Source organism: Sceloporus occidentalis, unplaced genomic scaffold, assembly GCF_023333645.1.
Source record: "Sceloporus occidentalis isolate IW3139 unplaced genomic scaffold, rSceOcc1.0.p SCAF_87, whole genome shotgun sequence".
In the NCBI taxonomy this organism is placed as follows: Eukaryota; Metazoa; Chordata; class Lepidosauria; order Squamata; family Phrynosomatidae; genus Sceloporus; species Sceloporus occidentalis.
The window spans coordinates 335,834-451,231 of NW_028317067.1; the positions used below are offsets into that span (position 1 = coordinate 335,834).

The 115,398-nt window shown below is 42.5% G+C and overlaps 1 protein-coding gene across 1 annotated transcript; it reads left to right on the plus strand.

Annotated features, from left to right (window-relative positions):
* The first annotated feature begins 3,022 nt into the window (after positions 1 to 3,022).
* On the plus strand, positions 3,023 to 105,373 carry LOC149284840 (uncharacterized). Its single transcript, XM_089496015.1, has 61 exons — positions 3,023 to 3,038; positions 7,318 to 8,669; positions 15,389 to 15,442; positions 17,337 to 17,390; positions 21,919 to 21,972; positions 22,358 to 22,411; positions 25,244 to 25,288; positions 26,524 to 26,577; positions 28,848 to 28,892; positions 31,721 to 31,774; positions 33,333 to 33,377; positions 40,311 to 40,364; positions 41,399 to 41,443; positions 47,165 to 47,218; positions 47,562 to 47,606; positions 50,826 to 50,879; positions 51,550 to 51,603; positions 52,042 to 52,095; positions 54,515 to 54,568; positions 54,891 to 54,944; positions 55,723 to 55,767; positions 56,305 to 56,358; positions 57,263 to 57,307; positions 58,486 to 58,539; positions 59,025 to 59,068; positions 60,712 to 60,765; positions 61,290 to 61,343; positions 74,987 to 75,040; positions 76,607 to 76,665; positions 78,220 to 78,264; positions 78,759 to 78,835; positions 78,934 to 78,987; positions 79,711 to 79,764; positions 80,654 to 80,707; positions 83,184 to 83,237; positions 83,655 to 83,708; positions 83,865 to 83,972; positions 89,058 to 89,111; positions 89,241 to 89,348; positions 89,788 to 89,841; positions 90,308 to 90,361; positions 93,469 to 93,525; positions 93,722 to 93,775; positions 94,780 to 94,833; positions 94,970 to 95,023; positions 95,628 to 95,681; positions 96,442 to 96,549; positions 96,638 to 96,745; positions 98,850 to 98,957; positions 99,051 to 99,104; positions 99,241 to 99,303; positions 99,713 to 99,766; positions 100,594 to 100,629; positions 101,189 to 101,206; positions 101,337 to 101,372; positions 102,211 to 102,237; positions 102,673 to 102,726; positions 103,340 to 103,508; positions 104,135 to 104,244; positions 104,741 to 104,959; positions 105,227 to 105,373. Exons 1-61 carry the CDS (start codon positions 3,023 to 3,025, stop codon positions 105,371 to 105,373), a joined length of 5,112 nt encoding a protein of 1,703 aa, XP_089352141.1.
* The last annotated feature ends 10,025 nt before the right edge of the window (positions 105,374 to 115,398 follow it).

The following is a 115,398-nucleotide window of genomic DNA, read 5'->3' on the forward strand; positions in this document are numbered from 1 at the left end:
TCTGCGTCCCCCTTAATGTTGTAAAATGTTACAGCTGGCCGATTTCCAGCAGTTATGGGAACTGGAACCGGGATTTGACAAATCGCATTAAAATCGCACCAAATGTGTGGCGCATGAACCTGTGTGGCTCTCCGTTCCGTGGGGAATGGAGACTTTTGGAATGAGCCGAGATGGTGGAGGAGGGACAACAGCCCAATTCTTCTCATGCCTGTCTGTCATTCCAGTAAGGCCAGCTCTACTCGGACACATCCCCCAGTCACAGGGCCAGCTTATCCCAATATCATGTTACTGATACACGTTTTGGGATTTATCCACTAAAGGGAGAGTTTGTCGGAGAGTTGGGTTGAAGCTCGTTGACTTCACTGATCGTTATGAAGTACCAGACCCCAGTGAGCTTCTACTGCAGAGCTTGGCCGACCCTGTATAATGTATAGTTAAATCAGAACAGGGGAGGTGGATGGTCTGTATAATTGCATCGGGCCATGTGAGCACCTTGCTTTCAGGTTCCCTTCGCTGGGCGGCGGAATCGGTCTATCTGTCTCGCCTTTGGGGGTTACAATAGTCCCTTTGGGCATTGATCGCTCCACTCGTTCTGTACTTTTTGAAGGGTGCATTTTTTTTTTTTTAGCATAAGGACATTCCTCTCACCCCCCCCACCAATGTTTCCAGCAGGATCTTCTTACATGAGAACAGGTGGATCAGTCTGTGCCTGAGACTTCCATACAGATCCACCTGTGTGATTGCCGATCGCTATGCAATGGTGTGCCAGGGAGGTGACGGCTCATAGACCCCCCACCGGAGATCCTATCCCTTCCTTTAACCCCTTAATGACAAAGCCCGGGCTCAAAATGCATTATTTTCAATGGGTTTTGGGACCGCCCATTGTCCTTAAGGGGTTAAGTTGTATTTTTATGTAGCATTATTGTACAGCGCCGTGGAATATGACGGCGCTGCGTGAAACAATAATTAACGATAATAGTAACGACCTACCCTCCTTTAGGAATAATTAAGTGAAATATCCCGGCCAGGTCGGGCCAAGCGCCCATCGTCAGGCACACCTTAAATAACTTGGAATGCTGAATGCAAGGAAGTCAGACACGCAACGCATGCCCCTATAGCCTGCATGTACAGGTCGCGCATGGCTCCCGGCGCTCCGGAACTTCCAGACTTCTCCACCAACGTACATATAATATACATATATAATCTGCTACAGTGTCATTTTTGTATTATCATTAGCGGCTTTACCGTGGGGGTATATCGGATCATTAACCCCTTACGGTGCCACCAGCAGGTCATGGTGCCTTTTTATTTTTCTGGCCGTTAAAAGGTTAAAGAGACTGCGAGCCTTTGGGAGCAGGACATTCCTCTCTCTCTTTTTGTCACCTTGTCTCTAAGCTTGTATTGTCTCCAGCTCGTGTGTTATGTTGTCTTTTTACAGCTGCGTGGAATATGTGGCACCTTTTAAATAAATATCACTTATTTCTAAGGAAATGACACGTTCTTCGGCTGTGTTGATAAGACGGAGGAAGACGTGAAATGCAGATACGAGGCTCGTTTCTAGACCTTTCCGCGCAGCATGCATTCCTACTGTATTCCCCTTTGTGTTAATCCGCCCCTCTTATTTTGGGGGGGGCTTTCGTATGGATGGAAGTTGGGGGTTCAGAATGGGCATCGTATGAATTAAGAGTACGCTGAGATCTATAGTATAAAGGTGTCAAATCCGATCAATTTCCCATCCTAAGAAAGTCTGCCTGAATCAACAACAGTCAGCAATTTAGGGGCAGCAATAACTTGATGGGGAGGAATAATCATGCAGATCCTAAGGCAAGGTAGCCAAGTCGTACGTTTGTGTAGAATACACATATGGTGGGTTTATAATGCATATTTATTGAGTTTTTTTTGTTTGTTTTTTTAAAGTTCAGTATAAGGTTACAGATCCCTTTAGGGCTATTTCTATAAAGACGTAGGGCTGTATCTACTAAACCCTGACATAGCTCTGGATGCTTCTTTTGCGTTTTAGGCTCCCAAAAGCAAAATGCTTTAGTCTACCGGTTCTGGTTACAGAAACATGCGCTTATGATTCACGTTTGTGAAAAGTTTTATAAACCATTGGAATCTTCACTCTGATTGGACCATTACTTTGGTTGCTATGGTGATAAGATCCCTAATATTTGTTCTAGGCTCCCCAATATCTATTTGACGGCCTTCGGAGCGTATAATAGCTGGACGGGGCTCATCAGAATCTCTGCTGTGCATTTGCTCGCTTTTTATGTGCCCCCCCAACCTACTTGTTCTGGGTAGGGTCTAAAAAGACCCCCCATGCGCATTCATGCAATGAGACCGTTTTCTAGCCAAAGTTTAAGATCGTTTTGCCATTTCTGAGCGTCCTATTATAATGGTGTAGATGTGCGTGCGCGGGTGTATATGGGGCTTGAGGCGCTGATTGAGAGATTAGCTAAGCCTTTCCTGTATATTTCTGGAAAATACACAGTTTACGGGTTGCTAAGCAACAGCACATATACAAAAATATAATGGAACCAGCTTACGCGTTGGAAAGGAAATTATCAGGATGGGGAGATCTGTGTTTTTCAAGCAAATCCTTCCAGCCAATTGCACGATTATCTTATAATATATCATATAAAACAAGGTTAAGGTCTCAGTCTAGATGGGCCAAATGGGGCCAGATTCTACGTTTCTGTGGTTACGTGAAATGTAATTATTTTGGGCTAATTCCCAATGGACCACAACTCCCATTAGTCCTGCCTGGGTGAGGATAATGAGGCTGTGGTCCGACGGCTGCATGGCGGCAGCTTGCCCAATATTTATTGTATACACATTAGAAACCATTTATATTTTGGTGCTGGGCGACTGGTACACAAGGAGACGGAGCGACACAGAGCTGACACCAGCCTTCGAACTCCCCGCTTCAAAGACCCCGCGTGTTTGCCATTCGGGGACTCCTCCTTTCACCATCACCGTGTAAAATGTAACACCATTCCCAGGGCGCACCGAGATTCTTGGGATGAATGAGCACGGAGGTGGGTCGGGACACTACATCACATTACACGTATTTATATAGCGCTGGCAGATTCCGTAGCGCTGTTACAATAGGAAACAATGACAACATTAACAGAAGGAGAAGAGGACCCGGCTCTCGTGAGCTTACAATCTATTATTACACTACAATAGTCCATTTAATATATCTGTTTCCCCAAATATTACATATTAAATATTAACAATTTAATTAATGTTGACAATATGCAATTTATCAGTAAGATTATTATTATTATTATGTTTTATTTATAGCACTTCTTACAGTCCCTACATTCAAAGGGTCTGACAAACCCAATACTGATGGACTAAGGCGAACCGATACGCTAGGTACGGAGGGTTCCGGCTCCCAGGATCAGGACATACTGGTAGAGAAGGAGAAGAGGGCCCTGCGTTCTTATGATCTATTAGAAGGTTGCAACATATTGACATATTAGAAACACAGAAAGTGACAGCGGATAAGAACCCATTCCGCGCTAATTCATATTTTCCATAATTAATGTAATGCTAATAGCTTACCTTCTGACCCAGGGGGCAGGTAAAGCCAAGTGGCCCCATTTGCCTCGTGCCCCTCTCCCGTAACTTACATATGCATCTGCACACATATTTACACACACTTACACAAACTCACATACTCACGCTAACACGCATACTATAACACACACATGTATACGCTCATGTTAACTCACACACACTTACACATTCATGCTCACACACTAACATAAACACATTCATGCTCTCCCACAGACTTAAACACACATTCTTGCTAACACATACACTCTCAATGACTAACATAGTCATATAAACATACAAACTCACTCCGTCCCTCACCCACTCACTCCCCGCGCCTCACCTGCAGCTTTTTTCTGTCTGCTCGCACAGTGTAGCAGGAGAAGGCAAGAGGGAACCGGGGTCACGTAACACAACGTTGCGTGACTCCGCTGTGTTCCTGCCTCCCTGGGCCGGTCCAAAATTGTTCAAAGGGCCAGTCGGACCAGTTTTCCCTGTGTTGAAGGCTAGCCCTGGGACCATATCACCATACCAGCTGTCATCAGCCTGCTTCCTCAGCTATAAATCCACTTTTTGGCCCCACGGTTCCATTGCTCCTGTGCCTCCTCACTTTTAGGTCACGGAAAAATACAGAAAAGTTTCTTGAAAAAGTCTTTTGTTTGTTCCGCCCGGCAGACTCTTCGGGCACATAATGTGGCTGTTGTAGCCCTGGATAATGTATTCTTATAGCGGGAGCTTAAGATCCTACATCGCCAGACAGGTGGCAGCCCTTGTCAGCGGAACCTTCGCAACCTTTCATCGTGTCAGAATTCTCCTAGTTTAATCAACATAAAGACAAATAAGTTCATGTCACCAGAACCTCCCTGGGTTTCATGTAAAATGGGGACTAATATGGACCAGTGGTAGACAGGAAAGTTGGATTCCCCAATTTTCTTCTCCAACACAAGTCATTGAGCTCGATTCATGAGTCTCGACAAGCATCTCCAAAGCTCCAGGCTATACCTCAATGAAGTCACGTCAGGTTCTACAAAAAGAATAAAACAATGTCCAGATAAAAAGTACTAAAAAAGGAACTGTTTATGTTTTGTCTTAACGTGAAAGCAACACTTGGATCGAATGTAAATCACAGAGCACTTTGCACGGATTCTTGGCAGGCGGCGCTTGGATGGAATTAACTAATTGAGGTTGAGTTGGAGATGCCTTCTGGCTGTTTACGTGGACGGCCTGAAATTGTACAGAGAAGTAGAGTTAAAGCGAGACCAAAGTCCAGGGGGGGGGAATCCATGCTGCATTAGGCTTATGTGGAGAACTGTTAGCCCATGCATTGGGTTACCAGTAGATCGTCTGTAGAGTAATTCACCCAAGAGCTTGGCATTAAATTGTTCTTGTTGGTCCCTGTGACCTTAAATGGTAGAAATGAGTGTGATTTCCTTCCTACGCGCGCGACAGTCTTCCGTCAATTGTTTGGCTTACCTCTGATTGAATGTGCTTGGTTATAGCAGACACCTCGATTACTAGTATAAAAGCAATATTTAGATAAAAATCTTCTAGTTTGGTTCCTCGCTCGAGTTGTGAGCCCCTTCCATTGGTTCTTCCAAATCCGTGGGGGGCAAGTAAACTTTAATGTTTCTTAGCATCTGATCCTTACCATTGGTCTGTATCCTTGCATCCCGATGGGGCTTGGAGGAATCCACTTACCTGGAGTAATTAATACCCTTCATTACTCACTGGCCGGGCATCTCAGAACGGGATTCATTTTTTCCATTGCCTCGTTATTCTTTGCCAAATGTGTGTTTCAGTGTTTGGGTAATTGCAGCAGAGCCAAGAGGTCTTTCAGCTTGTGTTATGAGAGTTAAGCATTATCAGGCTGGGTTTTTAAGTGTTTGTATATTCCTCACTGTCCGCACCTTGGTGCAATCATCTTCCTATCGAATGTGCCGCCAGATGAAGGCCGTTGCACTCGTGTGGGATTTAAAAGGCTTCGCTCCGTTTTAGCTACAGGGAATTTGACGTTACATCAGCACAAGTGGGACAGAGCCCGTACTTTAAACCCAACGGCCTACACATGTCTTAAGATACTCGCAAAATAAAATGAAGACCACCAAGGGCCAGGGCTTCCCTCAGGTGGGACCTGGGGTTAGAAGGGTTTCTTCCGTCTTAGAACAATCGGGGCTCCACTGTTGAGACAAGAGGAGTGCTGGGACATGATGTCATATCTTAGTGCTCCGCATCGCTTAATGATGCAGAAATCATGAACGTAAGGGAGAAAGCGGGGCAGGAGCTTTTTTACCCCAGACAAAAGGCCCAGGAGATACTGTAACCTATGGGCAACAGCACCGCCATGGGGACTCTCATTGTATACATCCTCTAAACATCTTCTTTAGACCACTGAATAACGTGGATGTCATGTATTGCATCATTAATACAATGACATCATCTCCAAGAAAGGACTGTCACTAAATATTCTCCTGAATTTCTGATAGGATGCTGATTAACAAGCCGTATTACGACATGCTCTGTGCTATTGAAAAGCGAGTATTTGTCTAGTATTTGTTCCTTATTACTCGGGCTGAAAACTGGGTAACCCTAGAGAAAGAGATGTCCATTAAAGAGCCCAACGGCTGATTAAGGTTTGAGTCTTTACTGGAAAAACGGCCAACTAGCTGGGCCGAATGGGTTTGATCTGCCATGAAATGCTACTGATGTACTTCATTTCATTAAAGGCTATGTTTTAACCCCTTCGACAGACAATTATCATTCTCTGATTTGTCTGGTACTCCTAGTCCAGGCCTCCTCCCCGACACAGAAACCGTGTTTTAATTTGTGTTAATAAATACATTATTCTTAATTTGTTGCGTAAATAGCTCTCAATCGGTCGCAAAAACGCATGTAAACCCTAGCCACGCCTCTAACCACACCCCCTAAAACAAAAGTGTCCCTTTTTGACCGGATTTAGTAAATTTATAGATCTACACATAAACGCTCGAGGCGACGCCGTCTTTGAAGTCATTTTGTGTCTTTGCCGCGACTTACGATTTTCTTTCCTTTTTTCTTCCAGGAGATCTTTCTTTGTTTGGGTCATTTTATATATTTCCTGTTGCCTGGATATTTCTCTAGGAGCAGCTGAAGGTAAATGATTTGCTTGTTTAACAGTTAAAGTAAGCAATGTGTAGCCATTTGGGGATTACAGTTTAACTATTCATAACAATCAGCGGTTTGTATGAAATAATAGATCGTAGAATGGGTGACTACACTTCAGAACCCTTAAATCAATCTATTTTATAGAAACAATTTGTGTCTGCGGCCGTCTGGGAAAGAACTTCTAAACCGAGATAGGCCCCAGCTGCTGCAGCTGTGATCAGGAACTCCCATCTGGAGGATGATGGGAATTGTCCCCAACAGCTGGATACCGAGCGTAGCTTGTCTGTCCTCGTAATACAATAAACTCAGCTTCAAAACCCCACTGAGAGGTGTGCGTGGAGGTTAGAAATTCACATGTCCTCTTCCTACGCTTTAACCCGTGGGCAATGTGGACATCTGACCAAGGTCCCAAAGAGTCAGTCGAGCTTCTAGGTGGAACGGATTAGTTACTTTGACGTTTTTTACATTTTTGGGTGATGTTACAGATAAGGCTGGTCCACTTCTAGATTGTTTTGACCACAGCTCAAAAATGTCCTGAAATCTGCCCCAACCATGGCTGCTGGTTTCGAGCCTTTGGCCAGACGTTGTCTAACCCCTTTCTGTCTCTGTTTTTAGATGTGGACATTCTTCAGAAGCTGGGTCTCATGGGAAACAAGACGGATACCCGACCAGTCCCGCATGGGGTCATACCATACAAATCGGGAGTTATTTTGACACAGCGAGCACGCGTCGAAGCGCCGATTCATTCCGTCATCCCCCGGAGCTTAGGAACGGATCTCACCTTGGTGCTGAGTCTCTGCTCCCACCGCATTAACAATGCTTTTCTGTTTGCCGTCAAAAGCAAAAAGAAAAAACTCGAACTCGGGATACAGTTCATCCCGGGTAAAATTATAGTCTACGTGGGTCACAAACAGTCTGTATATTTTGATTACAATATCCACGATGGCCAGTGGCACAATATGGCCGTTGATATTCAAGGCCAAAAGGTGACTCTATATACTTCTTGTGGGAAGCAAAGAGTAAATGCCAGTTTGCATATTAAGAAAGATGACACGTTGGATTCTGATGGGCTTTTCCTGCTGGGGAAAATGAACCAACACTCGATACAATTTGAAGGTGCTATTTGTCAATTTGATATTTATCCTCCCGCCAAGGCAGCTCATAATTACTGTAAATATCTGAAAAAGCAGTGCAGGCAAGCGGACACGTACCGGCCGAATCTGCCCCCTCTGATTCCACTGATCCCCAAAGAAACCAGTTTGCCTCTCGGTGCTGAGATGTTATTAAGATATACGAGTAACCTCACCACCATTGTGCCTCAGACAGAGCTTCCTAAAACGAGCTTAACAACGAGATCAAAGGGAGCAACTCTCGTGAAGTCCCCTTCCGTGAAATCTGCTACCAAAGCACCTGCGTCGCACACCTTAACGTCTCAAGCCCCTCGAAAATCTGACACTCAGCTGTCTTCCAGTGTCTCGACAAGGACAGCCACGGTGGCTCTCAGGATATCTCCTACTCAGTCAGGTTCTTTACAAGGTGGAAAGCTGGCCACAAACAAGCAGGGTCAGTCTCCAAGTCAAAACAACACTAAGAAGAAGCCAGAGAAAGACACCCAAAAATCTGTCCACCCAAAAACCACCGCTAGGCCGCCTAGGACCTCTGCTGCTTCCAAACAAATTATTAAAGGTATCACGGGGAGTACCAAGAATTTCAATGTTACCACGCCAAAGCAAGCAGCGGAGAAAAGAACTGGTGCCCCGAACGTTAAGAATCAAACACTTGTAAACTGGAAGGTCGAGACAACCACCTCTGGTTTTTACACCAAACCCGGATCTGGGACCATTACTTCATCCACCACCCTTTTCTCACCCGATTTTTTGGTTACTCATGACTATCAGTGGCTGGATCCTACCGCGTTTCCGCATTTGATGGGACCCCCTGGACCCAAAGGGGATCTGGGTAGCCCAGTAAGTAAAAAAAAACAGTTTACTTCTCCCATTAATATTTTCCTAAACTTGAGTTTTGTGCATGGTTAAAGTATGTGGATAGAACGTAACTTTGCTGTATTATGACAGGCATTAGGATTAGTGGAACTGCCAGCTGCCATATTATAATTTAATGGAAATGTGAAATTTTAGGGTGAGAAAAGCTTTTGGAGGACTTGTGTCTTTCCCAACTTCTGACATCATACCCAGGACCAGTTTTCCGGGCTTTCATGATGGCTGATTGTTAAATCTCACGATAGTGATTGTTACGTTTATAGGTTTAAGGGATACTTTAACCTTAAACGTAACAATCCACTGAAATAATCAGAATGCCCTGCCCTTGGCTTTTTTGATGTGTGTATTTCCAGTCTTTCCCAATATAAGTGGAGCAACCTTTTTGCTTTTGTAGCAGACTACAGAGCTCGAAGTGCTATGGACCATTGGTTTATACCAGCGATGTCGATATAAAAGACACGCTTGTGCCGTCTGCAATAAAAGCAAACTGGATTCTCCTGCGGCTCATCTTTTTTTTATGGCTGTTGAAAATAGAATCTTTTAAATATCTGTACGTTCTTATCCTAATCCCAGCCCCAAAATATAGCATCTAAACATTAATGACTGATAATGAAGTTTGTTTGGATTTCCTACATATGCCTACACTTTCTCAATCAACAAGCTATTTGTGGAACTCTTTACAAAACCGAACGGGATAAGCGTGATTCTAGGGGTTTGGCCGCGCCGTCAGCCTGTCGGCAGTGCTTACAAACAGAGCTGACGTGCGATGTGCCAGGCAGCGTTGCGCGAGTTATACCAGCTGCTCGTGGGTGACCGCCAGCTGTTCTACGGATCTCTTCTATGTCCTCCTGCGTTCCAACGTGCGGCAAGAGGAGTAGCGTTAGCCTTTCCAAGCTCGGATCAGTTGGAAGCTGAGCGATTTCAACATTTCTCCGTAAATAACCCGTCCAACATCTCTGATGTTCTATAGCTCCTACTTACTAGTGCGAGCGAGACCTTACATGCTTTGGGGTTTATTCACTACTTGAGTACACAAGGTTGGGAGGAACATCTAGTCAAGCCGGGAAGCTCAGATGTATCTCTTTGATGAAAGGGTGTCTATTTTAAACTCCATTGCTAGTTGACCTCTAGAGCCATTGGAGGCTACATCCATACAAAGTCCTGCTTTGTACGATGAGTTATGGGGTCCACGCTACCTGGAAATCCTGAGACTGTCTAGCTCCGATTTAACATTTATATTACATAGCGTAGCTTTGTTTAACATCTCCACTGGGAAAACCGTTTGTCTTCTGCCATGAACATGTAACATTTAGAGTAGAGCGTTCTGCCGCACTCTGGAAGAGTGAATGAGTCAGACACTCATTACTGGCAGTCACTTCTGGTGAGGTCACTGCTAATTTCCTCTTGATCTGGAGCAAGGAATCACTTTTTTTCTTTTTTTTTTTTTTTGTGAATTGTTCAGCTGCGAACATTAATTCCAGGGAAATCCCTAATTCCTGCTACTCTCCCTGGATCCGACCAAAACACCAGGACTGCCTCTTTATTAACGTTTAATTAAACGGCGGCACCGGAATTTCTTTCCTTGATTGGAGAGGCAGTCGTACCAAGTATTCTAGGCTAGCTTCTGTTATATATTACCACGGGCTATACTAGGATTTGTGATATTTTCCAGATGGATCTCGTTTTGGGAAAGAAGATAAATTCCCTTCTTTTCTTTTTTTGCCCTGCCCTCGAGCCGAAATATACTGATAATCAAAATTATCTATAGGTTTTCCTTAATATTTTGAATAGTTTTCAACATGACTTATGCATATTTCTGCTCTTTCTCCTAACAACTAGATATTACGTTAGGGCAGTGGGGTAATTTAAAGGGAAACCGCATACATTCTACAAATATCAAGTATGTGTATGGATTTATTCATACTTTGGAAGTGTACCAAACAATTAAAACCATACTGCTGTTTTTAACCAGCTGGGGGAAGCTATTTCCTGATGCGCATGCCTTTTCTTACTGTGGCTTCTGTACAGAATATACTCAGGAACTCATATGTGCAAAGAAAATTGCTTCCCCCAGCATATGGAAGAGGCACACATGGGATTTCAAAGGTCATAGATGTTACATACATTATATAAATTATTTATATTTATGAATTCTATGAATTCATATATAGGTGTGTGATATCTGCTATAGAGTCGCTCAAATTGTTCCTTACCTCTTTAAAATAAGAAAGTTTTCTATTTCTTTTCTCTATGGAATAAATGTCTGCACCATTTACTATATATTAACATTTTTTATGTTTTTCTTTAGCTTTATTTTACTTCTACTTCCTGCGCCACAAAGGAAAAACCATAGAGATGAACAACAGGGACAACTCTATGGTTTTGTCATACATAAAACAATGCTGTTTAGTGGCATTCATCTCTCTATGGATGCTTGACGCTATGTAGAAATAATAAGGATTTATGTTACGAGGTGATAGCCCCCCAAGAACATGATTTCAGTATCGCAGATATATCAGGTATGAACAAGGCCTTCCCGTAGTTTGAGAAGTTCATTCAGACAGTAGATGTTGTTCCTTCAAAATCCTCCTGTGTTTTGTAGCCTTGGCATTTCATATCAGTCCCATTGATACGATAATAAGATATTTTTATTTTTTTTTTATCCCCAGCTGAACACCATTCATATCGCATAGCTCAGAGTTAGGGTTATTCGCCGATTGCTCTCCGGTAAACCCAACCGGCTGAAGCCAGTGAATCCTATAACCTTCAGTCCAGCTGTTTTGGGGTTACATGTTCCACCATTAACTGGGGATGTTGAGTCCAGCAGCACTTGAGGGCTGTAGACCTTATGAACCCTGACAAGGGTCACCAATGGTCAACGTGTCTTCATCGCTTGGAGTTGTCCTCAGACGCTACTAATACTGATTATTGGGCATGAGGTAGGGTAGGAAAACTGGATTATTTGGATTAAAATTGGATTATGAGACTTGTAGTCTTTACAGCTGGATGGGAAGAGGTTGCCAAAACTTATTGTAGTCCAGGTACATCTGAAGAGGACAGATTGCGTGTTGATTCCTTTTGAGCGTTAGAACGGGCCCAAGATCTATGGAAGGATAGAGGGACATTAGCAAACAATGACACTTGGGAATTATTCAATAATTTTTTTGGGATCCTCTTCTGTAATTGAGTGAGATATTCCTCCTTATGGAGCTCTATAAGGAAGATGGGACCCCAATGTCTGGGTATCTGCTTCTCCCGTATTACCATAACATGATGGTAGCTCTAATATCCTGGCTGCCAGAACGCAATGTAGTTTCCCGTGACGGTTAAAGAATGGTAGCTACATATGTTTTTATTACATGTACCCATGTGCACGTTTATGAAAGCCATATCTTCATCCTGTATATTAAGATATGCAAGCTGTTTAATGGAGCCATCTTTCCAATAATGTTGCGCCCTCCCCGTGCCAGATGTTCCGTGTTGCAGTCCATATGGGGTACCAAATATTCTGGGGGGTTTTTTTGCAGAAAGTTACGCATGCATACGATCTTTTCTAGTCTCCTTTACAGCGTCTCGAAGGGGAAAAGTTTACAGAAAGATATACAAACCCTTTTCCCTCCCAAAATTTGATTTAGAAGCCCTCTAAGGAACAGGAAGTTGGCAAACGCTTCTTGTTAATCAAACAGAGCCAGGATTTATCGAACGCTATCATAGCTACGCAAATTATAGTCTCCATACAGACGACAAAGTTAACCTTTTCAGTGCCTCGCACATTCGGGATTTTTTGGGGCTGGTTTGGGGAAGGTTTTTCCTGGGGTGCGTATTTCTTTGCAGACATAAACAATTGATTTTAAATATGTACTTCTTATGCCAACGAGTGTATAAAATATGCTATTATTATAGGATTTTCATAATTATTCCTTCCCAGTAAGTAGCTCCTCCCCTTTGGTGGTAGCTGATTGGTCCTGGTATTCTTAGAATGAGGTATAGGATGTAATAAATGGCTACTCTGTCATCAAATTATTTTATATGAAACTATTTAAATACCTGGGGGCTTTCTAAATGAGCTGCCCCTGAGAGTCTTGGAATATTAACCCGTTAAAACCCATCATTAACATTCTATGTAGTGACTAATGCATTAACCAATTATTCTGATATCAGTCTTCATGGAAATCTTGACTTGTCATTATTTAAAGATACACTTAATTGAGTCACCTGCATTCAAGCAGGGATATCAACCATAACATACTAAGAGCAAAAGCACCAAGAATTCATGGTATAGTTATGTAGCGTCCATGTTTTTAGCCAAGTAACTCTAAAACGATTACAATGATTGAAGGAAAAAAACCCAGTTAATAGGTTGTTTAGATAAACACCGTTAATAATAATGGTACCTTTTTAATAATGCCGTCTAGCTCTCAGGATCACGGCTTTCCTTTACAGTTTTCCTGGTCCAAGGCAAGGCGGGGAATTATCTGATCTGTCCGTCAAGTTTTTATTTCTTAAAGTTAAGCAACTACCGTTTTGGGAACTTTTCAGGTTGGCTGCAGATATTGTCCAAATACAGTGTTACCATCTCCTCCTTAATAACCCATCAACTTCATCTCTAGAAACAGAGACTTTACACGAGGAGGGTATTGTGCTTTCTTTGCCCCTTCTAGGGCCCAGGTTTCTTTGCGCCCTCAAGGGGGCAGTCATCACAAACCTCACAGGGGTTCTATTATAGGGCACTGGAGTTGGGCTGTGAGGTACATTGATGCATGATGGCTTTTATTGCCCGTTTGCATTAAGAATACAGTCTATCGATGTACTTGGACACAGTTGGACCAGGTCCCCAAAGACTCAACTTTCACTTGGAGGAGGTGGACTTTATCTTTTTGCCATCACTCCTCTTTAAGACCAGGTGGGCCCCTTTTCTTTGGGGTTCCTAGAAAATCTTATCCTCCTTAAGGCTTTGGCCTGGGTGGGAATGGAGGGGCTCCATGGCTCCATGTGGCTCGAGCAGTTTCAGAAGAGGTCCCTACCGTACTTGGTGTTCCTTCACACCATGAAGAGCGAGATTCCTTGGGCTTCTAGAAAAAAAATTCTATTGATATTTTTAAAACATTGTAGATCACAGGGTTAGGAAATTGACCTCCTTGATTTACAGTGATACGTGACGGTACTATTAGACGTTTACCACCATCTCCTGTACATAAAATACTGTAGACGTATTACTCGTCCCAGTAACATCTTAGAAGGGACGGGGTCAGGAGACTACAGAATTTAGAGTAATTAATCACAGGAATCACACGTTTAGAATGTTTCCGTAAAAATATATATATATTTAAAGAGATTCTCATTGATGACTAAGTGGTCATAGTAGAGGACAGGTGTTCATGCAGATCATGAAGTCATGTCATATAGTTACAGGAAGAAGGTGTTTATCATCCTTCGAGAGGAAGGGTCTCTTAAGAAAAGACAATACGCATGAGACAAGCTGGAGTGTACGAGGGGTGAAGGGATTGAGAAAGCCCAGACCCTGCATTGGTGGGAGTATTAAACTAGGAAGATTAGAGATAAGGCGAGGAGTAGAGGAAAGTCGGAAAGAATTTTGTAGAACAAATGAGTATGTCCCTTTAATAACGGTTTCTGTAGTATCTGTACATGATGCATAACCCCGCAATATCCCTGTTTTGGGGAAGATAGTCCCACTTTTCCCAACTAACGTCTTTCTGTTTAGTTTCTGGGTATAACAGTAAAAATGTGCTTATACGTTTAATTACGTTAACAAAATGCCGCCTTCTTCCAAATACAATACTTGGTCACATCACAGCTGCTAACCGGTAACAATGTCTCATAAATAGTTTTGGTAATTTTCCATCCCAGTCGTGCCTTTTAAGAAAACCCAAAGTGTCCCTCTGGCTCTATGAAATGTTGGAAGTTAAGATTATGCTCCATACGAGCGGAAGACCCAAAAAATGGCTTCTTCCCATAACCTTAAACTCTTTCATTTGACCTAAAGCAGCACATTCTATACTCACATTATCTTGGACACTTTTTCCTATTTTTAGAATTTTTTGTAGTTAAATAAGATCTTCTTCAGTTACATAATAAAAGCCTTCACCTTGAAACGTTCTATTCACTGTTAGACAATGTTCTTCACTTTCTGAGATGAAGTTGTATGTCTGGCATCACAAGTTAATGGTTTGGGTCGTGGTGGGATTTATTTTCTAAACCATGAGTTTGTTGGGGTCAAAGATTCAGGAGACAGTTCCTCTAGTGCACTAGCCTTTACAATTTGAAGGACAAATGCTGGAGAGCTTCTCTTTCAAGAAGAACGTCGCTAATCACCTTGGACTAATGAGTTAATCAATTTTCTCAAAAGATCAACCGTCACAATAAACTGCATTTTTAGCGCTACATAATAAAAATGTAATGGCTTAAGCATGCTCGTGTTATGTTACTAAATCATCCACACTAATGAATTATCATGAATGCTTAGACTTGTTATTTTACTTTACTCCTGACGCGTTCCCTGAGGGCTCTTTGGAGAGCCTGACAGTGGAAAGTAGCTTTTCCTGGTTCTTTGTCTTCAAAGAAATTCATGGCAAAAGCATTAAACTCATTGTAAATAAATCATCATAATCTGCGGTGCGTTGAATCACAAAATGATCTGTAATATTTGACTTTTACTATCTTTGCAGGGTCCTCCTGGTCCACCAGGTCTGCCTGGACCACCTGGGAAAAGAGGTCCAAGGGTACGTACCTTCTGATAAGCTTGTCTTTACCCCAATATGTCCATATGAATATATCGGCCTAGAATATGCTAGTATAAAACTCTGTGTTCCATGCATTATATAGAGACCTAATTGTATGATGTCCTCTACTGTCTTTGGAAACCATTATCCCTTTCCAGCTAAAGCTAAACTTTACAACATGCCTGAAGGCTTATAACCACTTTGCATGGGGACTGAAAGTTGGTAACCCCACTGAAGGTTGGTCTCACTCCTAGCTCCATCCTGGTGTCAGATTATGTTATTTTGCCAAATATCTGATGTTTTTAACCCATCACAACTTCCATGTTATGCCAACTTTGGTCTAGATGTATTACTTTGTTTTTTCAGTAATATGGAAGACAACTTGTTGGTAGAGAAAACAGGAGGTTGGGAAGAGGAGGTGGCATGGAGGTTATAGAAGGGAAGGGGTCAGGAGGAGGAAAGAAATGCAGAAAAGAGAAGGGGAAGTTGGTAGATAGAGGAGAAACAAAGGGAAGGAGTGATTTTAGAGATGGCAGATAAAAAGAAACTGCAAATTGGACAGATAAGATCAGGAGGTCGAAAAATGGAGGGGGAATAAAGGGCAAAGTAGTCAAGTGAATGTGAAAAGTAGAATAAAGAGAATAGGAGGAGAAAGGGCAAGAGGATGGAGGATAGGAGGTCAAGTACAAAAGGCAGAATCTCAAGTACAGAGATAATGCCCAGTATTAAAGTGCCCTGTGCAGAATACGGGCAAGTTTCAGCAAGGAGGTAGGCATAATGAACAGGTAAAATGGAGGAGGACATCATTGAGAAGAGGTAAGAAGGGGCAATATGCAGGAAAGAATGAAAAAACAAACTGGAAGGGACAGAGGACAGGAATTAAGGAAAAGGGCAGAACCAAAAAGTAGAATACTAAAAATCTTTGTAGAATGGGGGTATCGCTGTCGCTACCTATATCTAAATATTGTACTATCCTATCGATTTACCGACTCCTTTAATTCAGGATTGTAGATTTTTTCACAGTTTAAATGCGATCTTTTCAAAGAAACTTGGCAAAAGCGTTCTTGGATCAGGACGGAGTTTGGAAGGATTTCTCCGTATTCACGTCCAGTTTTTTTTTTTTTTAATTTACCCCCTATTTTCACCGCAGACATTTTATTAACCCTTTATATATTAGAAAGTTGAGAAGCAAGTGCAATGCATATTTGCTTCAGACCCATCCTAACTCTCAAATAGTTAAAGGGAAGGCCGTCCAGATACCCTAGGGGACTCCGAATGCATTTAATTTAGATGTTAAAGAGGAAAAGATTTACATTACGTGCAGATTAATGTACACAGAGGAAATGCAGTGGTTACTTTTGTTTGTCTTGTCATTTTTTTTCTTTCCTTAATTTGTTTCTACCCTAAGGACATCCTTATGTTTTTACGAGTCACGTTCAGTTTGCAAAGGGGGGAGAACCACACATTAAATAAAAAAAAAATACCCTATGTATGGTTTGGGACCCTAATAGATCAATTAAATAATATATTCATACATATGGAGGCTCATTCAAGATGGAAACCATACAAAATCAGCGTGACACGACATCTTGCCCCAACTGGACGCAGTAAGATACTTTGTCACATGAACGCTCCATTGCTACATTTCTCGATATCAGTTGTCTTGGTGGTTCTATTCTTGACTTCAGGTGGTGCATCCGTGATTTCCAACAATTCCCATGCAGCCAGATCAGGCATGGTTTATGGAGCACAACGTGGTTTCTAGTTCTACCACAACTGGAGTGTTACCTGTTGGCGTCCCCTGGTCCCCTTGGCAATTTTATGTTTTTAATATTTGGTATGCTGATAAAGTGAGATTTTGTTGCACTAGTAAATGTCCTTTCTTGGTTTTTAGGGTCCACCCGGTCCCCATGGTAATCCTGGTCCTCCTGGTCTTCCCGGGCCAAAGGTCAGTAACCTAATCTTCATGTGTTTATGTCTGATTGTCTTGATTTGCTCCCCTCTTTATATGGAATAAGGGTTTGACGCAACTATTGTGAGGCTTCAACCCATGATGCGGCTACATGGCTTTCAGATTGCTGGTGGAAACCATAAGAAATCAACGTATTTCCCCAACATCATGGTTTGTCTCTGCCCAGTTCTTATATGTAGTGTAAAGGATCTTTATGTACAGAATAAATAACATATGGATGTACTGAATGCACCTTTATATCCATATGGAGGAACAAGATTCGCTAATCCAGCCCCATTTGGTGTTGATAAAAAACATTATATCAGCTACAGTCAATGTCAAAATGGCGTCATGATTTGTGAATATAACTTGTCTCCGTTTAAACCATATGTTTTAATTGATTCAATCAGATATGTGAACAGATGTGTATATTACAAAAATATGGTCTTGACAGCATGTCTTGCCAGTGTATAGATCAAATTGACTTTAACAGGCAATCCGCTACAATTAGTAGGAAGTTGTGTATACGTTTAGTATTGAACTTAGCCGTCTCCAAGCTTCCAATGGAACCTAACTAATTACTTCGAGTTCTTGAGAGTTGTGCCTGAGATCACTTTAGTGAATGCTCAAGTTCATAGCAGGTTGATCTTTGGCCTGATGAAGGTCAACCTTGTGACCTCTGGACATGTCGAAGTACAATGACCCTTGTCTATGCTCTTGTGGTTCACATGGAGGTCACTGGTGCTGTCCCTTGGTGTATGGATCAAGACTATGCCTGGCAGCGTCCTCTTTCTATAAATCTCTTAAGTGTTAGATGAGGAGCCACGTGCGTCAGATTTTCCCCTCTCTTAGCGTCCCTCCTTTCTTTCCAATCATCCCAACCTTGATAGCACTCAGTCCCACAGCCAACTGGCAGTTATAAATTAGTGGTGTAGACATAACATGTCTACTTCAGGAATGGATCTGCGTGACAGAGGAGTGCTGGCGGCCAGCTTATCCTAGTATATCAGACAGCCGCAGAATGCAATATTACATAATGCACACCTGTGTTAAAGGTACAGCTGGGTATTCCCTAAAGTGATAGTAAAGCCAGCCCTCCACACCAACAGTCTGAACAACCAGGTTTGGGTATTATTCTGAAAAAGAACATCTGTGTTGATATTATCCCTGAGCATTCTGGGTCCCTCACTGAACCCCTGGAGGGCAGCCATTACTAACTGGTAGATATCCAGATATCATTGCACAAAAACTCTTCATATACAAGCCTGTAGCCAGAACATTCTCACAAGGAATGACTTTTAGAACGCTGAGAACGTCTCAACATGCGATGGTCAGAAGAAGTCGGGCGCTTGGAGTTGGAGCTCCAGGTCATCGCACATCCCGACCTCTTATGGGTCAGACGCGCATGTGTGGTGATATATTTTAGAACTCCAACAAATGGTCCGTCAGCGAGGCCACCATTGACGACCTAATAGATTCATCCTGTCCGCGGTATCACTAATTGCTTTGATCCAGAAAATCCTTTGTGACATCATGGACATTATTGTATATATTCTTGAATATCCTTATTTGCCAGAAAGCAGTCCAGCTTGTTCTTAAAGGTCTCCAACGCCTGTAGTCACCACCTCTATGGTCAGTGCATTCCAGAGCTTTCCAGCCCTTACTGTGAATGTCCTTCTGCGATGGCTTCTGGCTCACAGGGGACCATGAGGGCACTTTAATACTTATTGAGGATGGATTTAATACTTATTCAAGGCTAGACTTGGTGTGTGATGTGGAAAGGAGAGTGGAGCATCTTAATGATGGCCTCCTACCCATGGCCTTCCTTTTTTCCAGCCTGTGCCATGCCTGCCAAGCCTTTTAATCCCTCTGTTATTTTTAAAAAGATGCCGGACTTTGGATTTCCCTAAAAGTATTTCACGAGGACCTGGAGTTCATTATCCCCCCCCCCCGGTAATATCGGGTTTAATGTAACTCACCTCTTCTAGAAGCGAGACATATTGGGCAGGTGCCATCATGTGGTGCTGATATATATCGTGGCTGCCGCTTGCGTAGAGATTACCCATCAGAACTTGGCAGAGCCCATTGGGATTAATTGACAGATACGGAGCATCTGTGTCAAATCATCCCGCTAGATCACAGAACGCCAACGCACGTCCAAAAAAGCTAATTAACAAGCTCCCGGAGTATTTATGGATACTGGAAAGATTATGAGCTCACACTTACCAGAAAAATCACAAAAATACTCTCGGTTATCATCTGGATATTCAACAGACCCATCACTGTGACAAGTCAAGGGGAGACTCCCACTATAGTTTTGTTTTTTTTATACTGATTTTATTACTGGTTCCACTTGAATATTGTGTAATTTTTCTGATTTTCATGTAATATAAAGTTTTTGACAGCTGTATAGTCGCTGCGCTGTAGTTCGGTTATCTATAGCCCCGTCTGCTCCATAAACGTTGTGAGTCCTTATCTTTCTGGTTTGCGGTAGACGACAGAATGTCTTACGCACGCAGAAGGGACCCCCGTCTGCGGAGGGAAAGTTTCTTAGATAAGTGTGACCTCATTAGCTCTGCCATAAACCGTCAGCCTGTTGTGGTATTTGAGTATGGAATGTCACACAGATATTACGTGGCCGTCTGCAATGGCGTCGCGCAGATCTGCAGAAAAAAGGACGGTAAAACAACATGTCGCGAAACACACGCTTATATCATTGTACATATTTTATTTCCCTGTGGGGCTTTGTAAGGCTGGAATCACAAAAAAATGCAGAGAATATTTTTTCGATAATTCTCAGGATGTGTTGTGCCCATGCTATGTTTTACGTCTAGGCCAAAGCAGTCAAAACAAACCAAAGTAAAAAAGAAAATGCGATGTCGTATGACCTCACTCCTGCTTCGTCACAGGTCTTCTTTATAGAAAATATGCAGGGCGTTTGGCATATCCGGCCACTGGCTGCATGAGCATAAAAACGTAGCATGCGCCCGCGCATATCCAGCCGCTTATATGTCATTCGTGCGAAGACACTCCCACTTTATCACCATCGACCAATCACACTGCAGTTTCACGATTTAAACACCGATATCTTAGGAGACCAAAATCAACCTGCTAGTAATAGTGGGGCTTATTATTATTTATTATTTGTTCCCTTGCTGCCAAATACTATGCATTCTTCATTGAAATGGTCATCGGGTCACCCCCCCCCAATAAAAGGAACCATAAGAATGCAGCCAGGCCATTTAAATCCACTCCTAACCCTATGCGTGCCAGAGAGCAGATATATATGTTTAAAGGGACAGTAAAGCTCCGTAAACATCATCCCTTATTTAAATCAAAACCAGATTCGCAATATCTATGCGTTATTTTTCTTTTTAAATTATAATTTATATTTTTTTTCCATCTAAAAGTTGAGTTGCCGTTGAAACTCTGTATAGGAGCATGGCTGTACAAGTTTTTGGAAAGGCAGCAAGGGGTTAAATTTCAGAGAGCTTTGTCTTTTTATTTTTTTGATTTTTTTTGGGGAGAGTGCTCCTACCCCCAGCCAAAAAAAAAAATGTACAGATTTTCCATGCTGTATAGGAAGAAAGCCATATGCTCTTGTTGAGTTTTTTTGTTTTTTTTTTTTGCTTTTTAAAAAAAAAAACATTTAAGCGACAAAGTATTCCCAAATATGTACGTAGGACATAAATTGACCTATACGTTGTGCTAGCAGAACTTCAAGCGCTTATATAAACATTTTTTTTTACTTTTAAATTTGTTCAAGCATTTCCAAATCTAGTATGACCCCGAGACAGCATATGCGCTAGTAATTAATTTGCATAGAGAGCTGCGTAATTTAATATAATCAACAAATAATCCTGTTTTTTTGAACTATACATTTTCTTTGGAAGATTGAATAGAATTTTTGTTGGTATTTTTTTATTTTTTATTTATTTTTTACTACAATATGTACGCATTTTTAGTTCTATAAAGAAAGACGTTGCTACCACTTGGGCTCAGACAGGGTTAAACACCTGTAAATATGAAAATTCCAGTTGCAGAAATGTAAAGTTGCGTAATTTTTGTGTTTCTGCGATATCTGTATTTTATTTTTTTACACTCCCTGCTGCTCTTGCTGTGCATTGGGGTATTTAAAGAGACACTGCAGCTGTCACATACGCTTTAATGTATAAGAGAGCTCAGTGTCCCTTATACATTATTTCCCTTGCAAACATATGGAGGGATTCCGCTAAAACTGGTGCCCAATGCATATTAAAGTCATTAAAAAGTAAATTAATGTGCAGTTTGTGGAACTGGAGTGTAATTTTCTTTTAGGCTGTATACCCCCCCCCCCCCCCCCCGTCTTCCTGTGGGTCTCTCCAATCATTCTTTGTATGTTTTATGTACAGAGGCTGCAAGACCAGCTGACTGTAAGCAAGGGGGAAACCGGATACTTCCCAATTGGGGATATCCCAGCCCTTCACTTTTAGCTGACTGTTCTCTTTTTTTTTTTTTTTTTTTTATTCTTTCTTTTTTTTTTCAGGGTCAAAAAGGTGATCCCGGCCTTTCTCCAGGAAAAGCTCTGAATGGATTAAAGGTATTTCTACAAACCCATCAGAACCCGGAATCCTCCGCATTCTCATAATTCACCATCAGGTGTTTCATTCATTTAAGGGAATTGTACCTAATTTTGCCCCCATACGTATTTTTCTTGGGCTAAATTAATGATGACCTGTAGTCACGTGACACAAGAAAAGGGGATAGGTTGATAGACGTTGGCTCTGGCGCTACCTAATATTTCCATAATACCTGGAAGGTTTTTTTTCTAGAGTTACCATTTAATTGACTCCCTTGCCAAGCCAGGAAAGGACAGAGAAAGTATATTTATTAAGAGACGAACCCAATGGAGACCGGAGCATTAAAACAAACTTAACTGCATCGTTCTCCTCTGAAATTAATCATCGTTCTATCTTTTATTACAGGGTGACCCCGGTTTGGCTGGCCTGACTGGTCTTCCAGGGCCTATAGGCAGGAAGGTAAGTCCATTGTCTCGTCACATTCTATAGATAATATTTCATTTAGGATTATGGAAAACGTTCTACCCCAAGACATGGACGATTGTTCTCTTCTGAACACCAAAGCTGTTTTTAATGATAACTTCCAAGACCCTCTTTTCATCTTAGTTGGTTTTCTCCAAGTGGGCCCGGCACCATGGGTGTTCCAACTCTTTTGTCCAGCGGAAGGGTTAAATAGATCCCAGTCTGTAACTTTCCCGGAGAATACACTGAGCGATTCTTTGTAATAATGCTGAGTGGGGCATTTCCAGAGGAGGCTGTTTAGTGACGCAGACAATGAGGCCAGGGAGTAATTTAGTCATTCATTCCTTCCAGCTGCAAAAGAAACTAAGAGAGAGTTGAAGTTAAAGCAGCCGGCACCTTAGAAATATATGTTCTTCTGCATCCTTTGTGTTCTGGCTGCTGGGAGGTCCCTGCATCATGCTTCTCGTTGCCTTTTATTCTTTTTACAAGGGGGATTGCGGCTGTAGCTAGGAGAGATGTGGACACGCATTGTGCATGTTGCCCTGACCTGACACATAGGGCACACTGCCCTCATTTAGCCTTTGGCCGTTATATATAGTGGCCTTAAGTAAGTCGTTGATGGGACAATGGGAAGAAGGGCCGGGTCAGCATCTTTTTCAATGGTTGTACTTTCGGCAATTAAGGTCATCATCATCATCATCAGTTGTAGGTCACATGCAACTGGAGTGTTACAAGACGTTGGCCAGCAAGAGATGTTCTTGGAGGCACTGGTGAAAACGGGCCATCTTGCCCTCATCCGGTGTGTCAGCGCTAATAAAAAAAACCCATTAACGATACAATATTTATTATCTAGATGTCAAATAACTCATTGTAATTGGCAGTTTGGCTGCTTGGTTTGGACGCAGTATGCTTGGTACTTGCCAACCATGTCGTGGTATCCACTTATGGAAACTCCTGATGCATTATGCTGTTTTTCCATATCTCTGGGTTTACCTGTCTCCTCGGTCAGTGGCCACGATGAAGCTTGCCCTAAAATATCCTTTTTATTTAACAAGACACAAACACATAAACAAAATTCTCTTCCTACGCCTGCCAGGACCAGTCATTCTCTGCTTAATGGGAAGAATAACCCTGTAAATGTGTTATAAGTCAGTAAAATGGAAAGAGGAAAGTTGGGAGTCAAGGATGCCAAGGTGTAACGTATGAAAGAACCGTTTTTGAGCCTGATGGTGCTGGAACTTCCAATAAAATGTCAGAAGCTGCTATGGCTTAAGGATTCTTTCATAACTTTGGATGGACATGGAGCTAAAATGCTTGAAATTTGAATCCTCTGCTTTTTTATTGGAAAAATAGTCATTCCAGATGGTTCTTATCTACTGTCAAATAATGTGTTTTCAGGATAATCTAGAAACTGTTTATGTCAACACATGTGGAAGATACACAAATGGGAAAGAGCATAGGTTTGTCGAAACCCAAAAGTAAGGATAAAGGCATGGCATGGAATTGGTAGAACTGGGTTAGCAAGCCCCAGGATAGGCATAAGCAATATAGGTGGGGGCTAAAAACTATTTAGGCAGAGGGTTCCCTGCCAGTTAATTATATCCACAATCATAGTGTGACACTTCATTCCTTAATGTCGCTTCTCTTTCCATTCACTCGCTGCATCCATGCGTTCGGTTGAAATGATGTAATATGTCATTCATCTAGTGGTCCAGTGGAAACAGTGGATCTTTTTTTTTTTTTTTTTTAGCAGAAGGGCAAAACTACCACAAGACGAATTAATCAAATTTACCTCCATTCTTTTGTTCATTCTTACTAATCGTGTCATTCAGTAAAGATCTAGAGCTATTCGTCCTGTTGGACCCTGATGCTGAACGCAGCCATATGGACAATTTCCATTTCTTTCTTTCCCGTCATCAGTTTAGTAGCACAGGAGCCCTCTGTCTAAATTTCCTTCATTAATATTGGACAATTGGACTCGTGAAAAATTGAATTAATTATTGTTGAATGAAATGTATCAATTCTCAGTAGAGCCCAGAAGAGTCCAGTACATGGTCAGATGCATTAAATAATGATTGGCTAATAATCTGCCCCCAGCTTTACCCTAAAAAAGTAACCATATTACATAACCTATGTGACATCATAATCTAAAATTAACTTTGAAAACTGTATATAAAAGTTTTTGTAAGTGAGATGCAACAGAAAGTGGGGAAGGAACCATTAAGGAACACCCACTCATCTTCAACGAAGTGGTGGAGGTCTAGGTAGACCCCTGATCTGTTGTATGGTGAAGATGGGTATGACGTGTTCTAGCTTCTTGTGGATAGCACGTGTCCAGGTTGTTCAGTCCCTGATAAATTCTCAGTTTGCTGTTCAGATACGTTGACATAATAGACAGGTGGCTATGTCTGTGTCCTACATGCCAGCAGAGTGACATGGTGGGAACTCTCAATACATTGTTTGTGCCCAACAAACACTGGTCTCTCTCATGAGTCCATATATAAAAGTATAGGGATACTCGATTTAATTTAAACTAAAGGCATGTCTTGGTTCTGTGGCTGCTGCTGTCCGTCCACCATTAGACAACCTGTCGTATAGAACCCATGATCTTCTAGAGGTTGTCTAATGCTCATCGCAAACTGGCTGGGGATGTTGTAGCCCAGCAATGGTTACCAAACTATTGTCTATAGTTGAAAAACTGGTCAAATATTCCAACACGTCCTTACCACAAAGTGTTTTTCATTCAGAATATAATGTAACTGAAAAAGGGATCTTAAAAAATTGGTTCAATTGGTTCGGTATTTTAATGTGATGTTATTTGTCTCCTAGGGACAAAAAGGCTACCCTGGACCTCAAGGTCACCCTGGTGAACCGGTAAGGTTTCCTTGCTCCTTCCAAGAAAATAATTAGCAAATTACACATTTCATCCCATCCTTTCTCCAAAAAGTCTTTAGAAATCCCACTTCAATGTGTACTTTTTATTTTAAGGTATTTTTCCAAATAACTAATTTGCAGCCATAAGGAGTCTATGATAAATTTATTATTTGGATGGCATCATTCACAATGTTTTTTTTCGCCACCCTCCAGGACTCAAATAATCTCAACTCACATCTCAATTTATCGTCTGACATGAAATTCATCTTTCTTAATTTAGTTTTTTTTAAGCCGGCTGCATTTTTTAAGAAGTGTTTTCAGTAGATATTTCTTGCAGCTAGAAATTGTCACTACTGGGTTCTGATGTTGAAAGGCTCAGAATGTAATTTATTGCCGAAACTACTGTTGCCTAAACTGTGCCAAAAAGGATTGTGAGTGCTGATTTGTAACCGGTCTGTCCTACTTCAGAAGCAGCAACATTTTTTACAATGCCTCTATATACAGAGAGGCATCAATGTCAGAATTACCCCCCCTCCCAAATTACTTCAGTCTTCCTAAAAAGGCAGCGATATTAGCTGGTACGTTAATAATTCCCAGTATTGTTATAAACTCCGAAGAATTCACACTTTTTTGTGGTCGTTCCTTCTCTTCCCACGACCCTTTCATTTTTTTTTTTTTTTTATTATCGCTATAAATGAAAAACAATCAATAGTTCATTTAAAGAGAGACCATTGACTCTTTAGAGCGTCTTGGCAGAAGACATTGGAGTCAATCCTTTCCATGTGTTCCAGGCTACCATGTGGCCTCGTTACTTTTAAAGGGACAGTAAAGGCTCATGGTTAATCAGATGGAGAAGTGAAAAAAAATCCTCGCCACAACTCAAGATGCCTGTTAAGGCCAAACATGTCTAAATTGCTACATTTTTATACATAATTATTGTATAATTTATACAATTATGATTGAGGCATTTTTATTATATAACATTATGAAAAGTCTGCTTCTGAGGAAGATTTTGAAATTCAGCAGATCTAGGAACAGTGGGATGAACAGTACCTTTTTTCCACTACTGGGAAATTATTTTTATTATTTATTTAAGTATTATGTGTGTTTAGTGCTTCTTTTATTACTCATGTTAATCTACCTGTAAGCGATTTGTTATAATATTTTATTTGCAGCTATAAGGTCTTCCTGATTGCATTATTTTTTTGTAATATGCATTTTCTTTTCTCATGCAGGGGGAACAAGGACCGGATGGGAGCCCAGGGGCCAAAGGTTATCCTGGCAGGCAGGTGCAGTAAATCTTACCATGCTGTGAGCAGGTTACCTGAGGTTTGGGCGCACAGGTAGATAGTCCTGTGAGGCCTGGGTTTGCGTGTAAGGTCTTAGAGAGCCATCAATTTACTGTAGACCACGTTCACTGTATATTATTGCTGGACAGTCATGTAACGTAAGGCTTAAGACTATAACTCCTCCATATCACGGTTATGAGAGGAGATCAGAAGCCATGCATTGATGGTGAGTCCTAGAAAGTGACTTTGAAAGCCATTGTCAGATGTCTTCCTTACTGAAGCGCACAAGATAACCCAACTCATGTTCCACACCAGCGCCAGGTCATTGTGGGTCACATCACATCTCTTGAACTTCATCATGCCGGCTCTAGATATCTAGAATCATAGAGAGTGATGGCAGATAAGAACCACTTCGACCCATGTAGATCAACTCAGTTCACTTTTCTGAAGCACATGTGACTTGCGACTCCTATAGTCCTTCACGCCTAGACAATCTTTTTTTATATACATTTCAAAATTTCAGTTAATTTGGAAAGTTCACATACATAATTAAATTTTATGGACCTGGATACATCTCATTTTTGTTAACATGAAAACGTTTATTCTCATGCACGCTTCTTCTGATCAGTGACCGTGATATGAATTCTATCTAATTTGCTGAAAATACTAAGGAATCTATGCAAATTATTATTTTTTTTTTAATGCATCAGTGATTTTTTTTGTCTTTGTTGTTTTTCTGCTACTCTGATTACCCGCGTTCTCTAAAATGTATGGTTTAATGAAGCGATGGAAGACAGAACGTCTGCATATGCTTATGGAAGTCTCCCATTGTAGAATTTTCTATAAAATACTTCGAGCATTAGTGATCTTTTTAAGAATGTCGCATGACTGGCGTATAAATGAGAAGCATCGCCGACTTTTCCTCTTGTAGTACCGAACTATAACGCAGGAAGTTCGTAGAAAAGTCATTTCCGCTACTGTTTCTGATTTTGTTTCTCCCCGTGGATTTTTTTCATTCATCCTAAGCACACATGTCGATTTTTTTTATTTTTTTTTATACCGTGAATGTAAAATCATGCTGTTGGTTTGTTAAGTCCATCGTAGAACGTATAGACTCTGCACAATCTCCTATTCCCCAAACCAATTGTCCCTTCTGCAATAAACCACAATGGAAAAAGAAATTGCCAATCAGCCTGATTGTAGCGAGAGATAAGGCAAGGGGGGAGCTTTGGCCCATTTTAAACATTTAACGTAACTCAATCAACATGTGTTCCAAATTCTCAGAATCCAATAATTAAAAAAAAAACTAGAACAACAAAACAGATTTTTGTTAAAAACTGGATTACACCATATTAAATGTATCTAATATCCAGTCCCAAAGTCTAGAACGTTATTTCCAATATGGAGAAATATCTTTTTCTTTGTCCCTGTGACCACGTTGACTATATACGATGGAACATTGCTTCTAGGCTAGACTATTTTATCTGCCTGGACACTAAAGTCAGGAAGAAGCCCCATTGACCCGATGTTACCAGAAGCATTTTAATTCAGATTAGTTATTAATATATATATTATCGCTGTGATTATATGGAATTAGTGAGGAGTGTGGGCTCTCCGCCACCTTCTTAAAGGGACATTAATCTTTGACAATAGCTTTGGCTTCTCTTCTACTGAGATACTGATGATATCAGCGCATGTCCCATCAAATAAGCCAATGACCGAGCCATACTCTATCACTGCTTCTATACAATATGGCAGACGATGCCTCTAAAGGATGAGTGAAAAAATGTACGGACTTTGTAAAGTAGACATTGACTTCTACAAAAGAAGTCAATGGTATTTTTGATGTCTAATGACAGCTTAAAGTGTCCCTTCTTCTATGATGGAATGTTCTGAATCTACAAGTTATTGTCCTGTTCATGCGTGTTCTCTAGAGTAATAATATAAGAAACTATAAGAACTAGATCCCTTTCTCTGGAGAGGTAAGGAGATTAGTGATACCTTCACCAACTCTGCATGATTGTCGAAGAACCCGGGTAAATGATACATTTCTAGTTTTGGAGACGTACATGAAACCCCATGACCAAGATCAAAAGCATTAAAAGTGTTAATGTCCCTTTTAATACACTTGAGTATCCATTTCATTGGTTAGCTGTCGAGCACTCAAAGGCTTGTGGGTAAAAAGACCTCATCGATTATGCATAACCCCGTTGTGTTACAATATGACAGCTCTGAATATGTATTCTTCTCCTTTTCTGTCTTGTTTTCAGGGTTTGCCGGGACCGGTAGGAGCCGCCGGCCCAAAGGGAAGCCGGGTGAGTTCCATCCTCCGATTATTAGCGCGGTTTTGGGAAGTTATAGTTTTAATGATCCTTTTAATGATCCTTGTATTGTTTGCTAGCACAGCATGAACGCTGAAGGATTATTACGATTGTATTATTAGATTAATAACACATTTGTATACTAGAGTGATTTGAAGACCGGATGAAAATGTTATTCTTGTGTAGGATTGTTTCCTTTTATGTCTGAAAGACCAAAGTCTTTACATGAAATGTTCTTTTGTGTCCTTAAACCCAAATTCCAGCAGTTTCATGTGTATGTGCATGTTGAGTGATATTAGTATGCAACTGGTAAATAAGAAAAGATGACAAATTACCTCTTCTGGTCCAAATCACTGAGCCCAAGGGTTCCCAAGCTATCCCAAGTGCGATATCCCCAAGTGTGGCTATTGTGAAAGGTCATCTTCTCCTTGGTACCAAAGTCCTTCTTTCCTACTCATGTCCTTCCTTTGTAGGAGCTCCGAAGGGGGAACAAAGGCACATAAAAAGTCCATGTCCATGACCTCAACCCCTTAAAACAAAAGTATTTGGCCAATGTTGGAGTTAATGGGTCAATCTGTGCTTAATGCTATAAGTTGATCTATTTACTCTGCTTTAGAATAGCTCTCTTCATATAGATCTTACTATGTATATTCTTTCTATGTATTTCTGCTCGAGATAGCTTTATGTATTCAACAGATCATCTTTTTTTTTTCTGTGTTGTAACTCTTACTTTGTTTCTCTACTTATCACAATCCATCGATCAAACAATTAGCATTGTTCTCCACTGAGCAATGGTTTATGTGTTCTCCAGAATACCTTTCCGTGTACACAGTGTTCTAGCACAGGAGTTGGAGAGCAGTGATATAGAATCGAACGCCAGTCCATCAGGACAGCAGAGTCTTCTGGATAATACACACACAGTCTCCTGGATAATACTTACCACATTGCTCACGGATACACAATTCCTAATTGCTCGATAATGCATTAATTAGAGGAGTCCTAAAGCTCTGGCAGGATCAAAGCCCTTACGCAGCGAGTTTGACATCCCTGGTATAGATGTCCTCCAGAATCCTCTTGGCGGTCCCAGGAATAAAGCACGCGTTGTTGTTTGTTCTGAGTTGATGGAAGTAGCTCCCTAATTTTCCATAGCGCTGTAGGATGGCATAGGAAGAAAAGCAATTTCTCGGCTTGGCTTAAAAGCAACGCACAATGTATCTGGGATCAGAGTAAACATGGCTCTGTAATCTGCAGGCCGCAGTTCTTACAAGACAGTTTACATTATAACGAACATCAAAACCAACAGCACATCTTGAAGCCATATGCAAATTAGCCATTCATCTCCCCTTGCATCCTGGGATAAATACATTTATTTAGAGGACCGGTCCAAGTGGACCCCCTGCTGCTTTTATGTTGGACGGGAGAGTAGCACAAGTTTGGTGCCTCAATTTTGGCCAATGTTATTCTCTTCATCGGCTACAGAGTCCTGCTCAGTTATGGCAGTGATAAGGTTAAGCGAGGACATCAACTACGGGTCCCTTTTCGGTCACTACAGCAGAGGTAGTCAAACATGGCTTCACAGCCCAACGGTTATGGAAGAACTTCCATCAGCTGCCCTTGTAGTGTGTAGTGGGAACTGTAGTTCGAAAGCCGGATGGTAATATTCCAGTGGAATATTCATGATTGCTCTTTAGACCATCCCATTGGTTGCCATAGTTATAAGACCACTTTCGAAACATCGCACCAGAATCACGATTTATGAAGAACGCCAACTGTGCCGGGGGATTTCTTTCTAATTCTGTGCTCCCTCTAGAAGACAAGCAATTAGTTTTGGGCTCTTTCATGAAGGCGATTTGATTGCTATATAAACATAACGGAAAGGGAAATAAAAATAGCGCCATTTATTATGGTTGTTTAATTACAAGATGAATACCAGGGGATTCGCAGTGTGTGTGGGGGGGGTTCCTCTTGGGATAGACTGTACACTCGCGTCAGGTTTCGGTGTGTATTTTTATATCTGAATGAGTGCCTGGTGATAGATCGACAGCCGGTTTAACCACAAGGGCTCGCCGACCCTTTACGAAGCAACTTGCTGGCCCCCCTTCGCTTACGCCATTCTGGTTAATACTGTCGATCTGGAGCTTATTATGAGTGGATCTCCAGCGATTCAGAACTTGTGTGGCCAGATTTGTAAGAATTTTGCTACAGGATCGTGGTCCAAATCTAGAGACTGTACAGGGGAGACCGTACGGAACCGGTCGGCCTAACGGCTTTGATTTTCAGGACACTTGAAAATGATCTTCACCCATAAGCTGGATTTACCGTGTCGAATGTCCAGTTACGGTGTCTCTGGCACCTCTCTTTCCTTGGAGCTCCTTGGTACATCACCTCTAATTTTGTAAACCTGTTTTGGGGGGTCCTTGCAGTGTCCTCGTAACCCCCTGAGAGGCAGAGAAGTGGGCAAAGCATGGCTTCTTCCATCCCTTTGTCGCTCGGGGGGTTAGGAGAAGATGGAGGGTTGCTTGCTTTGAATGTACATTTTTGTTGCAGCAGGTCGCTGTACTTGTAGGTTTCGCGCCCAGGCTCCCTCCTGCGTGGAATGCCATGGTCCCTGATGTGAGGGTATGTGCCCTTGGACTACATCGTGGAAGCCAGCACCATGCAGTCCATGGGCATATACACTTGCCTCAAGGTTTATTTCATCACGGAGAGCAACAGACCACCGCTGGAGGAGATGAGGCCTTACTACAAGCACCATGTCCAGGCAGGGGTAGGATGTATAACCAGGGCTCACAATGGCGTTTTCTCTTTCTCTCCCATTGCAGGGCTACATCGGCCCCCCAGGGTTATTTGGGCTACTCGGTGCCGATGGAGAACGTGTGAGTACTTAGCCAACTTTACTTTTACTGTTACTCAAGAGTTAGTACGATCCCTTGTAGTGTTTGTATTCTTTAATTAACAAAATAAAAATATATATCTTTACATTGTAGATTGCAGATATTTGGCCAAAATGTAGGACTTTGTGAGAGCTTACAGTAGCCCCACAGCCCTCTTAGAAGTGCCGGCAGGAGTATCTTTTGACCCATACATTTTGCGCTTTAAAAATGTGCATGTTTTAGTGTTTGTAATCTGTTCTTGTACTTAAAAATTTCGCTTTAAAGGACCATCGAAGCGCGATCATATCTTATTGCGAATCCACTGTCTTTAACTATAAAAGCTTTTCCTAGAGAGAAAACCCAGAACATTCCAGCCGTGCTGCCAAACGAAAGCACATCACCTTCCCGAAAAACTAACCACAGTGTACCGTCTCTTAAAATCTCCGTAATATTTGTTCCTCGTGGCTGCCAGGGGTCGCTTATACTTCCAAGTGTTTATATTGCCATGTATTATCTGATTTACACTTTACCCTCAAAGGAACCCTTCCTTTGTTAACGTACGCCATCCCCCAGAAGCATGTGTATAGGCCAGTCGGCTACTGGTTCTTCGCTTCATGTGGACTACCTTTCCCGTAATGCACGGCCGGCCCTGGGTATTGTGGCAGAGGGGTCCGAATTGTATTTAAATTACCGTTGCTTTTAATGTTTCCTTGGTTCCTTCCATATTCCGCACTCATGTTTAAGTCAGATGGGGTATCGAGTCCTGTACGGGGGTTTGTAGCGGACTGTACATGAGGCTTGGCCAAGTTAGGAGGTCTTTTGTATCTCACATGGCCCCATTTGTCCAATTTAAAAAACATACTGCCTGCCGGTGACGTTCGGATCCTAATTACAAACATGCTTTCATTCCGCCCTTTCAAACTTTAACGTCCAACAAGCGGAGCCCTTTGCAGTTGCAGAGATCTGGTAGCGCTCTGTCTTTTGGTAGATCCGTTTTCCCACCGGACGCGGGCTGGAGGATTATTGCGGCCGAACGTGCTAATGAATGGGTAAAAGATCAGTAAGCACGTGCCGGGGCTTTTAATAGATGAGCCCAAGACACTTTGTGTGCCAACTTCAGAAACTTTTAGAAGCAAACAACGGGGGGGAGATTTACAGGGCTTTCTGCAAGCCAAGGGGCTGTTTAAATCTGTAAAAGGGTCCTCATCAGTAAACAAGAACTTAAGTGAACGGAATGTCATGACCCTCTTAAAAAAACCCAACAATTATTCTACCAATAAAACCTATATGTTCTCTAAATACATCAAGGACAGAGACTTTTTTTCTCTCTGATGAGACCGGCTCTCCAAAGTCTTGTTTTAGCCGATGAATAGAATTAAATCATTTAGTATATTAGACCTTTTATTCTGTACCATTGTTACCCCTGATCTTTTTTTTTTTCCTTCTATGTTGGGCATGTCGCTGTTGGTGGATTGGAGGAATAGTAAGGTAGTAGCGCGGTTTATAACGTTCCGTGTAACCTGACCCGTGTCCCCCTCTCTTTTTTTTCTTTTTGTCGCAGGGAATGCCTGGAGTTCCGGGGAAGAGGGGCACCATGGGTAGGCCGGTAAAGTTTTTCCTTGTCTACTTTGCAGATCTTATGTTATGGAACAGGAATGAAAATCTTCCTGTTTCTCAAATGTGTGTTGTTTTTCCTCCCCACAGCAGGTTCTTTACTGACCCTACACTTCTTGTGCATAAGCTTGTTTGTCTCTCTGTTTATATATATATATATATATATATATATATATATATATATATATATATATATATATATACTGTACACGTGTGTACGTATGTGTGTGTGTGTATATATATATATATTATACGCATATTTTCAAGAACAGTGTCCTATTTCATCTTACATTCAGTCTCTCCCATCCTCCCCGTTACATGTTTTTTATTCCATTATATCATATATCGCTCATTACATCCTTCCTATACATCCTTCCTCATCCTAATCACTCATTACAATCACTTTTGCACGGCAGCTCAGTTTGGCTTTAGGGTTATTAGCTTCATATCCGACGAGATATATATATATATATATATATATATATAAAATTAGATGTTTTGGGTCTCCAAGCTTTTGCATTCTAATAAATTTCCTGATTGTTTGGTAAATAATAATCTTTTACTCGCTTAAGTGTTGTTTCTCGGTGCTGCATTGGTTCTGGCAGTTTAAAACTGCTGCTTATTTATTGTATGTTTTTTTCCCTTGTTTTGTAATTATCTGTTTGTTCGTGCGTTCGGCTGCAAGGCGTGAGCTCTGTGTTTCTATCTAGGTGGCACGGCGTGGCTTTGAAGCAGCAGGACAGTAGCTCCTAAATGCTATTTGTGTAATCTTATCACACAGACACAAAGCTAAAAGCAAACGTGGATATTTGTGGCCGCACATGGCTACCTCCCCCCCCGCAGTGTCCCAAATCCCGCTGTCACTCCTTCCTTCTCCGATGGCTCCGAATGTCCCCACCACTTTCATCACTATTAATAGGTCCCAGAGGGGAAACACACATTTTGGTGAAGCCCGCATTTCGTGCACACCAAAGGAATGTGTGTTATTTACACAATTTAATTTATAAACATGTTTTAGGACTGCAGAACAACGCGATACCAACACACATTCTGAGCTGCTACAAACGAGGGGCATCGGAGAGAAATGAGGGACTCGCCTACCTTAAGAGGGACACTTGGGAGATGTATTGGCATACATATAGATTGCTTCCCTCAAGATTGGGCAGAAATCTCTGGTTTACAGGTTTTACGTTATTTCTATGATCTAGAATTTGGTGCGGCGGTTGCCGAGCGAGGCTTTTCTTCGTGACTATGGCTTTCTAGAGTAGGCTATCCGGTATTTATGAAGGAGCGGCATTGTGTGGAGGTGGGGCTAGCTGCATGAGGGGCAGGGCTAGCCATTTATGGAGGAGGGGCTATCCCCAGATAGCCATAACTTATGTGGGAGTGGTCATGACCAGATACGGTTGGCCGTAGAGAAAGAGGAAAGTGACCTGGAGAATCCGGGAAGCCGCGCTTCACCTGGAGACTCGGGGTCAAACCCAGATAGTTCCCAGGTATGCAAATGACAGATAACCGCCACCTTCTCAGCCATTTGCCAACAGTGTACCTTCTACTCTCTGCTGAGTTTCACAGTACAGACAAAGCCCCGTTCAGCTTAGAATCTAATACATTTATGATTGTTACAGATGTTGCAGCTGGAATCCAATTGTTCCGTAACGCAAGTCTTCCCTAGGCTCTTGTTTTCATTACGTGGGATAATATCCTCCTTTGTGTAGCGAGCAGGGAAGGTTTCGGCAGCCCTCGCCGCAGGGAAGGATTTTCATGGACAACATCTCTCACCCACCTCCGTCTATCAGTATCAGGATTTGTTGTTGGACACAGCAGAGGCTTGTGGGCATTGTAGTCCCTATGACAGAGTACCCCTACTCTGTACCTGTGGCATATTGAAACATTTCTAAGTAGATGAATTAGCATCTCTGTATCCGCACCTAGGTACCTACACCTGGTAACACCGTCCAACTTTGAGAGGAAGCTCCTGTGCCCCCTGCCTCACTGAATTATGTCATGCTGTCCGGGCTGTGAGCCCCACGCTTAGCTCATGCCGGTTTCCCACACTGAAGTCTCAACGTCCATAACACGGTGAACGCCAGCCAGAAAATGTAAAACATTTTAATATTGTTGCATGAGGGACCTAGCTTCATGGCCTGGCCGCCCGCCAGGACTGTTAGTGATCCCTGGACGAGGTAGTCCCTTTAAAGCCTGAACACAGATAGTTCTGAATTGGAGAGTGGGGCTTTTAACACTTTGAGTGCCAGATGGGTTGGTAGCCCTTTGGTTTCCAATCCACTTTCCTTGTCAGTGTTATCATAATTCACCGTTTCCCCCACAGCTCAGCCTTTTCAGTTTCTTGCGATTTATCGGTCTTAACCGAGCTTGATTTCCCAAAAAACACAGACTGGTTACTGGCCCAAGGTGCCATGTTTCAGGGGTACGGCTCGAGCAAGCTTAATGGTGGCTTGACCCGTTTTGACCTTGAACTGGACATACATCTATACTTTTTCATTTCCTGTCCATTTGTACCCTGCTTGGCCCTACAAGGCCCTACAAAGTTGTTTCTATTTCAAAAATTTAAGCCACATGGATCGCCCGACGAGCTGGTATTGAAGAACCTAGCTTTGATCTTGCACAATGTTGCAAAAGTCCTCGTCGCATCTGGCTTTGGATATTTTGTTTCATTACTCCTCGCTTCTGTTCCTCCACCTTCACCACTTCTTGTCTCCGTCACTTTCCTACATATGAAGTCAGTCTGTTCTCTTGCTTCTGTTACCCTCACTGTTCCGCCTTCCCGTACGCAGACAAATAATTTGTTAACAAATGTCAAATTTCCCCTAATGTTGGTTAAATATCGGGTGGGAGTTTGTAGACTTCATCTGTATGTGGACTAGGCTCGGAATTCCATTCTCTCTGGAAGCAGGGTCTTCCAGGGGAGTAGTCTGACCGATGTAATGGACTTTAGTAGTTCTGTCTCTTGGACCGGACGCCGACGGATTTCAAGCCTGGCAGCTCCTTCGTGTTCTGCTATGAACAAGCTGTTATATTTTGGTGGATTCACTCCTTACTGAAGGGAGTCAGACAGATCTGACGCTAATCTAAATCCAGGACCACAAACTGTGACAATTACAACATTATTCGCCAACAATGCTTTATGTCAACTACATAAATATATAGTTTTGGGCCATTTATAGGAACTCTCATTTTATTTATTGCTTCCAAAAGGTGGACTCAGCCCCGATTACTCAAGCAGAGGTCTACAAGAGACAATTATTTAACGGACACCTTGGCCAAAATTAGGTGGAACTGGTCATAGTAATTATTTCACTGCACCTGCTCTACCAAAACTTCCTCGTCCGGAAAACTTTTAAATGACATTAAATCAGAAGTTTACGATATTCCTAAATTTACCGTTGAATAGAATGACTTTGGGGGAACCTGATTTAGTGCAGATTTTATGTTTCATGTTTTTTTAAGTCCTTTTACGCATGTATTGTATCGGAACAGGTATATTTATTGGTGTATTGCAATCTGGCTGCGTTATTGGGTTGTAATGATTGGGTATATAGCGTTAGGGGTCTGGATGGTCGACATGTAGCTATCCATGATACAGGGCTAGCACAGTCTTTCGATGGTTGGACGAGCTAGACGGGAGATGTATATTGGATATTAAGAATTAAGTGTGGTTTTATACTATAAGTTATATGTTTATGTGTTAGGAAAATCACTTGACGTATAAGCTTAGCATTTATGCATGTATGTACATGATTGTGTACCAGTATTCACGGTATTCTTTCATGTAGAATGTTTGTTACGCCGTGGAATTGCCGGCGCAGAGTTGCCAGGAGTCCTAGAAATTTATGATTTAGAGTTTTGCCCTGGTTGGCAGAGGCAACCAATATTTTTTTAAATCATGAAACGACGCGGCATTAGCGAACTGGATCATTTGACCTAATCGTATTCTTTATGAAAACAATGTAAAGAAATGTTTTATTCTTTCACAATAAATGTTCACCTGGGCAAAGCCAGCTGGCTCTCTACTTGCCTTTCACGTACAAGACTGGAAGACCGACTGGGTAATCGCTTTTATACGAGCCAGCAGGAAAACGCAGGCCTATTTCTGGATCCTGATTGTATTGGCAAGGCGCTCCGCAACATCTGCCAGATTAGTCTTTCCTCCAGCCCGGAGAAAGCTCTTAAACAGAATCAGATGTTTCTGCATACACTGCAGCCTTAGCCTCGTATACGCGAGCGAGGGCCAGCAATAGTATTGGGCGTACTTGGTCCAAAGAACGGTGGGCCAATGGTAGCGTTCGGCGGATGTTAACTAACGTGCGGACGTCTATAGGAGCCAGTTGGGTTGCCGTCACAAACAAAAAGGAAAACATTGTATCATTCTAGAAGATGTGTTACTTAAGAACTTGGTGATTGTTCTGTTGGCTTTCTTCTTCATGGACGGAAGTCCTTGAATGCCGGTTATATGTCGAGAAGGAGCTTCTAATTCCCGGGTTATTCTTTTAACCATGTAGGTTCTTAACATGGAATATTTGAAACCGTTCCACTCTAAGCTGTCTCTTTTGTGGGGGCGACGCGGTCTAATGCAGCGTTGGCCAGCCGGCAGTAAAGATGCACGTGTTGTAAAAGAGACATAATTGCCGTCGTTGGGTTTTTCCACTCTGCTTTTTCCGATGGGATGTTTCTGTGCGAATACCGGCAGTGTTCCCCCCCGTCTCCTCTCATCCTGGAGGATTAATACCAAACTGAGGGTCTGCTGGGGTCAACCTTTGTATATAGTGCATGATAGGGTGTGGTCAAGCACAAGGATTGTGACCTGTGATTGGCTGACGTGGGAGCACCTGGTGGTAAAGATTTATACTGAAAACTTTGGAATTCCATTCATTGAAAGTGTAAAGTCTGTGGGCATGATGCCATCTCCAGAGAAATGATGTCATCAGTGATCTGTAGTTGACATCATCATCGTCATCTCCTTAAGCCCATACATTTTGATTTTGACTGCTATGATAGCTCAAAGGATGTGTGTTGCATCTCAATAATTCTAATTCTGCCCCAGAATGGTTAATGTGATGCAATTTACCTCTTCTGCTGGAATTATTCTGCATCTCATTTGGCAGAAATTGAAACGTGCATACGATGATATAAAACCGAAGGATGGGGGGTAGCGTAAAGAGACTTTGATTTTGTGGGGACTCCGACACCTCATTTGTAATGCACCCCTCTTCTGAGACAAAGCCCTTTTTGTCTGTATAACATGCATCCCACGTGCAGATGCGTTACAAGCCAGCTCCGAGCTTTTCCAAGACGCTGGGAGAAAGAGTGTGAGAGGCCAGAAAAAGCAGTTAAGCGTCTCAACCCCTGGCTGCTTCCCATTTTTTTTTCCCATTCTTCTATTTTGAATTCTTTCAGCTTCAGCCAAACTTTTGGGGGTAGAGTCCTGACCTGGTGATTCCCGCACCCTGCTCTCCTCTCTAGCTTTGGTCTGTTGGCCTCCTCGGTTCACGGTGATCTGTGCTTGGTTGCCTACGGTGGCCGGGGGCAATGTTGTAACCTCGGTGGTCTGCGGCACGGCGGCAAATAACCGGCACTGCCAGACATTCTTATGACTATTATTATGTCAGCTAAAAATGGTACTCCAATGACATAAAGAGGGGTGCCAACAATACCAAAGTCTTAATTTACCTAATTAATAGAAATCTTTGCAGTTACTGTACTTACTCGATCCCATTTGAGTCTTTTATGTTACGTTTTGGGCTACTTTATTCCTAATTCAGTAACTTTTGATAGCTGTTTCTTTCTCACTGATGTATCACAGATGCTTGAATACAGGTGACTTTATTCAGAACTAAAGAAACTGTTACATTAAAGCCTAATTTGCATGTTTAATATTACTAAATTGTAACATTCTGAAATATTAAGCGCAGCCTCTTGTGTTTTAGAGCGTTTTACATCATTTTAAATTAATCTTCCTGAATTATTTGTGATAATTTACAGAAATGCATCAGAATGTCTTCTTATTCTCATCCTGAGTAATTAATATGACGGGAATTTTCGTTTCTATTCCTATCTTTGACGTGATGAGCCCTGGGGCTCTGCGTGATGCCCCCCAACCCCGTGGAATGTATAATAAACTATCAGCAGAAGGAAGCATTACATACAATGTGCTGTACAGTAGCACCGTATAGAAGGGATGAAAACTTGGCTCCATTAACCCATTCAAAGCTGGTGGTAGACCTACCCAGTCAATAAACTCAACTAAGAGTTAGTATGGCGCGTTGGATGCCGGGAGCAGCTCTGCGTAGCCGTGTAATGACTTTATAGGCTCTGCGGATGGCGCTGTCTGGGATCTCACCGTTATAAGGACTTCGTCCGATACTTGGGCGTCCTCTGCTCTCTAACCCAGATGCTCTGATTGCTTTAAGGCAAAGCATATGTGGTTCTTCCCAGTACTGAACCTTTCATTAGTCAGATGATATTCCTGGGAGATCACGACAACGTCGAGCTGTTCTGTTTTATTTAACGTGCAAAGAAAACCGATAGAAACCCAGGGCGCCACCTTGCAGCAGCCATATTTTATGAGAATTAAGTAATATTAAGCAATAATTAAGTCCGTTACAAGCAATGAGTCTTAAATATCCCTTTGTCTGTTTCGACGACCAGAAGCCTTTTGATGGTTGACCCAAAATGTAATTTCAGTTCATTATATCACAAAACCATAATTTTTGTCGCATCACGCTTATCCGAGAGTAACGTGTCCTACCAGCTCTATTGGCTCTGTTTAGATAATGCTTGTAATGTTTTATTATCTGTTTATGAGAAACTTGTACCTTTTTGATACTTTTTGCTAAGTGTGTAAGTGTTTGTTTCTTTTTTTTTTTTTTTTTTTTTCTCTCTCTCTCTATTCTTTTCATATTAGGGATTCCCTGGCGATTTTGGAGACAGGGGGCCTCCGGGTTTGGATGGAAACCCTGTGAGTAACTCGGCCTCTTTGCACGAGAATTGGTTATTATAAATGCAAATGTTTAATAGCTAGCAGGAGGACTTTTTATACGTAATCGCATGCTGCAGAAGTGATCTTACGCACACTCTGCTAGAAAAGAAGAAGAAGATGAACAAGAAAAAAAGGAAAAGCCGGCCACCCTGCCAAGAATTCTGCACCATATAGCAGAACAAACAAACAAAATGTAACAGGATTTACCCCATGTCCAATCCCCAAATCCATATTAACCCTTTTGGGTTACAAACGTTCCATTTTCAGAGATGCTTATTTGTCTGTGTATCTCAATCACAGAATATGGTCCGGAACAGATCAGCTCTGGACTACCTGCCGTGCGCATATGAACTGCTTAGTTGATAAACCCCTATGCTTAAGGACACTGTTTATAATCAGTAACACAAAAGTAAAATGAGTGATGTCACTAGTACCGTGATCTTTGGCCCGCATGGGATCATCCGAGTATATTGTATCAGTGGTTTTTTATATCAGCAACATGGCTAATACTGGCTCCCAGTGAACCTCAAAGTAGCCATGTGTGCCCCTAGGCAAGGGTATTATTATCACCACCGCTTAACGAAGTGTCATGTTAATGGAAGCACCCTACGTGCCTCAGCTCTCTCAACCAAAACAGAAAATTAGTAATATATGAGTCCAGCCCTCAAAGTAGAAGGTCCGAGGTCAGTCTCAGATACTTCTAGGCAGGTCCTTCCGTTTACACCAGAGATGTCCACTAGAGGACCTGAAACATATTGTTTTCTGGATAATACAGAACGCAGCCCAAGGTTAATTTTCGATTGCACACTAATTAGAGAAATCCTAATCTTGAAGACCAGCATTTTCCAACATTGTTTTATACGATACCGACGTCCCCCTGCGTATAAATCCCTGCTACCTCCGTCTTTCTCGACCCGCTTTGCTGTAGGATAAAGTCTACTTTAGGTGACCGCAAGCAGATCTTTACTCATGGATACCGTCGGACCTCATGCTGAGTTTTCTCTTCTTTACAGGGAGAACTAGGTCCACCAGGTCCTGCTGGAGTCCCGGGATTCATTGTAAGTACATCCGCAGCAGATAACCTCACGTCTGTTCTGTGCTGGCAGAGGGAAAGGAATGAAAACGACTCCTTCTCCTTTATTCTGCCCCCAAATTTTTTTTTTTACTCACCCAAAACGAGTAAATCTTTACTCCCAGCCGTGAAGGCGTTTATTACAATTTTGTTTCCACCATAAAATACTTGCTGTTTTAATTGGGGAAGCCTGGTGTCAGCCTTTTAATACTCAGGGCTGCGGGTGTAAATAAGTCCTGCCATTCCCAATGCCGTAGCAGAATAATTCTCCTTTTGTGTTTTTTTTTACATGGGTGCGGAATAGCTTTGGCCCTTAATTTTGCCCCAGAGGTGACAACATCTTACATATATACTACAATATGCTGAAAACAGCTAATAATTAAATATTTAAAGTCCCGAATCGGGGTAAATGTAGTGGTGGGAATAATTTTAATGAAATGATTGTGTGCCAGAATTTTAATGAAGAATAGATTTTTGTCACATGTTGCATTCTTATTCCATGATACGTCAGTACTTTTTGATTGAATGTTGTATTTTTCCCATATTTTTTAAAAACCAATTAAAGTACTATCGGCATTGATTTTAACATGTTTCTTATGTAGTATCATTAAAGCTTGGAGTTAAAGAGAAGGTAGAGTACAATTCGCATATATAATACATCTCAGGTGGTGTTATTAAAAAATGCTTATTTATTGGGAGCAGAAAGTGTTGAGAGACACCCATAGTAAAGGGACACCCCAGTGATTATGCAGAATCCCCCCATAAGCATTTGCCTATTTTACTGCCTCCCCCCCAGCTATTTGGCTTGCGATGTAGTCACAGCGAGTTAGCTCCAGCTCAGTGGTCTAATGAGACCTCCTGCGTGCATTCACAGAATGCACTCCAATTTATTTAGGAGAGCTCTTCCCAGGCACTGACTGGCTGCTTCAAGCAGCCAATCAGTGGTGTGAAAAGGAACCAGGGAGGGGGGTGTTGTGCTGCAGCTTTGGAGCTGCAGCTTCTTACAAAGGTAAGTGATTTAATGTATTATTTATTCATTTCGGGTTAAAGAATGCATATTTCATGTGAGTTCTTCGTCGATGAGGCTCCAGGAAACACTGCAGCATCCCTTTAATTACCAAGATAGAAAATCATGAAACAAATAACACAGGACCAATGGTAATAATACGAATCCTTCTCAGTTTGGTACATTAGTTATTAAAATTCAGCTTTTTAATGATGTGTTCTAAATGCTATCAAATACTTTTTTTTTCTCCGCTCCGTTGTCAAAATCCTGTGTGTTATTTTTTTGAACTCGATGTGAAGCGTGTTGCATTTACACCTAGATGATCGCTTCCCCATCTGTAGAAAAGAACTTGCGATGTCAAAGGTGCTTAAATATCCACTTTTCCCGCACATGCGCCCACGCATATTTAGCCGTTAACAGATCTGGTCCTCGTATGTCACCCCAAAAGCCCAGACAGTAAATCCGATCTCTCCGCTGCCGATCATACCGTAAGGAATCCGTCCTCGGCTGCAGAAAATGTGCTTCGTCAGGAAGTTATACCTTTCTTCTTGGTTAGAATTTATTACCTCTCTGGGCTTAACCACATGGAAAATTATTCCTCCCCATAGAAACCTTTTTTATCCATGATAAGCAGGCAGGAAAAAGGGGACTGTATATTTCTTTTGGAGGGCTGTTATTTCTGACTACTTGGACCATAAATCTTGTGAAGAAAGAAAACCCACACCGGAAAATAAATTATTTGCAAAATAACTCGGGATCCTCATTTTTTAACCAGTTGCAGATTAAAAAAAAGGCTAGAGCTGCCCAATACCTCTCACAAGAACTAAAACACATCTAAATATATCATCCCCAGTCAATAAATAAATTAAATGAGTAATTCTGCTGAATTAGAATCTGAGCTGGAAAGGCTGAAGAACATTAATGGCGTTTTAACAACTACAAAAGGAAATACTATAAAATACGTTATTTTATTTTTAACTTTTTTTGACCAAATTCCTGTCCCGTCGCCTCCTGTCGCTAAATACAGAGATTACCAACCCAGCCAGAACTTACAAGAGACGGTTCACATTCAAATGAAAGACTTTGTTGAAAGAAATAATGGAGTCTATGGTCGAAGATGGTACCTGTTGGCCCAACATCTTCTCATGGAAGAAGAGACCTAGTAGGTTCTGAAAGCTAAGATGAAATTGCATACCATATTTTTCTAAGTATCATTGTTCGAATTCGACTAAAGACCCCAGATTCTCTTGGACCATCATGGCTTAATCATTTTTTCTTATTCTTAAGCAAGGAGACAGAGAATGGCCAAGTCTATTAAGATACATCTTCTGTCTTTAGATGGAACCCGTAAAGATAGTACACTCAAGCCAACCCTCTTATGGGGAACCCAATCCTGGACATAATGTAGCCATACTTGGCTGTCGGGGTACGATTTTGGGCTATTGTAGGGCACATGCTAGTGTAGTAAACAGAGGCATCTCTCAACTGTTGGAAGATCCTATTAAGATGGGGAAGCCAATTATTGCTCATTTCCCGGTAGGTAAAACTTGATAAATGGGGATATTTTTTTTATCTTTGACCCTCATATTTCCAATGTACTCGTATCCAAACATCCTCGACATGTTTCGTAAATACGGTGGGGAAGCCCTAGGCGCCATCTAGCATGTAGGATCAAAACCAGTATGAAGCACGGGGAAGCTGAATTGTCTTCTGGAGCCCATGGAGCAGCTCCGGAGCTTCTGTGCTTAGAATTTCATATAGAATCTTATTATTGGGTTCTTTCTGGAGCAGAGGGTAAAAATCATAGCAGTTTTCTTTTCCTGGATACAGAAGGAATCACTGTCTGTGACTGCATGGTCAGTAGGCTCGGTGTATCTGTATAATCCCCACTAACTCCTGCGTGAAAATCAGTGGCCCCTGTGCAGGTCATTAAGATCTGTCATAACTCTTGTAAATTACGGTTTCCTTTTCTTCATGGCTATAGGAATCAAGCATGCCGGGACCTTGATATTATAAATATTATTTCAAGCCTCGCATTCCTTTTAACCTTTTCTGTATCCCATCCGGATTTGGAAAGCGTAGCAGGTTCAGAAGCTGATGGTAGCTGCCCCAGGGGTTTCTTTCCAAACCGTGGTATCCCAAGGACTGACTACTGTTTGTCCCGTGCATTTGTAGCTGTCCGCAGGTGGCTTGTTCCGAAAAATCCTATTAAAATACAGCCTTCGGTGTAACCTGAGCCTTGTGCGGTTGTAAATAGCTGGGGTCTGTCCTGTATAAACAGAGGCCTGAAGAGATCTTTATGCTGCGCTGCACAAAGAGCAGGCTTGTTGTAGCCCAGGCGGCTTTCCTGCTGCTCTGCTGGCTCCATACACAGGGGGCTCAGGCTGTGCCACGCAACCGTCCACATATTTCAGGTGAGGCTGGAAACCTTGAACCGGTCAACGTGGACATACTGCTGGGGTTGTTGAGTTTTAGCTGCCTAATTAGTTTAAGTTAAACTCCTGGACCTTCAGGCTGATCTCAGCTTTGAGAACTTGGGGGGTTCTTAGCAGCTGAAGACCTCATTCTAGATCAGTGGTCTGGAGCTGTGGTCCTAGAGGTCACCAAACCAATACAGGGTTACAATACCTGCTTGCATTTCCACAGGCAGTTCAATGGACCCATTAGTCATTCTGCGTATTCTGAGATACCGTCCGCACTTAGCAAGAACATCGGGAGTAGGTCCATTTGTGCAGAAGAAAGCTGTTTTGTGTTTTGGATACCAGGAGCTCTTACGGGTGGAATTAACTTGATTCAATGATGGAGGGTTTTCTTCTGAAATGGAACAAGTGAGCAACTACAGAAGACATTTGCAAGTGGAGATCCTTCTAAGCATTGTCTGTTCATGGGCATTTGTGAAATCTTGTAAACTTGACCTTTTAGTATCAGACGCACAAAGTAAAATGCGTTAAGAGTCCATCCAACATGCATTCGATATAAATATAAGTATAGATTGTGGACCAGACTGTTCGTTCCTTCCATTCATGGCTCTAAAAATCAAGCATGCCCAGTCCTTTACATTCTCAATACTAACTCTAGTTCTACATTCTAAAAGTCACACATTCATTTTAACCTTTTCTTTATCCCATCAGAATTTGGAAAGTGTAGCAGGTTCAGAAGATGATGGTAGTAGCCCCATGGTTGCTTTCCAAACCCGTTGTATCCCGACGACTTCTGTTTGTCCCGTGCGTTTGTAACTGTCCGCAGGTGGCTTGTTCCAAAAAATCCTTTAAGTCCATAAATGCACTTGTTACTGTAGACTATAATAATGGTAACATTATAGCAGATCACGGTAATCTGTTTGGTGTATAGACTCCTGTGTTCTGCATCTCCTTTTCACTATGAGGATACTTAGTGTGTCAGCAAACAGTTTTCCGAATTATACCAGCCCTGCCTATTACGCTAATGTCGCAGACATGCCGATTTCTACCCCACCACCGCCCCGCTTTGATTCAGCCGCTAGTTCGGCGTGCCAGGTATCCGACAGACCCGAGCTGTGTTCCTCCACAGACGGATCTTTCCGCCGTATCCAGAATGTGAGCTGCCTTTGGCTCTTGGCCCATCGTCAGGCATCTGTGGACAGATGAGAAGATATCATGAACAGATTCAGGGATAACCGTTTGATACCTGACTTCTTGAAAGATAAGATAGTAGTCACAATTTAACCCTGAAACCTTTATTTATAATTGTAAATAATTATACATTTTATAAAATGTTGTTATTTTTACTGAGGCGGATACGTCTTCTTTCGTTGTCTTTTGACCAGAAATGCACTGCTTCGATGTTTAAGACGAGACTAACGTATAAAACATGTGTTTTGAGGTAGATTGACAACTTGAGGAACCAGGTTGATGTTATTAAGGCCAAAAAAAGAGATGTTTGTAGAGATCGAGAACGAAAAAACATTCACGAAGCACGGCTACTCGACCCCTGGTCTAAAAGCACTGATTATGGGGATCCGATTACTTAAACCCATGTTTAGTCGTGGGTTCCTAATCCATCAGGTGTAAATGACCTGAACTTGGCAGAGTTGCCAAGAAGGATTCTTCGTTCAGACAATGAACAAATTAATTTTGACATTTTACGACATGTAGGACAATGGGCTAGACCTGGCAGAAGGCCCTTTATTTACCTTCGTGTTCTGTATTCCGTAACTTGACAAAGATTTTGGAGGACCTCATAACATAACTGATTCCCGGCACAAAACTATGGTCACTATTGCCCCATTTGGAAACCAGAGAATAGGAGTTTGCATTAATTAGCCCTGGTATGCCACAGGGGTGCCAGAATCATGTTCTTTTAATTTAGGTGCTGTGATATATGGACCGTGTGCTATGACCTCACATGGTCCATATGAGGATATTTCTTGTCTTGGAAGCCATTCTGCTTAGGAACGACCTTACTCAACATCTCTTTGAAGTCCAGTCTCGCCAATACGCATCAGTTCAGAGGGTCAACTAAAACCTGCCTCCTGTTTATTCCCTAATTTACACAACCGCGTCATAAGAGTTCTTATAGTTGACCGATTATTAGTTGCAAGCAATAAATTATTGGCTGGGGCTTGAGTCTGACCCCTCGCTGTGTTGCTCCAGCTAGCTCAGTATGTTAGAATTCCCTTGGCCATTGTGTCTAATAGTGTTTTATTATGATTATTTCTGACAGGGTGACATGGGAGCTATCGGGCCTATTGGCTTCATGGGGCCCAAAGGTTTGAAGGTGAGTCTCCAGGACAATTTTGATTTCCTATTTAATAAAATAATGTACCGTACACATTCTTGTAGAAAAACTAAAAGATTTTATTTTACATGTATACCGACGTTTCAAGCCTACTGGTCTTCATCAGGGCAGTATTACAAAAAAAGAAACAATACAAGCACCTCTGTCGTGTAGGGTCTCTTTGGAGGTGTACCTTAATTTCGACTTTGTCTATTTTTTTATGGCATTTTTTTTTTTTTTTATCACAGATTTAAACATGTTCTTTGTCAGCGAGTGGGTGATGCATGTCCGGGTCTAAAAACCAGGTGTTTGATAAAACTTTTTTTTTATTTTATTTTTTTAGGGGGTGTCGGGGAACCCAGGAGAATCTGGACTGAAAGGTGATAAGGTGACAAGAATACTCCCTTTACTGCATTGTGTTTTGCATGCCCCCCCCAACTATGTCTCCCATTCAGTAATATAGACTAGACAAGGCTACATCCTCAGTTTAACCCTTTGAGTGCCAGAAGATGAACAGCATGTAATATGACAATAAGGTGCTTGCCGCTCTAAAACTGTTAATAGGTTATCATACTAGTGGAAAAAAAACTACATAAATTTGGCATGGAAATGTTGAAAGGGTTGCCACACAATAATGGTTCTCAGGGGCAGGTGGTCATGTGATAATTGTGGCACTGAAAAGGTTAATAGGTGCCCATGCAGTAACGAATGAGAGCATGCAAAACTTTGTTCACTGGCAGGGGGACGTGTTCTTCATTGGGGGGACACAGCTAGTAAAATGTTTTATTTGTAAAGCAATATATACACTTTAAAACTAATAAAAAATTAATTCTTGCCCCTCTTCTCTGGAAAGGGGTCTCTCTGTAGACCTTGTCCATATAAGAGTGAAGGACCCTCAACCAGCAGCACAAAGGAAGCTGTCATGGAAACAGAGCTTTCCGTTATGAAGCCCATGAGAAGTGTTATAGAATATTTTACTGTTTTCACGCTTTTTTTCATATTCTCTTCTGTTCTTGTGCTACTTTACTCTGTTCGGCAGAGATCGGAAATCCCGTTTCCAATAAGGGATTATTCTTCAAATGCTGTATGAGCTATTATTAAGGGGGGGGACATGTCATTTGGATAGGTACACTGATCTAGTGTACCTATCCAAATGACATGTCCCCCCCCTTAATAATAGCTCATACAGCATTTGAAGAATAATCCCTTATTGGAAACGGGCCAAATCCATCAAAGAGATTACTTCTTTACGCGCGTGGTAATTACACCTCCCCCTGGTTCACAGGGTTGCGGGCGTAGAAATGTTACCCAGGTATCCGCAAAGTTGTCCGAGAAGCCGTTTGATGAAGATGTTAGTTTTTCCTTTTCTTGTTGAGCAGAAGTTTGCGTTTCTAACCGGTATGGTTGGGAAGGGAGCCAGGGAAACTCATTCCTGGTGTTGCATGGACCTCTTCTCGCTGCGAATGGGAGCGGGTCACCTTGCAGATGACGTACGTGGCGCTCTCATAAAACACACCGGGTTTGGTTGGATGGCATCCAGCACTTGATGTTCTCCTTCAAAAGCACATGAGATTTTTTTGTGGTGTGTTGTGGTTTGTTTTGGGTCCTCATGCCCTCTGATCTTCCCCTTGCAGCGGCTCCGGAGTATAGTATATGTTCTCTTTCTTCATCTGTCAAGCCTCTCTCTTCGGCTGAGCTTGTCCTCTCAACCCCAAATTGGTGTGGTTGATGTAGCCAAAGGGCATGTTGTAGTAAGATAAATACTAGTTTGTGGACCATTTGTGGAAGGTATGCATTATTACATATTTTCCTGTTCAGCACTGTACATTAATATAAGGTGAGCCTTGAGATAAATCAGTAAATGCAAGGCCTGTGGGTCAAATTAAATAATCGCCCAAGGGATGCAAATACAGTGTGGATTTAAATTGTTTGGAGTCACCTTCTGGAGTTTTAACCTATTAGTGTCAAGAAGAACAAGGCCAACACTTAGTTGTTTCTGCTTCATAGCCTACATTATTGCGTCCATTGCCTCCTGTTCTTCGATTTTGTTTCCGGCACTGGGCATATCTGATGTCTAGTCATAAGTGTCAGCGCCTACCTCCACCAACTTATGGCCCTCAAACTCTGCTTCCCTTGGCTCTCATCTTCCAAAAGGACCACCCTGCTTGCAGACGTTCATCCAAAAAAGATGGGAGACACGGCGCGAGGATAGACACCTGCGGGAGGTCTACCATTAGGGCTAGGCACTGTGTCTGTACACGGGCACCCAGAGGGCTTGCGGGCATCCGTATTGGGGCCATTAATGAGAAATCCATCACAAGATACATTGTTGCTTTCTGTTGGCAACAAGATATTCCAAATATAGGACCTCTACTATTTGTTTGTGCCTTTGTGTTTTTGTCAGTCTACGTCCAAGAGGTTTATTTTCCAAAAGTGATTTAATTATAATAAGTATACACGGCTATTAGAAGAAGTGGGACAGGCTCTGTAACTCTTTCCGTGCGATATATCAGGCTGACTATGGTTGGTTTGGGGATAATTATGGGTTCCCTACTTTTCTTAGGCTTTTTGGCACTAGCTGGTGTTTTCCTATATCAGGGGTCTTGGCCTCGTTCTCCTATAACTCTCTTCATTGCCATAGAACCAGACTAGTAGCAGAAATATAGAACGACTCTGTAATTCAAGGTTTTCTACTTTAGCTGCCAAAGGGAGGAAGGGAAAAAAAAAAAGTACTTTTAATCCGTAGCTTTTTTTCCCCCACTTTTAATCATAAATCATTTGTGTCGTTGTTGTTCTCTTTCAATTAAATACAAATGTGAGACAGAATTAAACAAGAGGACTGTGCCGCCGAGAATTAGATTCTATATTAAAAAGATATGTTCAGACATCTGCAACACAGTCGGTCGGACTATCAAAAATATTTGCCCATCTCCAGAAATGGAAAAGACTTTTAAAGCCCCGCAAGGGTTGACTTAGCCCGGGTTGTGAAGATATGGTTGCATATTTACTACGTTAGAAATTTCTAATTAGTACTGTTACTACAATTAATCTTTTACCTTTTTAACCCCTTAGGGACAATGGGCGGTCCCTAAACCCATTGAAAACAATGCATTTTGAGCCCGTACATGTACGGGCTTTGTCATTAAGGGGTTAAAAATAAATATCAGCAGAGCATTTTTATACATATTACCCCAGCAATGCGCCATGTCCCTTTTTTGCTGATTGGCTACTCGTTTTATATCCCGGTAATATATTACAAATAGTGTATTTTTTCAGGAAAAGGGAATTAAGTTCACTTAGTGCCATAAATGGTTCCATGGCAGGTAAAAAAATAAAAAATTAACACGATACAGTAAATGGTAAGAATGTCAGAATTTGCTGATATTGGAATTAGAAATGTATTTTTTCTATCTTTTAGTGATGGATTATGTAGTTTTTCCCCCCAAGGCCCCCAATAAATTCTACTGGCAATGATGTTGGCCGTAAAGAGCTGTCACTTACAAGGAAAGGCTTTTAAAAAAATGTTTGTGTACCAGGACCCCATATACTATGGTTCGCCTGTGATGTTGCCGCGCCTTTTAACTTTTTTCTGGTAATGTGTATTCAGGGCGTTCAGGGATTCCCAGGGGTACCAGGAGATGTCGGATTTCAAGGAGACAAGGTAAGAGATATCTGGTTCCTTTAAGGGTTTCCTACCTCTGGTGGTGGTTTCCCTTTTGAGTGCTTTTCCTAAGGACAGTGAGATCCCTAATCCGATAAGTCTCAGACCTGGCGGGTTTCATTTTATTGCACTGACACTGTAACGGAGGGCAGGCTGGTGTGAAATGCAATTAAATGAAGAAGAAAACGTAACCAAGATTTTAGGTCTTGACCCAGATCCTTAGGGTCACACGAGGCGGTTCATCCGACATCCCTATGATAATATACTTGTTGGGATACGAGTCCAGTGTGTCCCTCGACATTACGTTACATTACATTTATTTATAAATCACAAACAATAACAAACTGGTACAAAAGGAGAAGAGGGCCCTGCTCTTGGGAGCTGACAATCTAGTCGAAATACTCAAAACTATGTTTTGACCTTTCCAAGGTCACTATAATATTACCCTCTCTGCATATCCTGGAAGATGGAAGACATTAGGAAGTTCTATAATTATTGTACACTTTGAATAACATCATTATTTTGAGGGGGCTCACATGCAGTAAATGACCAGAGACCTACAAAAGTCAGACTGATTTACCAAAAATGGCGAACTTGCATCTCATACAATGTAATTTTTTTTCTAACCACAAACTACGTTCGTAATGTCTCTTTATGCCTCTTTATCTAGGGAAGCCAAGGTCTTCCGGGGCCACCTGGAATACGGGGGAAACCGGGACCCATGGTAATTTTTTTTACATTAAATCATCAAAGTTTAAATTGTCCTCATTTTACCTTTTTGGTTCTCTTCCTCGTCCCCCCCCCCCCTCCATTGCAGCTCAAATTATTACATTGTGCAATCTTCCGCTAGATTTCTATTTCTGGAGAAATGTTAAATCTAAACCACTGAATTTCATGTAACTTTTTCCAAATGTCTTGTTAGAATAAACACCACGCGCCGAAGCCGAAAGCTTTATTACATCGATGCTTAGGAGGCCAAATTCTGTTTGCAGCCGATAGAGAGCTGCACGTTACCGGCAACAGGTGGCCAAACGCTGACCGGCTCGTTAGGATGAACGCAGGCTACCGAGACTTAGTCATTGAAACCCAGGCCAGACCTGCGACCGAACCGGACATTACCCTGGTTATTTTAACTGATTTAACTTTTCTTTGCCATTTTTAGGGTAAACCGGGGGATAAAGGCTTTTCTGGCTTTCCAGGCCCACCAGGCCCTGAGGTATGTTCCGAATCCGATCACATCTATCTACACTGGATGGGGCTCGGTGTACAAAGAAATTCTGGCTTTAAAAAAATGGAGCAATTCATAGAAACTTTCCATTGGTTGCTATGGTGATTGCACCTGATTTCAGGATGTTGTGCAAAAGAATTACTCTTTACGGACTTCCCCTATGTCAGGTTTTTGTTTTTTTTATCAATCATCATCCTGTTACATAGTTAATTAGGTTGAAAAAAGACATATAATCCATCAAGCTCAACCAATCCACAAACCCACATTAGTTCCAGAAGAAAGCAAAAAAAAAACCCCAAAACACAGTAAAAAAGGCAAAAAAAATTCCTTCTTGACTCCAAGGCTTCACACTGGATGAACATCTACTTTTATAATACAGCAGCTATAAGTAATGGGTAATTAGTGCTTTTCGCTAGCGGCGGCACCACCAGAAAACATTGTTTTTGTGATTTAATAAAGAAAAGGCAAAACGTGGATCTTGTACGCAGACAGAGCCTGTTTAGTATACCCTGAAGTGTCAAGTTAGCAAGAATTTTTACCCCATTACCCCAAGCCTCCGTAATATCACTCCTAGTACTTCTGCTGCCTAATACAAATCCCACACCCTTCTATGGTACGATCTATACACCCCGCTCCCGATAGATCGTAAGCTTCTGAACCAAGTTGTCTGTACCTAATGGGTCTGATGGTCTTTGTCTGTCAGTTCTAGATTTATCAGACCTTTAAGAAACGCTGCATAAAATGTTGGCGCTATATAAATAGGAGATAATAGTAATAATGTATTCATTGACAGAGACACTGGTGACATCATCAGTAGTTTATTTTATGTACAATACAGTATTTCTCCCCAAAAACAATGTAGACTTGCTTGAGGTTAACCGATCCTACGTTAATTGGATTGCATTTTTTTCTTTCGTTTTTAAGGATACGGTCTCCCTATAATCCATTAATTAGTTCATTTGTCAGTAAAGTCAGACTCACTGGTCCAGAATCCCAAGGTTCAGATCTCGATAGCTTTTTAAATACACTAAAATTCTTTCAAACAATACCAATTATGTCATTATTGAGAATACTTAATTCTAAATGTAAAATAGTATGGAAAATTAAAGTTAGAGTACCTTTTTTGGGGCGTCTCTGTATGAAATCACTGAACTTCGCAGCTGCTACACCAATATGTCATTAGGGGGTCATTTATTTCTGCAGGTTTATCAGTGATGTCTCAGTAACAGACACAACAATTCTAGGATGGGAATTCTCTAAGCTCTTTAGAAATGAATGGTAATAATTCTCTGGTTGACCCCAAAATGATATTGCTGCGTATCATTTACCCTCCCCCCCAATAAAGTCTTTTATTGACCATGGATTTCTCCATTTTAGCAATCATGGAATTTTCCACCAAAGTCACCGTGGAATTACCCGTTCCATTTTTTTGCATTTTCGTGATCTAATTCATGAGCTATTCCCAGCGTTTGGTGAATTAGCCACAAACATAAGGGCAGAAACTTGGTTCTTGACCCTCGCGTCTCTTCCAAAGCACATGAGGGTTGCCTTTGTGATCCTCGTCAGGTGGACAACCGATTTCTGTGCTCGGAGTAGGCAGCGCTGTGGAAAAATGAGTAATGCGTGTTTATCTACATGACTGTGGGTCTTTCTAATGTTTGAATGACATCAGTTCCAAACAGCCTGTGCATTGTGAGTGTGAGTCATTGCTGCCGTAGAATGAGTGGACGGCTCTTTGAATCGCTTACTGTCCGTAAAGGCCAAGAGGGCTCCGCGATGTATCGGCGGCCGCTTAAGCTGCAGAAAGGTTATGGAAAATTGTTGGGTTTTTTTTGTAGGTTGACCGAAGCCTGGAATAGCCAGATCCTAAACTTGGCGGAATGTTCCGTCTTGTGTATATGTTGTAACTGCATGTAATGCTCTGTTTGTCCATATCGCCGTATCTTGTTACCCGTCGACTGCTTCTGTATGGATTGCAGTAAAACTTTGCAAGTAAACCATACAAGGTTTATTCTTGAATAGAAACAAAATGGCATCACAAAGAAAATCCCACCATCCCTTTCTGCTAAATTCCTTTAACGTATGTTTGGTGGCAGAAAAACATACGGCCCTTGGGGGTGCCAGGAAAGTCGATGTACCTGCGGGACGTCGAGAAGCCTTACATTAATAACTTAGCTTGTGTTACTGTTACAAACGTGGAATTGTATCTGGGCTTGTGGTGGGATTCCAGTATCGGAAGGCTGGTGGCTGGTGATTTTCTTGGACTTCTATGGTTCATCCTGGCTTTTCAGTCGTTTCCTTGAAATGTTGTAGTTGGCCGGCAGAGATAGGCGAATAGCTAATCTCAGAGCTTCGCTCTGTCCCATGCGTCCGTATCACAGGTGTTTACTTTTTTTTTTACTTTTAGGGCTTTCCAGGAGACATTGGGCTTCCAGGACAAAATGGCCCGGAAGGCTTAAAGGTGAGATGTGCTTCGATGCCGTACCTTGTCCTTGTCCTCGCAGCCAGTTTTTAAAAAAAAAAAAACTAACTAAAAGAAACCTTAAACCCCAGGCCAGAGTGTGATTCCTGGAGATTGTTCTGGCAAAGCCTGCGCCTCTTCTGTTTGTATTGAGGCTTCTCCAAAACTCTCTCGTCCACGAAATTGATGTTGGACACCATCCCGTGGCAATGTCGCACTGCCGTTCCAAGCCTTCTCTCCCTGTCTGAAGGAGGCCTTAGAGATTTACCTTGTCTTTTATGAGACCCTCATTCTTTTAAACATTTTTTTGCTGATTTTGCAGGGAATGCCAGGAGCCAGAGGGTTTCCAGGGCCCAGAGGACAGCCCGGGCAAGAGGTGAGCAATGTGCTTTCAGAATGATTACTGCTCTGGAGGGCAACATGATAACAACCTCTCAGGGCTTTGTATTGTATGGTAACATAAAATCAATTATTAAAGTAGGGAGTAATAGCGTGGGTCGGAATAAACATTATTAAGACGTATTCTCCATGACTCCCTCTATGCTCATTGAGAAGAAATGTGAAGGACCTGGATTTGGCATCTTCTCTGGGGCTTTCTGGAATCTTGATTCTTGGTTCTACCTCTGATTTCCCTCGAGAATCGTAACATTTTAGGGGCTAGCTCAGGAAAGTATTCTGTTCATATGTTTTAGTTTTACTCACATTTATACAATATTATTAAAATTATATATAAGTACTATTTTTTTTACCCTTTTTATAGTCTAGTATACATTATCAGTGTTAGAAGGCCATGACCCAGGAATGACAGATACATCCCACCGCCTGTCTGGGCACACTGTATGTCTGGGGCACACTCCATAGGGGCTGTTGATCGCTTGTAACACAGGTTCTGCAGCCCAAGTTCTCAGATGCCCTCCTTACCTGTTGGTTAGGTAAACCAATGCAGCACTAGAATAAAGTATTCCCTTAATTTCCATTAATTTAGAAGGTTCCGTAGGTGCCCAAAAATCATTTTTTGAACACCCCATCCCGATGTTCCATTTTCACATCCACCTGTGTCTGTTTTTGTAATTTGCACAATTTGAGGTCGCCATTCCTTGTAAATCAATACTTTCTACGAGATTGTTAATCGTATTTTATTTATTTACTTGCAGGGAGATGAGGGGCCGCTCGGCCCGCCAGGAGCTCCTGGGCCAGAGGTATAAAATAAATATATTTTCATTGAACGCTTTTTTTTATTTTTGCTTTCTTTCTCGCATTGGCAGGAAATGAAGAATCTTCCTGCTAAACATTGATGCGACATCTAAAAGAGATTTCACTAGCCAAAACTAACCTTGCCCATCAATGCGAAAGCTTCATGAATAGAAGCCGCATTATGCCCGTAAACGGCTGCTGTCATTTCACGTTAAAATCATATGATTACGTCGTTGACACTGGATGTTATGGAGGCAGACGTTATGTATTCCTTACTGACAAAGTCCTTATTCTGGCCATTCCTAATATTGGGCTTCACGTATTGTATCCTTTTTGCAGAGTTCTCTTGCTTTAGAACTGGCCCTTTACCCCAGTACCCCAGACGTGTTTTGAGATCCTGCTAACAAACCTTGTATAAATTCCCTAAAAAAAAAATCCCAAATATCAGGCATTTAAATAACTCCTTACCTAGAAGAAATAGTAAGCATTGTCAACGGGTCAATCGTATAACTGACCTTCTCATGGATGTCTTTATCGTTTAGGGGTATCCTGGCAGGAAGGGGTTCCCCGGCCCTCCCGGAGCTGAAGGTGTGAAGGTAAGGCTGGGGTTTATCTCATTATTTTAAAAAAAGCCCAAGTTTTGGCACTCAATATAGGAGCCCGCAGGAGCCCCCATGCTGTCAGGACCTCCGGCAGGCTTTTTTAATCTTTGCTTCTTCAATGGGCAGGAGGGAAAGGCTTTCTAAATATTTATTGTTTGCCGTGAAAAGAGACTAATTCAAGAAAGAGAGATGAGTTAAGGAAAGAAAGTAGAAGGAGATCTGTGATAATCTGCAATTAGCTTTTTGTATCAGTTGTAATAAAATATTTATTTTCTCTGGATGGGATTGTTAGTCTGGAAGTCTATCTTTGACTTCAATATGGATGAACAAAGATGCCACAGACTGGCTCCAATTTTTTGTACGCACCCTATTTCCACCTAAATCCCCCCCAAACTGCTTCCAACCCACTCTCTGATACCCAGAGGACAGAAAGAGGTATGAGGAGCACAGTGGAAGCACGACGATCATAGTCGCAAGGCTGAATTTGTAACATGGAATCTACCAGTTTGCTCAGAATAGGAGGCCTTTGTGCTTGAAGTTTTTTGTTTTTTTTTAATTGTGTACTCTAAACACCACCACATTGAGAAGTATTTTTAAAGTAGAGCCAAAAACATTGGGCATACAAAATAAATATAGTGTAAATAAACTACTACTGTAATATACACATATAACCATGTCCTCTCACACACACATACTTACACTAATACATACTTCTATCAATCACACCCTTACCTTACCTGGAGTTTTTCATTATGGAAGCGTGCGACCAGACATGTTTCTACCGCGGGGTCACATCATGCCTCTAAGACAGGGCCAGTCCAATGCAGACCAGCCCTGTCTGACCGGCCAGCCTGCCCCCCGAGCAAGAGGGATTCAACTCATGTGTTATGTTTTTCAGGGTGAACCAGGCGACACCGGAAAGGCTGGGAAGATTGGAGAACAGGTACTCACAGATTTTCCTTTTAATGTTTCTCCGCTATAAACATGTTCTATAAAATAAGAGCCATCTAAGAGCTACCCGCTAGCTAACCGTAATCTAGGCCGGTAGCATAATATTTAAAATATATACAGTGTATATATAAATATATATATATATATATATATATATATATATATATATATATATATATATTTCATTTTTTTATAGATATTTAAAGAAATACCATTAAACGTTATGAAAAATGTTTGCGCGGCCTATGGACAGCGCTCTTTCTTAATCCCTGTATTCAGTTTTATTTATTATTATTTATTACTATTATTATTTTACTTATTTATTGTTATTTAGGGACAGGTTCGCTTTAAGGCACATCCGTTATGTGGAAACCAGGAAACGCATAAACATTTACTGAGTTGACCGCAGAATTGTACCTTTAATCTTGTGTCAGGAATGTCGTGCTCCGGGCTAGAACATTTCAATACGGAGCCTTTTCTCCTGAACTTATATAATCCTGAACCATTAGTAACCGTTCTAAGTCCTATCCAATATTTACACTTCACTGTAAGGCCGCAGCAAGACAGAACCCATTAGCCGCCCAGCCAACAACAATATCGTATTCTTTCACTTTCAGAATATTAATGCAAATTCGGAATGGAAAAAATACTTTATAAAGATTTTTTTTCTTCTCAAATAACGTTTCCTCTCCTACTTTTTAAAGCCCTTTCGCTTTCTGTAGATAATTAGGACTTTGAGACACTTGTAATTGGACCAACAGGACAATTCAATCTTGTCTTCTTTTTTTATTATTATTTTTTGGGGAAAAAAAGTTAATTTATGTGGTTGGACACGCATAAAATCCTCAATTCGGTTCATGGAAATCCAACGGCGTCTGTAACACTGTTTGGTTCTTCCAGATTCTACCGGATCGGCGCTAGGCTACTGTATGCAATAAAATGTGAACTATATACGTCCATGTTTATTGTTAATTATCTGGATTATGGAAATAGAAAATTATTCAAAATAGGAAATGTCAAAAAAAAAAAAATGTGGCCGTTTTGGTTAAAGGGCTAGGACGCATTCCCTTCAAGTTAATTTCTGTGGTTCTGGAATCGACACACAGACAATCCACTGGCCAAGAGGAAAAGTTATGGCAACAAAATATTTTGCTTTTTTTTCCATTCCAGGGACTTCCAGGGTTTATTGGGCCTGTGGGGGAGACCGGGATCGTGGGCGAGAAGGTGAGTAGGGCGCCAGTGTCAAACCGTATTAAAACCCAAGCAGAGAAAAAACGATGTGTAAACTCCGTAATGTAGAAACATAGAACTAGATGGCAGATCGGCCCCATTCGGCCCGTCTAGTCGCCGTTTCTCCTGCTGTAAAGACCCAAACCTAAGTCAGTCGTTGGTCTCGTCTTAGAATAAGGAGCCATATGCCTGTCCCATGCATGTTTAATACCCTCACTGTGTTGAAGGCGTTTCTGGACATTTATCAGAGTTCTAAGTGGTCAGACTGGCTTTAGTAGAATAAAACATTGACTGCTAAAATATTACTTTTTTTATTATTGCTTTTTTTATTTTTTTTTGCAATAACTGTGATATTTCTTAAGGGGGATCGTGGTGCAACTGGAGGGCCAGGACCGCCAGGACTTAAGGGAACAATGGTAAGGAGTAAGTTTTTTTTAGCTCTTACAGTTTTTCTGCTGGTTATTGTTCATCGCTTGCAGCGATGGCGCAATGACCATTGCCGCAAAATCCTTACTGTCATCAGGTCGGGAATGGCCTATGGTCCCCACAGAACCCGAACACGTCAACCTGTTCATTACTATGCGCCCAGCGGTCCTAATATTGTTTCTGAAGAGACTTTATTCACTAGTCCCAATTCTATAATACTTTTATTTCGGCCTTTTTTGGAGCAACTAAAACTGCGGGAGGTCATTGGTAACCATCAGAATGGGACGATTCGGCAACAGTATTGGTTTAACGCAAATGCCTTTATTTCCTTATATAATAGAACATTAAATGAAATGAAACCAAATGCTGAAGAAATAGGAGAAATATGTATCAGAAAATAAACCCATAGGCAGATTAACTATTGGTGGGGCCCTGGGACAACATAAGGGGACCCCATCATATATATATATATATAGTAGTTAACAGAAATCCCTTGGCCGATGTTCAATCCACAAACAATAGAAGTATATACTACGCACTCCGGAGCACTAGTGTGACCAAGTTTGATTTATACATACTTGGTACCTGCAAACATTTTGGGGCAAAGAACCAATTCCCACCAGAACGGAATTCTCACAATTGCTTCGGAAGTCATGTGTAAGGTGCCTAGCAACCGATTGGGTTATAACATCAACAGGAAATGCTATCCAGCAGACCTGATTACATCATACTACAAACTTCTCCCTAACCCCCAGTTGGCGTCATACTTACACTTGGTTCACAAGCCTTTTAATCTTAATTTGATCTGAAAGTTAAACTTCCGCGGATGGGAGAACTATCATATTTGCTATTTTGCCGGAAACAGAATGATTTCCACGTTTTAAGCGTCGTATAGAAGCCGTCACTGCCCCCCCCCCCGGTCTATTCTTGGTCAGAGAGCCACGCGCTCCATTAAATTAGTCTTCAGAGGCTCCTCTGTGTGCGTGTTTGGATAGGATTTGCCCGTCTGTTTAGGTTTGCCTGTTTTCTTTTGGGGAGTGTATTTTTTCTAGTGCGGTTGGATACCAGTGATCACTGACGTGAACAGGGACTTCTGTTTACCATAATTACCCTGTTTTTTCCCCCCCGCCCAACCTGTTTATGTGAATTTTCACCAGGTATTTCCTGCGAGCACAAAGCCGCCACTGAAAAGACCTCTTTAAATCCCCCAACTCGTTTAAAAGGTCTCGGATGAGCCACAAGGTGTATTTAGGAGCCCCCTTAAAATAAGGTGCGGTCTCGCTAAATAGACGCACTGAATATATTCGTTTTAGCAAACTCATTTACTTTCCATCAGAACGCATAAAGGCCTCATAAATCATTCAGTAGACCTCTGTTTCAGGGAGTGATGGGAAAGGACTATTAACGTCCTTCCTGAAATAGTCGTGTGCTCTGTTAAGGATTAAGGTATGGCCTCGGACCAGATTTTACACTCTCGGCGGCAAGGCCTGTCTCTGCTGTCTAGATTTCGGACGTGCCCGGTGTGTTTTAAAGTTTAAGGGACACTTTCACAAAAAAATGTTGGACGCAGCCATTATCCCTTCTCCATGTTCACCATGTGCCCCCCCCCGCAGTGAACCTTCCAAGATGGAGCGAGAACGTAGAAGAGTTATTACTGAACTAAGTTACAATGTGTCAGAAACGGTTGTTGAGATATAAAAATATCAGTTCATGAGTTAATTTCTGGGGTTTTTTTTTCAGGGTCATGCCGGTAACCCTGGACCAGCAGGTCCACCAGGCCCTCCTGGACCACCGGTAAGTTTCAGCTTATTATTAAACGACTAGTTTAAAAAGAGAAGAGGACTGGGTTTCTTTTCCCCACTAACTTAGCCTCATGTGCCTATGGATAATGCAGATTTGGGGGTTTCATGATGTACTTTGACAAAGGCGTAATTAAGCTTGTTTGTCACCTTAACAGAGTAAGATCTGATCTCCCTACATCTCCTAAGCAGATGAGCTTACAATCTATAGAGACTGCATATGATGATGTGACGCAAAGATGGTGTTTATTTAGTTATTCAGATTATACCACTTGTTCTCAGGGATAGGCAAAGTATCCGTACAGGGTCACCAGTGTCCGTGGCAAGGATTGTGAAGGTCCATAGATGATCATTTGATTGCCCACCACAGACCCCAGTAACTGTCCACCATGAGCAATGTTGGCGCCGACCCCTGCTTGTTCTGATTGTTCTCAGATACTTTTAATGAAGCTGTCCATTCCATAGTATGTTATTGGTGTTTCTTGTATAGATATGTTCACCTATGTATTGCCTTTGTAGGGTTCGCCTGGATCTCGGGGAGTTCCTGGCGTTCGTGGACCAAAAGGCCGAAGGGTAAGATAACTTTTTCTGATAAAACTCCAGTTTCCTTGCACCCCATTGTACCTTTGATTACACCAATTTAAGAAAATACTTTCTCTACGTAGCACCTCTGGTGATCTCTGCTTAGCCAAGAAATATATTGTCAATCTCGGACACTTAAAGGGACCCTGTCATAGTACAGTGATGTCATGTTCTACCAAATTATTTAGATTTTTTCGCTATATTCTTTTTTAATTTTTTTATTAATTTTTTTACTCGCCGGTCATGTGATTTTTTTTAATTTTTTTTTACTGTTTAGTCCTTTTTATAATTTTTTTTAAATGTTCCTATAAAATAATAGCTAAAGGGACTTAAATTCCAGAACAAGGGTTCCTGGAGGCTGGAAAAATAACACTGGGGTGCCGTGTATGGACTACAGTATTAATATATATATATTGTGCCAATATAATTCTAGTTAATGAAAAGTTCTTTGGCTGTATTCCTAGTATTACTTACCCAACATATGATGATGTGCCAGGGGTATGAAGCTGTGGGGGTCCATTATCTTACCCCCATAATTAACCTGTGAAATGTGAAACTCGCTGGGAACTGCGTCTATCCCACCAGCCATCAGCTGGAAAGGACCGACTCCGATAACATCCGTCATTCGTACCTAGACGGGATCAAAGCATACCACAGAAATTGGCTTGGCAGTAGCTTAGAAAACGGTGATCCCTGACAGGTTTATGACAGCGGCCGGTAAAAGTACGGATGGGAAATGTAACTTTTCGTATGTAGGAATCTTTCTACTCCAAATAAGGACACTCTGGTAGCTCATATATGCACATGTACACATATTTACACACTCACATTTACACAAACATGGACACTCATTCTAACACACATACCTATGCTAACACATACTTACACTACTACACACTCTTGCTAACATAGAGTGCCTCACACACTTACACGTGGATATTCATGCTCACACACATACATTGGTGCTAACACACACCCTTAACATACACTCTCACGCTAACATACATACATACATACTCACTTCCTTACCTTACTTGCATATGTCTTTCTGGCATAGTCACGCAAAGTTGTGTTATGGAACCTCGCTGCATTCCTGCTTCTCCGGGCCAGTCCAAAATTGTTCACAAAGAGCCAACAAATGGCTCCCTGCTCCTTTTTATAGGTTTTTGATAAAGGCTGGGAAATATTGGGTTCCAAACACATAAGGCAAATAGTGCATAAACATGGAAAAACTTCTTGTAATATTGTATTAGACTGTATACTCTGGTCTGTGCTATATTGATTGGCATGGCCTGTTTTGGGTTTTTTTTTGTGTAACTTTAAGTAACTTTAAGTCTAATGTCCTGCTTCTTATATGTGCCAATACGGAGAACATCTATATATATATATATATTCTCAGAATTAAATTATCTATGTGGCCAAGTTTGTAATCAGTATCTCTCCTGAACTCTTCAGTAGTAGCAGTTCTCATGCCATGGATTTGTTGGCCAAACGTATAGGTTTTCAAACCCAATTGTGAAGCTATAATTCTTGCCATCTGAACACAACAGTTCAGCCGCCAAAGGTCATCTTCATTTGTTAGCATCAAAGTGTTGGGTAACCAGCATCCCAGTAGCCGTACCCCTTGAGAGTAGTGGATCGTCACCCCCAACTGCAGCCATACGAGCATGTAAGGGCGTCTTAATACATCTCGCAGCTCTACTAGAACACAAAGATAAATATCAAACAGCACATGTAGGTAATTTAATATGAGACAAAATGACATTCAACCCCGTTATGCTTACAAGTGTATCAATTTCATGAAGCCCAGCTCACCGCCGGTAGGGTACGTCTGCATACCATGCCTTGAAAAGACGGCTTCTCTCGGAACAAAGCAACATTGAGTCGGAAGGGCTGAAAAATCTCTGAGGTTTCTCCGACATAATACCCTGCATTAGAGCGCTAATCCAATGATAAAATCGGCTAGAGTTTCTTTACGGGGATATTGAAAGAGGTTTGAATGTCCTAAACCTGGCTAAGGAGGAAGACGTTCGCAACAGAATAGATGCTAGGGTGAGATGTATAGAAAGGTTGGCTCGTTGAGATGAGGAACGGTCTGCTCTAGAACTCTGGCATCCTCGATAAAGCTAAGGAAAGTTTTATGTCTCCAATAACTGATCTGATAGCTGAAGGACGGTTCCGCAGCTCTTTATCTGAATGCGATTAGATTGTGAGCCTCCTAAAGCTGCTCTGGTGGATGGGAAAGGCTCCCAGAGTCAGGACAATCTGAATGATGGCTCCTATGTGGTTTACAGGAGATACTCAGATATGTTATATACATGACAGTGGAAGGGAAGGTTCTGTAGATCTTTGGATAGACTGGCGGTTCTGGATCTGTATTGCTGGACCACAGCGAAGGTCCATGTCTCTTAAAATCTAGCAGATGTTGACGTAATATCATGCGCTGGATCGCTGTAGAATGTTTTTTCTGCCTGGGCATGGAATACAAAAATGGAAATGTTTCACGTCTCGTAAGCGGTTAAACGCGGAGAAAGATATCGAGACCTTGTTTAACTTGCGAAGGAGACGTTTATTCTTTTTATTTGAGCATTTAAGGAGGATAAAAAGGGATCAGACGTTTTATAACCCCATTAATGGAATAGAGAGAGAGATCCAGATATGTTAAAACCTGGTTAATGGAAGATACAAATCTCTGGTGGATGATGTTTTTATGGCTGAGCAGATGTCTTTATCTATGCGTGTCTCTTTAGTGACCGTAGAGGATCAGGGGTAACTACCGGCATAGGAAAGCCTGGGGTGTGGATGGCTGGCAGAGCAACAGCCCCTCTGCCACGAAGCCAGGGGCAGATCACCATATTGGGCAATCAGACTGCCCCGATAGGCAGCTATTACACTGTGAGGGTTTGTACCCAACAAGCAGATGTCTTCTTCTGAGACACAGCACAAGGGTATGACATCATGTACTCGGTAGCGAGGACGATGGCGGTAGAGGTCAATGCTAGGGGTCTTACCCCAAAAATCCCCCCAATCCATGTAGGATCGTATGCGTAGTACACAGCGCGTCGGTTAAAAATAAAATGGTAGTTTCTTTTCCATGACTCGTTTTAAGTCGTCTTCTAAAAATAGAGGCCCAGCTTCTGTTATTATTGCTAAGTCTTTCTTTGGCACGGAACCAGCGGATAGTACTGACTGTATTTTAGTGGGGGGAAAAAATAGTTGCTCTTGTTGAGAATCAGCAGAAATGCTGTAACAAAATCTGATGATTCCAGTTAGAATGGAAAAAAAATGATTCTATCCGTGTCTCCCACACGTTTCCCTGCCTGCTCTTCTAACACGTTACACAATGTTACGGCTCGGGCTACTTCGGATGTGACAGCAGCTCCTTCTTTAATACTTAACAAACCAGTGACAAAGAATTGCATACCTCCCAAGTGTCCCTCTTCCGGAAGGACAGTCCCTGTTTGGGATCCATATCCCTCTGTCCCTCGTTTCTCCCCCAATTTCCCATTTTTTTACGAGCTCAGACAGTTTTCGGGGTATAGGGCTCCTATCATACTATGGAACTTTGACATCAGCTGGACCTCGTACCCGCATCCAAGGGTGGGTTCCATTTTTTTTCGTAGGCCCATATAATTTTTACATATTACTGTTCACTACCTATATGGAGTTTATACATTCTACATACCACAGGGCAGACTTATAGATGATGCTAAGCAAAACATAAAAATTAGATGTGTCCTTGAAGAATGGTGGATACGGCATCCCTAGCTGGGTATGACTGTATCGCAGCCATAAAACTCACGATAATGTGTGCAGAAAAAGCAGAAAATGGGTTTATAAATTTAATTCTGGAAATCTGAGCCTTAACTAGGGCTCATGGTGTCTGGGGCAGAATCAGAGGCTCCACCCCTAACCACACCCCCTTTAAATGTGTCCTTATTTGGCCATTTCAGATATTGTCGCGGGATGGAAATTATTAAATAGATGTTATTTCTTTTTATGAAATATGTGGATAAAAGCAGTTTATCACTAGAACCATCAGATGGAAATATACAGAATAAATTCACTTACAGGAACACCTTAGTATTTACGTATTCCTTTTATCTTTATCACAAAGACCTCTTTAATTGCTCATTTCCCATAAACCACCATCACCCTTTTTCCTTTTTTTGTGGATTTATGGGCGTTTTCATCCAATATCTAAATTTTTTTTATTTTTTTTTTAATTATTATTATCTCCATTCTGTATTGTATTGCCAGATAGCACATTAACAGGGGTGTGTAGACCAAAATCAGACCTTAACGGATTAATTAAAGCTGCTGTTCCACCTTTTAACATTTTTGGAAGCATCAAAAACATGATTTCTAGTGCAGTTGGTAGCCCAAACCCTCAGAAATAATAATTTTAGCGAAACTGAATGTTTCTGAGTATTTATGTGATTAAAACCCTTAAAGAAAGGTTAGATAAACCTGTAGACTCTTGTCTTTGACACCCAGGGAAGATAAGCAGCGCTGGCAGATCAGCGCACGTCTATTAAACTGTCCATGCGCATGATGCATGAGACTGACAAGCCTGGGATTACATTCTTCCCCTTCCCATTCCACGTTCGTCCGGCTTGTATGTCGGATCCACTACTTCCAAAATTCTTACTGGAAAATAAAAGCCACGTGTTGTCTGTAACGGGAAAAGACGTCTGAATGCACGTCTCAAACGCTAGAGGGCTTTATTGCAGGCAAGACGGGTCTGAAATGGCCTACGAGATGCATACAGCAGATACAGAAAGCCTGTGATGGATGATTGATGGCAGCAAGATGTGATGGGGAGCCACCATCACACCTGGCTGCCATCCCTCTAGGTACTCTTTGGCCGCTTGCAGGGTTAAATACCAGCCTCGGGGTAAATGGGCAGATTCTCGAGGTTTTCATTTTCTCCTGTACTGATACCTGGTCGTTACAATAGACTATTTATGATGGGCCATTAAATGGTTAATACTTGAAACGCCTAAGGGCCAGTAGGGTATTTACTGCCAGTTACAGTCTAATAGGGTGAGAGACCAAAATTACATTTGGATACAATATTGGCCGTATGAAAGGACCCCTGGTTTATCTTTGCAGATATCTGGTCGGGCCTCCCCTAGAGTAGTGGGTACAGTTCTGGAGATCCCATCTCCTGAAGGATATTGACATATTGGAGAGAGTTCAGAAGAGGGCGACTAAAATGGGGAACGATTTGCAGGATAAAAATTATCAGGAAATACGGAATGATCTCGGTATGTCCGGCTTGGAGGAGAGGAGAAGGGAGAGAGACATTTAAATACTTAAAGGGATTCCACAAAGGACAGGAGGGAAGTTTATTTCAAAGGAGGAGAAATGTTAGAACAAGAGGTCATAATCTAGAACTAAAGGCTCAGATGTACCATAAGGAGGTTTTACTTTACTAAGAAGGTAGTAGATAAATGGAACAGCCTCCCATCAGTAGTAGAGGCTAATACAGAGGGAATGTAAACATGCATGGGATAGGCATATGGCTCCGGAATCTAAGACGAGACCAACGACTGATGAAGGTCTGAGTCTTTACAGCAGGAGAAACGGGCGACTAGACGGGGGCCGATCTGTTGTCCTTGCTCTCGTCTCGTAGAAGGTACAGGTCACATAGGAGATGGATGAGCTACCAGCGTAGCGCCCTCTGCTGCCGTCTGGGTGGAACTACATCAGACCAGTTAACCCTTTACCTTCGTGCCGGACATTATCCAGTTATTCTACAAACATCCCCTGAGCTTTCGTTAAGCTCACCTATGCAGTAAGCGCATACTTATGTAATAATGAAAAGAAAACGATTATAATGTAAAATCATCAAAAAATATTAAAAAACGTTACCTTTTTTGCAAGATATATAACTTGTAAAAGGGAATCAGTCACTCAGTTATACATTCCACATACTACAGGGCAACACTTTACATTTACTGGTCAACAACATCAGAAAAGTATATGTTCCCCTGGGAGAAGCAGCGATAATAGCCTACATCTCTACCATTGATTTCATGCCCATAAAGCATCGAGAACGGCTAAATTCTCGGCGTCCCGGAGAGCTCTTTTTATTGGACGAGTTCATTTTTGTACTCGGTGATGGATTGATGGCCGCGTCCGTAAAGGTTACCGGACGGTGATATCATAAACGCCATTGCTTGAGTCTAGACTGTAGATTGAAACAATGCTCTGACTTTATGGTCGGTAAAACGAGCAGCGATCCGCTGACCGGCTCCTCGCTGAGTTCCTACGAGTCCCGGAGAACGGAGAGCGCCATGTCCAGGCCACCAGCTGGAGGCCACCGAGCGCATTCCAGTCATGCTTCACGAAACTCAGACATCCAGAAACCCCTTCGGGCTACCGTTAGTGCGAGGCATGAATACGCATTTTTTTTTCTTCCCCTTTACTTTTTTGGCAGCTCCTACCCACTGCTGTTGGAACCAAAGCTGCCGAAAGCCGATATAATGAAATGGAATCGGTGGTAGACCAGATCAGCTGGAAGCGCTACGAAAAAATGTCTGAATAATTTAAACGCCTTAATTTTGTGTATCGGATGAGAGACGATCTAAACCCTATATCCTGGCTTTATGCAAAAAAAGTTTAATGTCCCACCTATTTGTTCTTAAGAAGAATATTCTGCGCCTTCTAGAAACTGAATGCTGAGCTTTACCCCCCAGTGGCTGCGGGTCGTGGGACTACAAGTCAAATCAAAGCAGCCCCAGGGGTAACTCTGCCCTTATGCCCCCTGTCTACCTAATTGTTTTTAAATGGAGCGGTAAATGAAGAAAAGGGAGTTTACTAAGGCAGAGTTTGGAGGAGAGTTGCGGCTTCACCTCCCTGAAAGGCTCGGCTCTAGTGACCACCTGCTCCAAGTATACTTTGGACAGCCCTGTATAAAGCATATTTAAATCAGTGAGATTTCTTGAAAGTCATCTCACTTTTTGGAATTACCCAAGGATGATCCTTTATAGTGAATGCTAAATACAGGGAGTGGAAACCACAACTCTCCTGCCAACTGTTTTTGTTTTTTTTTTGTGACTAAAGCCCAAAGTCCAGGGTCTGGCAACCGCTTGGAGAATTTGACAGTGCGGCACGCGCGGCGTAACCACACCGCTTGAAATGAGACGTTGTATGGGAACATGCAACATTATTACACAAGAAATGATTATGTTAGGGGGGGGAGAAATCAGTTTTTCCAACCCTAATTAATATGCTTATTGCGGAGGGTCAGTGGGCAAAAGTGACACCAGAGAAGGTCCCTCTCTTGACCTGCGACTTCTGTTCCTTGAGAGCAGATCCTGTTCTGAATCTGGATAAGAGCGATCCAAACCGCTCTGCACCGAGCCAGCGGATTACTGCTTTCTCTCCGAGCGACTTCACCTCCCCGTCCATTCACAGAAGACTACCGTCCCAGGCCTGGGGTTAGAAGAGGAATCCATCTTTCTCTCCTGTGCCCAGAGACCTGGTGGGACTTCCTAGATACTGTCGGCCACCTATGGCAGTGAGGAGTTTAAACCCCCTCTGGAGAGATCAAGATTAAAGTGGCCGTGAATTCCAGAACCCCCACGTGAGACTCGTCTGTTAATCCGTTAAAAGGTATCGCAACCTGCGAGGTGATCTTTATTCTAATCCATTTAGACAGCGCCCTCAGGTTCTTCCACGGTGTCCCGAGGTGTTAAGGAATCCAGAGTTTTCATCTGTTCTAAACCCTAAATCTCTGGATTCCTATCTTTCGCGATTGAGCAGAAAAGTCCATAAATCCTCTTAAATTTAACAGAGTTGACCTGAAGTTTTAACTCCATTACTCTTAAATCCCAACCCTCAGATTAAGAAAGAATCCCGTAGATTTAGTTGAGCCAAGGATACCAAGGGGAGGAACAAGGGTGGAGATACAGAGACCAAGTGGTTCTTTAAAGATCGGTAAATGATCTGGATGAACAAACCGAGTTGATGTTTGCGATCCATTTCTTGTACCTAATGTAGGATGCCACCTGCGCAGGTTCTCCGGCTGAAGACTTTCCCAAACACACATTTTTGGGGAGAAAATGCTGTAGGATGAGAACGCGATGTTTCTGTTATGGTGATTCATTGTGGCTTTCTCATGACGTTAAGCCTAAGGCTCGCCGGTAACAGACCCGACGAGGTTTCAGGTTGCCGAGCAACAGCCCAAAGCCAGACGAGAATGAATTATCATCGATAAGGAGCAAAGGGGAGAAATGCAAACCAAAAATGCTGACTCTTGATTCGAAGAGAGTGACTCACATGAGAAAAACCATCCGAGGGCTGATTCATCTTCTTCTTTTTTTTTTTTTTGGTTTACTTGGTTGACCTCGTTGGAAAATGGCCACAAATAGAAGATGTAACCACTCTGCATCCAGAACAGGACGCCTGTGCATTTCCATTCAGTTATAGAAATCCTTTGGTAATCTAAATGATTCCTAGCGCTACGGTTACGGGTCATAAAGCCGTAGGATATTTACTAACCTCCCAAGTGTTCCTCTTTGGAGCCCAAATCCCCCTGTAGTCCCGAACTATTTCTCATCTGGCAGAGTCCTCTCTCATGTTGCATCATATCAGGTCTTGCCAAACCACATCTTATAAAGAACGACGTCGATATACTGCTTCGCTTGCTACAGATACAATCAGATTAACCCTTAAAGCAGATCGGTCACTTTTTACATATACTTCGGTTCACTAAATAAACATAACTAATGGAAATTGGAAAAATAACAGTATGTTAATAAGTATATGATATATATCCGAGATGGTTATTCCTCCCAGTAAGTCATCTCTCCTCTGTTGGTGTGTTTCTGGTTGTTGTTGATTGGTTCAGGCAGCCTTTTGGGGGAGGGATAGAAGAAGGGAGAGAACTTTAGGGATAAGAGACGCTTGTTCGGCCACCATAGTTCTCGGCTTCCGTTAGATAATCGTTCAAACCAAGTATCCCATAAAACATTTACTCTGTACGTGATAATTTAGTTTGCAGAATTGTCATAAATGTGAATATAGCAAAGTACTCTGCCGTTGGAGGCTAATGGGATATTTTTGTATCATAGAGTTATTTTAAGCTACCCCTGAGGCTGACCTCTGTCACCTTTTGGCAAGTCCAAGTTAAAGTAGACAGCGATTTGTCGGGAAACGGGTGTCAATAAGGATCTGTCAGTTAAAAAACCGGTATGAAGATAGAATGTCAGTCCTCGGGCTTTATTCAGCTGTCTAAATCAAGACGTCTCCTGCTGTCAATCATAGCTACCTGCGAAGGCTGCAAGGCTATGGATTATCATATGCATACCTCCCAAGCATCCCATTTTAAGCAGACACCCGCAAAAGGCACCGTTTCAGGCAAAACAATTTGGAGAAATGTAGCTGTAATACCGAGTTTTTATTGCCCATATACTCATTTTTATTACAGTTGAACAGATGTTGGGATCCAAAGTAGACTAAATCTCTGAGTAGACCTTGCGTAATGCTAGTGAGATGACCTTCAGGAACAATCTCCATGTGACCGTTCATTATACGGGGACACAAGATGTCTTTAATGCCACAATGAGGCTTTGGTGTTATACTTTGGCCAAACCACAGGAACTCACCTGCCGTGTCCAGACATCCCATGGGAGGTGAATCCTAACCGAAATACAGCGGAGATGGAACAGGGCCAACTCAACTCGTCTTGTCGGAGAAATGAACCATGGCGTACTTAATGCAGATGGCAGCTGAAATGTTCTCCTCTCCTACAAACCCATGCTTTAGTGAATAAACTTTGCTTTGGCCCCGAGATTATACTGCTCGATTTCCATTAAGGTGCGCATGATGTCATCATTTAAACGGAACATCACCCAAAAACACTCCTTCCAACGGGGACACACACTGTCTCCGGCGAGGAGTTAAATAATAAGCCTTTATCTTTAGCCTGGGGCTGTAGCTTTGCCTATACTTGACCTCTTAAGCAAAGGGTTAAGAATGTTTGTAGACAAAGCTACTATCCATTCTGCTCTTTAACCCTGCGCCCTTCTTCAGTATCTATTTCGTTTTAGCACTTTTACTATCTGTATTAAAGATATAATTTTATATATCTGTAGCGTGGCGGAGACCTAGAACGAGGATGTGCTTTTATTTTGAGCGTGCGCTCGGCCATCGGACCGGCTAAACCGATAAACCTTGTAGTAGAAAACCCTTGCTCGATCACTGCTTTCTTTGTTTAACGCTCACTATAAGCCCGCGTAAGCAAACAGAGATCACGTTGTCAGGCATGACTGCCTATATAATCACAGGAAGAACAAGTTTATAACCAGATGTGGCGAGCCGAATGCCTACTTTTGTACACGTCTGGTTTTCAATGCGCTTCAGTGTCCCAAAGAGCACGCAGTCTAATCTGCAACGCACCGCCTTAGGAACGTTGAAATCTGGCGCATATATATATCTATACGGGACACTTTACGGAATTCCCAGCCACCGCAGGGTAGGAAACCAACCCTCCCAAAATTTGGGAATGTGTGAGCGTTGAGGGATCTTTCTTTTCCATTTTTTTTTCTCTCTCTCTCGGCCTCCTGCCCTCGACAAAGGAGAACTTGTCTGACTTCTCTGCGTTTTTTCTTTGCACTTCCTTGGTCCCGATCGGAGATCTTTCCATCAGGAAAGGTTTCTGCTCCGTGTTTGTTTTTGTCGAGCATTGAAAGATGACTTAGTGTGCGTACAGGGGCTGGTGATGAATGGGTGTGTGAGGCCGCGCAGTGCGCACGGGACTCCGAACACCGGGCTTCTTGTCTCACCTCTTCAGCAGCGTCTTCCTGTAACAGCTTCTCTCTCCTTGCTTTTTTCGCCGGTTGAAGAATTCTCTCTTTGTCGCCGGAGCCCGAGCTGGTACACAGTCCAATCTGTACTGAATATCTTAATTGCACCCTTTAAAAATACAGGTTACTGGACTAATTCCAGCCCCCCCCCAAATAAAAAAATGCCACATCCACGCTTTAAACTCTTAATATATAAACATCTATAAGATGTTCCGCTTTCCATCTTAAGATCTGTTTTATAAGTCAATTTATCGATCAGTAACATTAATGTCAGCAACATATTCCATAGAGCAGCCTGTAACTTAAATTCCCATCATGCAACGCGGATTTCTGTAATAATTTTATTTTTGTCCTCATCAGTTCCTTTATGAGCTGACTCCGAGACTCCTAAAAACATTAACTCTTTAATAGACCACTGTGATAATTCAATGTAGCCACTCTCTGTATGAGCAACCTTCTCTGGTCCTCAGAATTTATCAACGAGGATGATGTGGAAATATATGTCACCGAGTTGCTATCGACAAAAAAAAAAAATCCCGACTTCCTATGGGAAAAAAAGTTTAGCGAGTTGGCTTCCAATCCAAAAATGTTGACTTCCCTTCAAAAAGTTTTTTTCTTCCTGTCCGAGAGTCTTCTTCTGATGAGGAGGTGATGACTTTACGGATTAGCTGGAAGAGTTCACCCTAACCTCTCCGGTTTGGATAAAACCTACTCAACGCTAGAACATTGTTGGCTTGGCAGTGAGGGGTTCGGAGGAGAGGATGAGGTAGTAGCTTTCTTATATTTTCCTACTTAGGAAGTATAGTTTGGTTCCTAACACCTCTGCAACCATCGGCTGAACTGGAACCAACGGCAGAAATCCCAGACCTTCAAATATAACCATGAAATGTAAATTCTTCATCCATGTATGCACCGGAGACTCACATTTTCCATGAAGCACTTACCGCAGGGATAGTCTAACCGGTGCGTGCGTAGACTTGGGGGGGAGACTATTAAACTTGCGGTGGGCTAACACAGGGCATTATATTATGCCTCCGATATCCATGGCACCTCTTGGCGGTGCATCGTAGGGATAGTAGCCCTGCATCCATTAGGTGGTTCTTTGGGTCCATCATAGGGATTATACAGTCTTGTATGAAGCCGGTACGGGATATTATACATCCACCGGATACGGATGAGTATAGCAGATGTTTATTGCATTTGACATAACTTACTTTGAACATTGTTAGCGTCTGGATGTGGCTCTAACGGGGGTAATAAATCCACATGGCTTCTGTTTATGTAAACCAGTAAGCATTTCCAATTGGCTTTTCTTTGTTGTCCTATAACTGGGTCTTTTAGTTAAAAAAAAAAAAAAGACAATCTTAAGCCACAATGGCTATTTTTTTTAGATCACAACCAATACATTGCGACCAAAATTTATAGTCATAAGTAGGAAAAATGTTTGTTTCCAAATTGTTGGTTTTTTTGTCTGTAAATGGAGTAGTAATAGAGCCCATTTATTAATGGGATTCACGACCTCATGAAAGGAGCCTGTGAAGTTAAAAAAAAAAACACTTAAGCTCAATAAAGCTTCATGATCTTCGTGTGAATACCTCGGAATAGAGCAGAGACGACGACGTAGATAACGCAGAAACCTCAGATCACGGCGGCTGTTCCCTGTATAGAGGAAGTTTTTGTTTGTTTCTTTATCTCCGATATTATAAAAGGAGAATATGGGTTGAAGATGGAGTCTGAGTAACAGCGGGGTTACAAAGTAAAACTTGTAGACGCTTGGAGACATCTTTCAAGGGCATTAAAAAGTTGGAAGCGCATGTGCGATGTTCAGAAATAAGTTTGGTTGACTTAATAGGTTCGTAGGAGACCAGTATCCTAATTCTTATTGTCATCATCCATGTCTCTAGAAAATAAATTATACGCTTCCCAGCTCTCATCGTCAGTAACCCTAACGCCGGCAAGAGCAGCCTGGTACTTATTACACTGGGCTCTCTCCGTCTACGGTTCGCGGCATTAATTTTGTTTTTGTGCTCTTCGCCCAAGCCATTAACCCCTTAATGACAAAGCCTGTACATGTACGGGCTCAAAATGCATTGTTTTCACTGGGTTTAGGGACCGCCCATTGTCCTTAAGGGGTTAAAAAACGCAAAACTCTTTGATTTGATCGGACAATTTAGAGAGCTTTCCGTTTCTAAATATCTATCTAGGAATAGGCAGAAGAACGTCAGGCAAGGGTTCGAGTCCGCATGTTGGCTAGGAATAGGTTTTTTTTAATGTTGGACCGAGTGGTTTCATTCATTCTGTTGTGTGCCTCGAACCGCCTGTTTCTGGAGCTGTAGAAAAGTAAAAAATAAAAAAGGGCTCGAGCTTTTATTGATCATCTGTTTTGAGGACCCCCATCGCAGTCGTCCTGTTCTCCAGAAAAGGTGTCCGGCCCTTTTCCTGCATAAATAATAATAATAGAAAAAAACCTCATGGTCCTACTCGCTCCATCTCAATGCAAGGACTTGAGGAGCGAGGAGAAATCCGAGGCTCAGATCTGCGTTAGTGGGAAAAGTGTGATGGGGGGGGGCGGTCTTAGGATGGGAGTAAAAGGACACAGCTGTTTGTTTTCCTGAAAGCTTTTTTTTTTCACCCCTCTCCGAACATGCCAAGTGTAGAAGAGAAGGAGGAGGAGGGTTAATCGACTGGTTTAAAGTGGGAGGATAGCAGGACAAGGGGGCTTTTGACTCGGGCCATCATGAGAACTGCCTTGAGCAGCACAAGGGAGACACCTGCTGTTCGTTTCTCATCTTGTTTATGCGCTCTCCTCTTTTTCAGGGTGCCAGAGGCCCTGATGGACCAGCGGGAGGGCCTGGGCTACCAGGTATCAAGGTAAGTGCCCACTCACGTGCCAGCTTCCATGTTCGCTGTAGCTGTACTTAGTGTCGACTATCTCGGGCATCTGCATGTTTATCTCCTTGAGTTTAAACCCCAGACCCGGGAAATATTGGGTTAATTAGTAACAAGAGGCTGCATTTTTAACCAACCAACCCCCCCCCCTTTGAAGCCATTATGTTGAAGCGTTACAATGTGTCGGGCTGTTGTACGGTCGCAGGCCGGACCGTCGGCCCAAAAGTTTTAAGGCAACTCCTGTAAATGAGATTCCACATCCCGGCACGCTTTTCCCTTTCGAACAAGGACCTGTTCACACGGATCCAAATGCCTGCCAGGAGAAATAAGAGGAAATGTTTATTTCAGCGGCCTTAAAAAAAATAAAAAAATAGTTTCCATTTACGGGACCAAGCAAGCAGCTCAGTAATGTGCTACAATAAATAGTTCCCTGACAGCTACTACGAGTCTGTATATTTGTTTGTTGGAGATGAAATGCGAATCAAAGCGTTGACTTTATCTCGCCAGTACATTACCCTGTCACTGTGTACCGGTTACCGGCCCCCACGGAGAGCTGGAGGGGCAGGAGTTGTACATTTGGAGTGTAGATGACATCCGGCCCAGGGTGATAGTTGGGTAAAAAAGGTCCGTTTACAGCTCAGATTATGGGAGGAATGTTGAAAGCGCACAGGGTTCTGATGATCTCTCCTGGCCACGGAAGTCGTTGGGGGGGGCCAAGGACAACGGAACTCGGCAGGCCGTTTCTACATAATGATGCTATCAGAAATAGCTTGAGTTTGGGTCAGAATTTTAGCTTCCTGACCCGATATCTGAAACACATGATTTAGAACAGTCCAGACCTGGTCACCGTAGAGTCTATTACATTAAGTAGAGTCATTGTGTCTGGTCCAACTAATCACATGACTGCCTTTGAAAACCGAGACCCTGGTGCATAAAACCAACAAGTACACGGGTCAACGTTTGATCGCTGTAATGCTTTATGGCCATTTGGACTGTTACACCGGCCCCTCAGTTAAGCAAACTGGTATGGCTGCTACACATGTATTTAACCCTCTACGTGCCAAATGGATGTATAGATCAAAGGACCCCCCCCCCCCAGTGGCTCAGTAAGTTAACGTCTCCCATTATTTAGCTCACATGTAGGTCCAGCTACTCCTAGTTTGACATGATACGGAAGCACCCAAAACACACAAACACACAGTTATATGTATGGCCAGGCCGTGGCGGCAGCCAGTGACCCCTTAAACGGTTCCTAAATATTAGGACACGTTTTAACTCAAAATGACTCGAAATGTGTTTGTCGTTAGAATGTGAGGCCGCTATCCCCCCTTGATCTGCGGATGAATGAGACATTGTGAAGTAGCAGTGACCTATGACCCTGGTTTGTGTATGACTGCTCCCAGCCTATCAGAACGCAAGAGCCACCTGCTACTAGAAAGTTGTGCCGACTGGAGCCTTCTGATTGGCTACTTTCTAAACCGTGATTTACGACACACACGCTATTCAAAGCTGTGCACATTGAGGCTTATAATTTAGTGAACATTCCAGCCACGGTGGCATGTTACTGATCGGCATTATCCGTGAGCGTGCTTATTCTCCGTTGCATGGTATGGGAGGGGGGCGCGTGTGTCTATACAGGGAGGGCGAACCTCTCCGGGCTTCCTGTTCCCACAGAGGTGTTGTTCTTTGTCATTCACTCGCTAAGCCACCCGCAGACAGTCTGTATGATGCTTTGACTCCGTTAGTCAGACTAGTGAAAGCTAGCGAGACTAATTCCTGTCGTGACATGCATCACATCAGCTGTGACATTATTACCTATAGGCGCTCCCCGAAAACACAAGACCGATTCTTTATGCACGTTCAATCCACATATATCATGTATACCTTCTTCTTTATGACCTTTCCGTTCCTTTCTTCCTCCCCTGATGCCCCTCTTTTCTAAGAGGTCGGAATGTTTGCTGGGTATGAGGGTATCGCAGGGTTCTTCAAACCTAAAATCCCCAATAATATGTATAGAAACTATATATTATATAAATTATAAAGGATATAAACATAAAAATGATGTTATTAAAATACACTATTCTACTTCTAAATGCCTTACGACATATGTAGTTATTAATAGGTCACTAAGATGATTGGTTTTAGTAAAGCCATGCCGCTAACCACGACCACTAAAATTAAGTCTCATTCTCTGTCCATTAGTTGGCCAATGTCTAGGGCACCAAATCCAGTTCCAGTGCGCCAATTCTCAATGGGCCGGTTATAAGGGAGATCTCTGAACTCCGAGCAGCCCATTTACGCTTTGGAGATCTGTGCCTCCTTAACAGGTGGCGCGTTGGGTTATGACATCATATCGCAACCCTCAGCAGTAAGGACTTAAGTTGTGGAGCGTCGGCTGGGGGCACTGCCCTGGATCAGGCCTAGAGCAGTGAATTGCTGGTAAACCGCCATAGAAAGCTAATAAAATAAAAGGAAATGGTTTTGTTCTATAATTGATTAATAGTTAAACTTCTTTAATGGTCAGCTTGTCTAGTGACGTACAATCTGACAGCCCATGTAATATGTCTGTCTGACTACTTTAGGACCTCATAGTTTGTTTGGTCCCGGGGGTTGTCTTATGGCTAGGACTTCCTTATGGCTAACCCATGGCGGCTTAAACTCCCCTGCTGTATCAGCTGTAGGGCTATTCCATTATGCTGCCACCTGACATCTAAGCTTCTAACGCTCTAGAATTCTAACACTATAGAGTTCTTCTATTACCGCTTTGTCTAGCGTTACTCCTCCTAGGAAACTTCCCTTATGAACTCTGTTGAATCCCTTTTGTGTATATTATTGTTCCTGTCATTCCCCTCTCTTATCTTTACTGGCTTTAAATATTTCCTGTTCATTTTTATCCCGTGAACTGTGGGCCGTTTTAGTAGTCTCTGGACTGTCTCCGCAGTATTTGTAAACCAGTGAAAACGAGGTCCCACGCGGCACTTCTGGTGTGGTCTCCCCAGTGATCGGCAAAGAGATACGATCACCTCCGTCAGCCACTAACGCCTCTCGCTATACATCCTAGCTCTTTGTATTGGGCTACACATGGCCAGCAGACTTAGGGGGGGCTATGTAGCATGGCGTTTGATGGCTTACCATTTTTTGTTATGATGTATCCTTTACAGGGTCCTCCTGGGATACAGGGCAAGCAAGGTCTAAGCGGGCAGCAGGTATGAAAATACACTAAAAGCTATACTGTTGTGATATATTTTATCTGTTTTAGATATAAAGCCGAGTGGTTAGCCTCACCCTAAACACACGTGTCAGCTATCTGAGTTTCCAGTCTGGACTTGAATTCAAGTCTTTGGCTGAATCTGTCTTCTACTTTTTAGAGCATAAAAATAAGGAATAATGGTCATTGCGCTTTATTAATTAATCAGTGAGTTGTAGGGTGAGACAAAACATCTTAACTATGCGCACCAAAGGGCCAACCCATTGGACTTTCTCTTGAAAAAAGGGCTGGGATGACCTTACATATTTCAGAATTATTATTATTATTTTTCCAATGCATTATGCAGGGTCTATTCAGTCTTCCTTTAGGAGGAACTCGGCAAGGTCAGCCCTTTAAGATGCATAGTTTAGATGTTCCATTTTTTCCTCAGCTCACCAATTTCTTGCTATCGAGAAAATCATGACCAAAGCATCTTTCTCTGTTTACATTTAGTCCAGACTCTAACTTATTGTTTCTATGTGCAGGGCAAAATGGGAGAACGAGGCCTTGTTGGGCCACAGGGCTTTCCGGTAAGTTTCAAAAAGTTTCCTTCTTTAACTTTTTTTTTTTTTTTTTTAGCTTTTAAAGTAATGGGTGATGATCAGAATACATTTTTAAATTGTTACAGGGCATCCCAGGACCCTCTGGCCCACCCGGGGAGAAAGGAATTCAAGGAAATCCGGCAAGTATCTAGACTCGTGAAGACTATTCTCTTGAAACCCCCAAGAATGACCATGTTAGAACACATGTTGTGACTCGAATCATCATTGTCCTCATTGAGAAATTGTACAGGATGGTAGAGTTCTAGAATAGGGCTTCATAATTCAGGAACACAAGAGTAATTGAGTAGACCTGCATGAGCATTGGTAGAACTCATGAATCACTTAAGCCTTAATGTGACCACATTAAAGCTTGTGTCCCGACCACATGTTCTTGGGGAGAGGACCTGAGCTGGTTCATTTGGAGATAACATTGCTCGTAGAAAATCTTGTTTTTGGGTTGAAGAAGGTGGCCAAACAGTAGGTCACATTTTATTTCTAAGAGCCTTGCTGGTAAAAGGTTCTTTTTAGTGCTTTAATTTATAGTCCCATATCACTTTGCTCCTGGACTCCAGCTCATTCCATAAATCTCGCTACCTGATAATGGATCAACGGCAACTCCGTGCTGCATCTGTCTGAATCACTCCACATAAATGGATCTCTCCAGAGAACACCTGAAACGAGCCACATGAATTTCCCATTCTAGAAACATATGGGACGCTTCACACATGTTACTGCCTCAAACATATTTACATCGCGCATCACCTTGTCTGAACCAGCAGTGTCCCGTCTAACTAATTCCACAGAGAGGGCTATGTCTGGATTATTAATGTTACCTAAAATAAAGTATTTTGTTTCTCTTCCAGGGGCCTTCTGGACCACAGGGACCTGTCGGGGCCTTAGGCGAAATTGGACATAAGGTAGCGTATAAATCTTCCCAAACACACTACTTATCCGAAGCCAAAGTTAGGAGAACAGAGATTAATTAAGGGATAGAATGGACAAGAAATAAAACAGTGTGCCAGGTCTCATTAACATGTTAGGACCGCATTACCCTTTGGGACATTGTGGTGTAAAGGGAGTAAACATGGGGGGGGGCTTTGGTCGTAGGAATTGTGAACTCAGCTCAGGTTTCTAATGTATTTGTTTAGTTTGGTGCTCGTTGAAGTGGGATCCATGCTTGTTTCTGAACCCTTACATTCATTGTAATTTTTACAGTTTATTTAAATCATCGGATCTGATAAAAAATAAATTAAAACCATTAAAATTTATTAGGATATTATGATTATTTGGATAAAAGAGCTAGCCAATAACTCGGGGCTGGGAATTCCATTTTTTGGCTGCGGGTATCAATCTATTATTTATTTACATTCTTTTTTTTTTGCACCAGAATAAAGGGGGTAGGCGAGCAGTCTGGGAATCGATTAGGCGTATCTTAATATGACTTGTAGATGAAAGAAAGGTTTTGAAGCGATGCTAGAAATGTTTCACATATTTAGCAGATTTAGTTATATATATACATAAGGATATTACATATTCTAGTTTTGCCACAAGTGTCGTACAACCTTTTTTTAATATTATAAACATAGAAGAAAAAAGTGCAAACTTCTTACCGAAGAAGCAGCTTTCCGTTAAATCTTTCGGTTCCAGAAGACTGACAGTGGGGTTAGCCATGACCTTTAGTTTTCTGGAGAACATGGAGGAGCGAATATGTGATAGGAGAAGGGATATAGCACTGACTAGGTCTGTTCTAGGTGTCTTGGAGTATACTGTGGATTTCTATGATCTAACAAGTTGTTTTACTTGCAGGGACCTCCAGGGGCAAAGGGAGAACCGGGACCACCAGGTGAAGCAGGACTAAAGGTGAGTGACTTAGAAGACCAGCCATGGTCACTTGTGAAGCCCACTTTGCTGAGGCAGGGGGGGTGAGAAAGGCGGATAGAAAAGTTATACAAAGAAAATCAGGGAATATACTGATCTCGCTATAATTCATCACCAGCTTCTAGACTGACTTCTAGAAGAGTGAGCGTTTTGGCACTCAAAGGGTTTATCCTTTCATTCTGGAAGACGGTGGCTGACCGATGATGATAAATGAACCCATTCCACTAGATCTGAGCAGGCAGGGTGACCAAGACATCTTGATGGTTAGAAGATTTGCCCCCTTTTAAGGCAATTTCAAGGTGTCTTTGATTTCCTGGGATTCTCCCAAAGACATTTTTGCTTTAATGTCATCCTGTTTATTTTGGGTGGATAATTTTAGTGCGGCTCAAAGCCTTGAGTTCAGCGATTTCAAATTCTTTCCATTGTACTTTACGCCTCCTCCTTCGCCACCCCCCCAAACCCCTGCATTGCATTTGGCAACCCCCCCCCCATCTCCGCTTATCACAGGAGCTACTTGTTCCCCCTCTTGTGACAGAGGTGAAATATAAGCCTTCCCCTCCTGCCCTTTATCTGGGAACAAAACCCCATTGATACGCGCGGTCTTGCCCTTTCGGAAATGAGAGGCACACGGTAGCCAACTCCTCTCCGCTCCTGCCAGCGCCAGCGTCTCATCTCAGCTGGACAGAAGAAGTCATGAAGAGGCTACGCCGGGACTGCCTTCACCCCTGTGCCGAAGCTTCGCGAGAGATCCGGGGCCCGGCGTTGGACGCAGCTGTCCGTCCCAAGCTCGTTCTCAGTCATAAACAGCAGTAGTTTGTTTTTTTTGTACAAAGGGTCAGGGCTCTGCAGGAGCCGACCTAAATATTTATAGCCCAGAACCGGGAATTAAGATCCCGTGTCTCTGCAGCAACAAGGTTTGTGTATGTTTTTTGTTTCTAATTAAAAGTTTTGTTAGACTGTGTGTTTTTTACACCTACTGAGGACACATTATCGCTGGGAGTGGGTGTGATAGCGGTTTTAGTGGATATGTCTATCATGGCCATTGTTAGAGTTACCTCTATGTGTTGGTAAAACAACAGAGGGATTTATTAAAGAGGATTAGAGGAGTAAGGTGAGTGATGGAAATGGAAGATTACATTAAATTGGTTTGTAGGCTTCTAAGCAATGGATGCAAGTAAGAAAATGGGGGTATGATAAATCCCCCCCCCCATTTTTTCAGTGCTGGGGTAGTTGTCAATGTCTTAGATTTGTTTGGATAGTCTCAGCAACCAGGGTTATGTCCTTAATACCCCGACTACCGGCAGCTCCAAAAATAAAGCATCCAAGTTCCTTTTGGTTGTGGGGCAAAAGGCACAGAATTGCCCCACCTGCCTTCCAGATAAAATAAGCAGCCAATCAGGAATATTTGTCATCCCTCTCGGCGCTCCGCTTCCCACCTGCTGCTCACACACCAAACTGGCGTATGATGGGGCATTTCTTCTTCTCTATGGCCTTCTTCTCCGTGGCTCTGGTTGAGAGAGAGAGAGAGGTAAAAAAATATTTGTTGGCACATCATTTTAATGACAGGCAGTGTAGGTGCGCTAGAGACTAAAGCGTGTTGGCGTCTTTCAGCTGAGACGCCTTCTATTAAAAAAAAAAGTTATATTCATCTGTCACCGGCTCTCAGTAATAACTTTAATTGAGACGACAGCACAGTTCTGATAAAGAGAAATGAGGATTACTCACGTCTGGCCTTCTCTTTGTGTTCTCTCTGACACACTCCACGCTACTCTCCAACTCGGGGAACATTAAACACTGTCTCATTAGGCCGAATATCCCAGACTCTGTGTGTTTCTTGTTATCTGAGCAGTTTCTAGGAACAGAATAGGTTTCATTACGGTTCCCACTTTAATCCCTTGCTGTCTGCTTCTGGATTCTAACCCATGGGGGGGACATCATGTAGTCCACCAGCAATCAACGGCGCGGTCAGACTGAGGGGTAAAATGTACTCGTCAATTAATCACATTCATTTTCACAAATACTGCTTGGGCAACATGGCTGGACATTGACTTCTGGCAGGCCTCCCCACTCAGGATCTTCTTAGCCCTCCTCCTCGCACCATCCCCACTGTGAAGATAAGTGCCATACATATCCATTTTAAACCTTTTGCCCATGAGAGGGGAAAAGCTTGGTCCTCTGGCCTTAAGGTTGGGCCTGCATTGCAGTCCAAGGAGTGGTTTGGAGCCCAAAGCTTTGGTTCACCTGGGCGCCCATCATGGAGGTGCTCCATAGCTGGATCTAGAGGCAGGGGTGGTTATGGGTAGTGCCAGCCATGATGGATCGATAAATATAATATTATCCCTGAAATGTAATGTCTGGCCTTGTAACGCTACCAAGGTGCTATTGGACCCCAAACATATTGTTTTTTGCAATGGCAGACATAAATAGAGATTGACTCATGAATCCCTTTGTCTTTCAGGGAGACATTGGTCCATTGGGCATCCCAGGAGAACAAGGTCTGATAGGCCAGAGGGTGAGTATTCCTTTATTTAATACATGTATGTACACAGGCTGTTCCTCTATGGTCTTGTGCGTCGGTTAGTAGCCTCCTACTATCTGCCAGACACAACACAAACTCTAGGTATGGCATAGTGAAGCGGTGGTTTGACCTAGGCTTTTTATTTTGCATGTGAAAATCAGGAGGAATGCTGGCTGAAGAGAAAGATCCAGTGTTATTTATTGAAAAGTCAATTTCTTAAACATGCTTGGCGATAGAGCTGGAGAGACATTGGGTTCATTCCTGGGATCAGACCTCTCTCTAATCCTAGTTATGAGGTTGTTGTGTTGGTTTCCTAATAGCTTGTTGTCACGAGTTAAAATATTTGGATACAATGCACAATAGTTTTATTTGTTAAGAATTGTGTGTCCTGTCTGACGATTTTGTTTGCAGGGAGAAATCGGATTGGAGGGCGACAGTGGAATGCAGGGTCCTGACGGGATGAAGGTGAGTGGTCTATGGTCAAGTAGCCACCAGTTCTTTACAAGCACTGGTTCGCTGTGGGCCTTTTTGGGTTCTGTACCACTTTACCCTGAATGTAAATGATTAAACGTAACAGCATAATATTTAATGGGACTTATCTGTGTTGTCATTTCTTTATAGGGGGAAAAGGGGGATCCGGGCTCCGAGGGAGAGAAAGGAGAAAAGGGCATTCCGGGGCTAATTGGAAAAGACGGACCCCCAGGTGTTAACGGGATCCCAGGTGTCAGAGTGAGTTGGATATTGTCCGTCGCTTGTAGTTGTTATCCTGATGCCATCAATATTGGTACAACTTGTCCTCAATCTTTAGCTACCGCAAATCAGGGCATTCATGACTTAAGACAAGGAAGTCTATCCAAGAAACCAGTCATAAAAAAACATTTTTGTTATCCAATAATATAGTATTCACATTATAGACCTGTCTTCCAGATCAGCTGTGTTGTATTATGTTTTATATTCTGGTAGAATTCTTGGATTTTGCTACAAAAATCATCTGACTGATACATTTGCTTAATGTGGCCTTTGGATGTTATCCAACTGGTTTTCGCTATAGTGGGCCGGTGCACAGAAGTCTTACCATGTTACTTTCTTCTTTTGAACACATATCAAGGTGTATTAGTGCACTGGGTTTAAATGGCATAATGTATGTCAAATTCAACCTCTTTGGGCAAAACGTTCATAAATAAGCCCGGAAGGAATGAGGTCGGTTCCTGAAAGATCTCACAATCTAAAAGGGGAAGTCTTGAATCTTTGTAGAAATGAAAAAAAAATAGCCAAGAGACTCTCCACCTTACAAAGAGATTGATGATAGCAGTATGATTGGTTTAGTTATTGTGGGACTCCACCTGGGGGGGACATAAAATATATTTGCAGATGGCTACAGAAGCATGTCCATGGTTGGCCTTGGTAGAACAGTTGCTAATACATTATTATCCTTATTTCTGACTTTGTTTACCGTCAAGAGTTTCAGGTTTTTTTTTTTCTCATTTGATATCCCATGTGCACTAAGATCTTGGTAGACTTTGTAGGAGTACGCAGGACTCTCTAGGGGAAGACTCTTTGAACTGCAAGCATTGTCAAGTTGCAGTCAACCTAGTGAGATCCTACTGAAAGATACCCCCTGGCCAATGGAACCCATCTAATGGCAGAACCCATGCTGGACATCTTTCCAGACCACAACATCCAGGAACATATGAATAATGGAAATAGTTTTAGGACTTCATGTTTTTATGAGATGGATTTTAAGAAATCATGTACTTTTCAATACCCAGCTTGTACCGTCTGGTGGAAACCCAAGAGTTAATAATTATTTTCATATAATATTTGTGATTGGCCGAACTCAGGGTCTTAACTTGGTGGAGTGAACCACTGGAAGTTAATTCCACTCGGCTCCTGTGAGTGCACCTCGAATTGAGTCCCCCATTGAAGCCAATAGGGATGCTGGGAAAAGTGCTACTCAGGAAAAGTAAACATGTCAGGAGAATTTACTTGAATACAATTTGAAATGTCAGCCTTGGAACTTATTAGATTTCTTTGATCCTCGGATTCAGTGATTCTTCTTTCCGTGGTGTTGTCCCCCTATATCTTGCATATATTGCATGTATGTAACACGAATATCTTATTTGTTCGTAATGCGACTGGTGCGCGTACTCAGGAACTATCAAGACCCCATTAAAGTCTTTGAGGACAAATGATGGTCCGTGAGCCCCAGTCATTAGAAACGGCTTGATTTCATCACTCTTTATATTGCTGACAGACGAGCAACATCTGAATTAGACATCAGAGGCTTCTCGCAGCTGTAATGATATTATACAAGATCTTAGAACAGCTGGAGCACCCCTACCCTCCCACTTCTTCCCCCCCACCAGCTGCGTCTCTCTGGCCCTTCACTCCCCCCCTCTCCTCTGTCTGTCCCCAGTGTTGCCTGCAGCCATTACTTGAAAATTTAGATTTAAGGAAAAACTACTGGTTACATTGTCAAGTAGAAGCCGCGCATACTAACGGCACTGCTGTTCAGTGCCCCCCAAAGATGCTCTTACGCTTAGAGGTAAATTGGGGTGCTGTAGTATAAGAGTGACTTTTTCCGAGCTGGGGCTGAATTGCGAAGGGCTAAGGGGCAAGTTACTAAACTAGCGCCCTCTGTCTGTCACAGCTAAATGGTGGTACATGCCCCATGTATTTCTTGCTGTTGCCCCTGGCCGGGCACCTTGGTTATCTCTCTTTACTGAAAATATTTTTTATTTTTCTCGCCGCCCTCTAATATAGGAACTGTAGAGACTTTGAAGTCCACCCAACATAACTGCTCCTGGTCCTTCTGAGACTGGGTCTCAGATTTGGGACCGTAATCATGGCTTCGTAGTCCCGTCCCAGAGATAATAGCGGGAGACATAGCCCTGCGTATGCATGATTCTGTGCTTGTGCAATAAGTCGCGGCTCCCGGGTATCGTTTAGCAGTCTTAAAGCTGTGGGGATCTTTGAAAAAAGGTTGATCATAAAAACCTCTATCAATCACTAGAACAAAAACCCTACCTTTCATGATGGGTTCTGCAGTTTTTACCACCGTTATCGCCAAAGTCTCACTGTCTGCATGGCTCCTCCATCACCTTCATCAAATTTCAGGAAAAAAGTTTCCTCGGTATCATATTTTTGGCCCAGTGGCCTTTAAGGAGTTAAGGGACGTTGGGTTCTAAGCAGAGCCAGCTGGCTCGGACCCCCGCTCTGCGTTCCAGCCTCTCTACAGAGTGATTTCTTGGGTCCGGGACAAGCCAGAGATTGGGTAGCAGTTCCAGGAAAGTCATTCTAGAGTGTGTGAGAAACCCAAAACTTGTTTCAATGGCCTTTATTAATTGCAAGTAATGTTATCACAGATATGAACAGTACACGTGCCTCACACGCGTGTTAGGTGAAGGTGAGACATGTGAGTCATTCTTGGCAGATTAAAACCAGTAGGAAGTATATTGTCATGATCTATCTGTGCTGGGGATGTTTTTTATTATTATATTAGGTGTAAATGTATTTGCGGTGTATTCCCTCATGTTTATACCGCTATTATGTCCTTGTTTAGGAGGTCCATTTGATCCCTGAAACCCGGATATATATTTTTTTCCTCCCCTGGTGTCTCCTCCTTTGTCGGAGGTCAGAATGTTTGCTGGGTATGAGGGTATCATTGAGTTCTGAAGCCCTAAAAGTCACAATAATGTGTATAGCAACTAAAGAAATTGAAAACATGTTAAAACTGTTCTTCTAAATGCCACCACCAAGAGATAAATGTGTACTTGCCCTCTTTAATGCTTTAAATGCCCACTTTAAATGCCCCACATACCACATGATGCCATGGGATGTCCTGTCTCCTTACGTGATCTACAGTGCCCATCTTGGCACAACAGCTGAGACATAAACCACACTCATACTCACTCACACACACACACACACTGGCCCTTGTAATCATTCACCCATTAACACACACACACACACAAAACCATCAACAATGCTTGCTTTAGGCTAAAATACATTATTTTATTTTCTTCCAATAAACTCCCTTTATCTGCAGGATCTTTTTCTTAGTATATTGGGCTAACAGAGTAAGACCTCGTGCAAATATTATATTATACTATACCCAGAATTGTTTTAAAAAAGGAAAGTGCACAGTGGCGTAAAGACCCCACCGAGAGACAGCGTTAGGTGGTCTTCAATGTCCAGATCATCTCTTTGATTTCCCCTTCTTTAGTCCTTGACGCTGCGGTCGCGTTCTTCTGCGCTTACATTTTAGATGAAACTTGACCATTGCATGCATTGCAGACATAATATCACAGATGGTATCAGGTCTGTTGTCGTGCAGCCACAACAAACTCAATTTACTTCTAAAAATAATTCACAAATACATTTTCCATGAGATTTTCCAAGATTGAACTCGACTTTGGACGTAACATTAAAAGCAGTAAGGGTTTTTTGGCCGTGGTTGAGTGGTCCACTCTGCTTGTACCCAAAATTCACCAATGTACATATACTCCAACAGGACTTCAAAATATGGCGCCCATCTAGTCTGCTCACTTTTCCTGCTGTAAAGACTCAAACCTTAATCAGTCGTTGGTCTGGTCTTAGATTCAGGAGCTGTATGCCTGTCCCATGCATGTTTAAATTTCCTTACTGTATTAACCTCCACCACTTCTTACACCTCCCTATTCCATTTTAACACATTGCGGCATTAGAGCGACGCTGCATCGTGTGGTCACCCATTACCGTAGTTAACAGTCCCGGAACGTGGTTTCAGAATAGAATATGTTTCTCATAAATGTTCAGCTGCAGCCTATGTAATCCCAGTAATTTCCTGCACCCATTGCTCTCAGCGCTGTGTATATAGGGCCGGACGCGGTGCCGTCTTCAGATCAGCCGTTTTAATATGCGTCACGGGGTTCATTCCATGTTAAATGAAGTATATGGTCTTCTGATATGATGTCACTTGTCCTTATATGGTAAGTATGGGAGTTAATGAAGCCCGATTTAAATATATCGCTCCCTACTCTCATGGAGATGAGCAGGTCATGTGTTAAGAATGTGACTGTCCCTTCTGTACTTCCACATCATATGGCGTCCAGATTACCCTCTTAAAAGAGGCACTTTTGGAAACGTGTCATGCCGGGCACTATGAAAATCACTGCCGTCCTGTATGCTGTATATGGTTGCCATGCAGACAATGCCGATAGACGCTTCAGTTGAGTTGTCTTTAAAATATAAATTGTGTTCGGTCTTGCTCTTTTAAAAAAAATAATATATATATTTAACCCCTTAAGGCCAACGGGGTTGTCCTTAAACCCATTATTGACAATGCATTGTGAGCCTGTACGCGTATGGGCTCTATCGTGAAGGGGTTAAATGACGGATCTGCTTCTTTGTACGCAGAGGATACTCTGAATATTGATAAAGCAAATGTTAATTTGCAAAAATAGGGAGACAGAAATTCATAATCAGGTATCTGCCCCGCTCTGTGTATTTGTCAGATAAAAGTTAACATAGTTTACGTCGGAACAGATAATGGTTTTTACCCAATTGTACGGTATATTGCTTAACGTTCTGCTACTGTCTTGTTACATTGTTTTGGGGAAAATACTATAGAAAATTTGGGTTGGCAACAGCATTGGGGACTCAACTCCAAAAGTTTTGAAAGTGTTCAAAATGGTGAAGTCATTGAAGATATGTTTTCATACAGCTATAGCTCTTCTGAAGCTCCTGTTCATTTTGTTGTTATAATGGCGGGTTTGGGAGTGTTGTCGTGTCCAAGAATTGCTACAAAATCACCCGTTTTCTTTTACTTTGCAGGGTGTCGAAGGCAAGCCAGGGAAACAAGGAGAGAAAGGCAAACCAGGACAGAAGGTAAAGCAAACCGTTCCCCGGGTTGTCCAAAGCTTCCGCTGGTCTGCAGTCTGTCCCGAGAACTGTCGGGACGTGGCGGCGTTATTTGTGGCTTGCAGATGACCGGCTCATTCTGGGATTCTTTTGCAGGGTGGTAAAGGTTTTCAGGGACACATCGGGGAGACCGGCCCTCCGGGAAAAGCAGGGCCTGCAGGAAATCGTGGCCCCAAGGGAAGCAGAGGAACCCTTGGATCTGTGGTGCGTACACAACGACCCCCAACGCTTTTTCTTGCCCCTTTGGTTCTGTAGTAGGCGTCCCAGCAGAAAACCAGCCTGGTTGGTCAGCAGTATGGCTTTGTGAGTCTAGAGGATTTCTAGACCTTCCTGAAAATAGAATTAAAGAACCTGTAGCCTTCCACCTGATATTGAATTACAGGAACCACAACACCTAGCAATGGCTGAGCATGGTGGAGATGTATTTTCACGTTGGTTCACCGTACTTTCCCAACACCAGAGAGTAAAGTAGTCATCGGAGACATGTCTTGGAATAACCGAAAGTTGGATTTGTAGGGACTGCCTGCAGGAAAAGGACTACACGTGTCAAATGCTTGTTGATATGTAAATATATCCCTAACTTCTGTTTATGTGTTCTTCAATGGGATTTAAGAATCGATCGATCATGTTTTCTCCCCCACAGGGCGCTCCGGGGAGAATGGGCGCTCAGGGAGAGCCAGGAATATCCGGCTATCAGGTAAAGTATTGAGAACGCATGTCACAATATTATATGTAGCAGATAGGTACACGTATTACATGTAATGTGCCATTGAACATGGTAACTGGACATGCATTGGCACCATGTGTAGTTCCTGCGAACCAGCTATCTTGCTTGCAAAGCATCTTGGGAACTGTAGTCCATAGCTGGATTGGCTGTGAATGACCACATGTTATTGTTGGGGCCCTGCTCATTGAAGTGTGTGTAAACCATGACATTACACAACTGTTGGGCGAATAAGTTTCTCATTTAGATCAGCTGATCGCCATTCAGAGACATCCAAAAAAATAATCACTTAAAATTTTCTCGAAAAAAGACAAAAATACAAATATAGTATAGTTTTTTTTGTAAAAGCTCCAAAATCTCGTTTTAAGGTTTTGCTTTCTGAATCCAAGCTTTGTATACTTTTTAAACTTGTTTTTTTTTTAATTGTGTCTCACCATAGGGGCATTCAGGACCACCTGGCCCAATCGGACCACCAGGAATAAAAGGTGAAAAGGTGAGTACGGCACAACTCGTATGTAAGCTGGCATTCTCTTGAATTAAAGGGAAAGTTCTTGAAGGTTTCTTCTACAAAATACAATTAATTTCTATGAGTACATTAAATGACACACAGTAGAGTTGGTTTTTTTTTTGTTTTTGTTTTTTTTTTTTACCAAGTCTGGACAAATCCCACCAAACAACCATGGCTTCTATATGTCTAAAGCCATTCTACAGTAAACACAAACCATACATGAGCAGGTTTAACCCTTTACTCCTCTTCTCTTATAAGACAAAGCAACTTTTTATTAATAACGGTGGGAGACTATTATATGACTTGACCACTGTAGGAGTAATCACTGGTGGTGGCATTCAGAGGCTCCTAGTGGAACATTCTTATCTCCGTGATAGAACCCTGATGAGCAGGGTACATACAAGTGACTCATCCCAGTAGTTCCTGGATGTATGTAAGTCATGACCCTTCGTTCTTCTGATCATATTTCTTGTGATGTTTTAGTCACTGGGGCATTGTTTAGTCTGGTTATAGTCACAGACACATTCCTTACACGTTTTTCAGCAGTGAGTGCCTAGATGAGCTCCCTAACTGTGAACTGCAACCGAGTTGGAGAGAAAGCAGAGTCTTCGCAGAATCTTTATTCCAGGACAATGTCATTGTAGCATAATAATATTTCAAAGCAGTCCACCGCTCTTGATATTTTTATTAACTCTGGTAGTTATGGCGTTCTAGAGTAAATCTAACACCTAAATGTTTCTAAAATGAAGATGTTTGTGAGAATTTTTGGCATGTAGATATTAATGCGTAAAGGATTCCTTGTCAGAATGTGACTCCTGGTTGGAGCACACTTCACATTTCCAGCGGAGCAGTCAGTGACGGGACAAGGGCCCTAATAGCTCCATGAGGCCCGTGTTCCTCAGAGCCTCCTGAGTAGGAACTTCCATGATGGCTTTGTGTCCACCCAAGGCTACGCTGTCATATAACCAGTCCTAAAGCAACCCATTATGCTTTTTGGCAACGACAATGATTGGGAGTGGGTAGAGCTGAAATGAAGCCATGGCTGCTGACCCCCCCCATGTTGCATCAAGATAGTGTTGCTCCAGGCATTGCCGGGTTTATAGGGAATCTGGCCTTTGGGAAACCACAGCCAGTGGCCATAGCGTGGAGATCTGTCTCTCTCCACGCGTTGTCAGTGACCAGGCGCTGGCTGTCTTTTCCAGTTAGGAAAGAATAAAGGGCGACCTCCTCTATCTTTGGCATCTATAGTGTCTGGTATCATGATGGAGGTTGATAGTGATAAGTCCTGTAAGCTTCTACAAGACTTTCAGTTCAGTTCCTTGGTCCAGGTGGCCCTAACAATACTGGTCGTAGAAGTGCTGATGTTCCAGCCTTTTTTTAAATGGGACTGGCAGAGAGGAAGGTATTTAAAATCCATGGGAACTATATAAACTTTATTTCCTATGAGACATCCAAATCGCTTGAAACCCCTCCAATACTATACCGCAATAGCCTTGGCTTGTACCGTGTGGTTTCATGGTGGTGCGGTAGAGCAAAGCCTCTCTACAGTCTGCTGCAGACGGGACAAAATAGAGACTCTCTACAGAGACGTTCCCAGGATTCTCTAGTATCATATGCTATGACGGCCAGAGAGACGCGATTATTATACCTTCACCTGAAGCCGGGGATCGGGAAAGATTCCCCTTTTGCTTCTTTCTCTGTTCTCTGCTGACTCAGCTTTATTACAACCAGTTCAGGCAAGTGTATGTATGAATCATACGTCTGGCCGAGAGTCAGCGCGTCTCCACCAATGCTGTGTTCGGCTAGGATCAGCTGGACTGAGCCATTGTCACCTGAGCCAGTCCCTCGTGCATCCAGCGGGAAGAGGAGAAACTCCTCTAAGAACGCTATGAGCTCCGGACATGGAGAGAGGGGAAAGGAGGATTTTAGTGCATAAGGAATTCATTAGAAGAGACATAAGAGTGTGTCCTAGATGAGCAAGAGGTTAGAGAAGCTTCTCCAGACTTGCAAGTTCCAAGTACTTTCGAGTACATCAACAATCCCGAAAGCCCATTCCGTAACGAGCAGGACATGAAGATAATAATGTCCCATGGAGCCTCAAACAATGCATATTAAAGTGCTTTGTCAAAAGCGGGGGGGAGGGGGGGGAGCATTTGGGAGAAATCTGCAGAATCCCTTCTGACATTTTAAAGAGGGAACCACATGAAAATTTAAAGGGACCTCTCAAAGATCATATGAATTGGCCATGGTAGATGGTGGGTCCTTTTAGGGTGCCAAGTGCAAAACCAACACATGGCGAGCCTTAATATATATATATATATTAGATGGCTATAGGAGGCATCTTTCTTCCTGGGCGCTTGAGTGTAGACGGAAGTGAGTGTGATTGATAAAATGAAGCAAGTGTGGGAGGAACACAGCACTCCGTACCACACTCGTCCTCCCATAGCTGCATATTTGGCAGACTCCAGATGGACTGTTTAAGAATATGAACGTGTATGTGCGCGTATGTGTGTATGTTTGTGTGTGTGTGTGTATCTGTGTATGTGTCTGCGTGTGTGTGTATGTTTGTGTGTGGGCCATCTTCCAACCACCACACGCCCGGCTCTCTCCTATCCCACAACTTACATTTCGAGCTTCGAATGTTTACGCTTGGCCCCTCTTCTGTGCATTTTTACTTGTCACTTCGTTTTAGTTCTTTTTTTTTTGTTTGTTTGTTTTTTAAGGAGTGATTTGTTTTTTTTCTGTTGCTTGAACGCCTACATGCATCACCCCATTGGTTTCAGGTCTTTAACCCTTTGGATTCCCCTTTGACTCCGTTGTTGTCTGCTTTTGCTAGCAGAGAGAGAGAGGCTGCCCGTAACTTATGGGACAAATGGGAAATATAATCTCCAGGAAACCAAACTCGCACTTAACGTCTCTCGTGGGGAGGGTATGCGTTGTTTTTTCCAACCATTGATCAAAGCGGGGCTTTATACCAAGCCTGGAAGTAGAAAGGACAGTACGGAAGCTTCTGTTCAGCGCTTCATATTGTATATTCATGTTCCTAAACAATTTAATACATTTATGTTGAAAAAAAATGTGTCTTTCATCAGGGAGAACAAGGGGAAGATGGGAAGACAGAAGGCGCCCCCGGTCCTCCTGGAGACAGAGTACGCAGCTCCCTATCTTTCTTTTTATTATTACAACTCACATCAACTTCAGCTAGTGAGATGGCTTAGACTGGTGAGAGTTGAAATCCAACTGAACGGTCACAACAAAATCAGCTCTCAGTCTATATGTTAATAAACGGCAAAAGGTAGGGAACCAGGTTAATTATTTGCGTCTTGCCGTTTTGTTTTTCTCTAGGGTCCTGTTGGCGATCGTGGAGACCGAGGGGAACCCGGGGACCCCGGATATCCGGTGAGTAACATGAGCGCCGCGTGCTCCCTAGTAAAACAAAAAGTGAACCGCATTATTTCTCAGGCCCCCGGGGGCTTTGCATCTTTTCAGATGGCCGCGCGTGTAGTTATCATATAGAGGAGATCTCTGTCCCTCTATAAAGATCCCAGTGCTTACTCCATAGATTCTTTAACACAAGATGGGTGACTCGGGGGTCTCTGTCTCTTTAAACCCCTTATCTGCGACAATACTGTAAATTGGTGTTTTCCCCAAATCATGGCTTTTATTGTTACCATGGGCTATAAAGAAAGAATACTTTCTCCTTCTTTCACATACTCTCTCCTCCCTTTATATATTGGAATATTTCTATCATATCCGCTCTCTCTCTCTTATTATTCATCCAAGCTATTCACGGTGAGAACTCTTAAACTTCTTTGGATTCTGCCCAGGATATCTACCTTCCAAAGTGGGATTATGACGATCATTCACATCCCCGCATACCCGAATGTAACCTCCGGTCCCACTTTTCTGCTGCGGTCTGGTTTTATATAATATATTTACATGTTTAAGAACCAGGCGCGTGTTCGCAAAGCTCTGTGGAGTTATGTCCGATAATGGCTGCTTGGCTAGCTTGGAGAATTCGCGGAACGTCCCCGATGACCCGTGTCACTGTTCATTTGCAAAATCATTGTGTGTGAGTCTGGGCAGAGCTAGACCTCCAGACCTAATCCCAGTTGGATGGGGAAAAATGAGAAAGGAAATGGTCAATTACCACGAGACAAAAGGAGGAATAAATTACCCGGATATGGTAACTCATTGAGTTTTTGGACTTTCTGTAGCTTTCAAGAAGGCCGTGACGGCGTTTAATAACGCGGAACAATGCTGATCAGTGTTGTATCTCATAGACCAAGTTGCCTAGCATTGTATTGGTCACATCTCTAGGCATCAAAACGTTAACTGATTTTACCGCAGTGATATTCATCTTCAGCGCTTCTTCGACCGCTAACCCCAATTCTGGATTTCAGGGTCAAGAAGGACCACAGGGACCCAGAGGGAAAGCTGGACAGCAGGGCTTACCGGTAAGATACGTCTTCTGCTCTAGAACATCCTCTAATGGATGGGCTTGGAGGTTCCTGAGAAGGTAGACGTACCTGATCAGCCATCACCCGTGATGATGTTCCAGACTCTCCATGCAGATATATTTTTACCTTGCAGGGAAATCCAGGACCACCAGGTTTCCAAGGCTTACCAGGATCAAAAGGCGGAATGGTAGGTAGAAAAAAACATTAAGATGCACAGATGCTCCGTTCTTCCCTTATTGTGAGAGAGAGTTTGACGTTGCGTGAGGTTCCGGACTTTTTCGTGGTGTGTCGGATTTGATTTACAAAAAAATTCATTCTTAATGGTGCTGTTCCACCAAATCTGCGGAATTTGTAACTAAACGCAATTCTCGGTACTGGTGAACGGCCAGACGCTTCCCGGAAATGATTTAATCGCGTAATTCAGGTAAAGCTTTATTGTCGCGTTCTACAAAAGAAGTGTCTGATATGGGGTTGCCATGGAAACTGAAAATAGTTTCTGAAACATTCTGTTATATGATTAAACCTTAACAGCAGATGGTAAAAGGACTGCTAAGGTTTATTTGCTTAACATGATAGATGCATTATTCATGGCAATGATAAAACACACCACTTCCAAAAAGTTCAGCATGCGTTGCGTGTTCTCCGCGATGGCGTATTACCTACTGATGATAGATCTCTTAGATTATTGTTTGCTTTGTTATGATCTTCTTCTTCTATGTTCATCTGTGTATTTATTGGGGTGGGGGAAACAATAAACTAAAAATAAAAATGTTCTGTTTTCTCAATCCCAGGGTATGAAGGGCAGGCCTGGGAAACCAGGAGAATCCGGAACACGAGGGCAACCTGTAAGTTAACCATTTTCTATGAGGTTTTTTTTTACTTTTTTTTTCTACGTCTTTACTGTTTCTTGAATGTCCCATCTATACCATTCCAGAACACGGTTGTCCACTTTTTTTATGGGTTACAGAATACATCTTACATTCGTGGACAGATAGCCTAGACATGAGTAGACTGACATTTTGTGTTCTGGAACCTTGGCTTGCTCAGTTCTAGATCAAATCTATATGAACATGCAAGGTTCTATTCACAGCCATCATGCTGACCTTTAGTGGAACCAAAAATAAAAAAAAATACTCCGGAACCAGTCTAAAGATTGTGATTTTATGCATTCACTTTAATTTGTTTGAACTCAGTCTAAAAACCGTAAAGCTTAACTCTTTGCTTGACTGTTTCAATAGAGTTCCCCCCAAGCTTAAAAACACGATTTATAAAATTTATCAAAAAACTTAGTTTTTAGTGCTGGGATCCACCAGTACTGCAGTCTTGCGGATTCTCCGTTGATAGGGTTGACCGAGTTATTGTAACGTTCTAGAACTGGTAAGATAGTTAACTATTTCACACCCATCGCAGACTTTTCTATGATGTTATGCAGCCTGTAGAGCAAAACCTGATAAATAAAGGAAAAATTTATTTTCCCCATGAACAAATAGAACTAAGAAACATAGAATTTTTGGTCTAACATTTATGGTCCCCCGGCAGAGTGATTTAAAGTGAGGATGGAATATTTTAAATGTGTGTAACTATAACCCCTGTCATTTACTTTAGGGTGCTGTAGGCTTGGCTGGTCCCCGGGGAGTGGTAGGAAGACAAGGTCAAGAAGGGCCCTCGGGCCCGGATGGCCTGCCAGGGAGGGATGGCAGCCGTGGCATGAAGGTAAGCGTCCCCTGCTGAGGTTGGCGTCGTCCGCTAGTCTTATCGGGGTATCTGAGTTATTGACGTGGCCTGTCATTTCTGTTCTTAGGGCGAACAAGGAGAAGATGGCGAAATCGGCCCCGCTGGAATGTCTGGAAAACGAGGAAATACCGGGGTGCCAGGCTTTCCCGGGGCTCAGGGACCAACAGGATTCAGGGTAAGAACCGACATTCAAAATACCCCATACTCGGTACCCCTAGGGCAGGTTATCGCGCTCGTGGTAAGCAATCTCAGTACTGCTCATGGTAAGTGATCCTGTCCCTATAAATCTACCGCGATGGCCGTTCTGTGCCTGAAGCATTTACCCCGTCCAGAATAAGTCCTATCTTTGTACTAAAGCCTTGACTCCCACCTCCTCATCTCTCCAGATGAGTCCTGTCCCAGCACTCCGAAACCCGGACCTCCTTCCAACTTCCCAGTAACTAATATGATAATCCCTGTGATTCCCAAACAAAATGAGTCACTTTTTCTTACATTATCTAAAGCTCTCTCAAATTCATATTTATCATCCCAGTACATATCCAGGTGGAATAGCCATCTGACTCATATTGAAGCCCAGACCAGCAGTTATTGGGTCCCCCCTTTGGGTGCTGATCTTTGCCCCCCAGTCTCTATAGGTCATGTGACCAGATATTCCTCTGTCTAAATCCTCCGGGATTACAAAATTCCAAAAGAATCTGAATTGGATGTATGGCGCGGCATCGTAACCTCGTCCTCTGCTGCCCTCTAGTGATCACATCATTAATAATACTGCTTGGGGGCACTTATTCTTTGCCCCCTGGATTCTTCATCATGGTTGTTGTGTTGCTTCTAACGTAAACCCTTGCAGCTGGCGCGTACGTTTCTCTGATTATTCTGTACATTGAGCCGTGTTCTGGCCGGAAACACGCGGACAGCTGTTCATTAACCTGTGATCTCCGATGCAATATATAATAAATTGCACACATTGTTTACATTAACCTGAATAATTGAGCATATGCTTGTGCGAGACATTCCAGCCCGGAGTGACGTGTCAGCACCGATGGGAAGAGTGACCTCATCTGGTGCTGGAGTCGTGGGTGGTCGTAGAGCTTGGGGTTGGGTTACCCCGGTAGGGTATAAAATTAAGGCCAAAGAAACATGTTCCTCCATACACACAAAGTATATGATGGCAGAGGAGAACCCCTTTGGCTTATCCAGTCTGCCCAGTTTTGTAGAGACTCATCAGAAGGTCTTATGAGTAGAAAATTAGTAGAAAATGACAATCCTCTGCTCTTTCAATACACATTATTGTGACGCTTAGAGCTCTAGAACAGTCGGGAGCACTGCTCTAGAACAAAGAGTTTGAGTCGCAATGCCCATCTATCTTTTCTTTCTTCCTTTTTAATTCTCTTCCAGTGGCCATTGCCTTCGTCAGATACCTTTTTAATCCACCCCCCCCCCCGTACCCCAATCCATAACCACAAAGCTGCCGCCAGCAGCCCCGTTGTGGTTGGAAACATGCGTAACAGCGAGCGGCCTGGACGCCTTCCATGCAGACAGACCGACAGACGGGGTTTTCATATATAAAACCAAAATACTTCAGCTAGCAAGCTGGGAGGGCCGTGGGGGGGCGGTTAATGAAATTGAGCTGAACTGAAATGTAGCAAAGAAAGAGAGTTTTTAAGCATTTTTATTTTTTCCGAGACACAAACCCACTCACGGCAATTTAAGAACGCGCCAAATAAACAGATGGTTTCTTGACTTATTCTCTGTGCGCTCAGTTAGTGGATTAAGGGCAGGCTCTGTAAATATTATGTCAATGTTTTTTGAGTTGTTAAGTCGTGCTTCTACGGGAAACTTCTATTCGATCCCATCAGCAATGTTCATTAATCATATTAATTCATTATTGATTTTTTTTCTGATCAGCTCTAATATTGCGTATGGTGCGCCCTCTAGTGGAGGCCTTGTGCATTGCGATGTTTCATGCTGGAAATAGCAGAGAAAAATAGGATGGACTTTCTATATGAAATACCTAATATACATATGAAAGTAATCAGCAAAACAATGTGCGTGGGAGTCTTCGGGCAGCTTCGGTTCACTACGTCTCGGCGGCTGTAGTGCTACAGTATGAAAGTTAGGCTTAAACCAACCCCGTGTTAGCAGGAATAACACAAATTCTGTAAAGTTATTGTTACCCAGTGTTATTATTGACCATGTCTTGCTGAAATGAAGAGTTTTCCTCTTGTAACGGATTAAACACTGGGGTTTGCTCAAAAACCATATTCTTCTATTTCTTCCAGGGGGAGAGGGGATTACCCGGACAAATTGGGCTTCCAGGAAAACGTGGTACAGAAGGTGGAATGGGATACCCGGGAGCCAAAGGAGAGCGTGGAACTAAAGGCCAACCAGTCAGTAGCAGATCCGGAACGGATCCAAAATTGTCCCCTATGCGGTTTTTATGATATGACCCCAACCTCTCTTCTATTGTTTCACATTTTTAGGGGGACACTGGCGAGATGGGGTATCCTGGCATAGCCGGACTGTTTGGACCAAAGGTAGCCTTAAATAGTTTGCCGAGTTCTAGGAAATCAGCCCAAAGAGGCCAGGGCTACCTACTTTACCCCTCTGACGTTTATCTGTGTGACATTGTGTCGGGATGTGGCCGCTTTTAACATATTGATCTATTTGTAGGGACCTCCTGGTGACTTAGGATTCAAGGGCATTCAAGGGCCTAAAGGGCCACCAGGTTTAATGGTAAGTCTTTGACCTTTTATCCTTTCACTGCCCTGTATCGCCTGCTCCAGAATAATTCATATTCACCATCACTACATTAGTTAGTCTTTGCTATGAGTATCTGTAGGTGGCCCTCCTGTATACGGCCCTGGCGGCGGGGGGGCACTTTCTGTAGGGTGGTTTACTACTACTATAGTAAGGTTACGTTGCCAGAATTCCAGGTGTGTTTCCAAAGTCCTTTCATGTGAAACAGACACAACCCGGAGCGAGTACACCATAAAAACCTAAACCCATAGAAAGCATGTCTGGACACAAGGCTTACGGGTAGCGACCCCCGTGGTTCTCAGCCAGTGTTCTAAATGTAAAGCTCTACTAAGTGCCGGGTGTTGCTTCTGTATTGTTCTGACTCTTTACTTGTAATGTCTTCCAGGGAAGTGAAGGTGTCGTTGGACCTGTAGGAATCGTGGGTCCAACTGGAATCCCAGTAAGTGCTTGATTTGCCCCCTTGTGCGTTTTACTCTTACTAAATATCCAAATCGCTAATGAGATGGAAGCCCAAAGTCAGCATAAATTGGTTCTTTTGTGTCTTATGGAAATCATCGTTTGCCTCTTTGACCTCTCCATAGACATGACGTAGATCGCGGGATGATCCAACATGTCCGTAGAGATAACATAGAGCGTTTCTTCTTATTTTTAATTGGCTCGTTAGCCTGTCATGTGTGGCCCAATAACGTTAGGGCGCAGAACCTTCACCCAGGAGAATCTGGAATCTGGTGGGGACCTTATGTCTCAATGAGAAAAAAATGTATCAATGTTTGTGTATCAATGTTTTACCCGGTTCTTTGTGTTTACTTTTCTTCTGACGCTTTGTCCGCCTTACTGAATCCAGCCACTCCGATCCAGAACAAACCTGAAACAAAGCCCCGTGAAATAATCATAGCTGATAATCTGGGCTTCTTTCGGATTCCTTCTCACGCTAGAATACACCATGTCCGTCACGCGCTCCCCTTATGGTTTCTCGCTGCCAGCGGAATCCAGGGCCCGGATTGTGAGACCCTCTGACACACAGACCACTTACTATATAGCTAATCCCCATGAGATTATTATCGTTATTATTTATTGAGTTATATAGCGCCATCCTATTCCGCAGCGCTGTACGGCAATCAAACAATCTAGAAGGCATCGATTGCTCTACAGGGTATTGCAGAAAAGTATGTTGCTGACCCTATATGTGATCCCGCCGCACCACCTACATACACGCTGTCACGTAACGGAAATCAGGCCAATCACTCTTCTGTTTATTCTTTTAAGGGCCCGACAGGAGACAAAGGTGTACAAGGAGACATAGTAAGTATTTGTTTTTGTCATAACTCATGAGCGTAAAAAGTTATAACCTATGATTAGGGATTCCTTTGTATTGAGTTGTGAACGTGTCGTAATACTGGTGGACTCCATATAATGTGTCGCCGCTCCAAAAATGTTGAGGTATCGCTCCTCAAGTCCCTGAGCGGTGAAGACATTTAGAAGTGATGTCATTGTAGGGGCCACATTGTGTCTTCAAAGGCTCAAAGCCAAGCAAGGTGCATATCCGTTCCTAGTGGTCCACACGATGCAGATGTCCGCGGGTCTAGTATGACACACCTGTCTGTACCTGCTCCCTCGGGGGTCAGGTGTGACATCAGGGTGACATCATATACCAGCACGCTCCACCATCTTTGCAGGAAAGCCATGCAAGAGGTTGACTAGCACTGGTTGTCCACCAAGACATGTAGATGGGGTATCCAGCAGGACACTCTATTACTTATATGAACCCTTTCTACGCGGGCTGCTGGGGGTCTTTTATTAGGTATGTTGTTGTACGTACAGGGGGTGTATTAATGATCTCTATTGTCTCCTTCTCTTTCAGGGAATACCTGGTCCTCGGGTAAGTCCAATCAGAAGTTTAGTAACTTAATATTTCTAAGTATCCCTATATCAGCTTAGGATCCAGCAGCGATTTGAGTCAAAAGGCTGAGGATATTATTAGCCGATATTTATCGATATGTTTTCTTTAGGGCCCCCCTGGACCCCGTGGAAAGCCTGGACCCCCGGTAAGAATGAGTCTTTTCCAGGTTAACTCTGACATCTGAGATAATAACGGAACACAAAGTAACATCACGGCGTAATATCTTCAGTTAGATCTGCAAAGAGGGCAAGTTAGTGCCCCCTAAAAACCCAAACTCGCTGCCCGTTAAACAACCTGCGATTTAACGTAAATCTCGATTCAAAGAAAAGCCGTCTTCTTAAAAATCATTAGAAATAACCCGGTACTGGCCCAGCCGGTGTCTTTGACTGATGTGGCTTTAATGTGGGATGAAACCTGGTGATTTAGGCAAAAAAAAGCATAACCTTGTGTTTAGTTTGTGACCTTTAATCCCCGTTAGGGCGGCCCTGCGGCACCCGGTAATTATGGCCCTTCTCTGTGGCGTTTAAGGCTTTGGGAAAGATTCAAATATTCTGACGCCAAAGAGCATCTCAATTTTTCTGTATTTCGCCGTATTTCAATCGATTAGAGGGTAAATTGGCGGCAGCCTTGTTATTTCCAAATAGTCGCCGCCTTTACCATTTAAAACCTAAAATATATATACATCTGACACCCTGTAGATTAGTCTGATAAATGCTGCCCAGCACGATGTAAAACTCATACTCATCTCATATATAGAAGGCCGTGTATGAGTTCTACATGTTGCAGGGCTGCAGCAATTGTCAGGCAATCACAACGTAACATCTGATTAGGTCTCCAGTAAATGGCAAAGCGGCAGAACAAACAACTGATAAAGAATCCGATGAATCTATACATTACATTACATACATTAACATACGCTTTCAGACAAGGGACGAGCTGTGGAGTGTATCTGAAATAATCTCCTCTCTTGTACTTCTTTACAGGGTCCGCCCGTGTTTGCAGATTCGTTTGTAAGTTAATCAGCCTTCTTTGATTATTATTATTATTATTATTATTATTATTATCTTTTATTTATATAGCGCCAACAATTTACACAACACTTAATACAAAACAAATATTCAAGGGGTCTGACAAGACGAGAATTGAAAGACAAAGCGATACATTAGGTGGAGAGAACCCGGCTAAACGGGTGGTAATTGGGCTAAACCTGTGACCCGAAACACGTTGGGGGCAGACACATACTTCAGATAGTACTGAGCGCTTTGAAGTGATGGGAGAGACGCGGTTAAAGTTTAAATTCTCACTGCACTCGGCTGTCAGGTTTAAAGCGATTCATTTGACCTCTGACCCTTACATACACTTTGTTGACCCAGTCCCAACACCTTTTGGATACTGCATGGAGAGGTTGTCCTATATTAATCCTTTATATGCACTTTTTCTTCCAGAGGCAACAGGACTTCAGCACAACTTTCCAGGCCCTCATGGACTCCAGTGGACCGGTACGCCACAAATTCAAACATCCAAACGTTTCTGAGGATTATAGTTTGTTATAAAAGGGGTTTGTCCACCATCTAAATGCCGCATTAGAAACAATATTCCCAGTGATGTCGAGTGTCCTCATCATTCCTAGAAAAAGTCTTTTTTAATCAAATTCCTTAAAAATAACCCCATTCATATTTTGTTGCAGGGAACACATAATTGTCACATGACTCAAAAGCAAACACTGATAGGCCGTTGTCATAGAAACTGAAAGTGCTACTTAAAAGGTTCTGTGATGTTATGTGATAGAACAGCATCTATATAACCTCTATAGTGTATATAACGTCTATATAGTGTGTATATAGCACACACAGTGTATATAAAGTCTATATAGTGTGTGTATATATATATATATATATATATATATCATAGAGAGTCACATAGGACACTAAGGAGCAGGAGAAGAAAGAGGTTCCTCTTCCCCCGTGGAGTAGATACAGGAGGCTTGGTGGTTCTGTAGATACATCGCTATATGGAAACCAGAATAGATATGAATTATATTTTCATGCTGCCATGTATGTTCATTCATGTACGTACAATCATTTAATGATTTTTATCCTTACTTTACCGCAGTCCTACCGCAGTACTGAATTTATGATCATGGACCAGGGAGGAGAAATTTTTAAGACCCTACACTACCTCAGTAGCCTCATCCAGAGCATAAAGAACCCCCTGGGCACTAGAGACAATCCGGCCCGCGTCTGCAGAGATCTGATGAACTGCCAGCAGAAGATGGGAGATGGTAGGTCCAATCCAGCCAATGAACCCCCTATATTATATATTCACATACCCGGGCGCTCTCTCGGTGAAATGCTCTTTCTTCGCGTCTCAGGGTCACTTTCCTCTGTCCCGGACAAGGTAGTGTCCACTCCCCACCTGCTTCGCCTTCTACTCCCAGCCCACTTAAGACCTTCTGGGGCTAGCCCTGCCCCTGTTCTCAGCTAGCCCCACCTCCATGCATGGCTAGCCCTGCCCCTCATAAAGCCACACCCCTCATAAAAGAGAGAGCTCTGGATAACCTACCTTGCTAAGTTTCCAGGTATGTTTATTAGAGACGAACGTTGTCTAAGTTGCATGAAGTTAGTTTGCACCTCATGGCCTTCCTTTTGTTTCCCTGTTAGCACTGTCTGTTATTTTGGATAAATTATGAACTTTCCATTCACTTGACGTTCCTTTTTTATCTGGAAAAGATGTATGCATCAGATTTAACTTGTTCATAAAGTTTATAGATTTTATGGTCTGATTCTTATCTTCTGCTAAGCGTGTTCCGGGAGCAGAACGCGGCCAATCTCACTCCTCTCTCGTTCTCTCTCTCTCTTTCTCGTTCTCTCTCTTTCTTGTTCTCTCTCTCTCTCTCTCTATCTGCAGGCACTTACTGGATTGACCCCAACGTTGGCTGTTCATCGGACTCTATAGAAGTCACTTGCAACTTTACCCAAGGCGGCCAGACTTGTCTTAGACCTGTCACCACAACCAAGGTACGGATTGTTATGAGTTTTGGTATATTTCATTTACTGAAATTTTTTCCTAAATGCTTTCATTTAGTTTAAAAAAAAAAAAAAAAGGAATTTCTCCCCCCATCTCTGCCATCATGACGATTAACAATGTTAGCAATTCTTTTCTGTGGCCAAGATGTTGCTCTACTGAAATATGTAATCAATGTAATGGTATCTGGAAGCCTGTATTTTTTTTTAAATGTTTTTAGCAAAATTACTCTGATTATTATAGTTATTAGAGATCTTTTCATATGGAGGCCGTGTTTTATTTTCAGCTGGAGAAGAACCACAACTTATGATATAATATCAATATTACTACTTATCACACTGAAAAAGTGCCGATGAATTTTGTAGCTACGTAAAAATGGCGTCATGGTGGGACTTGGGGCAATTTCATTGGTATTTGTTGTCTGTGAACAGCCGACTTGCCCGCTTTTGGGATGGAATAACACATCCGTGTCCATTTTGAACCTTGCAGCTGGAGTTTGACGTCGGCCGGGTTCAGTTGAACTTCCTTCACCTTCTTAGTTCAGAGGTCGTTCAGCACATAACCATTCACTGCCTGAACATGCCGGTGTGGGGACAGGACTCCTCGGGCCAGCTCTCTCACAACGCCGTGAGGTTCAAGGGCTGGAACGGGCAGATATTTGAGGCAGGAGGGACGTTTCAGCCGGAGGTCACGGTGGATGATTGCAGGGTAAGATTTTGGGTTCACAGAGAAAAATATGGGAGAACGGAATCCTTACTAACACCCAATGCCGGGTCTCGCATATCAACGTCAGCGAGAGGGTCAGCATTAGATGATGTTGATGCCTCCTCAGGCTTTTGGATGAATCTTTGATAATCACTCTATAATATGTTTGGCCAGTCATGCCTTTGCTATCGTTCCTTGACCCGGCTACCCAATGGAAGCAAAAAACTGTCGTCGATCACATCCATTTAAAATTGTATTCATGTCTTTCAGCTGCAGGATGGACGTTGGCATCAGACCGTCTTTACCTTTCGGACCCAGCAACCAACTCAGTTGCCAATCGTTGATGTGTTAAACCTCCCTCCATCCAGACCCGGGAAGACCCTTCATTTAGAAGTAGGAAGCGTCTGCTTTTTGTGAAGCTTGGTGCTGGTTTTACATCCATCAGAACTCTGAACCAGCAATCGTGGATCCTAAATCACTTATTAATCCTGATTGCATGAAGGCGCCCTCGTGGCTTGCTAACCGATGTTCATAGAGCTAAACCAATTTACCTGTACCCAAATCAAGAGAACCCAGAAGACCCTTTAAGTGTGAAGCAGTCTTGGGGTACATGGAATGAAGTAAGACGACAAAGTCATGAGCAAAACCAACATTTGTGCATCAGAAGAAAAAAAATACAAGCAAACGAGTCATATTAACTCGACCAGTCGAATGAAGAATGAGAAAAAATCCACATTCATTCTCCTTCTCTGCCAGGGAGTTGCTCATCGAGAGAAAAGGCAGAACGCATTGAGAAGTGCAATATAAAATACAATATAAAAGGAAAGGAAAAAAAGGATAAATATATATATATGTTATTTAACAAAAATAAGTGTAGTGACTCCCCGTCTTCCTTCCTGTCTGGGGAAGCCAAAGCTTTTTTTTTTTTTTTTTTTTTTTAAATATGAAGAGAGATGTAAATGGTGCAAGAATGAGAGGCCCAGCCGACCGGTGCTACCTCCCCACTGTGAAAATCTCTGGTGCTTTTGAAGCTTTTTTTTAAAAATTTTTCTTTCTTTTCATGAGAAGCTATTTTAAGTTTCTGAAGGTGCTGATGCTTTCCCGCGCACGTACGTGGGATGACACCCAGCTTTATTTAAAAAAAAAAAAAAAGTAAAAAAAATAATAATTTTATAAGGAAGCAATTGTTCTTTCCTGTTGTACAGGCCCCTTCACTCCCGAGACACTTTTTTTTTTTTTTTTTTCTGGAGAGCATTTTATGAACTGTTATATTTCTGAAGCTGCCGTTTTTTCTTTTATTTTTTATTATTTTTTAATAAGAACTGGCACTATAGGAATTTACTTACCATCATAATAATTAATAATTTATAGAACACCGTTTTAGGCACTATTACAACGTACTCCTAAAATGTCTAATTATTTTGGTGCTTGTGGAACCAGACCTGATTATTTAAAATAACGGCTGAATTGTATTAATTAAAAATAATTTGGATGTATACACACCAGGACATCAACACTGATGAATTTCCATATGGAATTAAAGAACAGATGTCCATATGTCCCAAATTAAAATCAGGCATTATCTACGTCTGTATATCAGACAACAAATATGCCTGGAATTTAAAAATAAAAAAAATCTATCATAGCTGGAAGTCCTCGTGTTGTACCTTGATAACCTAAAACCTGGAGTGCTCAAGTAAGATAACTCAGGGATGAAGGGGTATATATATGAAAAAAAAAAATCTAAAACGGTAAATTAAAAAAATAAATGTTATTTTGTTTTTTTTTTATTTAAATTGTGTTTATATATTTTAAGGGAATATTTTTGTAGGCTTGCGTCCGGGTGAATTTGTATCAAAGGAATTTTTATTCATAGGATATCTTTGTAGATTTTTTCCCTGCTTGGTTGTATAAATTGCTTACAGGAGCTGTATCATTTTTCTACCTTAAAAAAAAAAAAAAAGGCAATTTTTTTTTTTAGTGCCGCTCTTACCCGCGCGTTTCGCTACTTGCCTGGTGTCAAAAACAAGGTAGGAGTTCTTTTTTTTATTTTATTTAAACCTTTCCCATACTTTCACCGTCACCCATCCTCATCATTTGTTAAGAGAATAATTTTTGCTTTAAGACCCAACTGGCTTTGGAGTATTTTCTGTAGAAAATGTAGTTTCTATGTGTAAATTTGGAGCTAAAGAAAATGTCATGTTCTATATTATATCTGTCATCTTCTCTATTATATTGTAATCTGTATGGCTGTACTGTAGTGAAAATGCTATGTTTTATGTCTAGAAAGTTCTATTGGATTTTTGTGACGTCTGTCTTTATTTTTTTGTTATTTTTTTTTTTTTTTCTTCCATCAACAAATTCCATGAAAAACAACAATATTTTCCAGATACCTCACCTTATGATTTTTGGGGCTCTTGCTAAAATTTCTTCTTCTCTTTCTTCTGAAAAAAAATATCACTTTCCCGTACAAAAATTCTCCAAAACATCTTTCTTCGCACTCGATTTCACTGCCTCTCTGCCCCTCGTCATTTGCCTGTTTCAGGGTGTTGGAATTTTCATTCACATTAACTTTGTTTAAAAAAAAAATAATGAAATAAACATTTCAGGATGAGGACATGCAGCTGGATGTTGTGTTGTTTTGTTTATCTTTCCCGTTTTAATAGCGGTCTGAAAAAATAGGTGCAACTTAAATTTCATCAATTGTAGTAAAAATATAAAAAAGAAATAAAAATAATAATGAAAAATACATATAAACAAATCCCCCGTGGTCACGCCATGCATCGTTACATGACCCAAGTTAGGGAGATAAGTCTGAGTGTCACGACTTACCTCCTTCTCCCTGAATCATGCCGCTGTCTATCCGCCGATCATACTAACCCTCTGTTGGTCATACTTGGTTTGTCTTCCTGTCTCTGTGGCCTTCGGATTTTCAAGGGTTAACTTTCGGTGCCTCTCTGTCTAGCTGGTTTGTAATGGTTAAAAACCAGGTGTAACGCATCAGCTGCCTCTGTGTAACTAATCTGGACACTTGTGATGCGATCATATAAATTCCTTTGGTTGGGACAAGCGATTCACTCATCCAACCCCAACGTATCGCAAGCGAACAGATGGCGTAATGCTGGGGTTCAGCTGGGGGAATAATGGCGCAACACCTCCCTTCAGCAGCATCATTATTATTATTTATTGTTTTATATAGCGCCATCATATTCCGCATCGCTGTACAATGGGTAAACAGGACACAACAAGTAGTATGTAACATAACAATTTGACTTACAGAGACAACAGGTGAGGAGGACCGTGATCAAAGAGCTTACAATCTAGGGGTACTTTGTTGCTTTCTCATTAACTTTATATCATAGATTCCTCATAAATGTCTTCTCCTTCATTCCCTTTTTTTTGATCTCAGTGCCGATGTCTTTTTTGTTCTTGCTGTGATTAATTTTAATGTTACTGTTATACTTTTATTCACCTTCCCTGTGATGGCGCGATGGAATCTGCTCACACCCTGGAATGCAATCATTAGAAGCTCTATATTTATAAAAGGCTGGGTCACGCTGGGTGGAGCTTAAGGTGAAGATCCAATCATAGTGCAGTTGCTGGATTGTGATTGGATAGTTGCATTAAGTCCTGCTCATGCCGCAATGACATTCTGTTTGAATGATTCGCGTGGTGAGGGAAGCAGGTAGAGGTGTGGTTGGAGGGGCAGCCGCCGGGGGAAGGGGAGATGGATTGTATGGGGGCAGGGAGGCGAAGAGAAGTGCATGTAAGATAATATGCCCCAGTTGTCCGCATAGTGACCAAGCGCATGCATTTAGATGATGATTGCAGGATTGATTGTTAGCATTGTGACCAAGTGCAGGGGGTGAAGAGAAGAGGAGAAAGAACCGGGGGATACCTGGAAAGGTGGCAGCAAGTATTAGGCAGTGTAGTAATAATGTAAAAGTAATAATCCTTACTGCTTACTAGAGGCAGGACCAGTGGCCGGACCCACCTTACCCATAGAGCTACCTTGGGGCACCCAGCTGCGCAAGTAGACCACCTTTAATTTTACAGCTTCTGGGGCCAAACAGGAGAGACCAGTGGATTTCAACCACCCGCAAACAGCACTAGGGTGCTGAAAATTGGGGGTTTCTTGCTGGGAGGAACGTGATTGATACATAGACGGTGACCTTCGTTCTGTTGATTTCTGTGGAACTCTCGCACTTCCTTCTGGTAAAAACACTTTGTGGTTTGTGATGAAGACAAAACATACATAGTTAATCCAAACAAAGTGAATTAATTGGAAATTCTCTGCGTGAATTTGGCATCTGGCCTGGATTTGTTGATATCCTCGTATCTGGGAACTGTTTGGCTTTTAACGGGAGGGACCGCTGGCACTGTGCAGGCCGACGGGGGTGAGAGGTGGGATGAGAAGCCACAAGGCCGTCGACGTGATGTAGGATAATGTCGTTCACGGTTGCCCTTTTAAGCAGGAGAGGAGACCTCTGGGGGAACAAATATCCATATTTAGCCCCCTAGGGCAGAGCCCAACCTAAATACACCTTTGGGGGGTCTTCGCTTACCTTTGTCCAGTTTAAGAGCCACGGTGGACTTCAGATTCTTTTCTTTGCGAGCCGTACTTACCAAATAGATGCCACCCCGTCTTACCCTCCCGGCCAGAAGGGTCAGATCTTCTTGGTCCTTCTCCGCAAGGGAGAGAGCATCAGGATAATTAGATAATGCTGGTCCTGCCACAGGCTGCCATTGATCTCTGCTTCCACAAGGTAAACTTTTTTTTGCCAAACAGCCCCCACGGGCCGTGTACACGTTCACTCTCACACGTATGTTAAGCTGCCACGAAGAGCGGTTCAGAGAGTATCTTCCGGGTAAGCTGCGCTGATTATCTTGTTAAGCCGCCATTTGTATAGAAAATTGGGTAATAAGTGACGGCAGCGATAATAATCTTCCTTAATCTTCAGACCTTAGGTGTTATGAAACTCCTGCTTAAGATATGCAATTAACCCTTCTGGTATTGAATGAAAATTAGGGTGGCAGACCTGAGATAATGAGGCTCAATATCGGCGTTCGGTAGGAAGTCCAAGGGTGTGCTCGTCCTACTGTCTGATTGCCGGGGTATCTTTTCAATGCATTTCTTAGGCGATAGCTCACTCTATGACATCATATATTAATGCCCTGGGCAGGTACTTCAGGCCTAGGGCAGTAACCCCCCCACCCCAATCACATCACTGGTTAAAAAAAAAACGAAGGATCAGAAATAACATATTGAATGCCCCTTCTTTCTAGGAGGTCAGAATGTTTGCTAGGTACGAGGGTATTACATGGTTCTACAGCCTTTAAAGCCCCGATAATGTGTAAAGAAACAGCAAGAGATGGGATTATAAATTGCGCACCTTTGAAAACAAGGGTTTGGCCATTCCAGAAGGGGTGTAAGAATTCGTATAAGGAGTCTCGTCCCGTGAAGCTATTTAAAGACAAATTATTTTTCATATAAGTACACGGCCAACAACATTTCCTCCACCCCGCAGGTTTATTGTTAGTCAAGGTCGCAGCGTGGAGGAGGCTCTAGCACGGTTGATATGTAAAGGTTTTACAGCGTTCGCGATAATGGTTTATTTCAGTGTTCTTAGACTTTGATTTGTCGGATATTTTGAGCAGTTCCCAGAACATAAGGTTGCAAATCTCTGATGTAGAGCTCGCTGGGTCCATCGCTGGTATGACCCAACTGGTTACCCTTCTTGACATGAGCTCCTACTGGAAGTCACCAGCTCTACAGGATCAGACAGGGAGACCTTCCAATGCCAGTCCTGGATAGGAAAGCAGAGATTTAGAAGCAGGGAGGGTGGTAGAACCCCAGAATCCACTACCTATCGCAGCGGTGATCACAGAAGTGCTTAGAAATGGAATTCACTACATTCAGGCCAGAAAAGTCAGCCATAGCTTCCTGATTTGGTTCAAATGTTTCATCCAGAATTTTTCTGCCTTCTTGGTCGTGAGGGGTACGAGCTTAATACAGGTTGTTTTTTTGGGGGGGGATAAAGGCGACTTAAAACGTCTTGAAAAAGTTGAACTTGTTACTTCCTTCCACTAATATAATGTGATAGAGACCACTGCCGTTAGAATTTAAGCAGGAGTTCCCCTCTTGAAATATCTGAGTGTTGGAGAGAGGGGTTAATTCAATAAATAAAATTTTTGGGGGGGATCCTGTTATTTCACACACAAGCGAGTATTTGTGGTGTTTTTCTTTGCGTTGATGGTTCGTGCCGTTTTGCACCTCTCTGTCTGTCTCATCCCCGCCATCATAGGAAGGAAACCTCTTAGAGCAACAATTTCCCGGGCAAAACAGGAAGGCTATATTAGGATTTCAAAGTCAATAGTATGACATCAGGATGTTTAAAATCTCAGGAGAAATGGTTATGTGAGATAAATGGAACAGCCTCCCAGCATAAGCGGTACAGGTTGATACGAGGGAATTAAAAAAATGCCTGGGATAGGGATATGGCTCCTGAATCCGTCGAGACCGACGCCTGATTATGTTCTAACAGCAGGAAAAACAGGCAAAACGTGGGGCAGGGGACGCGCTGACGTCCAGATTATTCCGGTCCTGTCCCAGTGACGTCGCTGGGCTTTCCTCGTATACATGTATAGGATTGTTGACGGGTCAATTGTCACCTTGCTACCCCGGCTCGAAATACCGAGGGTGGGGGATGGGAAGTCACATCAGCCCAAGCAAGTCTTACTTCAGCATATACTGTTTAAAAAACAAACAAAAACAACCTTTAAACTAGCCTCGGATTTAAACGTACGTCTGTATGTATGTATGTATGCGCGTGGGTGTTCATTTAAATCTGAGATTAGTTTAAAGTTTTTAATGATTGTTCCTCGTTAATGGTTCTTAAAAAGAGACTAAACGGCTCTGATCAGGTTAAAGCCTCCTCGGTGGAGTTAGCTGGCATTAACCCTACGTTAGACTCATGTGCACAGAAACGAAGACACACACGTGAGACAATTATTGGGTGCTGCCCGCTGCAAGTCAAATAACTAAACATCCGTGTCCTCATTAGTCTTTTGTCTACACATCATGAGTAATGAGAGAACACAAAACCACAAGACAACATGACCCAGTTACGGCGGAGTGCAATCTTTGGCTGCACGACGGACCAGGGTTCATCGATGCGCATGAACTAGGCCATTATTACCAGTAATCGGCGAGTAGATTCCACCATCGGTTACAGAAAATGACAAATGTTGGGACATACTATCAAAAAAAAAGACTAATATGAACTTAATTAGAAATGGGTCTGTTCCAGGGGCTGATGGGTTAAAAGTTTCCAGCATATATAAACTTTGAAATTAAATATACTGGGACATTACGGCCACGTTCTTAACACGCTGCAGTTCCATGGAGGACAGCACCCCCATCAGAGTTACCCCGTAAATTTGCACCATTACCGAGTCCCATACAGGTTCATAGAAGCGATTATCGTGTCGCACTAAGCTATAATCAAGCATGTTAGTCACCGGCACCTGCTCTACCTTTGCATTGAAACGATCATTAGAACATTGCGTGTCAGCCTGACAGGTAACCTTTACCCGGAGGCCGGGAGGACAGGCACAGAATGTGTCACTAATTTGCGAGGTGTGACCAGAACCCGGCATGTGACCGGTCCCAGCGTTTCATTACCGGTGTAACTGATCGTTCCCAGTTGCTCGCTTGGTATGGGTTTATTCCATTGCAGATGTCTAGATATTCTGCTAATGGGGGGGAAAAAAAAAAAAAAAGCATAAAAGCCTTCCTCTCGTTGGAAGCTCTGTTCTGGTGGGCTTTCGCCGGATTCCCCATCATCTAAATGCAATATCCCCTCCGCCTCATATTGAGCAAAAATATAGAAGCCGTCAAATGCAGCCTGGGCTGGATTACAGAGAGGCCGCAAAATCCAACCCAACAATGGCGCAAACGGATTACACAACACGAAGAGGTAAACATTTGTGGAGCAGGAGCCGTCTCCCTTCTTGGACTCATCCAATCACCCTCAGCCCAAAGCGAACGGCCCACCATGCCACAAGAACGGAATGACAATGGATTCCCACCATTTGCGTGTTGAGCCCTTGCATTCATGCTTAAAGTGGTGCAACAACGTCTACATTGAACACAACGCTTACACACGAATCCTTCAAACTCTGAGGGGCACGAAACTATTAGAAATAAAGCCGATTGTAGGTATACACCTGACCCAGTTAGGCTCCCTGTAAAAGGTCTAAATCATATTCAAACTAAATCATCTCAGTTGCTCAATGTATGCCATTGATGGTCAACCGGTCTGGCGCACAAACATACCCCTAGGTGAAGGACTACACAGCAACAGGCAGGTAATCATTAACCCGAAGGGAGCGTCTGTTTCTTGAGATTTCTTCATTTGGCCAGAAAGTGCCAAGACATGAGACTAGCTTTTTTGTTTTTCGTGTGTTCTGGTTTTAAGCGGCGTAGACCGGAGAATGAAAGACTTGGGGCATGTTCTGTGCTACGAACACACTCCCAAGAACGCGAGAGATACCATTTTAAGAATAAACACAAGTCGGACAAGTAACACAATATAAAGAACTTTATTAAACGGAGTATAGAACAAGCACTCGTGGCATGAACTATGCAGACTCCATTTACAACAGGCAGGTTTAATATATGGACAATCTTTTGTTTTGTTTTTTTTTGCATTGATTCTGGCTTCATTCAGAATTTTGGGAGCAGCAGAACTGAACAAGGTCGTCCCCCACAGGACCAGTCGGTGGTTGCAGGAGAAACCTTAAGCATGGAGCACAGAGCCTTCACAAATGCCACAAAAAAAAAAAAAAGCTCTACTTAATGTAGAAGCCGACATTAAAACCCAACGAAGAACTGTGCGGACACAAAGCTCCCCCGAGTTGTGACCATCCGCGAAACGAAACAGATAAACTTTTTAAAAGAGTGGCTGTGGGGGTGTTGGGTGGAAAAGGTTTCTGCTTCCCTCCATCTGGTGATATTAAGCCCACCATGGAAAACTGCCCCATGGAGTGTCAGTTACTACAGCACACGCAGGCCGGGTGCGATATCCCTGGGTCAGGCTAAACAAGAAGAGGAAGCAGCCGTCTGTTCCTAAATGAACATGAAGCGCAAACCCAAACTGTGTTGTACCCTGAAAGCTCTGCGTTCCATCCAGGTCGCCCTCCTGCAACAGATCCGTAGCCATTTCTCTAAACAGGACAGAATGTCTTTTATAGCAGAAGCATTTTACATATCGGGCAGGAAGAACTATTCATAAAAAGCACCAAAACCAGTTCACTCAAATTGCAAAAAAGATATCTTACAGTTTAAAGTGCAAAGTTTCCTCGTGAGGTCTGAAAAGTTTGTGCATCCCAGAAACATTTTTCTGCTCCCAATGACCCGGCTCACCCAGTTACCGACGTGAAATGTGATCCCGAGACCTTGTTCTCCGAGTCCTCCCCTCCGCCGTTGGGTGGAACGATTAAAGTTCGGGGAAAAAGCCTCATTTAAGCGAGGACGTTGGACTCCGGGCAGAGGCGAACTGCACCAATTGTCAGAATACCTACTGGCTGCGATCCGATCTGATGCTTGTGATCACAACGGAACAGATTTAGCATAAAAGAAAAAAAAAAGTGAAATAAAAAAAGGCCACAATACTAATAATTATATGTAAAAATAGCTCAATGTTACTCTTTAAATAAATATGTAATAAATAGACATGCTAGGCAGTAAAAACAAAAACATATAGGAATGTGAGAGAATGTTCCAGTCCGGCAGACACAGGTCCGCTGCGTCGAGCAGCACGTTTACAGAATGGGCTCCCAGTTTGTACAGGAAGCGTCATTTCCGATACAAGTTATAATGGCTACCAAGAGGAGAAGTGGGGTCAGCCGTCTCTCCGAGCACAAAGACAATGAGCTTTGCAGGCATCCGCTAACACTGGTTGATTTTTACGCTAAGCAAAAGGCGGCTTTCATGGACAACACAGACCAAAATGACAGCCACCTGTGCTCATGCAGGGAGGCCTAAAGTGGAAATCAGTCACAATAGGGTTTTCTGCAGTCAGTAATTATAGACACACAATAGTTGGGCCATGCAGCTTTCTTTTAGCCTGCTCCCCATATCAGAGCGAGATAAAACTTGTAAAAGGTTGCAAGTCTCGGTCTAAACTCAATCGGCTATTTGTTTCATCAGGCTGTGTGAATGCAACACTCCCTAACGCATGGGAAGGGCATTTAAATAACTGATGCCATATACAACAGAACATTATTTTGAAATCTAACTGTCGCTTTACAGTCCGCACTACTCCGTGCCTTGGAGGTACATAGACATAGGTGGATAAGCCCTTTTAAACTGCCCCAGATGCCAACAGCTGCCCCTCTGCCATAATTTAAATAAGACAGGCCTAGCATACATTCACAGG

What these genes read in the sequence shown, in the direction of transcription:
- LOC149284840 (XM_089496015.1), top strand. An exon ending in CTGGAGTCCCGGGATTCATT is followed by an intron (nt 41,444 to 47,164) that starts GTAAGTACATCC and finishes TATTTCTGACAG; the next exon opens with GGTGACATGGGAGCTATCGG. An exon ending in AAAATCCTTACTGTCATCAG is followed by an intron (nt 59,069 to 60,711) that starts GTCGGGAATGGC and finishes TTTTTTTTTCAG; the next exon opens with GGTCATGCCGGTAACCCTGG.